The 134,530-nt window shown below is 42.9% G+C and overlaps 2 protein-coding genes across 6 annotated transcripts; one reads left to right on the forward strand and one right to left on the reverse strand.

Moving 5' to 3' along the window:
• Window positions 1-30,695: 30,695 nt before the first annotated feature.
• Tnpo3 (transportin 3) lies at window positions 30,696-106,339 on the forward strand. Of its 2 annotated transcripts, XM_032906828.1 has the most exons (24): window positions 31,081-31,192; window positions 41,409-41,566; window positions 52,966-53,166; window positions 54,183-54,256; window positions 56,011-56,167; window positions 59,950-60,093; window positions 63,104-63,279; window positions 64,260-64,398; window positions 66,903-67,049; window positions 68,814-68,921; window positions 70,769-70,860; window positions 72,799-72,938; window positions 76,091-76,282; window positions 77,042-77,133; window positions 79,470-79,546; window positions 80,920-80,980; window positions 82,113-82,253; window positions 83,697-83,813; window positions 85,567-85,661; window positions 87,441-87,597; window positions 87,800-87,967; window positions 95,390-95,502; window positions 104,376-104,472; window positions 106,023-106,339. In XM_032906828.1, the coding sequence occupies exons 3-23, from the start codon at window positions 53,044-53,046 to the stop codon at window positions 104,434-104,436; spliced, it is 2,574 nt and encodes an 857-aa protein (XP_032762719.1). In that variant the 5' UTR covers window positions 31,081-31,192; window positions 41,409-41,566; window positions 52,966-53,043; the 3' UTR covers window positions 104,437-104,472; window positions 106,023-106,339. The 2 variants fall into 2 exon arrangements, with proteins under 2 accessions (XP_032762718.1, XP_032762719.1); XM_032906827.1 differs by lacking the exon at window positions 41,409-41,566 and having other exon boundaries at window positions 30,696-31,192.
• Window positions 106,340-110,819: 4,480 nt separating this feature from the next.
• Irf5 (interferon regulatory factor 5) lies at window positions 110,820-121,457 on the reverse strand. 4 transcript variants are annotated; one of them, XM_032906831.1, is made up of 9 exons: window positions 121,394-121,457; window positions 116,694-116,899; window positions 114,032-114,221; window positions 113,578-113,636; window positions 113,049-113,094; window positions 112,618-112,875; window positions 112,014-112,406; window positions 111,809-111,927; window positions 110,820-111,595 (listed from the first exon to the last, which is right to left on the reverse strand). In XM_032906831.1, exons 2-9 carry the CDS (start codon window positions 116,886-116,888, stop codon window positions 111,350-111,352), a joined length of 1,506 nt encoding a protein of 501 aa, XP_032762722.1. In that variant the 5' UTR covers window positions 116,889-116,899; window positions 121,394-121,457; the 3' UTR covers window positions 110,820-111,349. The 4 variants fall into 4 exon arrangements, 3 of the variants coding, with proteins under 3 accessions (XP_032762722.1, XP_032762723.1, XP_032762721.1); XM_032906832.1 differs by lacking the exon at window positions 121,394-121,457 and adding an exon at window positions 120,235-120,389; XM_032906830.1 differs by lacking the exon at window positions 121,394-121,457 and having other exon boundaries at window positions 116,694-117,192.
• Between the last annotated feature and the right edge of the window lie 13,073 nt (window positions 121,458-134,530).

Consider the following 134,530-nt stretch of genomic DNA (forward strand, 5'->3'; position numbering starts at 1 on the left):
CTGGAACTTGCTTCATAGACCAGGCTGGTCTTGAACTCAGAGATCCACCTGCCTCTGCTTCCTGAGTGCTGGGATTAAAAGTATGCACCACTACCACGTGGCCCCCAAATTTAAAATTTTTACCAAAAACCAAGTCTAGCCATGCACCATTATGCACATCTGTAACCCCAGAACTCAGAAGGAAGAGGCAGGAGGATCAGGAGTTCAAAACCAGCTTGGTCTACAAGAGATCTGTCTCACGTAAAAGAGAGAAACAAGTTTCAAATACTGGCAAGGATGTGGAGAAAGAGAAACCTTTTATTCACTGTTAGTAGAAATGTATATTGGTATAACCACTGTGGAAAACAATATGGAGGTGTTTCCAAAAAGCTAAAAGTAGAGCTACCCCATGACTGCGCTCTACATGAGGAAACTGAAGTTGATATACAAAAGAGATACCCATACATCCATGTTCAGTGTGGCGCTATTCACAATAGTCAGGATATGCTGTGAACTAGGTGCTCATCAACAGATGGATGAATAAAGAAAGCATATATACATATATGTCTACACACACACACACACACACACACACACACACACACACACACACACACACACACACACGCACACACACGCACACACCCCTAATTCAACCTTAAGGACAAACTTGTAGCTGGATTTTTATTTATGTGTATTTTCTGTGTCTATGTGAGTGTCAGATGTGAGTGTTAGATATATTTCTTAATCGTTCTCTATTTATTTTTTTAAAGATTTATTTATTTATTATATATAAGTACACTGTAGCTGTCTTCAGGTACACCAGAAGAGGGCATCGGATCTCTTTACAGATGGTTGTGAGCCACCTTGTGGTTGCTGGGAATTGAACTCAGGACCTCTGGAAGAGCAGTCAGGGCTCTTAACCACTGAGCCATCTCTCCAGACCAATTGTTCTCTATTTAATTTAATTTAATTTTATTTACTGAGACAGGATCTCGTTTTAAACTTTTTGTTTCTATTTTATGCATATAGGTGTTTGACTGAGAGTATATGTAGGCATTGGGTGCATGCAGTGTCCAAGGAGGCCAGAAGACGGTGAAGTTATAGCTGGTCGTGAGCTGTCATGTAAATGTGGGAATTGAACCCAGGTCCTGTGGAAAAGCAGTCGGTGCTTTTAATGACTGAGCTATCTCTCCAGCTCCTAGGCAGGATCTCTTGACAAGGCCGGGACTCACAGAGTCAGCTAGTCTAGACAGTCAGCAAGCCCAAGGGTTCTTCTGTCTCGGCCTCTGCAACTCTGGGATTACAGGCAGTCAGTCACACTGGCAGGCTTTTATGTGGGTTCTGGGGATCATCCACACTCCAGCCTTCACATTCAGAATGCAAAAGCACTTTATCTTAATTAATTTTGTAAGACTATTTTTCACCAGTTAACTCTCTCACTGTGTGTGTGTGTGTATGTGTGTGTGTGTGTGTGTGTGTGTGTGTGTGTGTGTGTGTGTGTGTGTGTGTGTGTGTGTGTGTGTGTGTGTGTCTGTGTGTGTGTCTGTGTGTGTGTGTGTGTGTGTGTGTGTGTGTGTGTGTGTGTGTGTGTGTATGTGTGTGTGTGTGTGTGTGTGTGTGTGTGTGTGTGTGTGTGTTATACTCACACAGTGGTCAGAGGACAACTGACAAGAGTTGGTCCTCTCCGTCCACCATGTTGATTCTGGAATCGAAGTCAGATCTGTCAAGTCAAGCATGGCAGCAAGTGTCCCTATCCACGGGATTATACTTTTTTTTTTTTTTTTTCCGGGGCTGGGGACCGAACCCAGGACCTTGTGCTTCCTAGGTAAGCGCTCTACCACTGAGCCAAATCCCCAACCCCTACCCACGGGATTATATAATTCAGTGGTCAGTGGCAGTGTGTTCTTAGTTTGCACCGGCTTTGAGCTTAAGTCTCACCACCAAACTTGAGCCACGCTGCTTGGATTCCAGTGCTAATTTTTCAACTCTTCATTAACTTTATCATGCTCAGATTTCCCCATCTGTAAAATAGGCATTATAATAATGCTTGCCTCCTAGGGTTGGTGTGATAACTAGATGAGGTAAAAAGGGCTTAAGTATAGCTTAATGATGTGGTGCTAGCCCAGATATGTGAGAGGCTGAGTCTGACCAACTGTTAAAACTCTCTCCAGGGAGGATGTAAGCAGCATCTTTCTCTTAAAGTCCCAGTGACAAATTGAGGCATGATTCCACCAAAGTTCATTCTAAGGAATCAATGTTATTGGGAATCCTTACCGAGCATAGGTGAGGGGTTACTGACTGGGGTGTAGATTCTCCTCCCGCCCCCAACAGGCCATACTTGAAAAGCCTTTACCCAGCAGAGATGAGGGCTTCCCTACAGCCACATAGATGGAGGCCTTGTCCCATAGTCTTTCTGACCTATACAGTATCAGCCCCTCCCAGAGGCCATGTGTAATTAAGGCAGAGTTTCATATAATAGGCCAGAGGCTCAGGGATCTAAATAGTCAACAAGTCCAGCTGGCAAATCCTTTTTCAAGGAGGAAATCCCGGAGACAATGGTTGCTGGGCCAAAAAGATAGTCAGTGACAGTGACAACACGAACACACATGTGCATGTGTGTTCACAACACACACACACACACACACACACACACACACACACACACACACGCAGGAGAGGGATACAGCAAGGGTCAACTGATCGATTAGATCAGCTCCTGTGGTAAGCATAGGTATGGGGCTGTTCTTTATTTTTGGAGTAAGAATGAAGATTTGTCAAAAATCAGGCAAGCAGCTATTTTGGGGGTGTGAGTGTGAAAGCCTCGGGGCTGTTCTGGAATTAGCTCCAGAAGTTTCCTCTCCGTAGAAGGACCTATTGCTTCCTGTCCTTTGATCCATCTGCTGCTCCGTGATTTTCCCCTTTGCTGTATATTTCTTTCTATCACACACTAAGGACTCAACCAGGCATGCAGGGCAAGACAGTTACATGGGGCTGAAATGTGCTCTGAGTCTTTGAACATTTATTAAGTGAGCCCATGTGTTCTTAGTGCCTGAGAGCTGCTCTTCGTGGCCACTGTCTAGTCAGAAGTTGGTTAACTCACTACTCCCCAAGTAAACAGTATGTTTGGAAGCTTGAAAATGGAATCCAAAGCTTAAAATTTCAAACAGACTATTGGACTTCACGGCCACAAGAATTTCAAAATAAAAGGCTACCATGAATATCAGTTTGGATTAGGTTTGGTATTAACAGAAAACTCATAAAAAAACCGTATAAAAATCTGAAGTGTATTGCATTCTCTTATAAATTTCTCAAAGCAGGTGGCCCTGAGCTAACTGCAGAGCCAGGAAAACCACTTGTTTCTCCAGGCAAGGCTGTGGATTCATTCATAGTTAGTATTGGCTAAGCAAAGCAATAGTTATGAGGTTAGACCGTTCTTACTGTCATAGGCAGTGGGTGACTACAGGGAAACAGTGTTTGTTGGACATGACAGAGCCATTGCACACAGGAACTCTCCGTGGCTGTGATTGTATGCACGAGATCTGCACAAGATCAAGCCATACAAAATCCCAGCATGGTTGGGAAAGGGGCTCCCGAAGTCTATTGGGAGAGAGACTGCTTTTCCAGAAGTCCTGAGTTCAATTCCCAGCAACCACATTGGGGCTCACAACTGACGCCCCCTTCTGGTGTGTCTGGAGACAGCTACAGTGTACTCACATACATAAAATGAGAGAGAGAGAGAGAGAGAGAGAGAGAGAGAGAGAGAGAGAGAGAGAGAGAGAGAGCCTATCTTAGCTTACTTTCTATTCATCCTGAATCACAGTACATTGAGGAAAGCCAATGAAGGAGAGGAGCTTGGAGGCAGGAACAGAACTAGAGGCCACGAAGGAATGAATGTTGCTTAATGTCTTGCTCTCTATAGTTTGCCCAGTTTGCTTACCCACAGTGAGCTGGGCCCTCCCACATTAACCATTAATCAAAATGCCTCCACAGACTTAGCTATTGGCCAATATGATAAAGTCCTTTTCTCGCTTATCTCGCCAGATGACTCTAACTCATATCAAAGTGACAAAACACAGCAAACCGAGCAGCACAGAGGCCCTGGGAGGCAGCCCACACTCCAGCCGCCCACGCTCCAGCCGGTGGTCCTGCACCCGTGCACAGACAGACTACACCAAGCGGACTCAATTAGATTTTTAAAAAGCCACTGTGAGCCACACAGTTTTGGCACACACCTTTAATCCCAGCACTTGGGAGGCAGAGGCAGGGGGATCTCTGAGTTTGGAGGGCAGCCTGGTCTAAAGAGCCAGTTCCAGAATAGCCATGGCTACAGAGAAAATGCCTGTATCAATACCTCACCCCCTAAATAAAACAAATTAATATCACATGAAGTTGGGAGGAGGAAATGGTGAGGAATCGAAGGGGTGGAAATGGGGCTGGAGTTGATCAATACACATTATCACATGTATAAAATCTTCAAACAATCTTTTATTAATTTATTTTATTTTACAGGCAGCCGAAGGAGTCATAGACAGCCTCTGCTTCCACTGTTAGGAGTCCCACATGAAGCCCAAGCTGCACAACTGTTACATAGGTGTAGAGGGCCTTGGTCAGTCCCATGCATGCTCCCCGGTTGGTGGTTCAGTCTCTGGGAGTCTCTATGGGACCAGGTTAATTGATCCTGTAGGTTTCCTTGTGGTGTTTTTGGCCCTCTGGCTCCTGCAGTCCTCCCCACCACCCTCTTCCCCAAACTCTGCCTAATGTTTGGCTGTGGGTCTCTGCATTGGTTTCCATCAGTTGCTGGGTGAAGCCTCTCTGATGACAGTTATGCTAGGCTTCTGTCTGCAAGCATAGAAGAATGTCATTAATAATGTCAGGGGGTGGGCTCCCTCATGGCATGGGTCTCAAAGCTACACCAGTCATTGGTTGTCATTCCCTCAGTTTCTGCTCCATCTTGACCCCTGCATATCCTGTAGGCAGGACAAATTGAAGGTCAAAGGTTTTATGGCTGAATTGGTGTCCCAGCCCCCTGGTTACAGGAGGTGGCTGGTTCAGGCTCCATATCCCCCATTGCTAGGAGTCTTAGCTAGGGTCACCCACATAGATGCCTGGGACTTCCATTGCCCTGGGTTTCTAGTTGTCCCAGTGATGACCCCCCTACCCCCTTCCAGTTGTCTATCCCAGTATTTTCTCCCTCCATCCTCTCCTGACCTGATCTTTCCTGTTTCCATCCCCACCATATCCAGTCCCCTCCCCCACATCATGATTTCTATTCTAGTCCCCTTCTCAGTGAGAGTCAAGCATTCTTGTTACTTGGCTTCTTTGGGTCTGTGGATTGTAGCATGGTTATCCTTTAAGGCTAACACCCATTTATAAGTGAGTATGTGTCACGTTCATCTTTCTGGGTCCGAGTTACCTCACTCAGGATGATCTTTTCTAGCTCCATCCATTTGCCTGCAAAATATAATTGCCCTTAATAGCAGAGTAATACTCCATTGTGTAAATGTACCGCATTTTTATTTATCCGTTCTTCTGTTGTCCCCCCCCACCCCCAACCCCCACAGTTTCACTGTGTAGCTCTGGCTGTCCTGGAACTGACTCTGTAGACCAGGGTGACCTCAAACTCACAGAAATCCATCTGCCTCTGCCTTTCAAGTGCTGGGTTTAAAGGCATGTGCCACCAACGCCTGGATCAGTTGAATTGTTTTAATTAAAACTTGTTATTTTGTGTGTATGGGTGCTTTACCTGCACCTGTCTGTGTACCACACGCATTCAGTGCTCATGGAGGCCAGAAGAGGGCGCTGGATTGGTGTTACAAGTTGTTAACAGCCGGTGTACTTAACCAGCAAGCTCTCTCTCTCCAGTCCCTCATTTTCTCTATTAAGACTGAAAAGGTAAGATGAATATCAGTTAAAATTTAGTGGAACTCTTTCTACACAAGTTCACACATGTCTTTTTTTATATCCGTAGATGTTGTTCTGCTATGGAAACCTCCATTCAGTGTGTGTGTGTGTGTGTGTGTGTGTGTGTGTGTGTGTGTGTGTGTGTGTGTGTGTTTTGAGACAGTAGCCCCTGTCTCACTCTAGAGCAGGCCGGCCTCTAACTCACAGAGATCCACTTGCCTATGCCTCCCCAGTGCTGGGATTACAGACATGCAACACCACTGCTGGGCTCAACTCATGATCTTCACTGTCAACTGTTATGCACGCTGTTGTAGATATTTCCACTTACATCCTAGTGGTTAGGACTTAGGCTATCTTGTTATGAGGGATGCTGGGAAATGTAGTCTTTATGTTTAACCATATGTTAACTAATCTGTTAGTGTGCTATATTAGAACATTACATCAGGAAACTGGTAGCTCCACCCGCAAGATCATAGTAAATTAACCCAGCATGATCAATGTTTTAATTAGAACACAGTGAAAAAGACTACTTTTTAGATTGTATTGATAATAAAGAGATCTGAAGAAAAACAAATCTATTTGCCAAAGGGAACATTGCTTAGCCTGACCCTTGGAAACACACACTTGTAGGAAGGAGACAGGCATGGGAAAGACCCATCCACATGCTATCCAAAAGAAAGGAAATCTTGCACCCTTGTTGCTAGCAAAGCTATCTGTCAGGTAAGGTGGAAAGGCAGGGGTCTGCAGCCTGGCCCTGTTGCTACATTCTTCCTCATTGTGTGATAGTTTGAGTAGGCATGGTCTCCCATAGACTCATGTTTGAATCCCTGGCATTTAACTGAAGGAAGTGGCACTATTAGAAGGCGTGGCTTTGTTGAAGAAAGTGTCTCACTGTGGGAGAGGGGGGGTCTGAGGTCTTACATGCTCAAACTACACCCAGCGGGGACACAGTCTCCTGCTGCCTTCAGATCAAGATGCAGAACTCTCCGCTCTGTCTCCAGCACTGTGTCTGCCTGGACGCTCCCACGCTTCTCTCATGACAATAAGGGACTGAACCTTTGAACCTGTAGGCCAGCCCCAATTAAAAGGTTTCCCTTTATAAGATCTGCTGTGGTCATGATGTCTCTCTCTTCACAGCAATGAAACCCTAGCTAATGCCTGTCTGGGTGGCCTCAGCTCGATGCCCTCTTACCCTGAATAGTCACTTCCTTGGCCTCCTCTGTCACTTTCCTGATCTCTTTGTCAGCCAGGCTTTTCATTCTGTGGCTACAGACCAACAGGAAAGACGGTGTGCTGAGGGAGAAGGACCTTCTCTGAGGCCAGTCCAATCAGTCACGATCAGTGAATCTGCAGCCTGGGGCTGCTTCAGGGTCCTGCTCTGGCTCTGGTGAGTCTGTCCTTCCTCTGGGGATTGCCATAGATGGGCCTTTGTCCTTGAGAGCACAAGGCCTGGTCCTGGATAGTGGATGAGGGAGCATCTCCTATCACCATTATCTGTCAGTTGGCTATAAGAATAAGCTGAAAATGATGTTAGCCTTGACCACATTTCCATGTATTGTAATTCTTCAAGAACATGCAGAAGACAGTGTGAGAGCCCTGAAGATAAGTTTCGCTACCTTTCTGAACACACACACACACAGACACACACACACACACACACACACACACACACACACACACACACACACAGGAAATGCTAGAGATCAAACCCTGGGGCTCACCCATGCTAGGCAGGCAGGCAAGCACTCCACATGTGGGCTATGCCCCCAGCCTCTGCAGCAGCTCCCTTATGAGAGGACGTAGGGAGAGCGCCTCCTTTGCCTTGTAGTTTGGTGCTAATAGAGAAGCTGCTTTCTCTGGCTGGTCGTGATTTGGAGACGGCACGTGGCAAGCAGGGCTGGACATAAAGCAGTACAGCATGGCCATCAAAGCTCTCACTTGCCTGTAACCTCTGACCCCAAATGTTAGGTTTGGTATAGTGTGGCCGTCTGTTTTTTGAGACATAGCATTACTCTGAAGATCAGGTAGGGCTAGAACTCACTTAGTAGCCCATAGTGGCTTCTCTCTTCTCTCTTCTCTCTCTCTCTCTCTCTCTCTCTCTCTCTCTCTCTCTCTCTCTCTCTCTCTGTGTTATATGTGTTATATGTGTGTATGTGTTTCCCCATATCTGCATGGACCTGTGAAGGTAATTTTCTCAATCACTCTCTACCTTATTTTCCAAGATAGGGTCTTTCTCTGAGCTTGAAGCCCAGTGATTTGTTCAACTGGCTAGCTGTGTGATCCAGGAATCTGTCCACATCCCACCCTTCTTTACCCCCGCCCCAGAGTTACAGACATGTACCACAATGTCCAATTTATATGTGGGCTGTAAATCCGAACTCAAGTCCTTGTGTTTGTGTGGGAGGAACTTGCCTCTAAAACGTTTCACTCCGCAGAACCCTCTTTGCCTGCCCGATGTCAGATAAAGAGTTTCTAGTGTTCGAAGGGCATTTGAAACACATTTTAATCCTCTGGGCGCTTTCAAGTTCCATGCAATGTACTCTTTCCATCGTGAAAATAACTTTAAAGAGTATAAACAGAATTCATGCTCGTGGAACCAAAATGCACACACAGGAAAATAGCGAGAAGATCCCCCTGCCTGGAGTCCCCCTAAATCCAATTCCTCAGAGGCAGTCACTATCAACACGTGGGTGCGCTCTGTCTAGCTAGCCCTGTTTGTTTAGATGTGTTCAAGCGTAACGAGGCGGATAGAACTGGAATTATCAGAACAAGCAAGCCCCGCATTCCGCTGTGTGTAGTAGTAATCTAAATATAGTTTCTTCCTGCAGGAAAGGTGACATATATGTATGCCCATACATATATATGTGCTAAATCGTCTGAATAATGAGGAGTGTCTGATTCTTACTCTATCTCAGTTACTGATAAACACTATGTAAAACTCAGTGCAGGGGGTAACCCAGATGCAGCAGATCCCTGGTGTCCCACGTGTTGTGGACATTAAAGATGGGCTATTGGTGGAAATGGTGCGTCTTGTATAATGAAGCCACCTTGCCTTCGCGGTGGTTGTCTTTCTCTCATTCTGAAGTCATCACTCCTTAAAAGAAACCAGTGTGCTTCTAGGTCTTCTGCATCTCTCTCACTGTATTCTGCTTGAAGAACAGCCCTACAGCACATGTACAGCTCCTATATGAACCTCCCCAGACAGCTGGGCAGTGGTGGTGCACGCCTTTAGTCCTAGCACTTGGGAGGCAGAGGCAGGCAGATCTCTGTGGGTTCAAGGCCAGCCTGGTCTTGTGAGTGAGTTCAGGATAGACATGGCTACGTACAGAAAAACCCTAACTTGAAAAACAGAAAAATGAATGGGCAAAAAGAACCTTTGAAGTCTTAGCGTAAAACACCTCACCTCCATAAGCCAGACAAGTATAGGGAGCCGGTAGTTGGCAACCCTATTTGGTTTGGGGTTATACAGACTCCCCACTTCTGACAATCCTCTTACCTACATGTACAATGTAAGCATGCCCTCTTGCATTGTGTCTGAAGACAGCTACAGTGTGCTTATATATAATGGATAAATAAATCTTCAAAAATAAATATATATTTTTTAAAAAAAGAATCATTGTTAGAGTGTTTCTATTCAAATACATTCCTAATACGTTCTGGTCTGAAGAATGTCTGGCCTGAACTGATTTGGGGTGCAAACTCAATAAGGCAAAGTTGTGTCTTCAAAGTGAACTTTTTGGGGAGAATCCCCTACTAGCCCACCTCATGCCTACGCATATTGGGAAAGTGTATGTTAAAGTCAAACTATTAAGGGAACGGACTTGAATAGTGGAGACATTACTATATAACCCCACGTTATCAATCAGAACAAAGCGCTACCTTCATCGAACCCCTTAGTAACCAAGGTCACCCTTTTCTTGAAACCCATACAAGGAAGATGCACACAATTAGGCCCTTGTGTAGTCAGTCCACTGCCTATCTTCAAATAGAGTTATCCTGCTACCTCGGCCAATCTGTGTGAGGTCTTATTTTCGATTCTTCAGGTAAGAGGCCAAAAGCCTAGAAACATGGGGGCCAGCCAGGAGGCGAGAAAACGCTTTCTTTTCTGTCCTACTGCTAAGGGTTTCCTTCACGGCTTTCTGTTCCTTCCGTCCTGATGTCTGTAGCTGACGCCAGCTGAACTAGTCAGTGTGGCCAGAAAGCCATCATTAGCATACAGCCGGATGCCCCCTTTGCCTGACCCCTGTGTAGCAGAGGACACACAGGTGAGGCAGATGGATGCCAGGACCCAGGTCCTGGGGGAAAGTGGGTCGCCACAGATGGATGCTCTTCCCGAACTGCTTCACCCAAGGCAAACATAGTGACTAGGCAGAAGGAGAAGCAGGTGCCCCTCTTCAGCCAGGAACAAGATTCCCGCTCCCCCTCCTTAGTCTACTGCATACCAAAGTCAAACTCTTGCAGCTGCTTGAGATTTCCAACCCCCCCCCCTCCTTTCCATGTCTCCTGCTTTTCCTATTTCACCTTACAGGAATCTGAAGGAATTTTGGCAGGTCTTGCCCTTGGGTTGTTTTCTGCTCTCTGAAACAGAACGTAACTCTGCGGCCACCTGAATTTTAAGTGTTTTCCTCCCCTCTTTGATTCTTGTTTTCTTGTAATCTCACGTGTGCCTAAGTTACAGCTGTCTCGCCCTGACGTCCAAACATTAAGACCACGATTTATTGCTTGTTCTGTGACTTTTGCTTGAGTAGTTTCCAGGCTTGCCTACTGATGATTAAACGGGAGAGAAACACAAATTAAAGGTGTGAAACCCAGACGTTTATCCAGCCAGGAAATAGATTGCCTCCCCAAATGGGGGCCTCCCTCTGTCCTGTCCTCAGCTGACTGCTTCCCCTGACGTTAAAACGTCTGTTGTCTGCCAATTAGCAGGCATGAACTAGACAATTAAGGCATTAGGGCATCTCTCATGACAGGATAACTAGATTGTGGAATTGAGTGATTTAGACTCTTTCCAGAGCAAGACAAATCTACCTATTACTCAGGTCAATACCTGTATGGTGTGCTGGTCGGGATAAGAATGGCCCCCAGAGGCTCGTATATTTGCATGGTTAGTTTCCAGTCGATGAACTGTTTGGGAAGTGTTAGGAGGTGGGGCCTTGTTGAAGTAAGTGTGACTTTGCTGAAGGAAGTATGTTACTGGGGATGGGCTCTGAGGTTTCAAAAGTTCACATCAGGCCTAGACAATCTCTCCCTCTCCCCCTCTCCCCCTCTCCCCTTCCCCTTCCTCCTCCCCTTCCCCTCCCCTCTCCTCTTCCCCCTCCCTCTCTCCTCTCCCCTCTCCCCTTTCCCCTCTCCCCTCTCCCTCTGTCTCCTCTCTCTGCCTGATGCCTGTGGATTGGAACGTAAAGCTCGCAGCTGCTGTTCCAGTGCTATGCCTGTCTGTTTCCTTCCCCAGTGATAAGGAACTCACCCTCTGAAACTGTAACCAGCCCCAATTAAATGCTTTCTTTAATAAGTGCTGCCTTGGTCACGGTGTCTGTTCACAGCAGAAGATAAATAGCAAAGATATACGGATAATATGAATGATTTCTTATCTTCCTTTCTGTGTCTTTTAAAACATATATTACTAAATTTGGGGAGGGGAAGGTATCATATTCTCCGACTAACATAATCTCTAAATCTAAGGGTCCAGGTGACACTCTTCCTTCTCTATAATACAAACTGGCATAACACACCCTGTCTAATTTGGGAAGAGTTTCCTCTTAACTTGATTACTAATGAAACATCTTATAGATTTTCCCTCTCCCACTTCCTACCCAAACTCTAAGGAAACAGCCACCTCTTAGATCATGGCCCTTTCTCCACTTGCCTGATTGGGAAAGTAGCATGCCAGGACCTCAGCAGTGTGTTAAGCCACCACTCCTAAGTACAGATACAGCCCCTGTACTGGCTGGTTTTATGTGTCAACTTGACACAAGCTGAGGTTATCACAGAGAATGGAGCCTCAGTTGAGGAAATGCCTTCATGAGACCCAACGATAAGGCACTTTCTCAACTAGTGACCAAGTGGAGAGGACCCAGTCCCTTGTGCATGGTGCCATCCCTAGGCTGGTAGCCTTGGGTTCTATAAGAGAGCAAGCTGAGCAAGCCAGGGGAAGCAAGCCAGTAAGTAGCATCCCTCCATAGCCTCTGCATCAGTTCCTGCTTCCTGACCTGCTTGAGTTCCAGTCCTGACTTCCTTTAGTGATGAACAGCAACACAGAAGTGTAAGCTGAATAAACCCTTTCCTGCCAATGCTTCTTGGTCAAGATGTTTGTGCAAGAATAGGAACCCTGACTAAGACAGCCCCCAATTCTCTTTCATAGAAGGCTTGCTGAGGCCATTCTCTGACCTGGGGGAGGGGGACTAGTCACCACTGCATTCACATAAGAATGCCACAGCTGAAAAGAGGACATAAGTTTATGTAGGAACTCAGACCTAAGAGTAAAGAGACACAGGTAGCACTGTATGATGTCCATCTAGCTTGAAATTGGAGATGTTCGACATCTTAAGGAGGGATTCCACACAAGGCTGCCCCAGGAATCTGCACTCAGCTAGTTCTTCCCTCTCCAGACGAAGCCCTTTGAAGGAATCAGGTCAGGAATCTTCTATTTTCTCCCCTCCTCTGTGGGTTATCATGGGAAACTTGCATTCAGTTCTACCAGTAAGCCCCTCCCCCCCAACCCCACCAAGATTGGTGATCAGGGCGGAAATTGAGAAAAGGTTAACCCCAGCAATTTTTTTCTTTCCTTTTTTTATTCAGAGCTGGGGACCGAACCCAGGGCCTTGTGCTTGCTAGGCAAGCGCTCTACCACTGAGCTAAATCCCCAACACCCCCCCCCAGCAATGTTTTATTGTGACACTGCCTTGCTCTAATACAAACTTCGGGGTAGATGAAAATGCATCAAAATGGTAGTCTTGACCATATTATTATCTTTTAATTAGAATAAGAAAATAGTCTGAGATTCCTTCCATACATGCAGGTGTTCATGGTCTTCTCTGAAGACACCTCTATCTACCAAGGAACAAGGGAAGCCACAAAAACAATGACCCAGAAATTGTGAATGATCAATTCCTAAGAGGGTCACATGATTTTTAGGGTGAATCCCATACCACCTTCCTCTGACGGGTCATGAAACCTGACACTAAGAATGTTAGCACATAGTATTTGAGGAACAGAGCAGAGAAGTCCCTGTTTTCTGTCACCTGAATACCTAATGTTTCCACCAACACAGCCACTATGGGATCCTTCCTTAGGCTATGGAGTGTTGGATGGGCTAGTGATGTTGGATGAACATCACACAATGGCCCTTTGGTCTCTTTACTCTTAGGTCTGAGTTCCCCCATAACTTATGTCCTCTTTCCAGCTGTGGTATTCCTGGGTGACTGCAGTGGCTTTTGGCCACCCTGTGGATGTCATATGATCCCCCTCAGTGGGCCTCCTGTGAAAAGTGCTGACTGGTGTTGAGCTCCTGCCTGAACGAGAAGTTGTATTTAGGAGTGAGGGCTTCTTGGAGCCCTCCTAAGAAGAGCAGAAGCCCAGTCAGGTAAGTCAAGGGTAAAAGCCTGTAGTCAGTGTGACTAAGGAATATAATGAAACGGATGAACCAGCCTGCCTCCATCAGAGCCTGAAAGCTGCCCTGTAATAAAGACAAATTAGATTCACAAATTAGATTCATTTCTGTTTATGATTCAATCTGTTTCTCAGGGATTGGGCTGGGCACTACCCGTAACCTTAACTACTCTCGGTTTGGTACACATGTTCCAGAAAACAGCCGCCATGCTTTCGTTTCAAAGGTTCCTATGACTACCTTGTTATCACCGCCTTGTTTTATGACCACCTTGATATGACCTTTTTGCTGTCACTATCTTCTTGTGATCATCTTGTTATGGCCACCTTGTTGTGACCTCCTTGTAACCATGTCTTTGTTTTAAGAGGTTGTCATGGCCAACTTGTTACACTTACGTTTTACTTTTGTAACCCCAACTATTGGCCTGCCAAATACCCCATTTGAAAACTCCCAACTCCTGAGCTATTACAAACTCTTATCTTACCTATGTCCAATGCTTATCTCTTGAACCCTGCCTTTAGGGAGACACAGCCCATGTACATGAACGAAAAGTTTGTTTGAGTTAATTTGGCCATGATTGGAGTTGGCGGCCTTTCTTCTTTCACCTGTGGGATTTCATACGGAGGAGTCTTGGTTAGTTGGGATTCTTGCTTCCTTCATCTGCTATCTTTACATCATTTGGGCGATTGTATGTTCATGATTTAACTTTAGATTTATTTATATTCCTCTGGTGCATTATTTGTACTTATTGTGTGAAACAGAGGATTAAAAAAATAAAATAAAACCAACTAGGTGGAGTTGGCACGTGCCTTAAATCCCAGTGCTTGGGAGGCAGAGGCATGCAGATCTCTCTGGTGGAGGCTAGCCCTGTCTACAGATTGAGTTCTAGAACAGCCAGGGTACACAGAGAAACCCTGTCTCTAAAAACAAACAAATAAACAAGCAAACAAACAAAAATTAAAACCAGATCTGGATCATCTGTTTAACTAAGACAGAGAAGTGGGTTGGAGTCTAGTTCAATAGTACTTGCTTCGCATGTACATGGCCTGGGTTCATTTCCCAATACTGAGAAAAACAAAACAAACAAAACCCAAAAGATTTATTGGTTAACAGTTATAGAGTTTCAAATTTTAGGCATCTATTGCCAGGAGGGCCTTCAAAATTGCAAAACGATGCCTGTGCTGGTCCGGGGTTTGTTGTTTTGTTTTTCAGTTTTGCCACAGCCCTCACAGCTGGATCCTGGAAGCTTAACTGGGAATAATGGAAGATTAAGAAAGACAGACAGACACACTCTATTATCCTGCCACCTCTCCACCTACTTTCATTAGACTTGCTGATCCTGAACCATACAGGGTAGGTTCTCATCCTGCACCCATCTTCCCTGCCTACCACTGAGTCCTTTGGACATGGCCAGCTGACCTAAGTAGCATGCCATCCATGCTGGACCTGCATGTCCCTGCCATCTCTCTGCCCGCCTTCATCAGACCTGCTAATCTGGAACCATATAGCCTTCATCAGACCTGCTAATCTGGAACCATATAGCCTTCATCAGACCTGCTAATCTGGAACCATATAGCCAAGGAGTCTGCCACACTAGGATCATTGGGGTTAGGCCTCCTCCCAATATCTACTACAACAAGAACATCCAGGGACTAAAGCCATCTAAGTGGCTAAAGGCCCTTGAAAGAACATAGTTAACAAAAGCCAGGGCACTGTGACACCTTCAGGACACAGCTGTCCTACTACAGCAAGCCCTGGATATCCTAATACAACCAAAGCACAAGTAAATGATCTTAAATCCAATCTTATAAAGATGATTGAGGTCTTTAAAGAGGAAAAAATAAATCCCTTAAAGAAATGCAGGAAAATGCAATCAAACAGGTGAAAGAAATGAATAAAACTATTCAAGACCTAAAAGTGGAAATAGAAGCAATAAAGAAAATACAACCTGAGGGAATCCTGGAAATGGAAAACCTAGGGAAGAAAACAGAAACAGTAGATACAAGCATCACCAACAGAATATAGGAGATGGAAGAGAGAGAATCTCAGGCCTAGAATATACAATAGAAGAAATCAGTAATCAGTCAAAAAATATACAAAATCTAAAAAATTCTTGAAACAAACATCTAGGAAATCTCAGATACCATGAAAATACCTAAGAATAATAGGAATAGAAGAAGGTGAAGAGTCCCAGCTCCAAGGCTCAGAACATATTTTCAACAAAATCATAGAAGAAAACTTTCCTGGAGGAAGAGAGGAGCAGGATGGCTCCTCTATTTATTTTTTACATCTTATTTTTAATTATTCCTATCTTTCTGTGCAGTAATTTGGTTATATTTTTAAAAGTATATGTGATTTTTTCAAGAATTTACTCGATTTGGGTTGGGGATTTAGCTCAGTGGTAGAGCGCTTGCCTAGCAAACGCCAGGCCCTGGGTTTGATCCTCAGCTCCGAAAAAAAAAAAAAAAAAAAAGAATTTACTTGATTTTTTTTTCATATCACTTCTTTTTGGTTTTTATTTCTTTTCTAATCATGCCATAGAAGAAGACACAATGATATTTAATAATTACGATGAAAGAAATAATGAATCTAAACAAAGTGACTTATGAAAAGGAGTAATAAGCTGAGATGTGCCCGATACAGTGGGAATAGTCATTTGAAAAAAAGGGTGATGCCATGATTCAATAAATTATATAAGTTGAAAAAAAAAACTTTCCCAACGTAAAGAGATGCCTATAACCATACAAGAAGTTTACAGAACACCAATCAGACGAGACCAGAAAAGAAAATCCTCCTGCCACGTAATAAAAACACAAAATCTATGGAATGTTGCTGTAAAATTATAAATGGGGTTGTCTTTTCCCTGCTAGGTCCAGCACTGCAGTGCCCCAAGATATCTAGTACATAACTTGTCAGAAACACACATCCCAACTCTGTGGCGTCTAGTGTCTCTGCCGCCACACACTCTCCCAAAATCAATTCTCCACAAGAAGGAACACACAACACAATAACCTCTGATCCAATTGATACTTCTTTTTTTTTTTTAGGTAACTTTTTTTTTTTGGTATTTTATGTATTTACATTTCAAATGTTATTTCCTTTCCTGGTTCCCCCCTCACCCATCCTTCTTAAACTATTCCACAAAATAGAAACAGAAGGAACACTTCCAAACTCATTCTATGAGGCCACAGTCACCCTGTTACCTAAACCACACAAAGACTAAAAGAAAAAGAATTTCAGGCCAATTTTTCATATGAATACTGATGCAAAAATACTCACAAACAGAATCCAGGAATACATCAAAAACATCATCCACCACAATCAAATAGGCTTTGTCTCAGGGATGCAGGGATGGTTCAATATACGAAAATCCATCAATGTAATCCACCATATAAACAAACTGAAAGAAAAAAATATCACAAGATCATCTCATTTGCTCATCAACATTCCTTCATATTAAAAGTCTTAAGGGGGTTGGGGATTTAGCTCAGTGGTAGAGCACTTGCCTAGCAAGCGCAAGGCCCTGGGTTTGGTCCCCAGCTCCGAAAAAAAGAAAAGAAAAAAAAGTCTTAAGGCCATCAGGGATAAAAGATGGATCCCTTAATATAACAAAGGCAACACATAGCAAACCAATAAATTAAATAGAAACTGAAAGCAATTCCAGTACTTGAAATTCTAGCTAGAGCAATAAGGCAAGAAAAGGAGATCAAGGGATACAAATTGGAAAGAATGAAAGTCAAAGTATTGGGGCTGGAGAGATGCCTCAGTGGCTAAGAGCACTGACTGCTCTTCAGGAGGTCCAGAGTCCAAATCCCAGCAACCACATGGTGGCTCACAACCATTTGTCATGAGATCTGATGCCCTCTTCTGGTGCGTCTGAAGACAGCTACAGTGTACTTATATATAATAAATAAACAAATCTTTTTAAAAAAAAGGTTTATTTAAAAAAAAAAACAAAAACAAAAGAAGTCAGGGCTACAGAGATGGCTCAGTGGTTAAGAGCATTTATTGACTGCTCTTCCAGAGGTCCTGAATTCAATTCCCAGCAACCACATGGTGGCTCACAACCATCTGTATTGGAATTTGATGACCCTTTCTGGTATGAAGACAGCAACAGTGTACTCACACATAAAATAAATAAATAAATCTTTTTTTAAAAAGTCAAAGTATCAATATTTGTGGATGATATGATAGTATACATAAATGACCCCAAAAAGTAACCAGCTGATAAACACCTTCAGCTAAGTGGCTGGATACAAAATTAACTCAAAAAATCAATAGCCCCCCTTTATTCTAATGATAAGTGGATAAATGGGACGAGAAAGAAATTAGAGAGACAATTCACTCCCCACACAACTTACCACAAACTAGACTCATCTGGGAAGAAAGAAATTCAATTGAGCAAACACCTCCATCAGATTAGCCATGGACAAGCCTGTGACGCATCTTCTTATTTAATAATTGATGTAAGAGGGCCTAGTGCATTGTGGGTGGAACCACCCTGGGCAGGTTTTCCTGGGTTGTATAAGAAATTAAGCAATCAATAGTGAGAAGCCAATGTGAAGCATTCCTCCATGATCTCTGCGTGAGTTCTTGGTCTGACTTCCTTCAGTGACAGTCTATAATTGAATTGATACATACGCTGTCTCACTCAGACTTCTACTGTTGTGACAAAACACCATTGACCAAAAGGCAAATTAGGGAAAGGGTTTGATCATAGTCCATCACTGGGGGAAGTGAGGACGGGATCTCAAGCAGGGCTGGAACCTGGAGGCAAGAGCTGATGCAGAGGCCATGGAGGGGTGTCGCCTACTGGCTACCGTCACATGGCTTGCTTAGCCTGACTTCTTATAGAACCCAGGACCACCAGCCCAGGGAGGTACCACCCACAGTGGGCTGAGCGCTCCCCCCCATTGATTGTCAATGGGGAAAATGTCTGGCAACGGGATCTCATGGAGGCATTTGCTTACAGGAGGCTCCTTCCTCTCTGACGACTCTCATTCGTGTCAAGTTGACACACAAACCCAGTCAGTACAACGCCAAATAAATTCTTTCCTCCCTAACTTGCTTTCAGTCCTGGTGTTTTATCACCGCCACAGAAAACAAAGACAAAATCTTTTCTCCCACAACCTTGACCACAGAGAAAATCCTTTAGATGAATCTCCTCTGTGATAATTGAAAAGTGCTACTTTGTTGCTTTTTAAGTGCATTCCATTGAATTCTGGGAACTCTTAACCTCTTTCCGGGTATGTATTAGTCATGTGTCATTCTCTAATAGGTGGTGTTGGGGTTCCCCAGCGATCAGAGATCACACAACAGATCTCAGGCAAGAGATTTACTGGTGGGGGCACCCACTTTCTGAGTGGGGGACAAGAGAAAGGGATGTGGAGGGAGGGAGAGAGAGTGCTGGGGGGAGGGCATGGGATTTATAAAGGGTATGCAACTGGTGGTGACAGTGGAAATGTGTTGCATTTGGTGCAACAGTAGCAACTGTGGCTGCAGGGGCTGAGCTGCTGGAGGCAGGCTAGGGGAGCACCTGGTTCTAGAACTGTGGCTGGTTCTCCGTTTACCAAGAGTGTGCTCATATCCCGAGTGAAAAGCTGAGCTTTAAAAGATGGCACAAAGCAAATACCCACAACAGGTACCTTGTTATTGTTCTTTACATGGAGAGAAGACACCAAAAAAACCAGCACCGCATGGTACAACTGTACTTATGTTTCTTGAATAGAAACTTTGGTGGCGTGAAGGAACTGCCTGTTCACTTCAGGTTGTGTGAATCAGGCCACTGGAACTGGGCATAGCCATAGTAAACGGAGCTCACCAAGGTCGGGCAGAAGTCCTCCTTCATCAGGAATGCATCTTCCTCTGCTCCAGATGGCTCCGAGGACATTTCTGACTGAACACCGGCAACCTTATATGCCTTCCACAGGCACAGCGTGGGCATTTGCCATCTGAGAGTTTTTTCTTACGTTCAGTCTATCGGCAACCCTTCTTCTCACAGTGTGGCAACCGGGCCTTCCGTGCACTGGCCCCAACACCACTCACTGTGGAATGCTTGAGACATGCCACACCCCTAATCCCTTTCTCCTTGTTCCTTTGCTTTGTTTTGTGACAGCATCTCACAATGTGACTGCACTCTAATGGGACAGCATCCCTGGTTGGCCTTGAACTTCTGACCCTCCTACCTTTACCTCTTGCCTTTCACTCACTGTCCCAACCCTCTGAGATTTCTTTCTCAAATGAAGCTGGTACTGAGCAGAGGGTTAGAATTCATCAGAAATCCCAGAGAAATGAGGCGGTGGCCTGTGTGTTATAAGAGAAACTACAAAAGTCACTCAGGGCCATCCCTCTGTCTCAGTTCTACAGTGTTGGCCTGAGGGTATGAACTCGAAAAACATGATATGAATTACAGCAAGACTAAAGTGTTAAACTAGGTATTTAAACTAAATATTATATTAAACTGAGCTGACTCTAAATACAACTGCTTCCTTTGACCAGATCAGACCTGGATATTTAGAAAAAACATTTGGGTATTACATTGCTTCTTATTGTAGAATAAAAAGGAAAAACACATAGACTTTAGAGATAGTGGCAGTCGTGAGGCTGAGGCTAGCCCACCACTTGAAACTACCAGTTTTAGGTCAGTCTGAACAATATAGTGAAATCCTCTTAAAATAGTACATCAAACCCTGACCTAGTAGCTCATACCTTTGATCTCCTTTTCTTGTCTTATTGCTCTGACTAGAATTTCAAGTACTGTGTTGAATAGATAGGGAGAAAGTCCCAGCCTTGTCTTGCCCCTACTTTTAGTGGAATTGCTTTCAAACCAAAGCAAACAACAATAGGAAAGCCATATGAGCACTGTACACTCAGGTTTGAAAATCAACAGTGGACCAGCCTGAAGGCCCTGCCTCAATGTGTTTTCTGTTTTGTTACTGCCAGGCTTCCTGCACTGCCCATTCTGTAATAGACTCTATTATTAAAGATGGCTAATAATTCCTTTTTATAAAGACTGAGGCTCATGTATGTAGTCCAGGCCCCTCTTAAACTCCCTATAGGGCTGAGTATGGTTTTAAACTCCTCTTGCCTCAGCCTGGGATGCCAGGCTTGTATTACCCTGTTCAATCCCTAAACTCAAGTCTCTTGGAGTATAAGTCAAATTGAGACCAGCATCCAGTGCAGGAAGGACACAGGTCACAACCTTGGGAATCTTGAGTTAGCTTCCTCTTCAAGTTGTTCCCGGTATAACCCTGGATGGAGGAAGATAGGAAAGAAAGGATGGGAGAAATGAGGGACCAATTTCTAAAAAGGAGTGTTAGAGGCTGAATCTCTTATGGGAGTCCTATAGCATAGGAATCTCTTATAGGAGTCGATAGATGACAATCTGGAGTGATTAGCCATCCCAGTTTGCCTGGGACTTTTCTAGGATGACACTGGAAGTCCTAGAGCAGGAACACCTGTGCAAAGGACAATTGGTCCTAAGAATTGAAGTATGGTAGGATGGTTGGTATGTTGCACACTTTACTCTTGGGAGATTAAAAAAAAGGGAAGAGGACTGAAGTAGGGGGATTTGGAGATGTTTGATGTACTTTTGGATGTCACTATTACTGGGGTATGAAGGGTGTACTAGGCCCCAAATGCTACTAGCCGTCCCACTAAGAAGCTTGTGTCATCAAAATGAAGGCATGACTGTCAGCGTCCTACGTCTAGTAGTAATGACTTGAGATCGTGACATAAATTGGCACTCTAGACCTTGCCCTGGATTTAATGGGGGTGGGAGGGCTAGAAAGGCAGTTGGGCTATGGAAGTTCTTTGAAGTCTACCCTCTGCTCTGTGACAATAGATATGTGTAGCATACGTGTAACACGTATAACACAAAGTGATATAGAAAGGGAATAGCCATGGAAATTAGAGTCCTGAAGAGTGAAGTATTGGGGGAAGAGGAAATTACAAGGTCTCAGTTTGTAGAGAAATCTAGAAGACTGGGGGATGGGCAATGGCTAGGTCAAAGGTCTCGATACACAATGTGGAACCAGAGCTGGTGTCCCTGAGTGCTGACCAGGCAGAAGGGCAGGGGGCATGGGAGTCATTAATGAATCTAAGGATCCACATCTCCTGGGAAGCAAGAGATGTCAAGCAACGTGACTATCTGAAGGTGACTGGCTGAGGCTGGGTAGTCATGGCATTGATAAGTTTCCTGCTCCTGTTTCTCATTAAATACACTGTAATCTCAGCTAATTGAGGGCTGAGTCAGGAGGATTTCAACCGCAAGATTCTGTCTCAAAAGAAAAAGCAAAATCCAGCCGCCAGGACTAGACTCACGGTTAGAAGTAGTGGGAGGGCTGGCATCAATGTCTCCAGATGTTAGGACAGTGTCTTTCCGAGAGAAACAGAAAGAGGTTCGCCCCATCCGGGCTCGTAAGCAAAGCCCATTTTTTTCACCAGCCTTGCCAGTTAGGCAAGAGTTTGACCCTTATCACACACTGAAGTATTCCTGCATTGAATAGTACATGAATTATACAAATTAATCTTGAGAGGAGTGTGTAGCTCGGTGTTAAAGAGTGCTTGCTTAACAGGTATGAGATCCTGGACTCAGTACCTAAGTATCACAAAAATAAACAATGAATCGTGAGGAAAAGCCGCTTCTCCCTTTCCTCTGTGTCAAGCTTCCAAAAACAAAACAACTCAATGGGAGACAGAAGACTTTGAGGGACAAAAGAGAAGGAGGCAGGGTGCAGACCATGAACTTTGCATGGTTTTTTTCCTCTTCTATTTCCCCTGGGTTCTTTGTAGTGGTTTGTTTGTTCCTGTTTCCTTAAAATGAATTCCATTTTGTTCATAGTCAAAAAGAGAAGAGTGTAGCTGGTGCTTCTCCATTCCGCACTTCTCAGAGCTATCCCTCAGCAAGGCTGTCTCCGATGGCTGAAGGCTGAGCTCTGTGCTCTCAGTGTCTTGCAGACATTCACAATCCTGATCTACCATCCCCCACTCTGGCTCCTCCATCAGCTTGAATTTGCTCTGCAAGGGAAATTCCAGGAAAAGTTGTTGACTCAGGGTGCCTTTGAGCTGGAAAGCCAAAGGCAGATGTTGTCCTCAGTCTATGGGCCTAAACCGAGGGTTGAACTGACGGGAGAAACTGCTGTGTGTACAGTATCTCCAGTTGTGTAAGCTGCAGGAATTCAGGCTAAAGCATGTGCCCCGAGGGCGGATTAGCTAGAAGCTAGGGCTATAGGGCAGTGGCGGCTCCTCTCCCTCTTCCTCTTCCTCTTCCTCTTCCTCTTCCTCTTCCTCCTCCTTTTCTTTCACCTCCTCCACCTTCTCTTCCTCCTTCTCCTGCTGTTTTTCTTTTCTTTTTCTTTTTATGTATGTATGTATGTATGTATGTATGTATGTATGTATGTATTTATTTATTTATTTTGGAGACACAGTTTCTCTGTATAGTCCTGGCTGTTCTGGAACTCATTCTGTAGCCCAGGCTGGCCTTGAACTCACAGAGAGTCTCCTGCCTCTGCTTCCTGAGTGCTGGGATTAAAGGTATACATCACTAGGCCTGACTTCTTTTTAAAAATAGGATTTTTTTCCTTTTATATGTGTGAATGTTTTATGTGCAAGTACTCCTGTTATGGGAAGCCCACCAAAATGACCACTTAGACACGATTTATGGTCAATTCAAAGTCTTTATTCTGCTTGGCATGGTGGCACATACCTTTAATCCCAGCACTTGGGAGGTAGAGGCAGGAGGATCTTGGTGAGTTTGAGGCCAGTCTGGTCTACACAGTGAGTTTCAGGGCAGCCAGGCCTACATAAGGCCTCAAGACAGAAGGTCTTAAAACAAATAAAACAAAAACGAACATACAAAAAAACAAAAAGAAAGTCTTTATTCCACAGCTGGGACTACACTCAGGAATTTGAGCCCAAGTGTAGCTCTGAGCATTTAGGTCAAGGGGCCTTTAAAGGCTAAAACAACTTCCTGTTTTCTCTCTGTGTCACAGGGGAAGGTTTGCACAAGCAAGGTTTGCATAAACAAGACATTTAACAGAAGGTAATATAAGCAGTTAGCTGGAGGGGTTCTGCACTAAAAGCTAGGATAAGTTAGCTAGGGCATCTTGAACTTGGGGTTTCTAGAATAGAGTTGGGAAATGTTCCACAGGATTCTCCATTAAGGAGATCAAATTCTGGTTAAACCTGAAATGACCCCAGCAAGAATACAAGATGGAGGACCCTCTGCAGTCTTGTCTTGTCACAGCACTTGTGTGCATGGTGTCTTTAGAGATCAGGAGGTGTTCAGATCTTCTGGAAATGGAGTTACCAATGGTCCTGAGCAATCCTGGTTCTGGTTCCTCTGCAAGGGCAGCAAGTGACCCTAACTGCTGAGCCATCTCTCCAGCCCTAATGAAATTAAGAAATCTGTAGATAAATCGATGGAACTAGAAAATACTATACTGAGTGAAATAATCCAGACCAGAAGGACAAATGCCACATGTCCTCTCTCGTTGGGGGCCTCCAACTCCAAATTTTCAGGTGTGAATATACAATATGGAACAACCACAAAAACAAGGAAAATAAAAAAGATACTATGGAGGGTAGGCCTAGAGAGAGGAATAGCAGAACACGGATGATATGAAGGGGGAAATGAGAAATATGGGGGAGAGTTCTAATTGGGGGAGGGGATGGGAGGTCAATACAGAAAGAGAGCGAGGAAGGAAGAAAAAAATAACACTATGTTTTAAAAAGTCGTGAGGAATTATATTTTTATTTTACTAAAATTATATATAATACATATAACTGTATGTATATACATATATTGCTTAAATGAAGTTATGCCACTTGGTCTAACAGTGCTCCCCTGAGTCATAAACGATCTAACAAAACCCCAGTATTAGGAGTTGTTGGTGAGGGGAGTCCAAGACACTCCCCAAACAGTGTAAGCTATTGCTATTGCCTTTGGCTGTGTCTCAAGTTGAAGGTCAATCCCTATTACTGGATACACCATGCACTTGGGACACAGGACTCAGAGGATTTGAGCCATAAGCCTTCTGTTCAGCAATGTTCAACAAGCCACAATATCCCCAAGGGCGCAGTAGTGGCACTCATACTGCGGGGGTAACCAACAGCTGTCTAATTGGACTTCAGGCCTGCTAAACAGGAGGGAAATCATGCCTATTCATGGAAACCTGGTCAACCACCCAGGGCTAGCGAGGTCATGGATTCAGAGGAGAACGTGCTCCTGTCACCATCTTAGTAACCTTTTTATTCCCATAATATGACACAGTGGCAAGCCAGCTTATAAAAGAAAATGTTTATTGGTGCTCATGGTTCCAGAGGGTTAGAGTCCACGATGATCATGGCAGACAGCATGGTATCAGGCAGGCCTGGTGCTAGAGCAGCAGCTGAGAGCTTTTGTCCCGATCCAAAAGCGGGAGGCAGAGAGAGCTAACTGAGCGTGGCATGGACTTTCAAAACATCAAAGCCCTTACCCAGTGACACACCTCCTCCCACAAGGTCACACCTTCTACTCTCTCTCTCTCAAGAATTTCTACCAACTGAGGACCGAGTGCTCAAACCTGTGAGCCTCTGAGGGTCATTCTCATCCAAACTAGCACAGCTTCTTTACTAAACGAGCGATCTCTAACTACATTCTAAATACGTATCCTTATGCCCTCAGGGAAATGTAGCTCCCATTTCTCATCAAAGGAACTTCTCAGCAACCATTACAGAAAAGCACAATTGGTCAAAACGCAGAGGACAACGGATCATGTGTCCTCAGTCCCAAAGGACATATCTGCAGCTGTACCTAGAGCTCAGAGAACATCACAGAAGAGGAAGCAGAAAGACTGTAAGTGCCAAAGGGCCAGGAAATCAGCTGGGAGATTTTGTCTCCTAGAAATAGCAGGGAGGCATCACCTAGGACACCTCAACAAGATGGTTGCATAAGTCTGAACAAGGATGACACCAATAGATGTACTAACATGGATGGGGAAATCTCACAGTGCCCCACCCCTAGACAAAGAACTACAGGCAACTAAGAAATAGAGAGAGCAGCAGAAATCCTCTTCCCAGAGAAGAGCCTTGTTTATCTAATAGTAATTTATCAGTCCTGAAATCACATACATACAAGTACTAAATGGAATGAGCAAATCATATTTATAAATTTATACGTGTGTGTGTGTGTGTGTGTGTGTGTGTGTGTGTGTGTGCGTGTACACAAAACAAAGACAAAGAGGTCATGGACTTCAGAGGGAGCTAAGAAGATTCCATTTTACAGGCAGCATCAGTTCCAGTTTGAGTACAAATCAAAAGCAGAATAACCGTGCGTCTCACTGAACACGTAGGAGCTACCTCCTGTTCAGCACCAAAACTTATTGGAACACACAGGGACATATGGGCTTATTAAAACCATACCAAGAGTAGGGAAATAGCTTGTTTGGTAAAGTGCTTGCATGTTTCTTAGTCAGTGTTGTATTGCTGTGGTGAGACATCATGACCACAGCAGCTCTTATAAAAGAAAGCATTTGGGGTTTGTTTATAGTGTCAGAGGTTTAGCTCGTTGTGATCAGGGCAGGAAGCATGGTAGCATGCAGGCAGACAGGGTGCTGGAGAGTAACTGAGTGTTGCCGTATTTGTTTGAGTTGTTTTATTGGATTTTTATATCTACTACCTTTCCAACCTTCTTCCACCCTGAGGATCCCTTCCAACCCCCTAATACTAGGTAGGGGAGAAAGGTGAGAGGAGAAAGGGGGGGTAGACCTCTATAGGTTGCTTCCAGTTGATTAGAGGCATTGGGTCCTTGGGGCAAGTCCAAATCAGAAGATCCAGCAACATCAAACACAGTAGCAGAGGCAGCAGTGGGGGGGTGAGGCTGCCCCAGGTCCTCAGGGCTCTCCCATTCATACCCTTTCCAGAGTCCCCAGAATTAAACTTTCTGTAGCTGGCAAAGATCACACCCCTGTTAGTGCACACGGTAAATCATAATCACCTGCTGTGAAGCAGCCTCTTTTTCCACACCTGGGATTAAAACAAAAACATTCATATACCATACCATACCATACCATACCATACCATACCATACCATAATATACCATAACTGAGTTTTTAAAGAAATCAAAGCTCACTACAACTGAGAGTCCTACATTTGGATCCACAAGCATCAGGAACAGACAGCCATTGGACCTGGCTTGACCTCCTGAAACCTCAAAGCCCACCCCCAGTGACATATTTCCTCTAACACGGCCACACCTACCAATCATTCTAAGTAGGGCCACTCTCTGGTGACTAAGTATTCAAATATACGAGCATATGAGGACATTCTTATTTAAACCACCACACCATTAAACACGAGAACCTGAGTTTGGTCTCCAGAACCCATGTTAAAAGCAGTGTATTGTGTATTTATAAGTTAGTACTGGGGAGGCAGGAACAGGATAGGATCCTTGGGGCTTTCTGGATAGCCAGTTTATCCAAATGGTCAAAGTCCCAGGACCCCTTGAAATAAATTGTTTCAAAAAATTAAACAAGCTGGGGGCTGGCAGATTGGTTTAGCAATTAAGTGTATTTACTGCTGTAACGGAAGATCGGAGTTTGAGAACCAGGCAGTCAGCATCCTCAAAGACTTGCTTTCCCCTTTCTATTTCCAGTTAGCATACATTGTAGGGAGTTTGAACAAACAGCTGACCATTCCATAGCTCCAACGTTTAGTCTTGTCCTTGTAGCCAGAGGGTCAGCCTTGAATCTTGAGCTCCGTGCTGTGGAAGCTTCACTCCTAATGGCCGCTGCTCTTTCTCCTCATTATCACCTCTATGCATAGCGGGGCTGTCAAATGCTTCCAAGTCTTCTGAGTCTTGCGCACCCCACCTCCCTGCCCAACCAGGTGCCATCTATGTTACATGTAGATTAAAGGTATTAAAGCAAACCATTAGCAGTGCATAACTAGTGAGCAATTTATAATTGTGTGTGCCGACTCCAATTTTAAAGTATGAGGTACTTATAAAATAAACTCTTTCAAATATAATATAGACTGTAAATGTAAAGATTACAAAAGTGCTCCTGTCCGTCGACACCTCTCAGCTCCTTTTATTTACATCTGTATTTAACACTGCCTCTGACTATAAACAGGCATCTTTGAACTGCTTAAGCTCTGTTGAGGCCTTTTTCATTTTTCTGTAGTCACTCTGTTACTTGAATGGAGTGTGTGTAATTACAGTGTGATATGTAATGAGCAACCTGAGAGTTAACATCCATAATTAAGACTGGAATAAAAGAACCAATGCCTGTAAATGTTAAGCTGTCAAGGGACATTGGGACTACTTGGCAAATTGCTACCAATGAAACGGAGGTAGCTTCTCAATTTATTGTTATTCAATATTATTTTTTTTCCATACAAGGGTTTCACGTAGCCCAGGCTAATCTTGAAGACACACTACATAGCAGAAGATAATCTTGGACTTCTGATCTTCCTGCCTCTACTTCTCTAGGGGTAGGACTACAGGCATTCACAACCAGACCTGGGTTATGTAGTTCTGAGGATTCTTCATGCATCCTAGGAAGGCACTTTACCACTGAGCTAGATCCCTGGCCCTCGTCTTCAAGTTCTATTTCTGTTTTTTGTTACAGCCAGTCTGGCTTTTTTGTTTTGATTTGATTTTTGAGCCAGGGCTGCTCCACATAGCCCTGACTGTCCTGGAACTCACTGTGGAGATGAGGATATCAAACTCTTAGAGATTCTCCTGCCTCTGCCTGAAGAGTGCTGGAATAAAAAGCATGCACCACCACCATCCAGCTTAATATGATGTTTTTTAAAAGATTTATTTAGGGGCTGGAGAGATGGCTCAGCGGCTAAGAGCGCTGACTTCTCTTCCAGAGGTCCTGAGTTCAAATCCCAGTAACCACATGGTGGCCCACAACCATCTGTAATGAGTTCTTTTTTTTTTTTTTTTGATTTATTTATTTTATGTAAGTACACTGCTTATAGTCTCCCTGTCTTCAGGCACACCAGAAGAGGGCATCGTATCCCATTACGGATTGTTGTGAGCCACCATGTGGTTGCTGGGAATTGAACTCAGGTCCTCTGGAAGAGCAGTCAGGGCTCTTAACCACTGAGCCATCTCTCCAGCCCCCTGTAATGAGTTCTGATGCCCTCTTCTGCTGTGTTTGAAGACAGCTACAGTGTACTTATATATAATAAATAAATAAATCTTTTAAAAAAAGATTTATTTATGTGTATTTAAGTGTATGTGAGTATTATTTAAGTGTGAGTTCACCGTCACTGTCTTCAGATACACCAGAAGAGGGCATTGGATCCCATTACAGATGGTTGTGAGCCACATGTGTTTGCTGGGAATTGAACTCAGAACTTCTGGTAGAGCAGTCAGTGCTCTTAACTGAAGACCCATCTTTCCAGTCCTGCTGAATATGATTTTTAAAAGAAACTTCTGTAATCTCTTCACTCCTCTAAGCTCTCAGTAACCTATTTATAAATGTATGAAACATGATGTGTGATTCGAAATTTATGTTAGTAATTAAGATTGGACTGGAATTAAGATAAAATCTTGCAATTGCCACAGTCACAACTCTAGGTGAAATTAGGGGTAGTCAGTGATGAAACAGATTTATTCTCAAAGTCTACTGACGTTTGATACAACCTGTGTAAAGACACAGATGTGCCAGTCTATGTTAATGGCATAACTGGAGACGGGAGGACTCTGTGGAGCCACAGCTTAGCTTGCTGCTGAACTCGAGGTTCACTGAAAGTCATGTGTATCATCCTGGGACAGATCTAAGCTTTATGACAATCCCTGTGACAGCACTGCAGGGAACTGGACTACATATTTGACATTCTCCTTCTCCTACTACTATAACATTAGCAGTTTCTGTGGTCTGTGTTTCAGAGGGCTGAGCTCTCTTTCTTCTCTCCTGTTGCCACAGTCACCACCACATTCAATCCATTCTCCAAAATTTATTTTACGCTTCACCATCTCCATCTCTAATGCCTACATTGACAGGATTACTGCAATGATTTTTGTCCTTGTCCAAGACATTTAGTGTTGCAAGCTACAATGCTTTAAGAGAAGTCTCTAAGGAGCTAAAAGATGGATACTTAACGCAGTTTCTGTTCACTTACCATGTTAGGCAATCTCTTGAGGACACAAAGATACATGGGATGTGTTCTCTAAGTATCAAGTCTTTCTTCCAGCTGTCGTGGACTCTTTCAGTCTACAGATTCTATAAAATACACTTTCCTCTTTTTCCTACAGACTTGAACAGTGCCTCCCAAGTGCTGGGATTAGACCTATGATCCCACATGAACAGCCTTAAACTCTCATCTTTTAAAATGAGGTTATAGGAACTGGAGAGCCGACAAGCTCGCTGATCTTGTAGAGGACCCACATTCAGTTCCCAGCACCTATATGGCAGCTCACACTCTAACTACTCCAGCACCAGGCACGCACCATGCTGCACATGCATACATACGTGGGCAAAACACTCATACACCTAAAAATTAATCTTTAAAACAATTTCATAAAAAAAGCATTTATCTTGGGAGGTTGTTAATCTGTAACGATAATTCTTTGTACACTGTCAGCTTTCATCAGATAGTTTTGTGTGTGAACTGAGGATTGCTAGACTATTGGTTAGATTGTTTGGTATTTATTTATTTATTTATTTATTTATTTATTTATTTATTTATTTATTATTTTCTGAGACAGGGTCTCTTTGTGTATTCTTGGTTGTCCAGGAATTTGCTCTGTAGACCAGACTGGCTCAAACTCAGAGATAGGCCTGCCTCTACCTCTCGAATCCTGGGATTAAACCTGTCTGCCATCACCGCTTGGTTGTTTGTTTTTTTAAAGACAGGGCTTCAGGTAGTAGAGGCTGGTCTTGAATTCCTCCGGAAGGTTTTGTGGCTAACTTCCAAGGGCTGAGATTACAGGCTCCTAAACACTCCTTGGAAACAGGTGAAGAAGTAGAGGAACCGGGAGGAAAGACTGTGGATTCATTGCTGAGGAGGTAAGATTTGGTCGGGAGCTTTCTAGTCTTAAAGCTCAAGTTAGATTTATAAACCTAGGAGACTACCTTGTACCTATTTCCCCTCCCTGGTCCTCCTACCCCGGCAGAGTCACTTCCGGGAGGAGGCGGGGGAAACAAGAGGAGGCGTGCCGGGAAGGAAGTAGTTTGTGGTGCACCAGGCGGAAGTGTGCCAAGTATACAGGCGACCGCTTCCGGTCTGGAGAAGCTCTGCTTAGGTTCGCTGCGTGGTTTGTGTCATGCGGAGGTAGGCCTCTGAGAGCAAGGCGGGAGGTGTGGAAGCAAGAACCCGCATCCGGACTCTAGAGTCTGGGATTCTGGCGGGAAGACAAGATAAAAAGGAGCCAGGAACCTGAAAACGACCTATCCGCTGTTTCCGAGGGGGCAACTTCCACGAGGAACCCCCCCCACCCCTTCCCTGGTAACGGCCAGAAAAGAGGAGATGGCGCCAGTCAGGGAGCGGCTGTGGCCGAGACAGTGAGGACGCTTGAAGGCAGAGCAAGCGGAAGCCTTAGGAGAAGTATCGGACTCTTCGCTGTCACCGCCGCCGCTTCCACCACCATGGAAGGAGCCAAGCCAACCTTGCAGCTCGTGTACCAGGCGGTGCAGGCGCTTTACCACGACCCAGATCCCAGCGGAAAGGAGCGCGCCTCGTTTTGGCTTGGGGAGCTGCAACGTTCGGTGAGGTTCGGGGAGAGGCCGTTCTGAGCCGCGGGAGCAGGGCCGAGTGGGATCTGGGCTTGAGCCGAGAGCCTGAGCCGGACGGTTGGCCTTGGGGATCCTCTTTTCCAAGGAGCTGGTGTCGTGGGGTGGGGCTGAGTAGCCACTTCTATGCCGCCTTTCGGAAACTAGTGGCAACTAATTGGTCACGAACTGGCCCTTTCCCTATCCTGTAGAATCCGTTTTGTAGTTCTGTACCTCTCGCTTGTGGCATGGATCTAGCCCTCCTTTAAGTTCCACCATTGCTTTTGCTTTATAGGCCTTGTTTCTCTGTTTTGTTCTCTTAAATCAAAGCCAGCCCCAAATGCTTCTCCACCTCTCACTTAGTAGGGATGCTTTTGATACACCTTCTGTATCCAAGTGTTGCATCTGGCATTACCTTCCCTTTGGTAACCTTACCCACCCCTGAGTGTCTCTTGCCGATTTTCACTCATGTTATTCTCGAAATTTCTCAGGCTTCTAGATTCGTATTCGTACAAATTTTCTCCTCTCATTGGAGTGCAACATAATATAAAGAAAAATTATGGTTTCTGGAAACCTTTGGAGTTCCTTTGTTTTATATTAGATTCTTATTTCTTCTACCTGTACGTTTTCATTTGTAAGATGGGTATCATGACTATTTTAATTAGCCCATATAATTATGTGAGCGTGTGGTGGAGTGCATGATTTCCACATATCAAATTTTTGGGTTCATGTATTTCGTATTTTGACTCACACTTTGTATTTTCTCCCTTGATTTTCACACTCACTTTTGCTATGTTTTTATTTTTGTAAGTTCTAATAGCTGATGATTTTGCTGACAGTGTTTAGGTTTTAGTCTATGAACTTTGAAATTCTTTGAAAACTAAGGAAGCTCATGCACGCTTTCTTTTTCTTTTTCTTACGTTTGGTGCTGGAGATACAGTCTAGCCTACATCTCTAGCTCTCTGTCTCTTCACCCTTAATCTTTGCATTTCTTTCTCACAAGCTTATTTTTGTTTGCTCTCCCTTTTATTTGTTTAACTCATAACTGATGTTTAATGGTGCTATATCCTCCTAAATAAGCCCCTAGGTTGCAAGTACATAATCTTAAAAAACATTTACCACTTTGACTTTGATAGTTAGGCATAAATGTGCCACTTGTGTTCTTGTTTATATTGTGGGAAGACAAAGATTTTGCTGGGTGTGGTGGCGCTCGACTTTAAGCAGAGATTAAATCTCAGCAGAGGCAGGCTAATCTCTATAGCCTGGTGTACAGAGTTCCAGGACAATCAGGACTGTATGGAGGAGAGAAAAAAAAAGGCTCATTGTAGGCTCCCCATGTAGGCCTCATGTAGTTTTTAGTTCTGCAGTCAAGGGAGTTACAGTTCCTCGATCTTACATAGTTTTCTAAAATATAAATCATCTACCAGGTGAACTCTTCCCTGCTGTATCTACTAATTTTATCTTAAATCAGTACTGGAGTGCTTATTATGGACAAGCAACTTCTAGATGTTGGTAATTGGCAACAAAACAAGCAAATCTGCTAACCACATAGTATATTCACGATGATTAAATGTAATACATACAAGAGCTTAGAGACCTTCAACAGAGCTTAAAGTATGTTAGTATTTACTTGAGTCACCTTCCTCTCCTTAGTTCCCACTATTCTGTTGCATCTGTTCATCTTAGAATCTCAACAGGAAGACATGAGCAACTTGACAGAATAAATAGCACAGAGAGTTTTCTTTTTCTGTTTTTTTTTGTTTTTGTATTTTATTTTATTATTTTTTTTAAAGATTTATCTATTTTATGTATATGAGTACACTGTCACTGTCTTCAGACTCACCAGAAAAGGTCATTGCATCCCACTATAGATGGTTGTGAGCCACCCTGTGGTTGCTGGGAATTGGACTCAGGACCTCTGGAAGAGCAGTGAGTGCTCTTAACTGCTGAGCCATCTCTCCAGCCCCTTGTTTTTGTATTTAATCTTTTTCTTTCTTTCTTTTTTTTCTTTTTTTTTTTTTTTTTTTTTTAGATTAGAGGTACTGGGGATTGAACCTAGGACCTCACAGATGTTGGGCAAGTTGTTAATCTCTGAGCTATATTCCCATCCTTTTTACTTTTTGTTTGCTACAAAGACTTGTTAAATTCTCTAGGCTGACCTTTAACTCACAATGTAGCCTCTGAGTAACTGGGATTACAGGCCTTGCTTTCCTGTATGTGCCCAGGTGAGTTTGTTATAAGGATACTATTTATAAAGTTGCATGTATAATGGTACCAGAAGAAATGATATTATAACCTGTAGCCAAACTGTTGTTTTTTCTGGAAGGAATAGAGAGAGGAGCAGTTACTTGGCTTTTTTGAGGGAGAATGATGAGTTTCTGGTGACAGAACTTGAGCTCCTTTGCAGTGAGGGAGGTGGAAGAATGAACTTGTTGACTCTGTTCTTCTGGGATTCCTTATAGATCAAGCCAATCAGCAGCCAGAGGACATTAGGAGGCGGGGGCAAGGGGCAGGGGGCAGGGGGCAGGGGGCAGGAGGCAGGAGGCAGGAGGCAGGAGGCAGGAGGCAGGTGGATCTCTGTGAGTTTCAAGCTAGTCAGTGCAATGAATCCCAGAACAGCCAGAGCAATGTAGAGAAACCCTGAATGGGGGAGGTGGGGGACGACGGTGACGACCGACGACGACTGACACAGCCGACGACAGCCTGCTGGAGAAGAAAAGATAGTAAAAAAAAGGGTGAGGAATACCTAGCATATGTATACATCATCTGGGATGCTTGGCTCAGTGTTTAAATTTATTGTGTGTTATGTGTGTGGATACATTTGTCAGAAGACAACTTGTGGAAATCAGTTTTCTCTTTCTGACGTGGATTCTAGATATCAAACTAAGGTGGTCAGGTTTGGCAACAAGTATCTACAGGCTAAGTCATCTTATATGTCTGACTCGAGCATTTAAATGAACAATTTGGTTAATACTTGGGCCTTTTCATTCCTTTATTTTCTTCAGGTCATGTAGTTGTACAAGTGGATCTTGACATTACCAAAATCATTCAGATATCTTTCTCTGAACACAGTCAACTATTTACCCTTTTCTGGCTCAAGAATTTCAAGTAATCCTGTGTTTGAGTTTTTATTATTTTGCAGTCTTATATAATTTTAATTCTTACCAAAACTTAAAATCTTTTGTGCTTGGTGATTTGAAAAAAAAAAAACATTTGTTTTGTTTTCTATGTATATATGTCATTTGTTCTCAAATGTCAACAGTATAAAAAGTCCACCATATGTGTTCATATTAATAACCTATTTTCCCTGTTGCCTGAAATAAGCTTATAGCCCTAAGAATCAACCTTCAAAATAGTCCTCACCTCAATGACAGTAAGAGTTTATTCTTGAGCCAAATATGAATGATCATGGTCTACACACATGAGTTCAGGGTGCATTTATTTTGTTGTGCTATGGGATTGGTTACATGAGATTGCATTAATTACGGAACAGGGAAGTGGGGCTGGAGACACAGCTCAGTGCTTAAGAGTCCTTACTGCTGAGAGAGTCAGCGCTCCCTTCCCAGCACTGTCTGGCAACTCACAACTGCCTGTACTCAAATTCCAAGAGATCCGGTGTTCCCTTCTGTGTATATACTTACACACACACACACACACACACACACACACACACACACACACACACACACAGACAAATTAAAAAAATAAATAAAAACAAGGAAAGTCAAATCTAAGAATTTATAGACTACATCTGCCTTTGGATGAGCAGGTTATAGGAAAGAAACAGGGAAACTGCTGTAGGTCTTTTGTTTTCTAGAGGTCTTTTTGTTTTAAGACAGTCTTCCTATGTCTGTAGCCTTGGCTGGCCTGGAACTTGGTATGTATACCAGCTGGGCTTGAACTCAGTGCAAATCTGTCTTCCTCTGCCTCCCAAATGCTAGGATTAAAGGCATGTGTCACCATGATTGGTTCTAAGTAGGTTTTAGGTACTATCTGGTAACTTTTTTAGCCCTTGGCTTAGTAGAAGTTAGTGGTTTGCTAAGAACTTAAAGTTTGAAGGACAATGAGTGGCTATTGAGGGGGTTAAAAATAGTCCCAAGATAATTTGGCTCTGTATCTGCATCATTCTAACTTTATATCCTCAGAAGTTTTAATCAGCCATTGAGTCTTATAGAGTCTTTAGCACAGGTAAGGGTTTTTGGTGTTTGTTTTGGCTTTTTGAGACAGGGTTTCTCTGTTTAGCCCTGGCTGTCCTGGAACTCATTCTGTAGACAAGGCTGGCCTCAAACTCAAGAGATCTGCCTGCCTCTGCTTCTGCCTCCCTAGTGCCAGGATTAAAGGAGTGGGCCACCACTGGGCCACCCAGGTGTGGGGTTTTTGTTTCTTTTCTTTCTGAGAACTTTAGTATGTAGAATCTTTCATTTGTCTTGGTCCTGTTGCCTAATTACTGTCCTGGGAATTCCTCTTTGACACTACCCTAGGGAGATTTCCTTTACCTCTTTCTTGTGTTGGGTCTACTCATAACTTGACTTTGTAATTTTCTTGAATTCTTTCATTTGGTGATTAATTAAGAAGGTTATTATAAACTTTTTACTGTCTTTCTTTTGTCTTCTGTATGCATGTTTGTGTGTGAGAAGGAGCAACCTTGGGAGTTATTTCAGGAACTAATGCCCAACTCCTTTGAGAGAAAGTCTCACGGATCTAGAGCTCATCCATTGGCTGGACTGGTTAGCCAGCTGGGCCCTGCCTCCCCCATGCTAGAATAACAAACTGGTACCTGGCATCATTATTATTATTAGTAGTAGTAGTATTTCTAGGGTTCAACCTTATTCTTTTAAGGTAAGTCCTTCCTTGAATGAGAAATTCTCTCCAGATTTTTTGGGGTGGGGTGGGGAGGGGTGAGGTGAGAGAGATGGGGCAGAGTTTCATTATGTAGCCCAGGCTGCCTTTGAATTCTGGATCCTTCTGTCTTAGCCCCCTATTAGACTAGGATGTTTAACTCTTATCTTAGCTTTTTCTCAAAGGGTTGTAGTTGGAATAGGATTTTGCTACATAGTTCAGATTGGCTTAGATTTTATTACTTTGTGGCTTAGGCTAGCCTTGAGCTTGAGTTTCCTCTGTTTTAGCTTCAGCTACTGCCCATGTTGTCCCTTACTGTCTTCCTGTTGCTTATTCTTTTCTGGATCACTTTACTTTGAGCAGAGTCTTCTAGCCTTATGCCTGGAGATTTTAAGTTATGGAGCTTGTATCTTAGCGGCCACCTGGGAATGAGGGCAGGTACTACAACTCATGTGTGCAGGGACTCATTTAATCTTGTGTTTAGATGACATTCCTCTCCTTACCTGAGTATTTCCTGGGTGTCCAGAGACCCTATTTGAGTCTTGCTGGAGTAAACCACAGAGTAAAACCTCCTTTAAGATGGGAGGATAGGGGTTGGGATTTAGCTCAGTGGTAGAGCGCTTGCCTAGGAGCGCAAGGCCCTGGGTTCGGTCCCCAGCTCCGGAAAAAAAAAACCAAAAAAAAAAAAAAAAAAAAAAAAAGATGGGAGGATAATAGTCCACTTGTGCTGAGTCAAGGAGAAAATCTAGGGGTCTAATTGCTGCTTATATAGGGTTGGGTGTCTGTCTTTAGTTGTACCTGGTACTTACAATTTTAAGCTATAAGATTCGGTTTCCCCAGGCAGAGTTCAGTAGTTTATGTGCTGGGTAATGGTGGCAACTGTCTTTAATCAAAGCGCTTCGAGTTTGAGGCCAGCCTGGTCTACAGAGTGAGTTCCAGGACAGCCAGGGTTACGCAAAATCCTGTCTTCAAAAATCAAAAACCAAACAACAACAACAAAAAGATAGTTTATGTATCTCTCTGGTTTCTAAAGTTTGGTGTTACCTGTTTCTTTTTTCTTTGTCATGTGGAGTTTTGTCTTTCTTTTTAGACAGTGTCTTTTGAAGCCCAGGATGGCTTTGAAACCTCTGAAACCAGATCTTCCTGCCTCTGTCCGACAAGTGCTGGGATTACAGGTGTATTCTCGAAAGTCCAGATAAAACAGGTGTTTTCTGATGAACCTTTATAGACTTTTTTCACCAAAATTCTTGGAACTCTGTAGCCATTGTGGTGTTCTTTGTGGTAAGGGGATGTCACTGATAACTCCAAAATGTTTTAGAAGATTCTAAGTTATTTTAAATTAGATCTAAAGAAATCCTTATATAATAGCAGCTTGTGCATTCTGAGTACTTAGTAGTTTCCTTTGGCCACTTCCAGTGTGTATACAAAATTAGACAATGTAGAGAGCTATGGGGAACAAAGACTGCCTCTTTCTAGGGCTAGTAATTATGCTGCTTAGTTGTTTCACGTTGCTTCTTCTTCTTCTTCTTTTTTTTTTTTTTTTTTTTAAAGATTTATTCATTTATTATATATAAGTACACTTTAGCTGTCTTCAGATACACCAGAAGAGGGCATCAGATCTCTTTACAGATGGTTGTGAGCCACCATGTGGTTGCTGGGAATTAAACTCAGGACCTCTGGAAGAGCAGTCAGTGCTCTTAACCGCTGAGCCATTTCTCTAGCTCCCTCATGTTGCTTCTTTTAAAGAGACCATTTGTGGGCTAGAAGTTATGTTAGAGTTCAGGGCTGGGGGTGGCCCAGTTGGTAGGTTGCTTGTCTAGCATGTAGAAAGCCATGGATTTGCTTCCCAGTTCTGCATAATAAGCCAGGCGTTAGCTTAGAATGCTAACCACCAGCACACTGGAGATAGGAAGACACACTAAGTTTGAGGGTCTCAGCTGACATGAGACCCTACCTTAAAAATGTCAGAAAGGTAGGTTCTGTAGTCCTACCTGGAAACTGAAAAGGAATGATGAAAAGTATTAAAAAAAAAAATAAGGTGAAATAAAGCCATGCTTTAAAGGACTCAGTTGATATTTGGGTATATAACTTGTCACATGTCCATGGAAATTCTCTTAAAGTAGTATGTCAGAAAGGTTATGGACCATGACTATCAGTTTCTGATTTCTTCTCTATCTCTTTTCCCTTCCGGAATTTTAAGACATTTATTTAAGAGGCAAAATAGTAAGGAGCAGGCTTTTCTGCTTACATGGTGTAGCGCCATGTAACGTTTTCAGAATCGTTCTCCTTTCGGTCACGGGTTGGTTTATTTTCCTTTGGTGGCCCACTGTGCTTCTTTCAGATTCTTCTCATCATACTTACCAGGTACTAGATCAAAGACAGATAAAGCAGATTGCTGACCCGGTTTATCACTTACTAACAAGTTACCTAGGCCTCTTCTGCCTGGATTTCCTGGTAGATTATGGATGACCCCAAAGCAACTGTCCTGGAAAGTCTTCACCTAGCTTGGATGATGGCTTCCCCGCAGCCACACAGTGGGACCTACCTGGGATTCCTTCACTCTTCTGCTTAGTTCTAGTACCTAAAGCTTTGGTTTGTCTCCAGCAGTTGTATTTACTATGTTTTCTAATTTACTTTATCTTTTATTGATTTATCTTTGTCCTCTAGTTAAGTGATCTTTAAAACATAACTTGATTTTGGAAGGAAGCCTGTTTAGAAAATCAAGTGTTTCTGTACAGCTTCTGAGGGTCAGTTAGCTTAATGCATATAAGAGGACGTATCATTTGCGTCACAGTGGAAGAGACTGAGTATGTAAGTAAGCAGTAAGGAGGAGAGGCCAGCCTAAGGCTTGACTAATCTACTTGAAACATTCCATATGGAAGTGATTACCCAGGCATGGTTGTAACTAAGGTGAAGTAAGTTTGAATGAACCCATTGCATTAATTGGACAGGGAAGACATGGCTTTGGAGTATTGGGGGCTTTGTGATGGTGTTTTTGTGGGTATGCTTTGTCTGTTTTCTGGTGTTATAGTTCTTGCCTGGATTCGTTTTTTTCTGCTCCACATGGTTGGTCTTAGACCAGTTGATAGTCTGATCTAGGACATAAAATCATGAAAGCACTGCTACATTTCCTATTACAGTACCGAATTTTCAAGACTTTTCCAAATATGTATTTAGCTTTTATTGCATTGATATTTATGGGGAAAATGAAAAATGTATTTTGTGGATTTAAAAAAATATTTATTACTGTGCATGTATGGACACTTAAAAATAGGTCTGTGCACATCTTCTGGGACTCTGTCTTTTTGCCTTAAATGGAATTGGGAGGTAGAGCTCAGCTGGTCAGGCTTGTACAGCAAGTGCTTTTACCTTGAGCCATCTCACTGGCCAGATTTTATGGATTTTTTTTTTTACTATTTATTGTGGAGTATGTCTTTGTACCAGCACTCAGGAGACAGAGGTGTGCAGATCTCGATGAATTTGAGGTTAGTCTGTTCTACATGATGAGTTAGTTCTAGGATAGCCAAGGCAACATAGTCTTTGTTTCAAAGATGCATGTTTATTTTATTTTTATTATTTATGTATGTTTCTGTGTATGAGTTGTGCATGTGAATGCGGGTTCCTACAGATGCCAGAAGATGGTATTAGCTGAAGCTGGAGTTACCAGTGATTGTGAGTATCAGATGCGTGGTTGCTAGGAAGTGAACTCTGGACTAATGTAAGAGCAGTATTTGATCTTAACCACTGAGCCATTTTTTGGAGACATAGTCTTATTATGTAGACCTGGTTAGCTTGAAATGTAGACCAGACTGACCCAAATATATAGAGATCCTACTGTCTCTATATACCTCCCTAGTGCTGAAATTAAAGGCATGAGCTACTCTGATCAGAGATTGTGGATATTTTTTATTGTGAGAAAAAAAATTCAGAACAAAACTTACCATTTTAGCCATTTTTATTGTTTTGCTTTGAGATAAAGTCCCACTATGGATCCAAGACTGCCTTTGAATTTATGATCTTTCTTCCTCGACCTGACCATTGATAGATTACAGGCCTAGCTTTAAAAAAACTACTTATACATATTTGTGTGGGGGTATATTCCATGTATGTGGGCACCTGCAGAGGTCAGAAAGGGCATCAGTTCTCTGGAGTTGGAATTAAAGGCAATTGTGAGCTGCTGCCCGGTGTGAGTACTAGGAATTCAGCGTAGGTCCTCGGAAGAGCAGCAAGCACCCTAACTGCTAAGCAGTCTTTCCAGCCCACCCTTTAGCCATCGAGTGACAGTAGATAAACTGACACTGTATGTCTATTACTCCCATACATCTGTAGTGCTTTTCCTGTAGTCCCTGTTCTCCTTTCCCATAGCATGCTGCTGTCTTTGAAATAGATTGCTCTCTGGACTTTTCTCACTTAGTGCAGTGTTCTTACGGCTTAGTCATGAAGTCCCTGCTTTCAGTTCCTTTGGGATATATATGTTCAGAAGTAGAATTGCTAAGTCACATGGCTTCTTTTTTGTTTTTGACCCTCAATAACTTTCTTAGATTTTTAGAATTTCAAGCTTTAAATGTGATAAAGATTTAAAATCTCCTCTAATATTTGAATTGTTAGAAATTTACTTAGGTTGGTAGGAAGGAAAGTAAGTTTTCTGTATTTTTGGCTTTCAAGAAGCCACCTCACCTGAAAACACAAATGTTTTCTTCTACCTTGACATTCTCTGAAGAGCAGCAAGTTCTCTTAACTCTCCAGTCATCTCTCCAGCCCCAGGTCTGTTAAACTTACTACAGGAAATTGAGATTAGACTATCTTACCTCTATTCCTAGTAACTTTCATTAAATAAATGTCATTGGTTGGTTTTCTTTAAAAATGCATAAGACACTTTTATGTTACTTTTTCATGTCTCATTGCTATCTTATTTACAGAAACTCATTTTTTCTTTGTCAGACAGAGCTCTTGGGTTCTGTGAAGGATTTCAAGTAATTCAGTTTAAGTTGTTTTTGTGCAGGATTAATTAGCCATGATTGAGTCTAAATCTTGGCAGCTAATGAGTGATTCCTTTGGCTTCTGTAGGGTGTGTGCTTGCAGTGTTGAAGCCCATCAGTGATTTTGGTTGATTTGGCAGTTTTAGAGCTGTTGGTATAGCAGTGAGTCCTGGAGCAACAGTGCATCATTAAAGAAGAAAAGAGACAGGCACTTTGCAGATATGCTGTGAAGGATAATGAAGGACTTGGAGGCTATAGCCAGTTCCATATTCATCAGAGTCATGGAAATACCCTTTGAAAGAAAAGACTGATGTACAGATCTGTTCTGCTGCTGCTGCTGTGTGAAGAAGGTGATTGGAATTAGACCTTAAATGGAACATGTTCTCTTGTTGCAGTCTCTTTGAAATGTGCTGCTAGTGGGAGCTGCAGCTTCCTCCTGCTGACTTGAGTCCCAGGCTTCAGTTGAGATGGCCCTTTGAGAATGTGGAGCTTAGTCCAAGCCTGGATTTCAGTGGGTAGCACCTGGCATCTGTGGCTAGAAAGTCCTTGAAGTGTAAGTGCTTTATTCTCTCCTTGTAAAGAGTCCTCTTTGTTCTCCTTTACCCCCTTCCTTTCTGCAGCTTAGAAGGAGGGATGATGAGCAATGGGGTCAGAATTCAGTTGGCTTAGTAACCAAAACAAGATAACTTGTTACTGTTTTAAAGCAACAGGTCTTTCCCTCTCTGTCTCTAGAATGCAGAATAAAAAAAAGTTAAACAATAAATTATTGCCTCAATGTTTAAAATTGGCTAGATTATTGTGAATAGAGGGCTTTTGGGGGGTAGGGGAATTAGTTACTGGGTTTGAACTCAGGATTTTACACATAAATGCTAAGCAAATGCTCTATAACTGAGGTATATTCCCAACATCTACCCACTCTTTAGTAGTTGGGATTGAACCTAGGACCTCATGCATAATTGGTAAGCACTTTACCACTGAGCTGTATTCCCAGATCTTTTCTGTTTTCTACTTTGTAGTTTGAGACAGAGCCTCTCAGAGTTGTCCAGGCACTATCAATTTACTTAGGTTTTGTTTTTTGTTTGTTTGTTTTGTTTTTTTGTTTTTTTTTGTTTTTTTGTTTTTTTGTTTTTTTGCTTTGTGAATAGAGCTTAGGCTGGCCTAGAACTCATTTGTTACTCAGGATGACTTTAAGATCTTGTTTCTCCTTCTACCTATCTAGTGCTAAAAGTATGTACCACCACTCTTGGCATTTAATAGCTTTTCTTTTTTTTTTTTCTTTTTTCTTTTTTTCGGAGCTGGGGACCGAACCCAGGGCCTTGCGCTTGCTAGGCAAGCGCTCTACCGCTGAGCTAAATCCCCAACCCCTAATAGCTTTTGATTATCATTTTGCCTGGTTGTTTTACAAGTCATTCTCATAGCCTTATTCCAAAACACAAATATTAGAAAGTAGTGGTATAGTTGAATAGTATACAAGACAACTTTAAGACTTTCAAGGTCTAGCTGGGCATGGTGGCCCACACCTGAAATCCTAGTATTTAGCAAGCTAGGGCAGGGAGATGGTCATGAGTCTAAGATTAACTTGGGGTACCCAGTGAGGCACACCCCTCCACTTAAGATTAAATACGCATTTGTAGAAAATACCTCTTTTTCCCTTTTGGTTCTGCTCTACATATTTTAACAGAAGTAATTTGGGAATTTTTCTAAGATCAGTTTCCCACAAAATTGTCCTAGGAAATATATATAGCTGCCCTCTATAGTTCAATTAAAAAGCAAATGCCTGTTTTTATAGTCAGTTTTATACCATCACTGTGACAAAATTTCTGAGAGAAACAAAGAGAGGAAAGATTTTATTTGGGTCCATGGTCATATAGCTCCATGGTCCTCAGATTGCAATGAGGCCAAGTATGCTAGGGAGTGCATGTGTAACGGAGCTGTTCATGTTTGGTCACTGGGAAAAAGGAAAAGGGAAATTGAGGGCCTTAGAACTATGGATACCCTTTAAGGATACATGCATGACTTGCCCTCCTACTTCCTCAACTGGACACCACCTCCTAAAATCTCTGTCCCAATAGTCCATTATGGTTAGGTTTTCTATTTTTAGTTTTATTTTATGTGGAGTAGGGACACATGCATGCTATGGCAAATGTGTGGAGGTCAGAGGAGTCACTCTTTTGTTTCCATGTTGGTCTTAGGGATCAAATTTAGGTAGTCAAGCTTGGGGTAAGAACCTCTATATGCAGAATCATCTCAATGGCCTTCATTTATGGATTAACCATTGGTGAAAGTTAAAACCTTCAATATCCAACTACTTACCAATTGCCACCTCTAAACATTGATGGATTGGTGATTTCAGTCTGAGCTTTGGGGACACTTCAGATCTAACCTGCGTCTAGATCACACAATGATTAGAATATGCAAATATCCTCTTTTTTTCTTTCAGACAAAGTATTTTAGTTATTGGTCATGTTGCTATAACAAAATCCTTGAGAAGACAATTTTAGGAAGGGTTTGTTTTGGCTTGTAGTTTCAGGGAACATAGCCCATCGTAGCAGAAACAGTAAACTAGCAGAGACAAGAGGCAGCTAATGGTGTATCTACAGTCAGGAAGCAGAGAGCTATGAAAACTTCCATTTAACTTGTTTTCTTTATTTTTTTCGTCCAGGATCTGAGCCTGTAGAATAATAGATACCGTTCACATTTAGGTTAGTTTCCTACCTCATTTAACCTACTGTAGATAATTCCTCACAGGTATTCCCAGAGGTTTGTTTCCATGGTGATTCTAAATCTCATTAAGTTGAGAATGAAGAGGGTCTCATGTAGCCCCAGTTGGTGTCAAACTTACATAGCCAAGCATGTACTTGAACTTCTGAAGTTCCTTCTGCCAATATCCTGAGTGCCTCAGATTATGCTAGGCAGGTGTTTACCAGCCCCAGGCTTTGCTGTGATGCTGTTGACCTAGGGTCTCATTCGTGCTTGGCAAATATTCTACCAACTGAGCTGCATCATCCACAGGCCAAATGGATTTTCTCTTTGGTTTGCTTGCCTCCGTCTGAATATGCTGCCCCTTTTAGTGTATTTCAGAAAATATTTTGATGTATGCTCCTCCTAGAAGACTTTTCTAGAATTTCCTCTTTCAAGCTTTTGTCTCTGAAAATTTTCTGAAACCCTATGTTTTGGGAACTCTGGTGATTGTCACTGCCCCTATCTCCCAGGTGTTGAGATTACAGTTGTGCGTCTCAGTACATGGAACAAAACTTTTCGGTTTTTAGATTTTAACTAGAAAAAGTTTCTCATCACTAAAAAATAAAAATTCAAGATCTACCCAGGAAAGACCTGTGCAGTTCTACAGATGAGAACTCAGAGGTATTTCTAGCCTGGAGACAGCTCAGTGGATACAGTGCTTGCTGTGCAAGAGTGAGGGCCTAAGTGCGGGTTCCTCAGAACCCACCTAAATCCGGAAGCAGCGTGTGTGTGTGTGACTCTGAACTCTTATGGATCAGGCAAAGTGAAGATGAGAGTCCCGAGCTAGCCTGGCCTGCCTAGTGGGGAGCCACAGGAGCCTGTCACAGCATGGAAGGAGAAGACCACCGCCCCAAGTTGTCCTTTGCCTTCCATATAGACACCATAGCACTGCTGTGTGCTCTGAAAATAGAATACAAAGGCCGAAGTAATCACAGTAGAGTTTTACAGTTGAGCTATGAGAGTCAAGGTACAAATAAAAACTTAGTATGCTAGAGATATCTTTTCTGCCATTTTGTTATAGGGTAAGTCAAACTAAAATTTATTATTATTAATATTATTGGGGCTTTTTGTTTTGTTTTTTGTTTTTTGAGACAGGATTTCTCTGTGTAGCCTCACCTGTCCTGGAACTAATTCACTTTGTAGACCAGGCCTGCTGCTGCCTTCTGAGTGCTGGCTGGGATAAAAGGTGTGCAACATCACTGCCTTGCTTAACATTTTATTTTTTAATTGTAAAATCAATAATTATGGTGCTGGGGTGTAGCTCAGTTGGTGTTTTCCTGATGTGCGTGAGCCTCTGGGTACATCCCCAGCACCGCAAACCAGGTGTGTAGATTTATTATGCTCACACTCAGGAGGTGGAGTCATCATTGGCCACATAGCAAGTAAGAGGCCAACTTGAGCTGTTTGGGACTTTGTCTTTTAAAAAAGAGAAGAAATCAGCGATTATAATTATTTTTGTTTGCTAGTCTCATTTTCATTTTTTCTTCCTTTTTCTTTTTTCTTTTCTTTTGGAGACAGGCAGGACCTTTTGTAATCTAGGGTAGGGTACACTAAGACCTTGAATTCCAAATCTTCCTGCTCCTACCTGGATTACAGGTGTGAACCACACCCACTTTATATGGTGCTGAGATGAAGCCTAGAGCTTTGTACTGTGTCCTCAGGCCCTTGCTAACTTTCCTCCTTTGTATGTGGTTATTCAATTGTCCCTTGTGAGATTTTTGGGAGTGGAGTAGGGTGAGGATTGAACTCAGGGCTTTGTGTTTACAAGTATGCTACTACTAAGGTGGACCTACATCTGCCATAGTAGCACTTTAAAATAGACTATCTGGGAGAATTTTGAAGCTTTTATAGTATATTAACATAGTAAGTTGTGACCTGCAGTCTCATCCATTTTCTGCATATAGAAAAAAGTTTAAAATTTTCTAATTTAAAAAAAGATTATTTTTATATATTGTGCAGTCTTGAATGTATAATACAATGTTTTTGTTTTTATTTGTATACTTTGCAAGTGATCATAGCATCAAGGCATAGAACATCTATTACTTTTAACAGATGATTGAACACTTCTTAGAAATTCCTCCTGTTCCCCAACAGGTCGTATTCAGACCTGATAGTTACTTTACCATTTTTAAAAATAGGTTTGGTGATTAAAGTGCATCAGTTTTGGTATATTTATAGAGTTGTGCCTGTATCACCACAATTGACTTGGGAACACTTTCACTACCCTAAGAGAAACCCATACCCTGGGTTTGTTCTCTCCACTTTGTTTCTTGTGAAGAAAAACTCCAGACTTTATTGTTAATACCCCTTAAACATGGTGATGTGTATCTTATAAGAACAAGAATATTCTTTAAATCTAAAATCATCATCATTCTCCAGAAATTTAATATTAATTCAGTGGTAGATTCTAATATATAGAGAATTCTCTAGTTTGGTCAGTCGTAAATTTCTTTTTTCTTTCTTTCTTTCTTTCTTTCTTTCTTTCTTTCTTCTTTTTTTTTTTAGATTTATTTATTTATTTTTATGTATGTGAGTACACTGTTACTGTCTTCAGACACACCAAAGGAGGGCAGTGATCCCCTTTACAGATGGTTGTGGCTACTGTGTGGTTGCTGGGAATTGACCTCAGGACCTCTGGAAGAGCAGTCAGTGCTCTTAACCACCGAACCATATCTCCAGTGCCAGCCACAGATTTCTAGCTTTATTTTATTTTATTTATTCGAGCCGATCACTAACCCGTGGGCTTAAGGAGACCTCCTATTCCAGCCTCCCTGATAACCAGGAAAACTGCCTTGCTTGCCTCTAAGATGATTTTCTTCTGCTTACTCCACATCTTCCCTTGCTGGTGGTTGGGAGGTTTGAGACAGGGTTTTGTGTAGTTCAGGCTGGCCTCAAACTCTACCAAATATGGTTTATGTGATATTCAGGACCATATTCAGGTTTTCAGACGTGCTGTGCAAGCGCTCTACCAACTGATCTAAATCCTTAGCTAGTTCTACTTCTTTGTGCATGCACATGAAGGACTTAAAGAATTTTCTAATCTAAGACCATGTTCTCCATAAGCAATGATCATTTCACTCTTCCTTTTCAGTTTGAATGACTTTTTTTTTCCTCGGTGTTTAGAATTCATTGTACTATACTGAATAGTGTTTTGCTCCTGATCTTAAAGGTGTTTGTTTGGTGGCTCACATCCATCTGTAATGGGATCCAGTGCCCTCTTCTGGTGTGTCTGAAGACAGCAGCAGCATGCTCACATACATAAAATAAATAATTCTTTTAAACAAATAAAAGGAGAAGGGGGCTGGGATTTAGCTCAGTGGTAGAGCGCTTACCTAGGAAGCATGAGGCCCTGGGTTCAGTCCCCAGCTCAAAAAAAAAAAAAAAAAAAAAAAAAACAAATAAAGGAGAAGGAACTGGAGATGGCTCAGCAGTTAAAAGTGCTGAATGCTCTTCCAGAAGACCTAGGATTGTCACTCCCAGCTTCCACACTGATGCTCACGCCCGTCTGTACTCCAGTCCTGGGGATCTGATGCCTTCATGCCTCTGCAGGCACCAGGCACGCATATGATACAGATATACTTGCAGGCCTAACACTATACATATATTAAATAAATAAATAAAAATGAAGAGGGGAACCAAATAGATAAATAAATAAAATAAGTTGCCTTGGGCAAATTGGTTAACTTGTGAAAAGGAATGGCAAACATAAAAGGCAAAGGGATTTATTTTTCTAGAATTAGAGTTTAATAATACTAAATTTTGGGTTTTGTTGATGGTGGCACACACACACACAGAGTACTAATGGCTGGCTGGGTGGCCCAGCAGTTAGGTGAATTTCTCTTCCAGGGCATCTGACACCTTGTTCTGGCATACACATGGTATACACACATACATGTAAGAAAAACACCCAAAATAAAAACAAATGCAATCTTCTTTTTAAAAAGTAACTTTTAACAAGTCTTGGTAAATTTAAAAAGACTGAAGTCACAGAAGGTTAGTGGCTCACCTGCAACCCCCCATAGCAGGAGACTGGGACAGAGGACGGGGTCAGTCAAGTCCAGACACTGCTACCTAGCAAAGCCTTGATCAGTTAGTTTTAAAAACAAACAGGGACTGAACTCAGGATCTCTGGAAGGGCAGTCAAAGCTCTTAACCACCGAGCCATCTCTCCAGCCCTCACTTTTTGTTTTTAAATCTCTGCTTTTAAAGAGGTCGAAATAGTTAAGTCAGAAATATAGATAACTAAGCAAGATGCAAATGCTCATGCACCTAACCCCAGTATTTGAGACACTAAGGCCTAAGGCAGATGGGTTGCTATGAGTTCAAGGCCAATTTGGGTTACAGAGTGAGACATGGCCTCAAAACAGGTTGCTAGAAAACACAGTCACAGTATTTTTAGTTAAGGTCTCTGAAAATGGAATGGGCAAAGTTGGGGATGGGAATCTTCTACAAATTATTTTTGTTTTAAAGTTATAAAATACTATGTACCTCCAATGATATTGAGTTACTAAACATGAACAGCTTTGTTTTTTTAATAATTAAAACTTCCAAATTTTAGAAGCTTTTCAAGAACCATATTAGTCTTGTGATAGATACTTCATTATCTCTGTCATGGACACCAAGTCTGACATTTCCTGCCCCATTTCTTGTTGAATCTACAGATAATGCATGTTGTACTATACTCCAGGTGTCTACACTCAAGAAATATTTGACAAAACCAGGGGGAAAGGAAACAATAAACAAGTAAACAAACAATAAAAAGAGACATCTATAAGAAAGTTACAGTTGGGTTTTCTGACATATTAAACATTACATGGAATTGAAGTTTTTTGGGTTTTTTTGCTGTTGTTTGTTTTGGGTAGTGGTAACCAGACTCAGCCGTGTACACGCTAGTCAGGTACTCTACTGTTACAGTACACTCCCAGCACCCTCCTTGTACAGAACTTTCTTCTTGTTCTGATTAATATAGGGTAACAACTATAAGACATTTATGTTGAGTGATTTAACCACAATTTAAAGTATATGGGAAACACTCAAGAGGCTAAATTAGTAGTGTTGGGAAATCCAAGCCAGCCTGGGCAACATGGCAAAATTCACTCTAAAAAAAAGCAACCAAAAATTTTTTTTAAGAGTAAAGGTTGGGGGGTTGGGGATTTAGCTCTGTGGTAGAGCGCTTTGCGCAAGGCCCCTGGGTTCAGTCCCCAGCTCCAAAAAAAAAAAAAAAAAAGGGAAAGGGCAGGTGGAGAGATGGCTCAGCACTGACTGATCTTCCAGAGGTCCTGAGTTCAGTTCCCATAATGGCTCATAAGCATTTGTAATGGGGATCTGATGCCGTCTTCTGGTGTGTGTCTGATGACAGCTATAATGTACTCATACATAAAATAAATGAATACATTTTAAAAATTAAGACTAAATGGAAAATGTATTGGAATATGTGTGTAGTTATATATAAATACTGTGCCATTTTATAAGAGACACTTGAGCATCTGTAGATCTTGGTTTCTGGGGTTCCTGGAGCCAATCCAGAGATACAGAGGGACAATTGTTACCTCTTGCAAATTGGCAGCTGGAACCCCCAGGCTTGATTAGATAAATATTTGATTTCTTTGTCATTGTCATTTCAGTCTTTGGTTGTTCATCATGAGGCACATAATATTTGGTTACCTATTATTGTGAGACACATTACAACAAGTTAAAACAAAGCTAGTTTACTGTATCGTGTATCTTTGTAGGTTGGGAATTATTCTTGCCAGGGCTCTTTGGCTCATTGAGGTGTCCATTTAGTGATCAGGTTATTTTGGAAGTTCTCAGGTACGTGCCAGACACTAGTAGGAAAGCCTAGAAGGTTAGACTTAGGCCCCTTTGCAGTCTCAGTGCCTTTCTAAGTTTCCTTACTAGGAGAGTAATTGAAAATTCCTCCGTGGTAATTGGTTCTTAGAGTAATGCTGAGAAATTTGACAAAAGTTCTAAAGCTGCGCCTGACCAGACTGATTTTTGAAGTTCCACAACATCAGTTCTACTGTGTTCTGTCACTTACACAAATTACCTAAGGCTAGACCATATTAAAGGAGAAGAAAAAATAGATTTGATCTTTAATCTAGAAATAGCATTGACTTACAGCTCTCTCTTACCCATTCATTTTTGGTGATGTACTTTGTTGTCAGTGCTAAATCTATTGGTTTTGGTATGATGATCTATTCTAAATATGCATTTAAAATTTTTATTTGCTAGAATACCTCTCTGACAGATCCTTTACATCCCTGTGAGCCACCACACCCAGCTTTGAACTGGTGTTGGGTATAGAACTCTTTATGCTTGGACTTTACTGACGGTGCCACTTCCCTAGCCCTCTGTTTTTCTTTTTCCTCTTTGTTTGGTGGTGGGAGGACATGGAGATTGAACACTCACCACTGAGCTACAGTCCAGGTAGTTTTTTTTTTAATTCAAATTAAATGCCGTAGGTTTTTATCTGAATTTCCTGTGTTGTATCTGTATTTTCTTCTATTTTAAATTCTGGATTGACAAGACATAGAAGAATTAGAACAGCCTATTCTTAGTTATCCCATGTTAACTTAAAGCTTTAGACTAATAGAACCAATACTACCATTATCAATACACATATGAGAATAGTTATGATTATGAACTTATTTACAGGGTTGGGGAGCAAATCCAAGCCTTTGCAGAGGAAATAAAAGGGTGCTATCTCTGATATATGCTCTTGACCCTGTTCCCCCAATTTATTTTTGTATGCTTTCTTCCTCATTCTTAGGTGGCTGGACTCTAAACTGTCAGATGGTGACTAACTACTAATGTTGAAGCCTCATCATCTGGTCATTTGGTTATCTGAATCTTGGCTTTTAAAAGTTAATTAACTTCATGTATGTGTATAGGTATGAATGTGGCCATACCACCTCTGGAAGTCAGAGGATAGCCTGTGGGAGTGGCTCTCTCTCATTGGGTGGATCCTGGGAATTGAGTGTTCACAGCAGGAACTTTCTAACAATAAGCAGCCATTTTAAAAGAAAATGTGTCTGTCTGTTTGGACCGTGTGTGTGTGTGTGTGTGTGTGTGTGTGTGTGTGTGTGTGTGTGTGTGTGTGTGTGTGTGTGTCTGATATTAATGCGTGTGCCATGGCACATGTCGAAGTGAGAGGACAGCGTCTGGTGTCAGTCATCACCTTTGACTTTGTTTGAAGCAGGGCCTCTCTAGCTATTTGACACTGCACTGTTCACTGTAGGCTCTCTGGCCTTGGAACTTGCAGGGGAGTTTCCTGGTCTGACTCCCAGTACTACCGAGGTCCTAGAAATATCCATGACTGCCTGGAGTTTACGTGGGCCCTGAAGGTACACATTTGAGTATAAGTGCATTTACCAGTTGAACTTTCTTCTTGCTTCTGAAGTTTGTTGTTGGCTTTTTTTTTTTTTTTTAGCTAATTACTGTTTAGAAAGGCCTCAGGGGGAAACCTCTGAATTTTTTTTTTTTTTTTTAATTTCCGAATTCTTACATGTAACAGTTGTGGCTTTTATAATGGAATTTAGTTTGATGGAATAGAAAATCTTTGTAACATTTTTTTCTTAATATTTTCAACATATATTTCATTTTCTTCTGAAGTGTTTCAGTCAAAAAAAAAAAAACCAACAAAAAAAAATTCAGTTGCTTTTTTTTTTTTTTTTTACTGTGTAAAAGATTAACAATGATAGTATTTACCACTGTACTAGAAAAGAAACCACCACTTAATCCACTAATGGAAGACATGGATGTCTTAGTAGCACAGTCTTTTTAAAGTTCTTCTGGTTATTAAATTTTCACTGATAGAATGCTACTGCTTTCCTGCTTCCAGTATGGGAAAGAAAATTCCTTACATGTAACAAATGTTACAAGCAACGATTTTCTGTCAAGCCTTTTCATATAGAAGGAAGGTGTGTGTGTGTGTGTGTGTGTGTGTGTGTGTGTGTGTGTGTGTGTGTGTAAATGCCTACAGTTACAAATACATACAATAAGTCTTAGCAGCATATTTGATACTGCAAGATATAGAACACCTTCAGTGGTTTTCTTTTGTTTGTTTGTTTGTTTGTTTCATTTATTTACATTCCAAATGTTGCCCCCCTCCTAGTCCCCCCTCCAAGAATTCTTCACCCCTCCCTTTGCCTCTGAGAGGGTGCCCCCACCTGCCCAACACCCCCCACTCACACACACATATACTGGCATCCTCCTTCCCTGGGGTACAAGTCTCTACAGGATTAGGGGCAGCCTCTCCCACTGTGGATAGACAAGGCAGTCCTCTGCTACTTATGTGTCGGGCCACAGACCAGCCCGTGTATGTCCTTTGGTTGGCAGCTCAGTCTCTGGGAGCTCCCAGGGATCCAGGTTAGTTGATACTGTTAGACTTCCTATGAGGTTGCCATCCCCTTCAGCTCCTTCAATCCTTCTCCTGACTCTCAAAACTGATCAGCATTTTGATTTTGATTTCCATGCTGAAATCAAATCAGTTAAGCATATAATACAAGATGATAGATGTTTAGGTCCATTCCAAAAGCTGTTAGAGATTCTGTCCTAATCCCAAGCTAAAATAAAATTAAATTAATGTCTTTTAAAATTCAACAATTCAAAAAAACACTTTTTTAAATGATTGATTCATTGTTATTTTATGTGCCTTGGTATTTTGCCTACATGTGTGTCTGTGTGCGGGTGTCAGGTCCCTTGGAGCCTGTGGAAGTCCCATTTGGATCAAGACCTACCTCCTGTTCTGTGAGGCACTAGTGTTGGAGAAGAGTGCCCAAGGAAACTGGTGGGATGTGTTCCTCTGTGTATAGATGGACTAGAAAGCATCAGGATTTAAGTCTCAGAGTGAACAAAACATTTAAAGGAAAAAAGAGAAGAAACATTCAGCTTACAAATAGGGTTAGAAGCCTTTTAGTACTGTTTTAATTTTAGTAGGAATTTCTGGGACTTTTTTTTTTATATCACCTCCCAATATAGATGATTACTCTAATTTTCTAGATTCTGTCTTTTGATGCATTTAATTTGTGTTAGGCCATTAGGCCATACTAGAATAAATCACAAAGTCTTAGGGAATACTGCTGTTGAACAGGCCCTACAAACTTTAAGTTAATTTGCCAATTTTTTCTTTCATTTTATTTAGTCTAGCTATATGTTAAAGTTATATGACTTTAAATTTATTTATAAAAATAAGATATCTTTTATTTTCAGGTTCATGCGTGGGAGATTTCTGATCAATTGTTACAGATCCGACAGGATGTGGAATCATGCTATTTCGCTGCCCAGACCATGAAAATGAAGATCCAGACCTCATTCTATGAGCTTCCCACAGACTCCCATGCCTCTTTAAGGGACTCATTGCTAACTCATATTCAGAACTTGAAAGACTTGTCACCTGTCATTGTAACACAGGTAAGTCCTGTACTCACTAAGGAAATTTCTAAGGTCTTTTGGATACATTACATTCATTTTGGTTAGCATTGATAGGCCATGTAAGGTAATGTAATTTTATTGCTATATTTTCACAACTGTAGCAAAATAAAAATTTTAATCTTTTTATTAGTCTTTGGTTCATTAGACATCACCCATTGTGTATTGGAATTGGGGAGATGAATGTGTGTTCTCTCTAGCATGTGTTCCTTACTCTTAAAATTGCAGATGATTAAAAAATAAGTTAATTATTCTGGATTAGAGTCTTGTAGTTAACTTTAAAAAAAATCTTTTCTGGAAGTTAGTAAAAGTCTTACAAATAAAACATTGAATGTTTTGGCTTTCCCCTTTAGCCAGGTAAATACATTAGAAGGTAAAGTAGTCTATCCATGTGTCCTTTGACATAGAGCTGCTCTTGGATTATGCTACAAGATGAGGATGGGAAGAGAGGGGAAATGGCAGTCCGTTGTTTGTCAGTTTGTCAATAGCTTTGGGTTTTTGTCAAAGTAGACTTTGTCTATGAAGTTCTGTGGTTTTGCCAAATAAAGGTAAAGAGTGACATATTCTGAGGACATCTATATTTTTAAACATATTTTGTTGTGTTTAAGCTGAGCCTAGTGGTTTAAACTTATAATTCCAGCACTTGGGGGATAGAGAAAGGAGAATCAGGACTTCAAGTGCAGTCTCTGCTACATAATGGGCTTGAAGCTACCCCAAACTACGTGAAACTCTCAGAAGCACCAATGGAATATATATTCTAGCTATCAAGTATATTTTGTTGATTCTTTTGGTTTTGTCTTTAATTTTTAAGGTTAATCTTTAAATCCAAGCAATTTGTAGATAAATGGGTAGATAGACTTTCATGGGGAAGGAGGAGAAAGGATGCTGGTCTTAACTGTCACATTGTTGGGAAGAAATGTGGTGTCTGCTTTCTGTTAGCTTTGATGGTGTCTGTTTATCTGGTCTATTCATTTATTTAATCTCTCTTCCCTGTTCAGCTGGCTTTAGCAATAGCAGACCTTGCCCTACAGATGCCTTCTTGGAAGGGATGCGTACAAACATTGGTAGAAAAGTAAGTAATTTGTAATTTGTATCTTACTTATTGGATTACCATAAATCCACACAGAAATCTGCTCCACTAACTAGACATTTGATTATTTTCTAAATTTTGAACATAAAATTACATATTTAAAAAAAGATTTTGAAAAAGTTAATTATGTGTGGATATGTGTGTCTGCGGGTGGGTATGTGCACATGAGTTCAGGTGCCCAGAGAGGGCAGGTGCATCCTATCCTCTGGAGCTGGAGTTACAGATATTTGGGAACTACCTGATAGGGGTGCTGGGAACTGAATTTCGGTCCTCTGGAAGAGCAGCAAGTCCTCTTAACCACTGAGCTGTTTATTTCTCAATTCCCAATTGATATACTTTTTATTTCTCTTCAAAAAATTGTTTGTTTATTGTATGTATGCATGCCACATTATTTATGTCAAGTTCAGAGGACAGTTTGAAGGAGGAGTTGGTTCTCTCTACCATGTAGTTTCTGTACATTGAGCTGAGTCAACGTTGGGCTTAGTGACAAGCAGGTTTACAGACTCCAGTTTCTCCAGCCCCTGAGTTATATATTACTAACTTCGTTTAAAGAAAGTAAATGTTCGGGCTGGGCATGGTGGTTGCATGTCTTTAATCTCAGAAGTCAGGAGGCAGAGGTGGGCGGATCTGTATGAGTTCATGGTTAACCTGGTCTGCATATTGAGTTCCCAGCCTATTAAGGATACATTGTCTGCCAATAAGCAAGCAAATTCAAGGCTATGTTATCTATCTATCAATCAATAAATAAATGTGGTGATTCACCTTTTTTGGTATAAACTCATAAATCCACATATGATATAGACCTCATGAAATTGATAGTTATCTTTTAAATTGAGTCATTATGATTGATCAGACCTGTGGAGTCAGAAAGATACTGGTGTTGAGTACTGAAGCTTCTAACAATACAGAACTGAGTCAGGTTAGCAAAATATTTGACTGTGCATGTGTGTGCATGCATGTACTAGTTTAAAATTAACTAAGACTGAGAGCTGGAGAAGGTTCATACTACTCTTCTGGAGAATTAAGTTCACATCCCAGGACCCACATTGGGCAGCTTACACTGCCTGTAACTCTAGGTCCAGGGGTATCTAACACTTCTGACCTCTGTGGCCATTTACATTCATGTGCACATAGCACACCTCCCATACATATAATTAAAATAAAAATAAATCTTTTTAAAAGGCTAACTAAAACTGACTTATCTTCCTTTCTACCTCCATATCTATTCTCCCTTCCTCTCTTCTCTCCCTTCCTGTTTTTCCTCACTCACATAACAAGTTAGAAGCCAGCATGGAATGCATGAAAATTTATCTCAATAAAACAAACTTTTGCTGGGCATTGGTGGCATATGCTTTTTTTCTTTTTTTCGGAGCTGGGGACCGAACCCAGGGCCTTGCACTTGCTAGGCAAGCACTCTACCACTGAGCTAAATCCCCAACCCCAGCATATGCTTTTAATCCCAGCACGGGAAAGTCAAGAGGCAGGTTGGATCTCTGTGAGTTCAAGGCTACTCTGGTCTACAGTGTGAGTTCCAGGACAGCCAGGCCATCCAGAGAGTCCCTATTTTGAAAAAACCAAAAATGAAACAAAACAAAGACTATATTTCATTTTTTCTTAATATTTGGGATGATGCTTTTCTTGTTCGGAATGCTGGGCTATTCTGATGGTTATATTGTGATTGTGTATTTTCTGTCTCTCAGTGACTCATGATATATCCTTCCTTTTTTGTTTTACAGATATAGCAATGATGTAACTTCTTTGCCTTTTTTGCTGGAAATCCTTACAGTGTTACCTGAAGAAGTACACAGTCGTTCCTTGCGGATTGGAGCCAACAGGCGCACAGAAATCATAGAAGACTTAGCCTTCTACTCTAGTACAGTGGTTTCTTTATTGGTAAGTTTGAAATTTGTTGGTAAAGGGCAGGAACCATGGTGTTGTTATTTTGTGACCTGAACTCAGAGATCTGCCTGGTCCTGCCTTCTGAGTGAGTGTTGAGATCAAAGATGTACACCACCACATATAATTCCTCAAAATTACCTGTATTTATTATGTGGAGAGGAGCATATATACCTGTACACCATAGGATGTGTGTGGAGGTCAGAGAGTAGTTTGCACAAGTAGATTTTCTCCTATTAGTTTGGTCCCAGGAACAAGACCACCAGTTTTAGTAGCATGCATCTTTAAGCCACCCAGCAAGCCATTTTATTTTTAAAGAGTCTCATGCATCCTAACTTGGCCTCAAACTTGCTTCATAGCAAGTTTCATAGCTTCTTCATAGCTGAGGATGAGCCTGAACTTCTGATTCCCCTTTCCCCTCCCTCTTCCACCTGATTCTGCCTCTCAGGTGCAGTATTAGAAGTATGTGCTAGCATACCGGTCCCTCATTTTTTCTTAATGTTTTTATTTTTCTGTATGTTTCTGTGTCAGTGGAAGTCAGAAGATAGCATATGTTCCCCTGGAGCTAGAGTTCATAGGCAGTTTGAGCTCGTCAATGTGGGTTCTAATACCTGAACTCTGATTCTCAGAAAGAGCGCCAGTGCTCTTATCCTCAGTCTTGAGCAGTCTCTTCAGCCTCCAGCCATTTTGTTTGTGAGATTTGGTTTCACAGAGCCAGTGGACTCAAGTGGTCTCCTGCTTTAGCTTCCTGAGTAGTTGAGACTGGGGATTCCAGTGCACTGATTACTACTAACCTTTTAACATACTCAGCCCCACTGAGTAAGGATTCCTCAAAAGAAACTAAGCCTAACACCTTAGGGCATCCATTCCTTTATTGTCCTCATAGAGATAAAACTAAGAGGCCGGGTGGATTTAAGATTTTTTTTTTTTAAGATAACACGTCTCATAGTTATTTCATGCTGCATCTTACCCAAATATCAGGTCTGATACTTCACTAGTAATGTTGGGATTGCCTCTGGTTTAGTGTAATGTCAGTCTGATGCTTTCGTGTCTAGTGTGCTTTTTCTTTTTTACAGTGTACTTTGTATGAAAATAGTATTTTATGAGCTATCTAATATTTTTTTTTAAAAATACCTATTTAATTTGGATCTCACAGTATATCTCTGGCTGGCTGCAGATCCCCTGAAACCGGGATACAGATGATTGTGAGCTGCCTTGTGGGTGCTGGAAATAGAACCAGGGACCTCTGGAAGAACAGCCAGTCCTCTTACCACTGAACCCTCTTGCCAGTCTGGTTCCTAGCAGGCCCTGGCCCTAAAGCAAGACTTGAGAAGTTTGGGTCCTTGCTGTGTCATATTAAGCAAGATAATTAACTCTCCTGCCCTAGTTTCATCATCTGCATAATGGAAGTAATAGTATCTGTTTCATTTTGAGGAGACTGATTTAATGTATATAAAGTTATTAAAATCATGTCTAGCACGTGGTAAGGTTCAGTAAACCATATGGCTGGTCACTTATTTGTTGGTTACATGCTTCTTCTTTGGCCAAATGTAATGCCCATGAAGAAATAGAAAAACAGAAGCAAGCCCATATTTATACTTGAATAGCCTTTCTCTCTCTTGTTTGTTATCCTAAAGGAAAAAAATTGATTCTAAAATGAATGTTTTTGCCAAGTGTGGCAACACACACCTGTCATCCTAACACTTGGGAGGCTAAATTGGAAAGTTGTGAGTTTGAGGCAGCCTGAGCCACAAAATGTTGTCTCAATAAGATAAAATAAAATAAATATAAATCCATCACTATTGTCTTATAGAGACGAAATGATATATAGTGACATGTTACAGTTCCATTCTCATATCTCCAGCAGCCTAGTACTGGAAAACACTAACAAAACAGTCACCAGGACTAGGGATGGAGACATTGTTGCTAGACCGTGTGCACCAGTCCCTGGTCTCCATCCTCAGCACCAAAGGAAAACAGTACCTTCATCTAAGGGACGTGGTGCTGCACTTCAGAGGCAGAGACAGGCAGATCTCTGTGAGTCAGAGTTAGCTAGTGAAGAAACTGTCTCAGAAAAAGAAGGACGGAAGGAGGGAGGGAGGGCAGGAGGGAGGGAGGAAAGGAGGGTGTAGGAAAGAAGACAGAAAAAAGCATCAGTGCAGATTATGGTTTAGATGAAGCTTTGAGCCTGGGGGATTTTTTTCTATGTAGTTTATATTTCTGATGTAAACATAAATGTCAGAATTTTATCCCTTAGACTATGGTTGCCACCATCTTGAAATTATTTTTTAAATTGATACCAGTTGATTATTGGCAGTGAATTAAGAGGCATTATTCTGGTTTAATGGAGACGGTTCTAGAAGTCCAACTGCCAGACTTCAGATCTGGTGAATAATACATTATAGGACATAGCCCTTTCCTCTGTGCTTCTTGAACCTCATGGCAGTTATGATAGTTATTGGGGGGTGGGGGCAGTAAAAGGGTTATTCAGCTTACACTTCCATTTGCTATTCATCACCAAAGGGAGTCGGGACTAGACAGTTATGTTTTAAACCCACTGCCCATAAGCTGTCTTGAAACGTTCTCACCTTGAAGAAGTTGCACTATGCTTTACTTTGGCTAAATATAGCACAAAGGCTTTTGGTATGACTTGTTTATGTCTTTTGTAAAAACTTCCCTTTTGTAGTACTGGGAATTGAACCTATAGTCTCTGTGTATTCTAAGCTATTGTTTTACCAATAAGTTATTTCTTATATTTACAGATCCCCCTTTAAAAAACAACTTGCTTTAAAAGGCTTTTTTTGTTAAAGACGTAAATTTATACATACGTCTTCCAGGTGCTTTGCCTGCATTTTTGTCTGCACCATGTGCGTTCCTGGTGCCCTCTGAGCCTAGAAGAGATCTTGGATGATGTGGAACGGGAGTTACAAATAGATGATTGTAAGCCACTCTGTAGGTTCTGGAAATTGATCCTGGGTCCTCTGCAAGGGCAGCAAATGCTCTTAACTCCTGAGCCATCTTTCCAGAATCCCTCCCCCATCATTTATTTGTTTAGTATTTGTATGTGTCTCTCTACCCTAGTACACATGTGGAGATGGAGGGCAACTTGAAGGATTGTTTTTCCCCATCGTTATGTGGGTTAGAGGGATTAAACTCAAGTCATCATGTTAGGTGGCAAAGCAACTTTACCTGCTAAGCCATCTTACCCTTCCCCCTCTCTCTGTCTCTTTCTCTTTGAGATAGTGTGTCTCCTTGATTCAGTTAGACTAGCTGCAGGCCAGCAAGCCCAGGGATCCTCCTGTCTCCCCTTTCCCAGCACTGTGATTGCAGATGTGCACACCGTACCACCAGGCCTGGCTAGAGTAGTGCTGGGATCCAAACCCAGACCCTCATGCTTGGGCAGCAAGCACTTCACTGACCAAGCAGTCTTCAGAACTTTAGGTACCGATTTTTAATATGGGGAATAAACAATGCTATACTTTAAAATAGTTGTATTGATGAGTACATTAGTGCATAAGCAGGAACTAAGAATCTTAGTTATTTTTAATGTCTGGTTTAGGATCTTTAGCCTTTCTGTGCCTCAGCTTCCCCATTAAAAAGAGTAGATAATGCATGCTGTAGCATTTTACTGGGAATCATGGTAGTGGTAATAGGACTTAGAACAGTGGCGCTTACAAAGAACTTGTGACTTCCTGTATTTATTGCAGTATGGGCACAGTGATTATAATGGTGACTTCAGTATAAAGACTTTTTTAAAACTATGTTTTTCTTCTATTTAGATGACATGTGTAGAGAAAGCAGGAACTGACGAGAAGATGCTTATGAAGGTCTTCCGATGTTTGGGAAGTTGGTTTAACTTGGGAGTTTTGGACAGTAACTTCATGGCTAATAATAAGTTATTAGCACTCCTTTTTGAGGTTTTGGTAAGTAAGGCTGTACCTGCTATTGCCACTTTTAATAATAACCTTCTGGGACATCTCAGTGTTTTATTTGAGAAACACTTTGTGTCTTAAGAATTCCATAAGATGGGGTTGGGGATTTAGCTCAGTGGTAGAGCGCTTGCCTAGCAAGCACAAGGCCCTGTTGTTCCCCAGCTTCAAAAAAAAAAAAAAAAAGAATACCATAAGAAGTTGAGCTTGATGGCACATGCAGAAGTAGCTGCAGGAGGATTAGGAGTTTAAGGTCATCCTTAGCTAAATAGCAAATTTGAAGCAAACCTGAGCTAAATGACACCCCTCTTAGAGGAGGAAAAAGCCTACTGAAGCTGGCATGTATGTAATAGAGCATGAGCTTCTTTTTGAAACTCTTAAAAATGTTTTCATTATTTACTTTGTGTATATATGTTTATTTTACTTGAAGTCATGTACATACTCTGCGCCTGTGTGGGTGTTAGAGACCTCTGTATAGATCCTCACCTTCCATCTGTTTTCTGAAGCACCACCTCTCGTTGTTTACTGTGGGCTGCCTACCTCAGGATAACTGGCCAGATAGCGCGGCTGTTCTCCTGTGTTTGTCTCCCATCTTACCATCTTACCGTCTTACACAGGTCTGGGGAGTCGGGCTTTTGTGGCAGACCCTTCTTTACCCCTCGAGCCACCTATCTGCCCCACCTTCTTTTCCTAATAAAGTGTCTCTACTATTGCTACTTTAAAGAGCAGGGGTGATGGTAGAGAGACAGAGTGGTTAAGGGCACTGATTGCTCCCAGAGGATGCAGGTTTCATTTCCAGCAACTACATGGCAGCTCACAACTGTCTGCAACTCCATTTCTGGGGGATTTGACAGATTTGACATCTTCTGGCTTCTGTTGACACCTAGTGTGCACATGTGTGGGTGTGCGGGTGTGTGAGTGCATTGTACACACACACACACACACACACACACACACACACACACACACACATCAGTAAAACACCCATACACATAAAAATAAATCGTAAAAAAATATTAAAAATTGGGATGATTTACTTGTTGTCTCTCCAACTTAAGGGTCTGTTATCGTTGTTATTCAAGAAAGACTTAACGGTGATGGCTTTACTAAATTTACAGAAGCTCTCAACTCTGTTGGTAAATGAGAGCCCTGCAGATTCCCTTCTTGTACTTCTTATTGTTTTGAGACAGTCTTGGCTGTGTAGCAGACTGGCCTGCAGCTCTCTGGGTGGTCCTGGTTATCTTGAGATTGAAGAAGCTGCTGCTCTCACCGACTGTGCTCACACTGGAGCCTGAGCTACCACGGTGGCTCCTCCTTGAACCCTCGGATATACTCTTAGTCTTATAAATTGTTTTTAGGATTTGTTCCCTGGTTATGATGCTTAGATTTCCCTTTACTCTGCTTTTTGGGTTGATTACTTATTTTTTTTGAACTTCCTCAAGTAACTTCCAAAGAAAATGTACACAGGTAACAAGCAGGTTTTTGCATGACCAAGACATTTTTTTTTATTATTACTTTTTTGAACTCATTTGAACACCTGATCTTCTGCCTCCGCCTGTCAAGTACTGGGATTAAAGGCACTACAATTAATTGCATTTTAAAAAATCAGTTATTATATGTGTGTGCTTCCCAGAAGACAAGTTATGGAGGGGTTGTTATCTCTACTATGTGGGTTCCAGGGATCAAACTCAAGTTGTTAGGCTTGCCAAGTGCCTTTATCTACAGAGCCATTTACCAGCTCTGAGACTTGTTTAAAGTCAAAGCTACCTTGGAGCTTCCTCTGTCCCATACTGATCTTGAATTTGTAGTAATCCTCTTGCCTCATCCTCCCAAAGTGCTTAAATTATTAATGTACTCTATGAGACCCAGCAAGAAGTAGTAGTTTTCACCTTTGATTAATTCATTAGGTAGGTGTGGTTTAGGTCCATTGTTATTTTCTTCAAAATTTCAAACCTTTGTGTTCTCATATGCTAGCATGTGTCATTGTGAATGAGAAACTGGGAGATTTTGCCATTTCTATATTATGCCTCTTCTCCACCCAGATTTACTTATTTATTCATTTATTTATTTAGTAACAGGGTTTCTCTGTGTAACCCTGGCTGCCCTAGAATTCGCTATGTAGACCAAGCTGGTCTTACTCAGAGAGATCTGTCTGCTTCGTCCTCTGGACTGCTGGGATTAAAGGTGTGTGACACCACTGCCTAGCTGTACGCCAGAAGTTTATTTAGAGTCTTTGCTTAACTTTGATATTCTGAGAACTCACTTGGGTATGTAATGAGCCTTCTGGAGTTAAGACCTTTTGTTTTAAGTGGTACTAAAGAGAGATGGATTTCAAGGTAAGTCTAGGACAGAAGCATGCCATTCCTTTGAGAGAAATGGTATAAACAGAGACAGGAATAATCTGGTAACTGCCAGGCATGGTGGCTCAGACCTAGGATCCCGGTACTCTGGAGGCTGAGAGGGGGTATTGTGTTTCCGAGAAAGCTTAGGCTACAAAATACTGTCGGTTCTTTTAAAAACAGAAGAAATCTGGTGTGGTGATACAGTATCTTCTATCCTAATACTTTGAATCTCTGTGATTTTAAGGCCAGTTTGGTCTATATAGTGAGTTCCAAGCCACCCAAAGGCTACACAGTGAGACTTCATCTTCCCACAAAAAAACCAAAAAAACAAAACAAACAAAAAAACAGGCAAAAATAAAAAAGAAGAAAAATCTATATAAGGCTGAGGGATAAAGACTTTACAGTTTTTTGGCATGTCTGGAAATAAGGAAGGTGTTGTCTTGGCGAGGTCTGCCGGTATGGGGCTGTTCTTAGTGTACTCTCAGCCAGACAGACATAGGAGTACACTGGCATGCATTTCTGTAGTCCTGGCACATGGGCACAGAGGCAGGAGGAACTGTTACACAGTAACAACAAAAACTATTTTCAAAAGAATGTTGTAGTTGTTTTCCTTGGGCTACAATGGTTCTGATTTCTGCTTCTGTATTCCTTCTGTTTTCCAGCAACAAGATAAGACCTCATCTAACCTACACGAAGCTGCTTCCGACTGTGTGTGCTCTGCTCTCTATGCTATTGAAAATGTAGAGACTAACTTGCCATTGGCCATGCAGCTTTTTCAGGGCGTCCTGACACTGGAGACTGCCTATCATATGGCTGTGGCACGGGAAGATTTAGACAAGTGAGTAATTGCTGGAGACTGGAGCTCTGGTTGCCTACAGTCTGTGGTTTTTCAAATCTTTGTTATAGTTTACCCCTCGTGTTTTGATTCCCGTGCCTTTGTAAATGTAAAGTGCATGCTATCTGAAGTGCCATCTTGGATCTGGGAGAGGATTACAGCAGTTCTTGATTGTATTTTCTTTACTCTTGAAATGAGAAGACTAAGAAATAGGCATGAACGTTAAATAAAGTCTCTAGTTTAGGGGCTGGAGAGATGGTTGGATGGCTAAGAATGGATTATGCTCCTGCAGAGAACTTGACTTTGGTTTTTAGTACCCATGTCTGGAAGCGACCCCCCCCCCCAACTGCCTTTAATCCCAACACTAGGCAATCCAGTGCTTTCTGTACCATGAGCACATGCATATCCCCACAGGGAGACACATAATTAACAACCACCACCAAGATAATAATTTTTGAAATGTCTACTTTGGAATTTTTAAATTTTTTTAAGATTTAGTGTTGTTCTTTAATTGTATTAATTTTGTGTGTGTGTGTGTGTGTGTGTGTGTGTGTGTGTGTGTGTGTGTGTGTGTGTGTGTGTGTGTGCGCGCGCGCACACATGAATGCAGGTGTCAGCAAAGACCAGAGGCATTGGGTCCTGAGCTGGAGTTATAGAACACTGTGAGCCCCTTGACGAGGGTGCTGAAATCATACTCAAGCCCTCCAGCAGACCAGTGCTTTAGCAACTGAGCCATCTCTCCAGAACCCTAATTTGGAAGTTTTATTATAAAATTTGTTGTAGAGAATATGAATTGGCTGACCATTATATACTTACTGTATAGACGTGAACAACCTACGTACAGCACTGCCCAGAGATTATGATGCCCAGAGTGAGTTATTCACCAAGTGCTCCTCAGCCAGGAGCCTTACGTTCCCTTGACTATGAGTATGTGTATGTGAAGCCTAGATTCTTGACCTGGTACTCTCATTCCACCTCCACAGAGTTCTGAATTACTGCCGTATCTTCACCGAACTATGTGAAACTTTTCTGGAAAAAATTGTCTGTACTCCAGGCCAAGGTCTGGGAGATCTTCGAACTTTGGAATTGCTTCTTATCTGCGCAGGCCACCCTCAGTATGAGGTAGTATCCACCCTGTATTAAGGCTGTTAGTCTCCGGTTGCATAGAGCATATTCCAGCTGTCTGTCGAGAAACGACAGTCTCGTTTTTAATTAATTTGACCGGAGAGTTGCATCTGGTTTTATTTTTTTCAACTTCATTATTTGTATCTGGGGCTGGGGAGCAGCACACATGCTCTGGTGTGAGGCAAAGCAAGGCAGTGTCAGGCAGTCAGTTATCTTCTACTCTCATGTTGGTCTGGAATCCAACATACTTCACCTTCACCCAGTGAGCCATCTTAATGACTCCATAATTGGGTTATTTTAAAGAACTCTGTTTCGGTTTCTGTTTTGTTTGCATATTTGATTATTAAGGTTGACTGTTGTAGGCAACTCAGAGAATCTATCAGAAAGAAAACCTATGTGGTTGGGGATTTAGCTCAATGGTAGAGCACTATAATGCCTAGCAAGTGCAAGGCCCTGGGTTATACACACACACACATCCCAGTTCCAGGACAGCCTGGGCTACACACAGAGAAGCCCTGTCTTAAAAAGCCAAAAAAAAAAAAAAAAAAAAAAAAAAAAAGTTTCCTCTCTTTTTACCCGGGACATGCCTTTTAATCACAGCACTCAAGAATCAAATGCAGGAGGATCTTCATGAGTTTGAGGCCAGCTGCTGTACATAATGAGTTTCATTTTTTATAAAAATACTTCTCAAAGGTTTTTATGAGTTGGATATGACATTACATGCCTATAATGCCTATAATTGCAGCTCTTGAAGGCCGAGATAGAGGATCAAGAGTTGAGGCCAACATGGGCTACTTTGTGAGTACCAGGCTAGCCTGGGCTACATGGATACTATATTTATTGAAATCATACTTTTCTTTAAGGTACTCCCTTTTTGGTGCTGAGGCTCAGTCTCAGGGCCTTGCATGTGTTAGGCAGATGGATACCACCAAGCTGCATCCCCAGCCAGCCCTTCCATTTGTTTGTTTTTAGACCACGTGTGTATCCCTGGCTGTCCGGCTGGCCTGGTAAGGATCCGTCTCCTGAGTGCTCAGACAGTAGGCATGGACTACTGTACCACTTACCAGTTTCCTAGATTTTAGGGGCTGGACATATGACTTAGTGGTTAAAAGAACTCGCTACTCTTGCTGAGGACCCAAGTTACTCCAATATAGCTCCAGTTCCCAGGGAACCAAGACCCTTTTCTGGCCTTTATGAGCATTGCATTCACATGGTGCACAGCCACACGTACAGACAAACATCCATATACATAAACATAAGAGAGAAATTTAATCTTTTCTTGAATTTTTACAAGGTTCTGTATTCAAGAAATTATACTTCCTTTTTATCACATAGAAATAGTAAAGAGGGTTGGAGAGATGTCTCGGTAGTTAGGAGCACATACTGACCTCCAGAGAACCAGAGTTCAGTTTCCAGCATCATATCTGGTAGTGTACAACCACCTACACCTCAGGCACCAGTAGGATGTGACGCCTCTGACATTCCTGGACACCTGCACTTATTTCTCCCCACGTGGTACACAGTAAAAATAATACAAATAAAGCTTTAGAACTTATTTACTTTTAAAGAAAGAAAACCTAGCTAGGCAGTGGTGGCACACACCTTTAATCCCAGCACCTGGAAGCAGAGGCAGGGATTAGAGTTCCAGACTAGTCACAGAGTGAGTTCCAGGACACCCAAGGCTACACAAAGAAATCTTACCTCCAAAAAATAGTGTGTGGAGGGGTCTTGCATTTCATTGGAACAGCTTCTTTGGTTCAAAGAAAAGAACAGGGATCTCCTAAGGACTTGTAGATTAGGTAAAAATTAAAGCATTATTGCCCTGTATGGTAGCAGTCACTTCTGAAGTGGCCCTGGTTGGAAGCTAGCTGTGATTGGAATTCCATCCATCTCGGCCATCCTTCATGGTCATGAAAACAGCCGAGTGAGAGCTGGGCTGCCTAGAGTTGTGTGTGCCTAGAATCCCAGCACTTGAGAGGTGGAGGCAGGAGAATAGGGAGTTCAGAATTCATTCTAGCTCTGAATTCATTCTTAGTGACTCTAAGGTTAGCCTTGACTACATGAGGCCTTGTCTCAAAGTGGGGGAGGAGTGTGAGCTTAGGATCATCAAGGAATTACATTTGGCTAGCCTGGAAAGAGATCTTCTGATGTGAGCATAATTAAACATTGCAGAAATGTTTGGGGAAACTAAGCCTTGGAAAACATATGTTTTTGTTTTCTATAGAATTTAATATTCTTTGGGAAAAGTTTTCCCCAATATAAATAGAGAATATAAAGCTAGTCATCTAACTGGACGTTGAGGCCTACTTGGGAGGATATTTCAGAGGTAACATAACAAATCGATAGAAAAGGTGGCTTCCTAACTAACTAACTAACTAACTAACTGCATACATGTTATGGAATAGTGTTATGTCCTTCCTATATGGTAAATAGTAATGAAATTATTTTTTCTTCTGTTCTTTTCCTTCACAAATAAACCATCTTCTTTTCTTACCTAACAGGTAGTAGAAATTTCCTTTAACTTTTGGTACCGGCTAGGAGAACATTTATACAAAACCAATGATGAAGTTATTCACAGCATCTTCAAAGCATACATTCAGAGGCTGCTTCATGCCTTGGCTCGACACTGCCAGTTGGAACCAGACCATGTAAGCACCCTTGTTTGCTTTAAACTTCTACCTTTTGGTTTTAATTTGAAAAACAGAAAAGAAAAAAAAAAAGTACTAGATCTAACAGTCTTCAAGTTGTTTTCACTTTAGCTTACAGTGAAGAAGTCACTAGTAGTATAATAAAAATTAGACCCATGTAGGAAAATTGTACCTATTGAGCCAGCAATTTTTTACCTAGGAATTTGCCATAGGTGATGTTATAGAATATGATTAACTATGTTCAGAAACTCAGTGAACCACTATACAGCAATTAATAGCAATAACTTCTACAATAGTAATAGGTTAAGTGATAAAAATCAGCATCAAATTCTGTAGTTTGCTTGGACCTTTTGTTTTGTGTAGTGTCAGGGACCAAACCCAGACCTTGACCATGCTAAACCAGTGCTCAAGCTGAGCTGCATTTCCATGTCCTTGGTGGTTTGCTTGTTTTTTTGGTTTTTTTTTGTTTCATTTTGTGTTGAGACAGTTTAGTGATGGCTGGCCTAGAATTTACTGTTTAGATCAGGCTGGCCTCCAGCTCAAAAAATCCACTACCACTGCTTACCAAGCACTGGGATTAAAGGCATGCACCATTATATCCTCCTGATTTGTTTCTACTTTGTTTTTAATAGTATAGGATGCATAGGTTAAAAAAAACCCTAAGATTTAAAAAAATGAAAAAAATGTGTGAAGATGTTGAGAATTATCATTTCTCTCCATGTGTATATACAGTTTCTTTACATTATAATCATTTGATAATTTAAAGAAAATATATAGACATGTGCTTAGAAGAAAACATATTAGACACAGGATATAGTTCATGGGAAAACTCTGGCACCTTCTTTGTGGAAAGCCCCTGTACATTATTGTCTTCATTATTTGACCTTTCTGCTTGGTTGCTGAGTGGCTGTGGTCTAGGCCCTATAGTAAACTTAATTGCTTACAACATTAAATCTGACTTGCTTGTCTCTGAGCTTTTCTAAACCAAGGATCCCTAGTTGTAGCCACCTTTTGTTGGAATATCCCATGAGCTGCTCTAGTTCAGTGATTACACCAAGTGGAATCCTGCTCTTTGCCAGTTCTGTGACACCATTTCCCTTGCACATTTTTTTTACACTTGTAAATTTATAGTACTTTAGAATTTTATTCATTGTTTCACCTAGAAAGCCATTATTTTTCCTCATTATTTCTCCATTTTAATTTCTTCTTCCTAAAGCAAAGGAGGCTGAACTAGATGAGCAGTTCTCAGTGGTACTCAGGGATGGATGCTAGGTATCCATGGCCAAAGATTTCCATAGCTGCCTTTAACTGTCCCAAAATTAGTTGGTAATACTTTTGTTTAGAGAGGTGCATTGGAATGAGATTTAAAGTCTAAACTTTTCTTTGTGGAGTTACTGTGATAATGATTGGCTTTTATTGTTTTGTTCTAAGATTTTGAAGAAGAAAGCCTCAGATTTGTTTGTTCAGTATTAAGGAGTGGACCCTCTAAATATAGAGTAACTTTTACCACTTTATAAACAAGGTGTGCAAAGTAGACGTACATAGTCATGCACATAAAGAATTTTTCACAGGAAAGTGGAGTGTAGCCTCTGTCGACTCAGCATACTTGGGGAGCACTTGAGACCTTCTATGTGATGGGACATAGACTTGTATTTCAGACTCATTGGCATTTGATTCTTTAATGTCTTTTTCTCTATGGATTTTATAAAAGGAATTGACAGCTTTGGTAAGTTTTGAACATGTGTTACATGCTTTGTATTTCAGGAAGGAGTTCCTGAAGAGACTGATGACTTTGGGGAGTTTCGAATGAGAGTGTCAGACCTGGTGAAGGACTTGATTTTCTTGATTGGATCTATGGAGTGCTTTGCTCAGGTAAGTTCATTTGGAGACTCTTGGACCAGTTTTAGTGATCACATTGATTATGTTTCTGTAGTTTCTGTAAACATTTGATCTTTTTTTTCCCCCCCAAGCTTGGTGGCCAAATGAGATAGTAGATGTGTAGGTGCCTAGCACATTGCCTGGCATATAGTAGCAGTGTTTGTTTAGGGCCTGATAAACCAGTAGTAGTGTACAGATCAATTCAGTTATGGTTTATTCTATTACTCTTACTGAGGAGAGCTGTTCCATGTATGCAGCTGATAACTATGGAAATCTCCAGGAAACTTACAGGGATTTGGACCCCCTGGATAAAGCGGGCTGGTTTTCCTGCTTTGATCCTGGCAATGCTTTAGTTCCATGGTATTTCCTTGGTCCATAGTTACAGTTAGAGTCTTGTGTAGCTTCATTCGAGAGGTGGATATTACTAGAGTCACAGTCCTGTGGTTTCCTGGTGATGAGTAAGTGACATTTGACCTCATAAGGTTGCAGTCATAATCATCTTTCCACATCACTTAATGTTAGAATAACTTCAGGTGTTTTTGTATTGCTGGATCATTCTTTAATGAGTTCCGGTGTGACAGTTTGGATGTTGTTTTTGTAGTGACACCAAACTAGCATAAGAAAAATTGGGAAGATGAGTGTTTGACTCCCATTTTGTATATAAAATTTGTGAATATCTCACCCAGGAAACATTCATGAAATTACACTTCACATTACAAAGCATGCCTTTGAAATCCACTATGGAAATTCTTAGGAAACAGACTTAGTGGGCAGATGACCTGCAGTCGGATTTCAGCTCTTTTCTCACTGTCTCTGTGTCTTTGACTTCAATTTTGACTTTTTATGAATTTAATTATGTAAGCTGTGAATGTTGCCAAGTGTGTTTTGTGGAGCTCCAGGTTCAGAAGATGTTCTTTGACAAAAATGAAAGCAAATCATTAATTGAAATTGTGAAATGATATAAATACCTACATACTACATTAAAAGTTCTGTGACACCTTACAAGAGAGTTTATTTTGCTTTCCTTTGTAGTGTCTCTTTTTTGACTGCAGAAATTTGCTTTGTTTTTACAGTTATTTTTTTTTTTTAAAGATTTATTTTATATAAGTGAGTACATTGTAGCTGTCTTCAGACACACCAGAAGAGGGCATCAGATCCGGTTACAGATGGTTGTAAGGCACCATGTGGTTGCTGGGAATTGAACTCAGGACCTCTGGAAGAGCAGTCAGTGCTCTTAACTGCTGAGCCATCTCTCCAGCCCCACAGTTATTTATTTTTGATTGTAGACATTTTACTTGGCCTGATACCTAGTCGTGTTCCACACATGGATATAGTCTGGGAAATTAAAAACCAGAACATCACTCGGTGTTCTGTTAGGTCTGCTTTTTTTTTTTTTTTTTTTTTATTGTGCTTGGATACGCTGTCGTAGAGGAACTTCTGAGCAGTTGTTCTCAGCACTTTAACTTGCACTACTATTTGATGCAGACAGTAGTTAAAGCATACAGCAGATGCACATGCAGAATTTGTGCTCAAGAAAACATGTTGATCTGCTATTAAGGCCAGAAGAAACTCATTGTTTTATTTTTTTCATGATATTCATTTTCTGGAGACACACGATAATCTTGGTAAACGCTTGGGGTTCTAAATACGTTTGCTTAGGCACTAGAGTCAGCTACTTGTATATCGAGGACACAGCACGTGAAAGTGCTGCCTGCTGCTGGCTCTGTGTGACGACTAGGCTTAAATAAAGAGCCAGCTTTCTTTGAACTAACAGTTTTTGTTTTTGTGTTTGGACTTCTGTTTTTCTTTAATGGATCCGTAACCCACCTCTTCTTCTCTAGTTGTACTCTACTCTGAAGGAAGGCAATCCACCCTGGGAGGTGACAGAAGCGGTCCTCTTTATCATGGCTGCTATAGCAAAGAGTGTTGATCCGTGAGTGTCTAATAAGTCTTTTGTTGGGAACACTTAAACATTAAGAGAAAGGAGATTTACACCACATTCTCTATGATATTATTGGAAAGTCTCACAACTTCTATGCTGCTGTCTAGCCTTCCAACTTTAGTGCAGGGTGGCCTGCATTGATGATGCCATAGTTTAATATATTTCCTAGAGTTAAATCTTTTTACTCTTGATCTATCTAGGAATAGAATACTGATTTTTTTTTTTCTTCAGTGGCTCCTTTGTGACAGTGGGTGTGAGTAAGGAATTAGAGTGTTAAATTGTTGGTATTTGCTTAAAAACAATGATGTAGGCATTAAGGTAATAACCTTGGGAAAGTTATTCTTAGCTTTTTAACTATATTGCTCTTTCCGTATTAGGGTTGTGGAGGCAGAACAATGGTACCATTTCACCTAAAAGAATAGAGATTCTAAAGAACAGTTGTTACTTTTTTATTACCATTGAGAAATTGTAAATTATTTAAATTTGAGTTGTATTTGCTTAGAATGGAAAATTATGGCTGTTTCTTAAATGGTTTGGTTGTGTCCTGTGTTTTTACACTGATGTAGTAACTTTAAAGTTACATTGGATTTTGATCCGTTACTTACACTCCGGCTCTGTCTAGGCCCTCGATTGGAAGAAGGTTAAGGCAGGCGGGTACCTGTTGAGGCACAGTGTTTCTTTCTTAGCTCCTTTCCCGGTCCAGTCTGAGCTCTTCAGTATGTTTCCAACCCAAGAAATACATAAAGAAGTGATTTAGGTCTATTTTTTAAAATAGAAGTTCTGCTTCTTAATTACTTCCTGTAATATTTGCTCTTAAACTAGTGTCTTTTGGAACCTTCTTGGATGTCTGAAGGTTACCGAGATTATTACTGTACCCAGTAGATGTTGATTTGAAAAAGGATAAGTAGATAGATTCCTATAACTGGCTGAGTGCCCATACGAAGCTTAAGGCCTATTGAGGAGAATAACTACTTTTTTCTCTTTACTTCAAAACAACATGTGATTGCAGGGTTTCGTTTTGGTTTTGGTTTTTGTCCATTTAAAGGATGTAATGAACCTAGTAACTGGTAGATGTACTCATGCTGTAATCCTGGACCTCTTCATTTTAAACATCTTCATTTCTGGATTAAATTCTGACTGGAGCATCTTCTATGCTGTAATTTATCCCAGTTTAGTAGAAGGATGAGTGTGATAAGTTCACAAGACTGTAGAAAGTGTTTGGTTAATTTGGAAAACTTTTTCCCCCTTGTTCTAAATCAGGGCAACTTAATGGCTCCTGCAGCTTGTTTTCTTGGGTTCTTTGTGTTAGCGAGCCAGGCCACCTCTACGTTTCAGAGTTTCCATTACCCAGCTATAGGAATTCTATTGGAGGATAACAGCTAATAGAAGTGGTCTATGAGAGTTGTTGGGTTCGTTCATTCATTCATTCATTCATTTATTCATTCATTAAAGCATTAAGCAGTATTTCTTGAGTGCCCACTATGTGCCAGGTACTGTTCTAGGTGCTGCAGATAGGGGAATAAATGAAATAGATTCTTTGACTTTCACCTTCAGCTAATATTTGCCTCTCCGATTGCAAATGCCTTTTTGACAACATATGTCTATAGATACTTTCATTTGTTCAGAAGAAGGAGCAATGCTCTTCTTCTGGAATATTGATATTTTTATTTTTTATCTTTTGTCTCCTTTTGAAGATTGGAAAATATGCAGGGCTCGGGAATGTGCCTCAATGGAAGAGCACATTCTTAGCTCCTCAAGAAAACCAGAAACTAAAGTCCTTGTCTGGAAAATGTTCAGCACTTTCATTTGGATAGTTATTTATTTGTTTAGGAGTCCTTTGGGCAATACGAAGTTTCACTGCAGCCTGTTACTTGGCCAGAACATTACCCCTATAGACGGTAACTGTAAGCACCTGCTTTCTTTCCTCAGGGAGAACAATCCTACACTCGTGGAGGTACTAGAGGGAGTTGTCCATCTCCCAGAGACTGTGCACACAGCTGTGCGCTACACCAGCATTGAGTTGGTTGGTGAAATGAGTGAAGTGGTGGACCGAAATCCTCAGTTTCTGGGTGAGTGTGAGTTCTGACTCTGCTGGTGCCACTTGAGCTGCTTCTGGTGTCTTCTTTCTTTTGGACTTGTTTTCCTGCTTTTGTCTCATAGAATAAGTATAGTGTAAGCTGCTTAGCTGGTAACAGTTGTGGGGGTGGACTACTTAGTATTTTTCTTAAAGCAAAAACACTGTTTTAAAAGTTTTTTTGTTTTTTGTTTTTTTGTTTTGTTTTTGTTGTTGTTGTTGTTGTTGTTTTTTCGGAGCTGGGGACCGAACCCAGGGCCTTGTGCTTGCTAGGCAAGCGCTCTACCACTGAGCTAAATCCCCAACCCCTGTTTTAAAAGTTTTAAAAGACTTGTTTCTGCTAGTCTTTGATACATGTATGAGTTAATCAGACTGTCCTTCTAAAAACTAATAGACTAAAAAGAAGGGGAATAGGTTTTCTCTGTTAAATACATGTTTCATGTAAAAGCTAAGAATTATTCAAAATAAATATAAATTGAAATGAAACTGGAGAGTTGGAGTTAGAATTTGAATCATTTATCCTAACACTCCCATTTTGCAGATAAAGACACTGTAATCCAAAGAAAATAAAAAATTTACCCAGAGAAATAGTTAACCAATTTCCTGATAATTAAGAGACTCATTCTGTTCTACAAAATATGTAAATATTTGCAAATAATCTGCTACAAAAAGGAAATGTGTTTTCTTTTTCTCAGTTTGTGCATGAAACCTATGCTAAGTTTATAACCACTCTGCAAGTAGAGCGTTCCATATCATGTTTTCAAGATTTCTATGGGTGTGTGTGTGTGTGTGTGTGTGTGTGTGTGTGTGTGTGTGTGTGTGTGTGTGTCCATATGATGTCTAGAGCTGAGTTGAGAATTTTGTATGACCTCATCTATCAAGGAACTTCCTTTTGAGATAGGTCTCGTGCTGCCCTGGAGTTTGCAGTTAGGTAGTGAGATGGTGAGTAGACAGTGAGGTCTTTGCCCATGTCTACCCCAGCCCTGGGTCACAGGTATGCTGTATTGTGCTGTCTGTCTTTCCTGTAGGTTCTGGGCATCTGAACTCTGATCTCTGGGCTTAGCAACAAGCACTTTACCCACTGAGTCTCCTCCCAGCCACAAATTGCTATTTTCTAATTCTTACATTTCTACAATTTTTGTATCTGTCTCAACATTAGATTTTCTTTCTAAACCATTTTTCTACCAAGAAGCAAATGTGAGTTCATTGTTTGTTTGCCATACCCAGTAAGCAGCAATGTTCAATATCTACTTGCAGATCTCATTGAGATTTGTAAGTCAGCAGTAAATACATGCTGTGTTAGTATTGATTGAAAAGTAATCAGTGAAAAGTAATCAAAACTCTGGTGTTCATCTAAGAGCCAAAGCCTATAACACTGGGCTTATTCAGGGTTATTGTTTCAGATTTCAGTCTTCTGAGGGCTTTTAAGGAAGAGAGTAGAGTATACTAGACTGTGTTACAAATTAATTAATTTTATAGTACTGAGGATCAATTCCAGGCCCATGCATATGCTAGCTAAGCATTCTACCACTGAGCTGCAGCCCTCAGTCCAAGATAACCATTTTAATTGACTTTTGACACACTATCCTTTTGATTCCTTCAGGGGTTTGTTTTGTTCTGTTTTGTTTTTTCATGTTTAGCATGAAAATGATCTTACGCTCTTACAACATGTTTAATATTTCTTTTTTCTTCAATTTTTTGAGACAGGGCTTCTCTGAGTAGCCCTGGTGGCTATCCTGGAACTTACTCTCTAGACCAAGTTGACTTTGATCTCAGAAATTCCTTTGTTTGTGCCACTGGAGTGCTGGGATTAAAGGCATATAACACTATCACCTGGCACTTTCTGTTTTGGTTTGCTTTAATACTTGTTTTCTTCAAATATGATTTTATAAAGAGAGGTAATAAGAAAAGTAGACTTAACTCTAGAAGTCAACTTGTTGGAACAGTTACTTTTGGTAAAATAAAGGAATATTTGTAAATTCTTTCATTTAAAAATAATACAGGTAGGGTTTGAGAAGTGGTTTAGTGGATAAACATTTGCTCTGCAAACTTGAAGGTCTGACAGATGAGGTAGCCAGCAGAAATTCTAGTATCAGGAAGGCAGAGACAGAATCTCCAGGACAGGCTGGCAATGAATCAGTCAGCAAGCTCTGTGTTCAATTAAGAGGATCTGCCTCAGTAAATAAAATGGAGCATGATAGAGGAAGACACCCAATCTCAACTGTGGGGCTACACATACATGTGCACACATGTAAACATGCATATACATATATGTATGTATACATAAATAACAAAAAAATAAGTGATAAAGATGTATTTACATGTTGTTTTAAATTATGAGTAACAATGTGGATATGTACTACATAGGAGTGCAGAACCCAGAGGCATCAGATCATTCTGGAACTGGTGTTATAGGCAGTTGTGAGCCACTTAGTGTGTGGATACTGGAAACTGAGGTCAGGTTTTCCAGAAGAACATTGTACACTCTTTAATGGCCAAGTCATCCCTTGGGCTCATAGTCAGTAGTTTTCAAACAGCTATTCAAATGATTACAGTGAAGAAAAATATTGAAAGATGAAGTGAATGGAACTTAGGGCCCCCTGACACTACATCAGTAAGATCAACTCCAAATTGTTTTTTGTTGTTTTAAATTTTATCTCGTGCATTGGTGTTTTGCCTGCATGTGTGTCTATATGAGGGTGTCTGGTCCCTTGGAACTGGAGCTACAAACGGCAGTGAGCTGCCATGTAGATGCTGGGAATTGAACATGGGTCCTCTAGAAGAACAGCCAGTTCTCTTAACCACTGAGCCATTTCCAGCCCCTTGTTGGTTCTTTTGAGACAAGGTCTCACTCTATAGCCCTGGTTGGTATGGACTTCATTGCATAGACCAGGCTGGCTTCACGTTCAGAGATCAACCTGTCTCTCCCTTGCAAGAGCTTGGATTAAAGGCATGTTTCATGTACCACATCTGGTGGATTTTGTTATTTTTTATATTAAGGGTACTTTATATATTTCATTTTATAAGTTAACTTTTAAAAAACAAGTAAAAACTTTACTGCAACAAAGTATATACTTTTCTGGAGTATATATACTCAAGATATGTAATTTTCATATACATAAATTTACCTTTTGCTTTATTTTTTAGATCCTGTATTGGGCTATTTGATGAAAGGCCTGTGTGAAAAGCCTCTGGCTTCTGCTGCAGCCAAAGCCATTCATAACATTTGTTCCGTTTGTCGGGATCACATGGCTCAGCACTTTAATGGACTCCTAGAAATCGCCCACTCCCTTGATTCTTTCATGTTGTCTCCTGAAGCCGCCGTGGGTTTGCTAAAAGGTTAGTACCAGTCTCCTCTATACCGTTACTTGGGGTTATCAGCCATAATGTACTTAGTGATGGTGAAGGTGAATTATCCATTCAGTGGTGAGTGTTTAATATCTGTTCATACATTCTTTTCTTAGCAAAACTTAAGCCTATCAAGTTATTTCATATTGCACGCATACCATATGCTTGTACAGCAGATTAAAGATTTGGGATAGAGGCAACACAGTCATATTAAACATACTCATGTTTGCTGCTAAGAAATGAATTTTGAGGGCTGGAGAGATGGCTCAGTGATTAAGAGCGCTGACTGTTCTTCCAGAGGTCCTGAGTTCAATTCCCAGCGACCACATGGTGGCTCACAACCATCTGTAATGGGATTGAATGCCCCTCTTCTGGTGTGTCTGAAGACAGCTACAATGTATCCTATACCTGAAATAAATAAATAATTCTTAAAAAAAAAAAAAAAAGAAATGAATTTTGAGTTATATCAATGTGAAAATCAGATTGAATTCTAGAATATACAAGAAACATAGTTTTTATTTTGTTTTTGTTTTTGTTTTTTGTTTTTTGTTTTTGGAGCTGGGGACCGAACCCAGGGCCTTGTGCTTGCTAGGCAAGCGCTCTAGCACTGAGCTAAACCCCAACCCTGAAACATAGTTTTTAAACCAGTGCTAATCTTTTAAAAAGAATTCTGTTAATCTGTGTAAATCTGATTTTATTACTTCAATCCAATCTTTATGCTCTTCATTTAATGTCATTTTTGTTTTTCAGGAACAGCTCTTGTCCTAGCAAGACTACCTTTGGATAAGATCACTGAATGTCTTAGTGAGTTATGTTCTGTTCAGGTTATGGCATTGAAAAAGGTGAGTCCAAATGAGTAAGGAATGAATCAAATATATACTTAGATGTATAGAAAGTAAAGGCATAATTCTTCTTTACAAGTTAGTTATATATGTTTAAAAGGCAAGAGGATGAACTGAATATATTAAAATTTGTAATTCTGAGTATCTGCATAGTAGGAAACAGGCAGTTGAATGTTTGCTTGCTGCAAGGAAATGGTCTGGAAAAAGCATTATTAGGTAATTTTGTAGGAATTCGAACATTAAACTGTGTTGTACAAGGTCAAAAGCTATAGATCAGTCACTTGACATGAGCTCTGGATGAACATGAAGAAGTGTAGAAAGACTGGATGTATAAAGAATACTGTTAGCATAGCAATTCTTTTTGTGAGTGTGCATACAGTTTGAAATAATATGGAAGGGCAAACATTATGCCCGATTCAGTAAGATCAGCAGTTAGAGACCAGCTAGGCTATACATTGAATTCTAGGCAGCCTGGACTAAATAGTGGCACACCTTTAAACAAACAAACAAACCAAGACCAGTGTAACAGTAATAATAGTACAGTAAACATATCAGTCATATTAGATACTTCACAGATAAGAGTAAATGTAGCATACTTTTTTTTTTTTAAGTGTTAAAACATTTTTCAAGGGCTAGAGAGATGGCTAGGAGGTTAAAAGCAGTCTGCTCTTCCCCAGGTCCTGAGTTCAATTCCCAGTGACCACAACCATCTATAATCAGATCTGGTGCCCTCTTCTGGCCTGGAGGCACACATACAGGCAGAAAGTGTATGATGTATACATAATAAATAAATATTTAAAAAAAATTTTTTTTCAAATTCATTATAGTCCTATAAAATGACTTTTTACCGTAGTCTCTCATTGACCAAAGCACTTTTTATGTGGCAGTTGACTGTTTGAAAATCAGCAGGCTAAATTGGTGATAACCATTTAGAAAGTTCGGTGTGAAAAGACACGTAGGTTATAACAAGTAAAACCATGTCCTAGAAGCCAAGAGTGTTGGCACACACCTGGAATACCAGCTCTGGGCGGGGAAAGATGAGGCAAGAGGTCATGAGTTCAAGGCCAGCCTCAGCTACACTGTGAGACTCTTGTCTCAAGAAAAAATAATGTAGTCTACCTATTTTGTTGAAAAACACTTTTAAGCTTTCAGCTCCTCTCCAGTTGCATTTCTAGTGCAGCAACAGTAGTCATACTAATAGAAGTTTTAGGGGTTGGGAATTTAGCTCAGTGGTAGAGCACTTGCCTAGCAAGCGCTAAGCCCTGGGTTCAGTCCCCAGCTCTGAAAAAAAAGAAAGAAAAAAAAAGAAGTTTTATAACTTGCCATAATGATAAATACTGCTAGCAGTTTTTAAGGAATTTTAGGAAAGAGAATGAGAGACAGTTTGCTTAAAACATGCTTTAAAGTGATAATAATCTTAACATTTTATATTATATAAAGCTGAATAAAAGTTGGGTATAGTAACATATGTCTATAATTTCAGTAGTCAAGTACTGAGAAAGAAAGCTTGCTAGGAGATAGATGCTAGCCTTGGCTATGCAAGAAGAGCTTATCTAAAAGTCAAAACAAAAAGTGGCTGAGGAGATGTTAGAAGGAGAAAACTGATTCCCATAAATTGTCCTGTGACTGCCACATGCATTCCAAGTCACTTATATGCCTCCCCAACCCCTAACTAAATAAATGTTTTGGGGCTTCTTGGTTGTTGTTTTTAAAGCTACATATAGGGACTGGAAAGATAAGTCAGAGGTTAAGAACACTGGCTATTCTTGCGGAAGACCTGAGTTCAGGTCTCAGTACCCTCTTCTGGCCTCCTTGGGCACCAGGCTCACACACAGTATGTTTAAATATATACAGGTTAAATACTTTAAAACATTTTTAAGCTATACGTGTTATATATATTAATATAAAATAACTGTACAATTATAGGCATACTCATCCCCCCTTTCTTTTGCATGTGACAGGATTTCTCTGTATAGCCCTTGCTGTCCCAGAACTCACTCTGTAGACCAGGCTGGTTTTGAACTCACAGAGATCTTTCTGCCTGAGTATTGGGACTAAAGGAGTGTGCCACCCCTGCTCTAGACATTATCTTAATCATAATTAAATGAAGAAAAAATTGAAATAACATTTTATCTTGCAGAGTGATCAGATAGAAAACACACTGCTATGCAGTCTAATCCCCAGTGCAAAAAGTAGCAAAGTAGTTTTCAGATAAATTTGTATAGCATTTGAATAATTTTTTTGAATCCTCTTAAAGAAATAAGAGGGGCAAGTGTTGTTCTATAAGGATGTCTGTTACATTCACTAAAGGTCTGTGTTAATGTCTGTCTCTTCAGCTGTTGTCTCAGGAGCCCAGCAATGGCATTTCTTCAGATCCCACTGTCTTCTTAGATCGCCTGGCAGTAATATTTAGGTAAGAAGGGAATGCCTGGACTCCATTTCAGAGTTAAAATAAAAGCACAGATGAAACACCAAAATAAGTAAGCCAGCAGTGGTGATACATGCCTGTCAACCCAGTTCTTGAGAGACGGAGGGGATACCGCCATTTCTCTCTGCTGGTCCAGAGACAGTACTTTTGTAATCATTAGTCTATTAATTTATGGGTCCAGAAATTAATTCAGTGTTGGGTGAAATAAATTCTTTGCATTCAAGAGGAGCTGTGATTAAAGTCATTTGAGTAATAGTGACCAAAACTTTGCTGAACTGCATAGTTTATAAATTTGTGAGACTCATAGGCAATAGGGATACCAGAGTAATGGTTGCATAGAAGCCAGTGTTGGACACTGTTTTTGCTTATTAGCTATGACCATCAATTATCTTTCTGGGACTTGATGCAACACTTTCCTTCCATAGCTAGGAGACTCTCGTGAGGGTGTGCTAACACTAGCTTTTGTTGTTTGTTGTTTGCTCTTATGGTTTCTCAGTATAGCCCTAACTGTCCTGGAACAAGCTCTATAGACAAGGCTGGCCTCAAATTCACAGAGATCCACTTGTCTTTGCCTCCTGAGTGCGTGGCATAAAAATAGCTTTTATTTTTGTGATAAATGAAATAACATCTACAGTGATATAAACAAAGAAAATTATGATGTTACTATTAAAATTTAAAGAGTAGCATGAAGTTGATTGTTAATCATGGCTGTTTCCCCTGGCTCTTCCTCAAATTAGTCAGCTGTAGAACTAGATAAAGAAGTTGAAATTTTTTCTGTGGATCCATAATTTGAATTATAGGTTCAGACTAGAACAATGGCAAACCTCTTGGTAAGCTATAGTTCTTAGAGCCTTTTAGCCTTTCCTTTTTTGAGACAGTGTCTTACAATGTAATTTTGGCTGACTTGGACCTCAAGTGTGGAGACCAAGCTGACCTGGAATTTACAGAAATGTGCCTGGTGCTGGGATCAGAAGAGTGCACCACCACACCTGGCTGAGCCTTTTGTTTAATGCTCAGGGAAGATTCAGACAGTTCGTATATATTCTTATTAATTTGGGAAAAAAATACAGATAGGTTTATAAAGAGAAATAATAGAAAAAGTAGTAGTGTGTGTCCTGCTGCCCACACAGCCAGAGTTGCATGGATTTTCTTGTTCTAGTGGAAGTGAACAAGGGGCAGTTTAATATCTGTGTGTTTGTGAGATGGCTTAAATTATGTTTGTATTTGTTTGAGTGGGCTAGCAGAAACGGTTGATGTAAGTAAATGACTCTACCTCCTGATTTTATGAGCAGAGAGCATGGTGTGGGTTCTCAGTTAAATTTTTATTTCACTGTTTGGGGATTTTTGTCTTTTCCTAGACACACCAATCCTATTGTAGAAAATGGACAGACTCATCCATGCCAAAAAGTCATCCAGGAAGTAAGTACTGATGGATATTCTTTTCCTTTTAAGGCCTTGGGGAACTTGAAGAGATACAGTGTTCCTTGTTCATAGGAAATTTAAGCTATTGTTATGACTTGGTTTTAGGTTTAGACATGATAATAAAATGGTTGGGAAATGCACTGAAAGGCCAAAAAGGTAGAAATTCTAAAAGTAGCTATTTGCTTAGGAGCTTAACTGGCCCTAGCACAATCTTTTTGTCAAAGTTAATAGTATTAGCTTCCCCTCTATGTAATATTTCCCTTAGACTTTATTCACTCAAGGGAATATGAGGATCAAGAGGCATGGGATTTTTGCTTGTTATATTACTTGCTTGTTTTATAAATTTTGTGTATGTACAGAGGTCAGAGGACAACCTATAGGAGTTGGTTCTTCCATTGCTCTGTGTGTCCCAGGGATTTAGCGTAGGTTGTAAGTTTGGGCAGCAATTGCCTTTACTGTTGTGCCATCTCTACAGCCAGAGTGATGGTTTTTAGACATGTATCGCAGACTTCAGAAGTTACATAAATACTAGATAGCCTTAATTGTTCACTGTCACAGATAATGTTGTTTATAACCCTGACCTTTTGTTTGTCTTCCACTTCCTTGGAGCTACCTTTAAATATTATTTTCCTCTGTAATTCATTTTTATCCTCACTAACGAAGCCTAAAATTTAGAAAAGCGTGTATTTTATTTTTATGAAGTTGGAGTCGGGTGTCTTGTTCTAAGTAGTTAGTGTCTTTCTCTCAAGAAATAATTTCATGTTAGTAATCTGTAATATACAAACCCGTGAATATATTTACATTCTGGCTTAATCGAGCCATGTGTACCACTGTAGAGAAAATCTTATTCACATCAGACTGGTGCGGTAATTTATGCTGTAATCCCAGTAATTCGGGAGGCTGATGCAGGAAGATCACAGGTTTGAGGGCAGCCTGCGACCTGAAGGCCAGTCTGGACTATGGTATAAGACTATCTCTAATGACAATAATAATAATAATAATAATAATAATAATAATAATAATAATAATAATAATTTGTTTAAGCCAAATCGGCATTACCAATTTAGGATTATTTTCTCAGCTATTAGTTGATGTGCTTTCTTTCCCATACTTTTAACTTTCTATTTAGATATGGCCAGTTTTGTCTGAGACTCTGAATAAACATCGAGCTGACAATCGGATTGTAGAGCGTTGTTGTAGATGCCTGCGCTTTGCGGTTCGCTGTGTAGGCAAAGGATCTGCAGCCCTGTTACAGCCACTAGTCACACAGGTAAGTTCTCCACAAGAGGGACATGCTATGTACAGAACTATATCTTCAGGCCAAAAACTTTGCTGATGAAGTCTTTTTGATTGATTAGAAAGGAAAGTATATTTTAAGTAAATAAATACAGAAAGTGGGTTATGTTATCTATTAGAGAAACAACCTGTATAGAAGTAGTCTGAATAGACTAGCTAAAATCATGTGAAGAGAACAACATATGTTCAGCCTTTATGGGCCAGTGGTAAGAGTTTTCATATTAATGTCTTTGGGGAAAACAGAACAAGTCAAACTTTGCTGTTTCTTGGCCTAGAGACATTTTATTCTTTCTTTACCGTATTTTACTGTTCAGACTAGTCTCCTTTATTTGTCAAAAATAATTTTGATTCTCTCCCCCCCCCCAAGTGTGTATTATACATGCATGTGTATAGCGGGAGTGTTGTCCAGAGTTAACAAAGAGTGTCTTCCTCAATTGATCTCTGCTTTTATTATTGAGTTGGGGTTTCTCCTGGGGTACCTGGTTCTCTGTATGCTCTGTCTCTGCCTCCCAATTGTTGGAAATGTAGGTGGCTTGCCACACCTGTCCAACTTCACATGGGTTCTGGGGATCTGAACTCTGGTTCTAAAGATTGTTCTTTATCCATGAGTCATCTCCCCATTCCCACTCGATTCTTTTAAGATTGGCAAGTAATTGTGACGGTATTGATTAGCCAAATAGTAACATTTAGACCTGCATGAGACACTTAACCTTAGATCATTAAGTAGTTTGGGCTGATGTTAACCAAATCTGTCAGTGTCAGAATAGCACAGTTATGGTTGTTGGGTGGGCATTTTGTGTTATACTACTGTCAAATTAGGGTTAGAAGATTGACTAAGCTAGTAAGACCTATACTTGTACTGTGTGTCCCTTAATGAGAAAACGAAAAAAGTGCTGGGCACCGTGGCACAGACCTTTATCCTAGACAGTAAGACTTGGTTTTGGAAATACTACCCTATGTCCGAAATTGCTTGTAGCTGAAGTATTTGACACTTCTTTCAGCATTGTTTTTGGACGGAAACCAGTCAAAGGCATGAAAGAAGTCTTTAAAGAGAAAACTTGAAAGTTAAGAAATAAATCCTTGTGTTTCACAGTGTGTTGCCAACAAAATGTACTACTTTGCCTTTAAAAGAAAAGCCGGGCTGGAGAGATGGCTCAGCGGTTAAGAGCACCCGACTGCTCTTCCAGAGGTCATGAGTTCAATTCCCAGCAACCACATGGTGGCTCACAACCATCTGAAAAGAGATGCCCTCTTCTGGTGTATCTGAAGATAGCTACAGTGTACTTATATATAATAAATAAATCTTTTAAAAAAAAAAAAAAAGCCCCATCTGAATTTCTTCTTGGAGATAGATTCTTTGAGAAGATACTTTGAAAAGGGTGGGGCGTGGACTCAGTTGGTTGATTTCTTGTTGCAGATGGTGAATGTGTACCATGTACATCAGCATTCCTGTTTCCTGTATCTTGGCAGTATACTTGTGGATGAGTACGGCATGGAAGAAGGCTGTCGGCAGGGATTATTAGACATGCTCCAGGTGTGTTGTCCTTGGACTGAACGGACAGGCCAGGCCTTTAGGACATGGATGCCTTTGTTGTGTCTTCTTTATTCCTGTCACAACCATAGCATGTTGATTTTCTAATATCAGGGAGATAGACACTTGGTAATTGTTTCTCTTTTTTTCTATTTATTTATTTTAGACAGGGTCTCATTGTATGCCCTGGGACTCACTCTGTAGACCAGACTGGTCTCAAATTGGCAGAGATCTGCTTGCCTCTGCCTGTTAAGTACTAGGATTACACCACTGTTCCTGGCCTTTTAATTTCTTCCTACATCTGTTGAGGTGTGAGGCACACATTCCATTTTAGAGTGTGGAAGTCAGAAGACAACTTGTGGGAATTGGTTCTCTCTTTCCATATGTAGGTCAGAGGATCAAACTCAGATATCAGGTTTGGTGACTAGACTACATCTAGTGCATGTATAACGTGTCTTTACTAATGCCGGAGCTAAAGAGATGGCTCAAAGGGTAAGAGCACTTGCTGTTCATTCAGAGGACCTGAGTTTGGTTGCCAACATCCACATGGATTTCAGCCATCTATAGATCTGACCTCTAAAGACACTGGGCGTACATGCATAACATGCAGGTAAAACACTCGATACACATAAATGCTTTGGAAGAAAAAAGTTTTAACTTCTAATTTCTGTGCCAAGTATGATGTCTTATGACTGTAGGCATTTTGTGAGTTGGAAGCCAGTCTGAGCTACATAACAGAATCTTTTCTCAAAGGCATAGGGACTTGAATTCAAGTTCTCAGATCCCAAGTAATAAAAGCAGTAGCAAACATCTGTGTTTCTTGCCAGATGCAGTAGTGCAGGCATCTGTGATCTCATTCAATGGCTCTGTGGGAATTGAAGATCTTGGACCAGGATGGTCTATGCAAACAGAAAAAGAGACCCTACCTCAAACAAGGTGGAGGTGAAGACCCACACTTAGGTTGCATCTGACCACCACATTCATGTACACACAAACAAGCTTGTAAAAATCCAAATATGATGGCTTAAAGCTGTAATCTTATTCAGGAAGCTGAACCAAGAGGATGACTGTGATTTTTGAGACCAACCTGGGTATACTGTGACTCCAGTTCAGGAGCTCTGTGGTACCATATTCTAAAATAAACAGATCTTAAAGGGGGAGACTGGGCACAATCACTGGTCAATCAGTGACTCAGTCTGATTGCTATAATCAACTGAAATCTGTACTTTGATCTCTTTCTGAAGTGTGTTCTGTGTATGCCGTGTGTTGTATGTGTGGCATACATATCATTGTGTGTAGGTGTGTGCGCTCACTCGCACATTTAGAGATCAGGGTAGAACTGTGCCTGTTGCCTTGAGACAGGGCCCCTCCCTCACTGAAACAGAAGCTCACTTTTTCCACAAGGCTGGCTGGTTAGGAAGCTCCTAGGATCTGCTTGTCTGTGCCCACCAATGCAGGCAGTGGAGACCCAAACTCAGTTCCTCATGTTTGCATAGCAAAGCTCTTCCCCACTGAGTTGTCTCCTTTCAGGCCCTGATTCGTAAACCCTTTTTTGATTTTGTTTTTGTTTTTTTAAAAAACACAAGAACTTGTTTTATGAACCGGGCAAGGGTTCTCCCTTGCTAATCTACTCATTACAATCTTGTCATTTCCTGAGTGTTTTCTTCTACTCTTTGTATTTGCTATAATGTTTGGCAAGTCTGAATATTGTGACATTTATGTATAAATGCGTTTTTAAATTACTGTTCCATTTTAGGCGCTATGCATTCCCACCTTTCAGCTCCTAGAACAGCAGAATGGCCTCCAGAATCACCCCGACACTGTAGATGACCTGTTCAGGTTAGCCACCCGGTAAGTCCTTCTGAGGAACAAGACTTTATGCTATTTGCTTATCCCTTATCGCTCTTTGACATCTGGCATTTTATTTTTTTTTCCTTATAAAATGAGGTCAATGGGAAAAGTAGATTAATGATTCATAATCTCTTCATGAGCTGGTCTGTCAGCAGAATATGGAGGTATTGGGTAGGAACAGAGGAGAAAGAATATGCACAAGATCAGAATGTATTTAGGTGGGCTATAAATGTCTCACTGGAGACTCTGGGCTCAAAGCCCACCATCAAATGAGATAAAAAGTAGTGCTTAATGTCTTAGGGTTACTATTGCTGTGATGAAACACCATGACCAAAAGCAGCTTAGGGAGGAAAGGGTTATTTCACTCACAGTTCCATGTAACTGTTCGTTAACAAAAACAGTGTGAGGACAGGAGCTGATGTAGAGGAATGTGTAATGGCTGGTGTCCCCTGGCTTGCTCAGCCTGCTTTCTTATAGAACCCAGGACTATTAGGCAAGGAATGGCCCCATCTTCCACAGGCTGGGCCTTCCCACATCAGTCACTAATTTAGAAAACGTTTTACAGGCTTACCTACAGCCTGATGTTATGGAGGCATTTTCTGAGTTGAGACTCCCTCCTCTGATGTCTCTAGCTTATGCCAAGTTGACATAAACTAGCTAGCACACCCAGATAATTCCCAGTAGTGTTACTGTCTCATGATGCTCTCTCTCATTTCACTTCATTCTAATTACTTCTTGGAGAGCTGTTCATCCTTCATATAAAATCATATTTTAGAATCAGTAAGTGCTGGGTTTGTTGATGCTGTTGTTGGTTGGTTGGTTTGTTTAAAGATGGGGTCTCCCTGGGTGTCCCTGACTGGCCTAAAAGTTCACTATGTACACCAGACTGACTGAGATCTGCCTGCTAGAATTAAAGATGTGCACCACTGTCCACATCTTGGACAGTCTTAATTGTTCTGTCTTAATTACTTTCCTGCTGGCAAGCAGGTTAAGGAAGAAAGGGTGTATTTTGTTACAGTTTGATGTTATAGACTGTCATGGTGGGAAAGTTACAGCAGTAGTAGCTTGAAACAGCTGGTCTCTTTGCATCCACATCTAATAGCAGAGAGCAGTGAATGCATGTGCTTAGCTGACTTTCTCCTTTTTATGCAGCCCAAGATCCCAACCCAAAGAGTGGTGCCACCCACAGTGTGTGGGTCTTCCCACTTCAGTTAACCTAATCAAGATAATCCCCCACAGGAATGCCCAGAATCCTGTCTCCCAGGTGATTATAGATCTCATTGAGTTGAAATTGAGATTAACCATTTCACTGCCCACCTCACACCTTTTTATAAATAAGAGTTCACAGCACAATTCAGTGAAAAGTATGGTTTATCTCTTTGTTTTGTTGTCCTGGTATGTACAACCCCTGTACACACACACACACACACACACACACACACACACACACACACACACACACACACTCTCTCTCTCTCTCTCTCTCTCTCTCTCTCTCTCTCTCTCTCTCCTCCAGAGTGGCCCATTTATTAAAATTCATTCTCTAACATGTATGTATTATTGAAATCAAAGTCTAGGGTGGACATTGGGATTCACTTTTGATGTTGTATATTCTTGGTTTTCAGAAGGGTCCACTGACTAGTTACCATTATATTATTATTAAAAGTATTCAGTACTCTATTTTAACCCTCTTTCCCTATAATTCCTAGCCCCAGTGGTTTTTGTCCTGTTTCTTGGCTGCTTTCGTAGTCTAATCTTGTTGTTACTGTCTTATACCAGATTTATTCAGCGAAGCCCTGTCACCCTGCTGAGGAGCCAGGTGGTTATCCCGATCTTACAGTGGGCCATCGCGTCTACCACCTTGGATCACCGAGATGCCAATTCCAGTGTCATGAGGTTCCTGCGAGACCTCATCCACACAGGAGTAGCAAATGATGTGAGTATAAACATACTTTCCTACTTGGTGGCATTTTCTCTCTCACTGTGTTCTTGATTGTTTTAGTTGACCTGTTCCATAAGGGATCAGTCCCTGATCATCAGGTTACTAACTTGTAGACCCCTTTTATCTATTAAGTCCTATAGGCTGTACAACAGAGGGTTAAGCCATCTTTGTTCCCAGCATTTGTGTTTTCTCACAGCATGAAGAAGACTTTGAAGTGCGGAAGGAACTAATTGGACAGGTGATGGACCAGCTTGGGCAGCAGCTTGTAAGCCAGTTGCTACACACGTGCTGCTTCTGCCTTCCCCCTTACACCCTACCCGATGTGGCTGAAGTGCTCTGGGAGATCATGCAGGTTGACAGACCGGTAAGGTTCTTTCATAAGGTATTGTTCTATAGGTCCCAAGCCTAATCAGCTTTGCTTCCTTGAGATCAGCCCTAGGTTTGAGCCAGCTGTACTGTGTATGTTCTTGGAACCTAATTTATGCGCATTGCTAAGCTCAATTTGAAAGTAAAGGGACCCATAGAAAGCCAGTGATTCATCGTGGGGTTCTTGAAAGTATGTTTTGTCACTGCCATGAAGTTTATATTGTAAACTTACCAGGAGTAAGTACCAAGCTTTGGGCTCACTTGTGCCTAGTCTGTGGGAAATCTGTATATTTGTGGGAGAGTATATGCCTACACATTAGTTATATACAGTTGCAGATTATTCAGTGTCCAATCACTCTGGAATCTGTAGTGGACTATAGATTATTGGATACAAATATGAAAAGTAAATACACAGTATATACACCTGGATTGATTTCCCCTTTGGGTCTATTTTGAGCAGGTCCCTTTTAAAATTGAATATTTAAAAAGTGGAGGAGCTGCTCACACATGCTTGTCTATACCCCTGGCCTTGGAGATTTTATAATATATTATAATATCTTCTAGTAATGTTATCTCAACCTCATGCTCAATGGGTACCAGATGACCTTGACTTCCTTCAAGTCATTTCAGTACTAGCCACATAGTCATAAATGTTATTGTGTGTATTACATAAACAGTTTAAGTGTGTTTTTATTGTATGAGTATATGTGAATTCCTGCATGTATGTAAACAACACATGTGCCTAGGACCTGCAGGAGTCTGGAGGGCATCGAGTCTCTTGGAACTGGACTGCCATGTGGGGGCTGGGAACCGCACCTTAGTCTTCGCAAGAGGAGCAAGGCTTTTTTTTTTTTTTTTTTTTGATAAGCCAAATCATTTGTTTATTTCAGATGCTTGCAGTGAATTTACAGTTTATTTTGTGTTTTAAAGATCTCTTTTTCATTGAAATAATTTCAAAACCTTGAGCTTACCTCCTGGCAGCTGGGAAAAGAGATTTCATTTTTATATAGAGCTGTTGCCTACAAGTTTGCTTCTTATAGTTTTTTGGGTTTTTTTGTTTTGTTTTGTTTTTGTTTTTTAATTTTTTATTAGCTATATTTCTTTACTTACATTTCAAACGTTATTCCCCTTCCCGGTTTCCTGTCCATAAGCCCCCATTCCCTCCATTCTCCCTCCCCCTCCCCCATACGGGTTTTCCCCAGGACATCCCCCTTATCGCCCCCCCCATATTCCCCTGAACTGGGGGTCCAACCTCAGCAGGGCCAAGGGCTTCCCCTTCCCCTGGTGCCCCAACAAGGCTATTCTCTACTACATATGCAGTTGGAACCCTGGGTCAGTCCATGTATAGTCTTTCAGTAGTGGTTTAGTCCCTGGAAGCTCTGGTTGGTGGACGTTGTTGTTTTTATGGGGTTGCAAGCTCCTTCAACTCTTTCAATCCTTCTTCTAATTCCCCCCAAGGGGGTCCTATTCTCAGGTCAGTGGTTTGCTGCTAGCATTGACCTGTATTGGACATGCTCTGGATGTCTCTCTCAGGAGAGATCTATATCCGGTCCCTTTCAGCATGCATTTTCTAGCTTCATCAATCTTATTTAGTTTTGGTGGCTGTATATATATGGGCCACATGTGGGTCAGGCTCTGAATGGCCTTTCCTTGAGTTGCTGCTCTAAACTTTGCTTCCATATCCCTCCTATGGATATTTTTTTTCCCCTTTTAAGAAGGAGTGGGAGTATCGGCATTTTGGTCATCCTCCTTCTTGAGCTTCCTGTGGTCTGTGGATTGCATCTTGGGTAATTCGAACTTTTTGGCTAATATCCACTTATCAATGAGTACATACCAAGTATGTTTTTCTGTGATTGAGTAACCTCACTCAGGATGATATTTTTTAGTTCACGAAGTTCATGAATTTCATGAAGTCATTGTTTTTGATAGCTGAGTAGTACTCCATTGTGTAGATGTACCACATTTTTTTAATCCATTCCTCTGTTGAAGGGCATCTGGTTCTTTCCAGCTTCTGGCTATTATAAATAAGACTGCTATGAACATAGGGGAGCATGTGTCTTTGTTGTATGGTGGAGCATCTTTTGGGTATATGACCAAGAGAGGTATAGTTGGGTCCTCAGGTAGTGTAATGTCCAATTCTTTGAGGAACCTCCAGACTGATTTCCAGAGTGGTTGTACCAGTTTGCAATCCCACCAACAATGGAGGAGTGTTCCTCTTTCTCCACATCCTAGCCAGCATCTGCTGGGAGTTGTTTATCAGGTTAAGTAGTTCTCTGGTGGAACTTTTGGGGTCACCTACGTACACTATCATATCATCTGTAAATAGTAATATTTTGATTTCTTCCCTTCCAATTTATATCCCTTTGACCTCCTTTCACTACCTGTTTGCTCTGGCTAGGACTTCGAGTACTATATTGAACAAGTAGGGAGAGAGTGGGCAGCCTTGTCTACTCCCTGATTTTAGTGGGATTGCTTCAAGTTTCTCTCCATTTAGTTTGATGTTAGCTACTGGTTTACTGTATATTGCTTTTACTATGTTTAGATATGGGCCTTGAATTCCTGATCTTTCCAGGACTTTTATCATGAAGGAGTGTTGAATTTTGTCAAATGCTTTCTCAGCATCTAATGAAATGATCATGTGGTTCTTATCTTTGAGTTTCTTTATATAATGGATTACATTGATGGATTTTCATATATTAAACCATCCCTGCATCTCTGGGATGAAGCCTATTTGTTCCTAATTTAACTTTGGTACCTGGTATCTGTCTAGAAAATTGTCCATTTCCTCCAGATTTTCCAATTTTGTTGAATATAGGCTTTTGTAGTAGGATCTAATGATTTTTTTTTTAATTTCTTCAGATTCTGTTGTTATGTCTCTCTTTTCATTTCTGACTTTGTTAATTTGGAAACTCTCTGTGACCTCTGGTTAGTCTGGCTAAGGGTTTATCTATCTTGTTGATTTTCTCAAAGAACCAGCTCCTGGTTTTGTTGATCTTCGTATAGTCCTTTTCGTTTCTACTCGGTTGATTTCAGCTCTGAGTTTGATTATTTCCTGCCCTCTACTCTTCTTGGGTTTATTTATTTCTTTTTGTTCTAGAGCCTTTAGGTGTGCTGTCAAGCTGCTGACGTATGCTCTCTCCTGTTTCATTCTGCAGGTACTCAGAGCTATGAGTTTTCCTCTTAGTACTGCTTTCATTGTGTCCCATAAGTTTGGGGATGTTGTGTCTTCATTTTCATTAAATTCTAAGAAGTCTTTAATTTCTTTCTTTATTTCTTCCTTGACCAAGTTGTTATTGAGTAGAGCATTGTTCAGCTTCCATTTATATGTGGACTTTCTGTCATTATTGTTGTTATTGAGGACTAGTCTTAGTGCGTCGTGATCTGATAGGATGCATGGGATCATTTCTATCTTCCTGTATCTGTTGAGGCCTGTTTTGTGACTGATTATATGGTCAATTTTGGAGAAGGTTCCATGAGGTGCTGAGAAGAAGGTATATCCTTTTGTTTTAGGATGGAATGTTCTATAAATATCTGTTAAATCCATTTGGTTCATAACTTCTGTTAGTTTCTCTATGTCTCTGTTTAATTTCTGTTTCCATGATCTGTCCAGTGATGAGAGTGGGGTGTTGAAATCTCCTACTGTTATCATGTGAGGTGCAATGTGTGCTTAGTAAGGTTTAGTAAGGTTTCCTTGCATTTGGAATATAGGTATTTAGGATTGAGAATTCATTTTGGTGGATTTTTCCTTGGGTGTATATGAAGTGTCCTTCCTTATCTTTTTTTAATGACTTTTGGTTGAAAGTCAATTTTATTTGATATTAGAATGGCAACTCCAGCTTGTTTTTTCAGGCCATTTGCTTGGAAAGTTGTTTTCCAGCCATTTACTCTGAGGTAGTGTCTGCCTTTGTCTCTGAGGTGTGTTCCTGCATGGAGCAAAATGCTGGGTCCTCTTACATATCCAGTCTGTTAGTCTATGTCTTTTTACTGGGGAATTGAGTTCGTTGATGTTGGGAAGGAATGTGATTGCCACTTCCTGTTATTTTCATTGTTAGAGGTAGAATTATGTTTGTCTCTCTTTTGGTTTCATTGCAAGGAAATTATATTCTTGCTTTCTGTACGGTGTAGTTTCTATTCTTGTGTTGGAGTTTTCCATCTATTTTCCTTTGTAGGGCTGGATTTGTAGAAAGAAAGATACTGTGTAAATTTGGTTTTGTTATGGGATATCTTGGTTTCTCCATCTATGTTAATTGAAAGTTTTGCTGGATACAGTAACTTGGGTGGCATTTGTGTTCTCTTAGGGTCTGTATGACATCAGTCCAGGATCTTCTGGCTTTCATAGTCTCTGGTGAGAAGTCTGGTATAATTCTTATAGGTCTTCCTTTATATGTCACTTGACCTTTTTCCCTTACTGCTTTTAATATTCTTTCTTTGTTTTGTGCATTTGGTGTTTTGACTATTATGTGACGGGAGGAGTTTCTCTTCTGGTCCAATCTATTTGGAGTTCTGTAGGCTTCTTGTATGTTTATGGGCATCTCTTTCTTTAGGTTAGGGAAGTTTTCTTCTATAATTTTGTTGAATATATCATTTATTGGCCCTTTAAGTTGGGAGTCTTCACTTTTCTTCTATCTATTATCCTTAGGTTTGATCTTCTCGTTGTCCTGGATTTGCTGTATGTTTTGGACTAGGAGCTTTTTGTGTTTTACATTATCTTTGATAGTTGTGTCAATGATTTCTATGGAATCTTCTGCTCCTGAGATTCTCTCTTCTATTTCTTATATTCTATTGGTGATGCTTGTATCTACGGCTCCTTGTCTCTTCCTTTGGTTTTCTACATCCAGGGTTGTTTCCCTTTATGCTTTCTTTATTGTTTCTATTTCCATTTTCAATTCCTTCACCTATTTGGTTGTGGTTTCCTTTAATTCTTTCAGGGATTTTTGTGTTTCCTCTCTAAGGGCTTCTACTAGTTTACTTTTGTTTTCCTGCATTTCTCTAAGGGAGTTCTTTATGTCTTTCTTAAAGCCCTCCATCATTATCAAAAAAAATGTGATTTTAAATCTAAATCTTGCTTTTCTGGTGTGTTTGAATATCCAGTATTTTCTTTGGTGGGAGAACTGGGCTCAGATGATTTCAAGTAGTCTTGGTCTCTGTTGCTTAGGTTCCTGCACTTGCCTCCAGCCATTGGGATGTCTCTGGTGTTTGCTTGTCTTGCTGTTCTGAGAGTGACTTGACCGCACTGTAGGCTTCTGTGTCAGCACTCCTGTAGAACTGTTTTCCTGTTTCCTTTCAGCCTTTCCTGAGAACAGTTGCTCTGATTTCAGAAGTATCAGCCCTCCTGGAGACGGTCTTCCAGCTCTAGGCACGGGCTGGAATCAAAGGGTCCTTGCACCTTGTGGGCACAGTTGGCACCATGTGATTCTCTCTTGGGTCTGAACTGTGGGCAGAGGGTATTCTCCTGTGCCCTCTCAGGAGTGTCTACCCTTCTGAGGGTCCAGCTCTCTCCCCTACAGGATTTGGGTGCAGGGAGCTGTTTGGCCAGTTCAATTCGGTCCAGGACACAGACCAGAACCGTGGGTACCGGCGGCTGTCTGTTCCTGTATCCCTGTGTCCAGAGGCACTGTGCAGTTTCCACTTGGACCAGTGAAGTGGGCCGAGGTGTGCAGAGGTGGCAGTCTGTCCTGCCGTCAGGATGTCTGCACTCCTCGGAGCAAGTGCTTTTAACCAGAGCCATGACCACGCCAGAACTTTAAGCATAATGACAGTATTATAACCTATAAATTATTTTTGAAAAATATGATTTATAATTTTTAATGTTAGTATGTAAGCTATTTAGGAAAATATATATAGAACTTAAAATGAACTGTCTTCCAGAACCAATAAATAAATAATAAAAATACATAATGGTACCTATAGTTGCCATTGTTTTTTGCTCAATGCATAGGTTAAGAGGCAGATATTACAAGAAAACTGGTGTCTAAACTCCTTTATATGTATATTAATTCATTTTATATGTATGCTTTCTATATCAAGTGACTCAGAAATCACACATTTATGACTCTTTTCCCAAAAACATAACAGTGCAAGTATAAAGGGTGTGTATGTGTGTTGATGAAAAAGTGTTTCTGTGCGATCACTACCAATGTAATCATTGTTTAAAGGAACTTTTAAAATGCATGGTTTAATCAAATTTAGTTAACCATTTTTAATGATTTCACACTTTTATGTATATAGATAACCTTTCCATTTTTAGGCCATGATACCATTATGAAGACTTGTAAAGGAAAAACTCGACTGCTGAATTCCAAATTCCTTTTTTTTTTTTTTTTTTTTTTTTTGGGTTTTTTTTTCAAAAAAAGCATTTTTTTAACCCCCAAATTTTTTGGTTTAAAGAGAGGTAAAACACTTTTAAAGAAATAAGTCTCAAAAAAAAAAAAAAAAACAGAGACAGTGTGAGGTAAGTATTTGTGACACTGAGACAGTCAGAAGAGTGTGTGTGTGTGTGTGTGTGTGTGTGTGTGTCAGCATATATGTTTTGTTGATGTTTAATTTATTTTTCTTAAGACAAGATCTGACTGTAGAGTCTAGGCTAGTCTGGAATTTCCTATATAACCCAAGCTTGCCAGAAATTCTCATTTCTCCTACATCTGTCTTCCAAGTGCTGGGATTAACCACATGGGTCTCTGCCTGGCTTGGCCCCACTATTTAAAATGTAGGCTGGAGAGATGGGCTCAGCAGTTAAGAGCCTGGCTGTTCTTCCAGGGGTTTTGGGTTTGATTCCTAACACCCACATGGTGACTCATCTGTAATACTAGTTCCAGGAGATCTGACACCCTTTTCTGACCTCCAAGAGCACACTGCACTCATGTGTTACACAGACATGTATGTAGGCAAAATACCCACCCATACATACACTTACGATAAAATAAAATCAGCCACACACTGTGGTACACTCATCAGTATTTCCAACTATGCCTGGTTTGTCTGTAACATCCACAAGTGTTCTTTCAGTTCTTTCTTCTTTGATTTGATCTTTTCTTAGCTTCTTCCTGTCTTCTCAAAGTTAGAACATGCTAGCAGCATTTTTCTTACCAGTATCTTTTGTCCTTGCTTTCTCTGGTGTCCAAATGTTTACTTTCAATTGGTTTTGGTCTTTAAGCTCAAGAGTTTTCTGGCACACAACAATTTTTTTTAGGAATAAACCAAGAGTCTCATCCAGAAGAGACTTCATTTTCAAGATATGGCTGACCTCTGTCTCTCTGAAGAGAAGCTAGTCCTGCATATGCAGAGTTCATCAACCCAGATGTTGAAGACCTAAGATAGTGTTTTGTTAATCTTGTTTAGTACAACTAAAGGGAACTGTCTGGAGTTGGTCAGTATCTTTAGGGTGTCAGGTAAGTAATCTGAATTTCATTTCTCTGTGCAGACTTTCTGTCGGTGGCTAGAGAATTCCTTGAAAGGTTTGCCAAAGGAGACAACGGTGGGAGCTGTCACAGTGACACATAAACAACTTACAGATTTCCACAAGCAAGTCACGAGGTGAGTGATACTGGGGCCTTGTGAGTGGAAGTAGTTATGTAGAAAATACATCTGCTTAGATTTGAATTCCATCAGTTGGCATAGAATGTCAATGGATGGTGACATCACCGCACGTGCGCGCACACACACACACACTTTGTGGTCTCTACATAGTATTCAAGGCAATGACTTTTTAAAATATAAAATGGTATTTATTTGGGGACTTGGGAAGGGAATAGAGGCAGAGAAAGAGAGAACGGGGGGAGGGAGGGAGAGAGAGAGAGAGAGAGAGAACATCATGGCAGTAACTTCCTTTGTACTTTATAATTGTTAACCTTTCTTTAATAGGTAGAACCTTTAGAATTTTGACTAAATGTTAAACACAGGAGGCATCTATTCTCACAGTTGTGTAATGATGTGTAAGCCAAAGAGTGAGTGTTTTGGCAAGGTTGATAATGTCAGGGGAACAAAACCTGGAAATACAATAATTCTCCATCCAAAGGGAAGGGTTAGTAATTCATCATATGTCTACACTAGTAAATAGTCACTAAAAACGAAACCCCTGTGCTAGATGAGAAATTGTACAAGCCAGGCAAGGTGCAGACATATGCTTTTATTTTACTTTTGTCCATGTTGAGGAAGGAACATCATGTTGGAAGAACATAGAAGAACAAAGTTGCTTACCTTATGGTGGCCAGGAAGCAGAATGGACAGGAAGGGCCAGAGTAAGAGCACGGTGTATACCTCCCAAGGCTGGGGAGACAGACTGCTCAGTATCTAGAAGACAAGGCTGGGGAGACAGACTGCTCAGTATCTAGAAGACTGTTCACTGCTCCTCTAGAGCAGCTTGAAACCCTAGCTCCATCATGGCAGCTCACAGATTATAAGTGTAGCTCCAGATCTGGAAAGAAAATTATGGTGTAGGCTCCTGAGGAGTCTGGGTGGGTTATATTTCACTTGCAGTCAGGATGCAGAAAGAGTTGAATGCTGGTATTTATCTGGTTTTCTTTTGTGTTCAGCCACATTTAGGGTACGTTTTTCCCACTTCAGTAAACCCAGCTTAAAAGCATCCACATGCCCAGAGAGTTGTCTCAGGTGGTTCTGGAGCCTGTCAAGTTGACAGTTAACATCAGCCATTATGAATGTATATGCCTGTTTTATTTATTTTTCTGTCCGTGCACATTTAAGGTTGCTTCTCTTGTCTACTGTGAACGATGCTGGTATAAAAAACATTGCTATAAGCATGGATGCTGTTGTTACACTTACCTCCTAAAACATGGGAGTATGAGCCCAGGGTGGTGACAAAGACCTTTAATCCCAGGACTCATAAGTCAGAAACAGGAGGATTTCTGTGAGTTTAAGACCAACCTATTCTACAAGGTAGAATAGTTCAGCCAGGGCTACATAATGAGAGCCTCTTTCGAAAAAAAACACAAATGGCTTGCTTGGGGCTTCACAGTCTGACTTACCAAGGACCTACAAGGTAGAAAGGGAGAACTAACTACAAGGAAGTTGTCCTCTGATCACAATACATCTGCTATAGTACACACACAACACACACCTATAAATAAATAAATAACTGGATGGATGGATGGATGGATGAATTTAAAATGAGTTTAGGGGCTAGAGAGAATGCTGCTTAGTTGAGAGTGTTTGCTGCTTTTGCAAAGGTCCCAAGTTCAGTTTTCTAGCACTCATGTTGGACAGTTTAAAACTTACTATAACCATAGCCCAAAGGGATTCAGCACGTTCTTCTGGTCTCTGAGCACCACCACTAATAATAATAATAATAATAATAATAATAATAATAATAATAATAATAATAATAATAATAATAATGTTTTTTGTTTGTTTTTTTAAACCGAGACAGGGTTTTTCTGTGTAGCTCTAGCAGTACTAGAACTCTGTAGACCAGACTGGCCTGGAACTCGAGGTCTACCTGCCTCAGCCTCCCAAGTACTGGGATTAAAAAGCATATGCCACCACCACCACCCAGCAAAATATTTTATTGTGGGTCCTTAGTTTTTGTTTTTGTTTGATTGTTTTGAGACAGGGTTTCTCTGTGTCTCCAGCTCTTGATAGTAGCCACTTGAGCAATTAAACCTAGTATGAGCTAGTATTTCATTTGCTTATTGGATATCTGTATCTTTAAAAACTTTCTAAGTCTCATAACCTTTTTTGTGGTTATTTTTTATTTTTTTGAGACAAGGTCCTACTGTCTTAACACAGGCTGACTACTGCCCATGGTGACCCTCCCACTTTGGTCACTGTAGTGCTGGGATTATCAGTGGAAGGCATCGTGCCCAGCTGTTTGCTGGTGGGTTAGTAGAATTGCTTCTGTAGTAGCCTCTACACTCCCTACTCTATACATGGTGTGTAGATAGATCTCTTCTCCCATTACTTTAACTTTATCGATTGTGTCCTTTGGTGTTCAGTGAAGACATTCACATTGTTTTTAATTTTTGCAGTGCTAAGGATAGAACCTACAATCTAACATGTGTCTTGCAAGTATTCTGTCACTGACCTGTTGCGACATGTTCTTCAAGTTTTAATTTTAACATAGTTTAATTTCTGCATCCTGACCAAGATACTTGTTTTTATCCTACCCAAAAATTGCCAGACCCAGAAACATTAAAAAGTCCCCCTATGTTTTCTGTGAAGTTATATTATTAGATTTATCTTTCTTCCTTCAGCTTATTTATTTTATATAATGGTAGGGAATGTTTTTTTTGTTTTGTTTTGTTTTGTTTTGTTTTGTTTTTTGTTTTTCAAGACAGAGTTCCCTGGCTGTCCTGGAACTTGCTCTGCAGACCAGGCTGGCATCAAACACACAGAGACCCACTTCTCAAATGCTGACTGAGATCAAGGCATGCACCACTGCCTGGCAACTTCAGTTTTCTTTACAATGTTTATTCCAATGACTGGTCCTCCTCTTTTAATGGTCTTGACATCTTCCTTAGGAAACACTTCCGTGTACTTGAGGATTTGCTTCTAGGCTCTCTATCTCACTGATCCGTATCTGGCTTTATGTCAGTGTCATGCTATTTTGATTTCTGTGGCAATATCATAAATTTTGAAATCCACAATTTTGAGACCTCCAATTTCGTTGTCCTTTTTAAAGACTGTTTTTGAGTACTTGGAGTTTCTTGAGATCCCATATGAATTGTGGAAATCTTTCTGGTGTGTCTGTAATAATGTTGCAGGTTTGATGACTATTATACTTAATCAGTAGGCTTCTTTGGGTGTTATTGATAAGGTAACCTTAACAATATTAAGTCTTCTGAGCTGGGTGTGGTGGCTTAATGTCTGTAATTCTAGCTCTGGGAAGATGAAAATACAAAGGTGACAAATTTAAGGCATCCTCACCCACTAGGAAATTCAGGACCAACTTAAGCTACATGAGACTTGGGCTTAAAAGGAAGTGGGGGTGCTGAGGCAGGAGGATCATTTAAGTTCAAGGCCAATCTGGGCTATATAGGTAGTTTCAGGTCAGCCTATTCTATAATGTAAGGTTTTGTCTTTAACTAAAAATTGAAGAAAAGGAAAGAGCACTGTTACTTTGTGGTTTACTAAGTGACTAGAAGTTATGCCCTAGAACTGATATTTTAACTTTGTATCTACTGACATTGATGGCTGAAAATTAGCATGGTAACTGGCTTTTGTGGTACATTTATCCAGAGTGGGAGTTTGCCTGTCCCAGGTGAGAATGTATGGATCTGGGTAACCTTATGAAGTGATATGATTTTCTTTCATAGTGACTCTTCTTATAGGGGTGGGGGGTCCTGCCTGCATGCAATCTCAGGTGAAAATTGCTTCTCACTGCTTCTGTTCCCCTTTGCTAGATCTTGCTGGTCAACAGAAACCACAATCTATCTGTTGACCCTGACTTCCTTGAAGCAAATGGAAGCCTAAGGGAAATCTTGCAGAGACTGTCAGTTTAAATTTTGCCATTATGCTGTTTTAATTTCAGTTAATTCATTTGCAAATAGGATCAGTACTACCTTATAAGGCTATTAACAAATGCCAAATAGTATCCCAAAGCTCCTACACATAATAGATGATCCACGAAGTTTAACTCCTTTTTGTTTGGAAAAGAAGCTGCCAGAATGCCATTGCCTATTTGCAAAACTAGCTTGGGCATGTCTCTTGCCAACTTTACAGAAGCCACCCACACATTTTGGAATATGTCTCCACAGGCCCAACTGTTCTTGATGGGGCTTGTATATAATGAATAGAGTAATGGATACATCTGAAAGCAAGGTCACAAGCAACATTATTCTTCAAGAAAAGGGAAGGGAAAGGTACCCAGTAGAGTCACATTGAGAATAACCATGTTCTTGATCCTCGCCCAGTGAGAAGGGGACTGAACCAAGTAGCCTTGACCTTCATTGCCAAACAAGTTCTACAGCTCCCAGAGCAGGCTGTGACCGATTGTGTGTGTGTGTGTGTGTAGAGCTAAAAAGAGGTTTGGGATTGCTCACCTTCTCTTAGTAATTCCCTAGTGTGTGTGCCCTTGAACCTGTGCATGACTCAGTCTCCCTTTTGGTTTTAAGGTCCTCTGACTCTTGCCTCAACATGCTGTTTTGTTTGCCACCTTAGCAGGGAGGGTGAACTGGTTCAGCTTCATTGTAGCAAGTTCCAGCCTGCTTTTCAAATGGTGTTAGTAATTAATTCCCCAGCTTTCTTAGTTGGTCAAGTTGAAGAAAGCTGAGCTTTATCAACCTCAAATATAGTTTTTCCCAAAAACTTAGTAAACCATCACTAGCTCAGGTTAATCAAGACTAGAAGAAATCCTGCCATTATTCCCAGCTTTTCCATCTTGGTGTGACTGCCTACCATGACATCTCAAAGCTAAAAAATGGTACTAAACATGGAGAGAGTTGGTAGTGGAAAGAGAGACCAGATGGAGTATCTTGGTGCTCAGGTCGTCATTGCCTACCAAGACTTCAGATAAAAGAGTCAATTCTCAGCATGTGCCTAAGATTATAAGTCTTGACATAAACTTCTTTGGGGTAAGGATTTGAATTATGGGACTAGAATATAGAAAATGGAACCTAGAAAAGTAATAGTAAAAACAGAGAGCAAAGACTGGTCAATACTGTTAAGAACAGAGATAATAAAATAGTGCTAAGTTTTAAGGAGCTTTTCCTTTTCACTTTATTTGGCTTTTGTTTTTGTTTCATCTTTTCATTTAGCTTTTGATCCTTTTTTGTGGGTTTACCCACCGAGGATGTCTGAGTTCAGAATTAGTTCTTCCACATAGGCCAGTTACTGTTAGGGATTGGGGCAGAGTGGAGCTAAATTGGAGACTTGGCTGCTCTTACTGTCTTAGTCACTGTTCAAGTCAGTGAACTCATATAAAGAAAAGCATTTAATTTTGGGCTTGCTTACAGTTTCAGAGGGCCCGTTATCATGTGGACCCCCATGGGCCTATAACCATATCATAATGCAAAAGTCCCCATAGCCTTTCAGTCTCTTGACAAGTCTTTTCACAGACTGCTTACAAGTCCAAAGTCTCTTCTGAGACCCATGGCAGTCTCTTAATTGTAACCCTTCATAAAGTCAAAATGAAAAGACAGATCACATACTCCCAGCGTTTAAGGGCACAGAATATACATTACTATTCCAAAAGGGAGGAAAGGAAAAGGAGCACAGTGAGGAAATGCTGGACCAAAGCAAGACTGAAAAATAGCAGGACAAACTCCAAATTTTTCATCTGCATGTCTGATGTCAAAGCACTCTTCAGATCTCCAGTTCCTTTCAGCTTTGTTGGTCTCTTCCCCCCTGCCTCCTCCTTCTTCCCTCCATCCCTCCCTCCTCTCCCTCCCCCCTCATTCCACACCCTGTTAGCAGTCATGCTCCGCAGTTATCATCTAACTCTGACATGTCCAATATCTTGGGGTCTCCAACACAATTCACACGTCACCTTCACAGTTTCGTGAAGGGACACCCCTCACAGATGCCTGGCCTCAATGGTTTTTCTTAACTGATAAGGGAGATTCCACAACCCCATCTTGTATCCTTGAGTCTAAAGCCAGATCCGGGTGGTTGAAGCTGTCAAGTTCTGCTGTTAGCTAGGGCTAGAAATTGACTCCCTGATTCAAATGCACTTGTATCAGCTTTCTGTTGATGGTTTCCTTCAATGCTAAAGCTTTTCTTAATTTCTTTTCCCAGGTTGGAAGCTTAACTGGGTAGGCTCTTGTCCACTCCTTTATTCCACTTAGCATCAGTTTTTCTTTAAACTTTTTATCTCTTGAGCATTGGACTTAGCTCCTTTATACTTCCCAAGTGCTCCTTTTTTCCTCAAACTGAACCTTTTGTATTTTTACTTGCTTGGCTTGGTCCTTTTCATCATAAATTTACATAAGGGTAACTGCTAATCACCACATGACAGAGTCAGTATTAAGCTGTCTTGAAATCTCTTCTGCCAATGCTGATAATCCAAAACTCCCCAATTTAACCTCAGGCAGACTTTTTTGGACAAGGGCAGAAAACAGACACATTCTTAACCAAAATATCAGAAAAACAGTCTCTCGGCCACTTACTAATACTCTGCTCTGAACCTCTTGAGCCCAGCCTTCATAGTCATAGTCTACATTGCTCTCAGCACCACTGCCTTCCACGTTCCTGCCATGATGGCCCACTAAGCCCTGCTTACAGCATCCCACCAGAATTTTCCATATTCTTCCAACGAAGGTTATACCTATCACAACAATGCACTCCCTGGTACCAATTTCTGTCTTAGTCACTAGTCTATTGATGTGAAAAGACACCACGACCAAGACAATTCTTATAAAAGAAAGCATTTAATTGTGGGCTTGCTTACAGTTTCAGAGGTTAGTTCATTTTCATCATGGTAGGGATAATGGCAGCATGTAAGCAAATACGGTGCTGGGGAATCAGCTAAGAGTTCTACATCTTGATCCATAAGCAGAGAGAGGCGAACATGCTGGACTTGGCATGGGCTTTTGAAACCTCAAAGCCCATTACCACTGTCATACTTCCTTTAACAAGGCCACAGTGCTTAATCTTTCTAATCCTTTCAAACAGCTCCACTCACTGGTGACCAAGCATTCAAATACATGAGCCTATAGGGGGCCAGTCTTACTCAAACCACAACACTTAACTTCGCTATTCACCACAGTTCTCTTGTATTACTTACTTATTTGGGGGTTTGGTTGGTTGGTTGGTTGGTTTTGGTTTTTTGAGACAGGGTCTCTCTCCCTGTGCATCTATGACTGGCCTAGGACTCGCTACGTAGATAAGGCTATCCTGGAACTCAAATGATCCTCCTGTCTCTGCCTCACAAGCATTGGGACTAAAGGCATGCACCACCATGTCCAACAATTTAATTTCAGTGCTCTTTTTCTTACTCTCAAAAAAGAGGTTAGAGACAGAGGTATTTGTCCATCAAGGTTTAATTGAAAGATCTCAATTAAAAGGGGTACAATTTCAAACATGTAGGATATTAGTATAATAAATGAATCTGGAGTCTCCAGCACTTTTCTGGATGCCTGAGCATCTTCTCTTAGTTCTTTGTAATAACACACCACACACCCTCTGGTGAGCTACTTGCCCTTCATCCTGACAGTGGGAGCATGAATGGCATGAGCTTGGCTGCTTCCTTAGCATATGGTTAACTTTGAAATATAACATACAATATAAAAAAATGTAGCATTGTTAGTAAAACTTGTTAGGTACATGGGGATATAGCTCAGTGGTTAGAGTTATTGAATCCCATACACAAGGCCCTGGGTTCAATCCCCCAGTATGCCAGATGGAGGGTTTATGGTGAAGAAAACTTAAAAGAAAATACTTTATTGTCAACTCCTAGAATCTGAGTCAAGGTTTTTCATTGGTATTTTGGACCTTTATACTTGTTGAGGGAATTTGTAGATAGGTATTTTGATATTTTTCTGTTGGATAGCTCTTAACAGTTACCCACTCTGGTGTTTAACCAGCACAGGATGGCAAGTCTGCTTTCTTGGGAGTCTGAGTCCCTGTGCCTGAGTCCCTTCCCTTCAGGAGCATGTGCAGAGTGCTCTCTTTTCCAATTGCTTTTGCTTAGCCCGCCTGGAGTTCAGTTAGCTAAGCTGTTCAGAGAATACCCAGAAGAATGAGATTTCTCAGTTGTCTTCAAAGTGGGTTTCAGACAAAGGGAACTTTGAAGAACTGGAGTCAGGTGAGCATGGCTTCCACAACACTTGGGCACCTCAGCATCTGCTGAGGACCAGGTTCTGCTTATCTGTTCTCCATTTCTGTGTGTTAACCCTTTCTGTCTCCTCCTCCTCCCAAGAGGAGATCCTGAGCCGCCTGTCAGCTGGAAAATTAATGACTGACAGAGTAGTTACTGGACAAGGCTTTGGAAAGAGAATCTGTCCTAGAAGGAAAACGGGAAGCTCGGGACCTAAGTGAGCACACTCATAGAGCTGAAATACTCCGAGCCTCATGGGACCTGCTGGCCAACTTCCTTTGAGGGCATCTAGATATCTTCTACTTGTGTCAGGATTGTCGAGTCTTGCTATAGAAACTTACGCTTACTGAGTCACTTTTGTTCACTGCTCCTTTATCATAAATGTTTTATATGAATGGGTTTGATTCTCTGAGTAACATGAAGTAGATAATAGAGACTAAGGCTGAGATTGGTGTCTTGCCCAAGAACACAAGAGCTAGAAATCAGCCCTAAACAGTTTGTCTCCGAACCTGTTCCTTGAGAAGCACTAAGCTTATAATTATCTTCAGTTGTAATACTTAATTTTTACCCTGAGTTCTGGGAAGATCGGATGAAAATCATTGCCGGCAGAGTTGGAACCATCTTCAGTGTGCCTCCTCGGCATGTTAGCTCTCCTTTTTCAGTCAAGGGCCACCCATCATCCACCTTTTTTCTCTTCTAGTGCTGAGGAATGTAAGCAAGTTTGCTGGGCCTTGCGAGACTTCACCAGGTTGTTTCGATAGCTCAAGCTCACACTCCTGCACTGTGCCTGTCATCAGGTGAGTCGTGTATACTTCTAGTTCTTTCTGGGCTCTTGGGAGGTTTGAGACTGGGAATATGTTTAAGACATGGCTCAAATCACGGAAGAACTTAGTGTTGAGCTGTCTCAGCGGCTGAAGTATTGAGGTGCCCTGATTGTCTGGGCCAGAGCAGGCTGATCATCAGTGTATCTGGATGCCATTTTCCACTCCATAGACGACGGCAACTATTGCAGACTGCATCAGAAAAATTTTTTCCCTAGATACTTTGATGTGTGCTTGGTAACAATCAAGTCAGCACTTTTAGCCTCTGCTACTTTGCTGAGAACAATGGGGACCACAATTCCTGACACTTTTCTTCTCAGACTTGCCAGAAATAATATGCAAGCAGTTTATTCTTACTGCTTTTATGATTGACATGCCAGGGAGATGTAGGGAGGCAGAAGTTCCTTTGGCTGTCTCCTTATGGCGAAATTTCTCCATGGCTGTCCCTTCTGATCTGAGGCAAAGGCTCAGCTAAGGAAAGGAGTGACGACTGGGTGGCAGTGTGCAAAGAAAGGCAGTTCTCTAAGCCCGCCCTTTATCTTAAGGAGAATTTACTGTCTTGATAGACAATACTCAGAATCTATGGCACTTCCTGGTGGTTTCTGTAATAGATACATTAGTAGGTCAGGGTGATGTTCAGTAGTGTCTTACCACACCCAAAAGGATACTAAATGTTGGCTCTTTAATAAGGAACCATCGGAAGTTGTCAGGGTTTGCATGAAGGCGGCTGTAGATGTAGATGTAGATGAAGGCGGCTGGTGTTCATCAAGCCCTAAACTAAGCCCGGGCACCATTCCTTGTGTGTTGAATGTATTAACCAGGGGTTGGGGATTTAGCTCAGTGGTAGAGAGCTTGCCTAGCAAGTGCAAGGCCCTGGGTTCGGTCCCCAGCTCCGGAAAAAAAAAAGACAAAAAAAAAAAAAAATAATAATGTATTAACCAAGAGACTCTTTTCTGCAGCTTTCTGTTAACTATATGCATCTTACAAAGAATTGAAGGTCACAGAGTTTAACAATTTGTTGCAGTTAGAAACTAGGGGAATTCAGGTGTTCTGGTACCAGAATCTTCGCTTTTAACCATTGTAATGGATGGCACATCTGCATAGCATTCTTTCCAAAGAGTCTATAGTGATTGCTAAACCATTGTTAGTTTAAAAAAAAAAAGTGTTCTTTCAAAATCAAATCTTTCATGAAAACTCAGTATTTACTAACAGACTAAAGTGGAGCTTTTCTGATGGTTTTGCATGGAAATTCCACTGTTGGCCTCCTCCCACCCTTTACCTTAGTGTCTGCAGCTCAGCACAGAAGACATGCTGTAGGCAGTGTCTCAGTGAAGTGATTGTTACCTTGGAATTGCAAGTTGAAAAAAGCCAGACTTTGGTTTTGCTTGTTTGTTAACCAGAGTTCTGTAACGGGTGACAGGAGTGCACAGCGCACATGCACAGCACTGCCTCCAGGCCGACTCTGACCCTCTCCCCCTGCTTACTCTCGGCTGGTGCTTACTAGGCCGTCTCTTCTCTCTTGTCAGGAATGTCTTTTTTCATTAGAAGACAGGAAGAAAACAACCCAGACTGTGTCCTACAATCAGAAACCTCCGTTGTGGCAGAGGGGCCTTCACGACCACCATACCATCCCGCCACACAGGGAGAGACTTCACCCTCCAAGGCATCCTAAGGAGTCCCTGTTTGGGGTGTGAGGGGGAAACAGCGCGTGGTATTTAAGGATGGCTACAGCCTGTCCGGCGTGGTGGGAGGGAACTAGTTTCCTGGTGAACTTCTTTCTAAAAGGAAAAATAATTTAAGGAAAGTTAAAAAAAAAAAAAAGAAAAAAAGAAAGAAAAGAAAATTTTTAAAAAAGGAAAGCTGAGATGAAACCAGAACTGAAATTCGCACTGGCAGCAGAAGATGCACACACATGACAGACACACATGACAGCACACACGTGACAGACACACACCAGCATGCAGTGCACACGGAGACATGGCAGTGAGAGCTGTCTGAGACAGACCCTTACCTTAGGGAAACGCGGGAATAGCGTCTGCTCTCCCTCCTTTAAACACAGGTGAACAGAGGAAACGCTCTCCCCAGTTCCTCCACCTTTAGAGCCGCCCAGACAAGGAGCCTGTTGTGCTTATATCATGGTTAGGGATGGTAGTCAGGACCAGCCAAGGCGAGCCCAACCCTGATCCTATCGAGTTGCTAACTCCACTCCAGTCCACACGTCTTCGTCATCAGCTTTGGGGAGAAAAGCCAAACTGGGGAGGGCGGAGAGGACAAATGTGTAGTAAACCTTTCCCTCTCTCCTCTCCTCTTCTCTTCTCTTCTCTCTCTCTCTGTCTCTCTCTCTGTCTCTCTCTCTCTCTCTCTCCTCTCTTCTCTCTTCTCTCTTCTCTCTTCTCTCTCCCTCTCTCTTGATTATTCATCCACAAATATGGGGTGGGAGGGGATTAAAAAGAGAGCGAGAGTATGAAGGGAATGTATTTACAGGGCTACCTGTATTTTGCTAAAAAAGTGTGAAAATTAATTGCCTTCAAGGGCACTGTTCTGTCCTGTGTGTGGCCATCTTATGAATAAATCAACAGCACCAAAAAAAAATAAAAATAAAAAAACCAGAAAAAAGAAAAAAAAATAAAAACCAATTTTTCAAATTTTACCAGTGTGTTTATTTCCATTCACTACTCACTGCTCAGAAGTGATGGGCGTCTGAGCAGAGAGCTTTAAGGGCATGTCTGGTAGGGATAGTCTCTTGCTCACTGCGTAAAGCATCACCTGTCAATAAAGAGCTAAGCAGCCTATAGCCAGGCAGGGTAGTAAGGTGGACTGTCTGGGAGAGAGGTCGGAACTTGGGAAGAGTCAGGCTTGAGAGATTAGCCACTGAGATGTGGAGGAAGTTGGACGTATAAACTGAGAGGTAACCAACTCCATGGCAGACTGAGTAGTGTAATTGGGTTAATAGAACTTGTTGGGGACCAAGCCTAGTGTGTGGTGTAGATCTTAGCTGGTAAATAAGCCTCCGTGTCACTATTCGGGAACTGGGCCAGACACAGAAAAACCAAACAGTTACAGGGAGCTGCTGGGCTGCACCTCACCTTCCATACAGCCTCAGTGGGAACGAGCTGTGCGCTCACATCCAAATACAAGTGCACATAAGCTGAGGATGCACACTGCATGGGGGGACAACTCTGTGGCCTCTGTACTTAGAACCACCAGTATCAAAACCTCACAGACCAGGAGGTAAAAACTTAATAACCAAATACATTATTTTGGATGGGATCCTGAAGCCCAAAGAGTGGGAGTTAAGAAATAATGAATCCGAGCTGGAGAGATGGCTCAGCGGTTAAGAGCACTGACTGCTCTTCCTCAGGTACTGAGTTCAATTCTCAGCAACCACATGGTGGCTCACAACCATCTGGAATGAGATCCGATGCCCTCTTCTGGTGTCTGAAGACAGCTACAGTGTACTCATACATGAAATAAATCTTTTTTTTAAAAAGCTTGTTTTGGGGTTGGGGATTTAGCTCAGTGGTAGAGCGCTTGCCTAGGAAGTGCAAGGCCCTGGGTTCGGTCCCCAGCTCAGAAAAAAAACCAAAAAAAAAAAAAAAAAAGCTTGTTTTTTTAAAAAAAAAACATAATAATAATGAATCCTAGCTGAGTGGTGGTGCCTTACACTTTAAATGCCAGTTCTTGGGAGGCCAGCCTGGTCATTTATAGAGTGAGTCCCAGGACAGCTAGGGCTACACAGAGAAACCCTGTCCTGAAAATCCAAACAAAACAAAAAAGTCCAACCAAAGGAGTTAAATCTTATTTAGGTAGAAGTAGTGTGAAGCGTTTTATTTTAGAAGCTTTTCCACAAATTTAAAACTAAAGTGTTTACTGGAAGGTGACAGTTTCTGCTTTGAGACAGGGTCTCGATAGCTGTGGAATGACTTCGACCTGACTGTCATCCTCGTCCTCCCAAAGTGCTGGGAATCTGTTCAGTCTGTGTGTGCTCCACGTCTGCTGCTGCTCTTCCTGTGGCAGCTGGAGAGGACCTGAAGGCTTCCTGTGGAAGCACTCAGCCTATGCTGAGCTTACTTCTCCAGCCTACTATTACTGTGTATGTATGATATGGGGGCACAGCCATCCGCAGCTTCCAGACCTCAGACTCGGGTGGAGCTGGCACAGTGAGCCTTACCTAGCTAGCTCACCAGTTCCATTTAACTTTTTAAAAGTCTGCATAGACCATGTAACCATTGGAAAAGTTCCTCATCCTTGCTCGAGATAGGAAATGGGAATGAGGTATTTTTTTTCACCTGTCAGGTTAACGAAAAATCACATTTGAGAGTATGCTCTGTTGGTAAGACATTCCCAAATGTCCAGGACATTTTTACCAGTACCTAGCAGAAAGAGAAGTGTATACAAAGCTAGCTTTTCGTTGCATTATTTGGTTTCATGAATTTATTATGACATGAAGAGGGGAGTGTGTACCACAGCACACACACAGGAGAGGACAACTCTGGAGACAGCTCTACCATGTAGGTTCCTGGGATTGAACCATGAGACTTGATGGCCAGCACCTTTACTGCCTGAGCCATGTCTCTGGCCCTCATTGTGTTAGTTTAAGAGCCAATGTTGGAAATTCAAATAACTCATCTGTAGTCAAAATCACAACCTGAGTCCCATCAAGTGTCAGGACCCCAGCAACACAAAAAATATGTCACCCAACAGGTACAATCTGGAACAGTGCTGTTAAACCACTAACAGAGAATAGAAGTCCTCTGGCTGCCTTAAATTTATGAGCACTAGATTGTGTGTGACTACTGGGTACGTGCTCATGTGAATGTGGGTAAACATGTGGAGGCCAGTGGTGGACAGTCTCCTTAGAGACGAGATATCATAGAACCTGGACCAGTGAGACTCAGGGACTCCCTTGTTCTGCTTCCTAATGACAACATATACCTTAGTGCCTGACATTTTTTTTTTCTTTTCTCTCTCCTCTCTCCCTCCCTCCCTCCCTCCCTCTCTCTTGTACAGTAGGCTGGGAATCCAAAGTTGGGTCTTTGTGAGCACTTTATTGGCAGCCATCTCTCTAGCCTCATAAATTGGATACTTGATAAGAGAATTTCTTCAGAGGAAAAATATTTTTTTTTCTTTAAAGGAAAGGTAATAGCTGGGGGTTTTAGCTCAGTGGTAGGTCACAACCTTAGAGCATCCCCCAGGGCTGGGGGAAATGGTTTTAGGAGAATATACATGAAATGCTATTTCTAGTATTCAAAATAACCACCGTAGGGAGCCTGGATGGGAGTTGCAGTGATAATCTTTAAAATTGGTATAGAGGTTTTCATACCATTATTTTCTATATTCACAAATGTATAAAGTCTTACATAATATAAAGATGAAGTGTCCCAGGCAGGTTGGCACACATAACTTTAATCCCATCTCTGGAAGCAGAGGCAGATGGTATCTCCTGAGTTCAAAGCCAGCCTGGTCTACAGAGCAAACTCCAGGACGGCTAGGGCTACATAATAGACCATGCCACTGCCACCTGCCACCCCTCTCTACAAAAAAAAAAAAAAAAAAAAAAAAAAAAAAAAAAAAAGCTAAAACAATTGTTTGGACTAGAATATTATTCCTGAGCCAGATTCCAGTGGTGAGCGTGAGCCACCAATTTGCGTGTAATATCCTAATAATATCCTAATATCAGTAGCACATTCAAAAAGACAAGACTTGTTTTTTAAACATATTCAGCTCTTACTGTAGGCTACCTGTTCTAGGCTGGCTTTGAACTGCTGAGCTTCCTGTCTTAGCTTCCCTTGTGCTGGGAATACAGGCATGAGACATCACATCCAGCTAAACCTTTTTTGTTTTGAATGTGTGTTACAGGTAGTCGAACCTGTGCCCTTGACCACACTTAGGCTAATAGATTATCCCATACTCAGGAAACAGAAGCAAGAATAGAGGATCAGAAGTTCAAAGACAGCTTTGGTTAATACCACAAGTTTAAGGCCAGTCTGGTCTCAGAAAATATTTTTAAAAATATTAAATTTTTTAAAATCCCAGGTTTTGATGGCCTGAAGTGTGGCTAGAACCCCAATTATTATTTCTTCATTCTCCTCTGGGAAGGTTTGGACAGTTTTTAGACAGCACACATTCAGAATTCCACTTTTGTCTGCTTCCTCCTCGAAAGCTAAGCCGGGTGAGTGTGAAGGCCCAGCTAACTCACTGACAGGAGGGCAGGGCCTCCCCAACTCCTGAGCCAGGCACCGCTGCCAGAGGACAGGCACTGGAGCCAGGCCCACTGGCAAGTCAACAGCCCAGCACAAGCCACTGACGCTGGAAACAGCTGATAAATGGGCAGACCTGCTTTTAACATTTATTAATCCAAAAATATATTAAATTCTTCTTTCTGCCCCAGCTTCTTAGACTCAGAAGGAGGGTAGCTGCCAGCCCAAATGCCTGGTAAAATCCCTGTCCTAAGGATGATGAGAAAGGTTCAAACTAGGGAACCCCCAAATCAGGCCCATTCTCTGCAGAAGCCCCACAACACTCCTTGGCAGGTTTTGCTGGAGGAATTGGGGCAACCTAAAAGTTGATTGCCCTGTGGTAACTGGACCTGTGTAGTGAAGGCCTCAGACTAGTGATGTTTCCTGCCTCCCACTGGGGCTGCTGACTTTATTTCTTCAGAGACAGTCATATTAGAGAAATCACCAGAAGGAAGTGTTCAAATAGAAAATGTTTAGGGAAAATGCAACCTCAGGCCTTTCTTCTGGAGACTGAGAATCCTGCAGCCAGCCAGGCCTGCTGGGGCTACTACATGGCTATGTCAGTCTACACAGCTGCCCAAGGAAGTCCAAGTCAGCCGCCATCTGTAACCTCACTATTGCATGCCAACTGGGTGCATGGGCCAGGACCCCTGGCCAGCATCAAGGCCTGCCACAGGAGGGGCCTGGACCATGGGCTGCAAGCGCTGCTGGGACTGCCAGATGTGATGGAGCTCTTTGAACTGCTCTACCATGTGGTCTTTGAGATCCGGGTTTGAGATCTGCAGCCGAATGCTGTCTGCTGACCAAGAAAGCTCTCCTGAGAACATCTCCAGCAGCAACCGGGCTGCGACAGGTACCACCTGGGAAGCAAAGAGGAAACAAGACAAGGAGAGCTGTGGTAGGGCTGTTCAACCCAGCTGGGCATGAAGACATCCGGAAGCAGATGGTAGACAGTCTCCTTCAGTCCTAGCAACCAAGGCGTCATGGCCCAGAGGGCCCCACCCCTACCCTGGGCCAAGAGCCTAGCCCCATGTCTCCTATTCAAGCTGCATCAGAGCTGGCTAGGAACACACCTGTACAGTAATGAGCTTCTTCTCTCGGGGTTTGAGGTCAGGCCATTCTTCTCCAAAGCAAAAGAAGATCTCAAAAGGTGGTGGGGTATTGGTTTGGCCCTTCTGGAACAGGATGAGTTCTGCATCAAGATTAAGGCCTTTAGTTAGCGGTTACAACCCTATCCTGAGTGAGGGGCAGCCAGGAGGAGCACAGAATGGACCTCACCATTGAGAAACTGCTCTAGGCTAAAGAGCTTTGTCTTGACTTCCCGCTGGATGGGGTTGGGGCAGGAACCATGGGCCAAGGCACAGGGCCCACTCCAGAACACCTTACACTGGCACAGACGGATGGCATACAGGTCCTGGCCCTGCAGCTGCAGGATGAGCCCTCGGTCCAGGACATCCAGCAGCTGGTTCGTATAGAAGCGCTGCTTGTCACTGGGGATGTCCTCTGGGCTAGGGAAGCGAACTTGCTCCAGGGTCACAGGGCCAAAGAGTTCCACTTGCTCCTGGGTAGCCTCTAGCTGGCTATAGAAGAGCCTGCAGCCTTGTGGGTTGCTGATGGTGAGGGCCCGAGGTGGACGTCCCCGGTACTGGAACTTGATCTCCAGGTCAGTCACTGTGGAGCAGAGAATCCGGTTGCCCTGGCTGTGACCCTCATGGCTACTCAGCAGCCAGGTGCTAGACCCAGCTTCCCCAGCCTTCCCAGTTCACCCTTGACCCAGGAAGACTGGCCTGAAAGCTTTTCTTCACCATCCTCCTTCCATGCCACCCTGCCCTACCCCCACTAGTCCGCCCTGCCAACCCGCCTGGCCCACCAAGGTCCTTACAAGGCAGCATGTGGGGGCTGATGAGCAGGTCAGGCAAGAGTTGTTCTGTAGGGGGCTGGTTGGAAGCCAGGGGTCCAGGCTCCAGGACCTCAGGGAGAAGCTGCCTAAAGCCAGCAGAATCTCCAGAGGGAGGGGCCAGGAGATTTGGGTTTGGGGGAGGGGGACCCAGCCCTACAGGTGGCTGGAGAGCAGGTGGCCACTTGGTGTCTTCTTTGGGTAAGGAATAGGGTGCTATGGGAGGCCCAGGTAGCACAGGTTCTGCAGAGGATGGGGTGGACACAGCTGTTAATGCCACCTCTAAGAACGATCTCCCACACCCGACTCCCAGACTTGACTCCCATAGCCTCTTAGTGCCCTCTCACGTACCAAGAATACCCCTTACTTCTTACGATACATACCCCACCCCCAACCACACCACCGCCCCGCCCCACCTGTGATACTCAGGCCTGGTAGCATTCTCTGGAGCTGAAGGGAAGCCTGGCAGAGGAGGAGGGAAGGGAGGACAGGTTATTAAATTGGTCCGATGCTGAGGAAATGGTGTTCAACAAAAGGCAGTCCCCTCAGCTTTGGCTCAGTGGAGGCCAGCCTCTGCTGCTGGGCCCAGATCTGCCATCCTCAACAGGTCATAGAAGCAGTCGGTGTCCCCATTTCCAAATGTGCATTCTGCAGCTAACAGTACCTACCCACCAAACCCAGCTGTTGTGGAGGTCAGGTAGACATGTGACACACTATGCAACAATATAGCCCTAGGAGGGACAAGATGGGACCCTGTTCTTCAGAACCATCAAAGGATGACCCAAAGAAGAGCTGTAGAGGACAATGGGCTACAGAGGAAGGAGGTGCTCAATCCTAAGGCAGGGTAGGGCAGCAGAGACCCCCACCAGGCCCAGCCTCATCGGAGCTTACTGAGTACAGGAGCTTGGTGAGTGCAGCCCCTTCCCACCACTCTTCCCCACACACCTCTTCATCTTCCTCTTCCTCCTCTTCTCCCAGAACATAATCATCTGTGGGCTGGGACTCTGCAGGTCAAGAGAGAGAGAGAGCAAGGCAGGAAGTCAGTGATCAAAGAGCCAGGGTAGGCTGTGGCTCCATCTGAGCAGCCAGAGGTTGCCCAAACTCCCGAGGCCTATGTCACCCATGAAGCTGCCCATATATGAGCAAGTCAAAGGAGCTGGCATCAAGAAGCAGCAGACAAAGGCCTCCCCTGAAGCCAAGAGCGCAGAGCAAGGGCAGTGGTAAGGAAGAAGCACCTGGAGCCCTTGTCCCAATCCTAGATGATTTACAGGAGCCCTGGGATTATGACCTAGCACAGCCACTGCGGTACACCCTGGAGCCCTGGCTGGAAGGGCCTTGGGTTTTCCTGTACCCAGAGGTCACAGCTTTCCAGATGGTCACACAGGGCCAGGCATTATACCTGTGGGAGCAGGGCCATTGGAGCAGACCTCGTAGATCTTGTAGGGCTGAGGTGGCATGTCTCGAGGGCCATCATAATACAGCTGGAAGTCACGGCTTTTGTTAAGGGCACAGCGCAGGTTGGCCTTCCATTTGGCTGGGTCAGCCTCATCCACACCCTCCGTGTACTTCCCTGTCTCTTTAGCCCAGGCCTATGGAAGGAAAAGAGGACTGCAGATTACAGGGGACCTTAACTGTCACTGAGGCCCTAGCGACTTCTCTTGTCCTAGAGCAGTCAATGCTAAGAATTTTGCCCACCAGGCTAAGCCTTGCCAGACAGGCTTGTTAGGTGGATAAGACCAGACTTTGTTCAACCCTCACAGTTCAGACAAACTCAGTGAATTCTACTAGGATTCTGCTCTGTTGCTAGGAGAGTAAACAGGTACAATCTCAAAGGAACAGGAGAAAACGCGGTAGAGAAGAGAGCTTGTAACTTGGAGCCAGGCTGGGTTTGAAGCCAGGCAGACCAAAAATCAAGCTGCCTCTGTTTTGGATCCTCCTTGACAGTACCTGAGAAGACTCAAGGAGTCAACATCTTTAAGGTACTCCGAACTCTACCCACATGTAGGCATACATCAATGTTATTCTTGCTGTTGTTGTTTCTTCTTCTTCTTCTTCTTCTTCTTCTTCTTCTTCTTCTTCTTCTTCTTCTTCTTCTTCTTCTTCTTCTTCTTCTTCTTCTTCTTCTTCCTCTTCTTCTTCCTCTCTTTCTCCTTCTTCCTTCTTCTTTTTCTCCTTCTTCCTCCTCTTCCTTCCTCCTCCCCCACTCCTCCTTCTTCTTTTGTTCTTTTGAGACACTGCCTAATATAGCCCAGGTTGACGCAAACTTGTTAAATGGCCAGGGGTGGCTTTGAACTCTTGATCAATCCACTTGCCTCCATCTCCCAAGTGCTGGGATTATAGGGCCTCCAGCCCAACTAGCATCAACATTGTTGTTATTGTTGTTGCTGTTGTGCTACGGATGGAATGGAGCCTCACATTTGCTAAGCCCAGCCTCCTAACCTCTGACCCTCACCCCAATTAATATTATTTTTGCATGACAATTTGGTGATGTCGGGATTGTGTTTCTTCTCTTTAAACTAGCAACTTAATTTTGATAGAACTATATAGAATATAGAAATATGCACACACACACATTGTGGTAAGGATTAAGTTAAAAGGCTAAAAGATAGGATTCCAAAGGTTTTAAAATCAGCATCTCTTTGAGTCCAAAGAGAACAATTTTATTAAACTCCAAAGTCTAGACCTAATCTGACCATTAAAACAAAGGGTAGAATTTAGGAGAAATCATGCATCTAAAACAGCCTGAAGTGTACAGAAATGGGACTGGAGGACTGAGTTGTACTGAATCCTTCCAGAGGATTATTCAATGGTCACAAAGGTGATGCAGATGTTTCTTGGAAAGGAAAGCTAGTCCTGAGATCGGCTGACAAGACGCAGGTTACAAATCAGTATGTGTGGGCCAGTGAAATCGCTCTACACACAAAGCCACTTGCTACCCCGCCTGACAGCTTGAGTTTGATCCCTGGAACTCACACTGTGGAAGGAGAGAATCAACTCTTCCAAGTTGACCTCTGACCTCCACACACATACTGTGGTGCCTGCACACTCCCCATAAACCAGTAAGAAAAAAAGAAATTCAAACATATGTGTGGGTTGAATGTCTTGATGAATATCCGTAGTCCATCCAAGCACTTCAGAGATGGAGGCTGAATTATCAGAAGTTCAAGGCCAGAGTCAGCTACATAACACGTTTGAGGCCAGCCTGGGCCATGCAAGAATGTTTCAAGAAATATAAAATGGTAAATAAATAAAGTATGGGGGTGGGGGCTGTCCCTTAGTGACAGAATGTGTCATGGCACGAGCAAGGATAACCTTGATCCCTAGCACAAAGATTTCTTTGGAAGGTTAGCTAGGTGTGGTGGCACATGCTTGTAGTCCCAACACCCGGAGGTACAGGTAAGGGACCACCACAAGTTTAAGGCCATTCTCATACACATAGTGAGTTCCAGGCCAACCAGGAATACATAGGGAGATCCTATCTCAAAACATAAACATTCTTAAATGTGACTAGATTCCCACTTTGCCTGTCGTATACCTACAAACCTTAAACATTATATATTCTGGTGTAAAACTTGGTGTAGGGTCTGTCCAGGCTTAGGGCTTGTTGGACACGGTGGCACACGTCTATAATCTCAGCACTTGGGAGGCTGAGGCAGGAGGATGACATGTCAAGCCAGCTTTGACTACACAAGTGAGTCTGGTCAACTGAGCATTATCTAGTGAGACCCCGACTGAAAACCCAGACCAAAACCAAAAGAGGAGTTGGTAAATTCACTTGGGGCATGTGTTATAGTATGTGTAATGTGTAGTCCTGTGTAACAGTAAATCAAGAACAAGGAATGCTACACGGAGTTACAGGATGGCCTCCCAGAGACCTTCCATCCCCACCTTGCCCTAGGCTACAAGTTAGAAAAGGCGGTCCTGTGTCCCTGAGTCTGGGTGTGGGATCCCCTGAGCACTGTTACTGGCAGGAGATACTGGTGCCCCTCTCCACTCCAGAGGGCTCTTCCCTAGGGAGGGGCTGCCCCCGAAGTCCAGGCAGCACCTTATCCATGGCTTACCTTGAAGATGGTGTTGTCTCCATCCTGACTGGGACCGTGCCTTGTAGCATGGCGCCAGGGGATATAGAAGAGTTTCTTTTCCCCGTTGACCCACTGGAGCCCTGGGTACTGGCAGCTGTTCACCTGGGCCACCAGCCAGGGCTTCAGCCTCACACGGCGGGGTGGTGTGGGAATCCCTGGGGCTGACTGGTTCATGGCAAAGGGCTCTGTGGGAGAAAGCAAAGCACAGCTCTGCAAATTGATAGGAAGACGCCCCGTGCCCTGGGTGGAGAGGCTGTGTGGCCGAGCTCCCCAGTCCATCTAGGTGTCTGAGGTCAAGGCTACCTCAGTTTCTTGTCACAGTTCACTCAACCTGTGATTTCTGTTAGGGGAGAAGGAAACCTCTGTGCTAATGGATGCTGTGGGCACATTCATACGATGGACCACCCCTTCTTGAACGCAATCAGTACCCAGCTACTGCTTCACTAGAAAAGTGTCCAGGTGTCTTATTGCCTGGGTCAAGCCACCCATCTCTGTGAAGTCACAGCACAGTCAAAGCTAGCTCGCCGGGCATGGAGGTGGGCTAGCAGGGGTGACAAGTACTTCTCTGGGGTTGGCTATTCCACCATGCCTTATCTGTTCCTGAATCTGCTCAGTTTTTCCCTCTGCAGCTTAACCAACTGCTTACCCCTGAAACTGCCCTTCCCCCTCCCTAACACATCCTCTAAACTAGACTCCTGTCTCAGGCTTCCAACACAAGCCAGCCTTAGACAGGAGCAGACCGTGTGAGAGGGGTTAGGGATGGGTTCATTTGCAGGACTTGGAGTTTTGGGCCTTTCGATCACTCGTAGTTCTAGTGTTTCTTCTCAGTTCTCTCAGGAATGAAGCTTTCTTCCCCCGTAACCTCTTTATAGAAATCCCACTAATCCAGTGACACCGGGTGCCCAGCTTACATGGTGTCACCCTGAAGCCGGCAATGGCCGTGTGTCTGGTGCCTGCTCCTTCCCTCACATCCATTCAGTGCTCCTGTTTACAGACCTGTGCCACACACAGTGGCAGGAAGTGCCCACCAAGGTCTAACAGCTTCCTGTTAAGCTTTGGTTTTCTAATGCTAAATACTGACCTGGTTGGCCTCCCAGAGGGGAGGAGATTCTTATGCTGCTGCCCCAAGTGATGCTATGTAGCCCTGACACCCACCGCCCAAGTTGTCCCCGATTGGTGAATAAAGATGCCTACAGTCAGAACTGAGCAGAAGGGAGGTAGGCAGAGTTTTGGTTCCCAGGCTGGGGGTCTGAGAAGGACCACGGGGGAGAAGAGAGAGAAGGTGGAGGAGAATATGCCAAGGGGTAGGTGAGTCGTGGAAACATGGCCATGAGGGCTGGCCAATTGGAGCAGCCAGGATGGAGCATGGTGGGTTTCCTGATGGGGAAGTAGACATATATATATAGCATAAAGGGTAGATATCTGCCCAGCTCCGGTACATTAAAGGATTGTTATAAATATAAGTTGAGGGTCTTACATCTGGGAACTGAATACTCAAAGGCAAGATCCCCAGCAGCAGTTTCCCATTGGAGGTAAGCACGGTGGCAGGCCACAGGCTCTGTCTCACTAGAATTAGGTCCACAGGACCCATGAAATGCTGGTGCCCTTCCCTCTACCTGCTCCTTCTCCTCCTGACAGAACCTACAACAAGACTAGGGCACCCTCTTGCCCATCTTCCCTCCCCGGAAGCTCTCTCCTTCCCTTGCCCATGTTCTTGACTTGAACTCTTGGACTGGAGTGGGGGTGGGGGAGTCAGAGACAGAGAAGAGGGAGGCCACTGTGCCAGCAGCTCCTAGGAAGACAGTCTCTCATTCAGCAGGTTAAAGAACAAAACTGAGCATGCTTACTTGGGTTTTGCAGCATGGAGCCTCAGTTTCCCCTGCAATTCCCCACCTAGCATCTTTTGGGTTGTGGCTGCTACATGCCACATCCAGGCTAGCAGAGCGTCTACAGACTGCAGAGCAGTGCGTACCTCAGCTGCCTGAGACCCACGGAGAGTAGCACCGGCTCTGGACAGAGAGGGTGGAAAGGCTCCCAGCCCTGCCCCCAAGCTTAAGAAGAGGTGGCTTAGTTCCTCTTTCCACACCAGCCTCCACCCTGACCGAAGGGAAATGAAAGTGGCCCTGCTAGGACAACTCAGAAATCTGACTCACTCACGGGGCTGACTTGTGGTCTGATGGAGGGAGGGGCACAGAGAAAACCCAGTCTCACAAACCCACCCCCAACCCCATCCTCTACAACACTTGGTCTCCCAAGCCTACTGATGACACCTATGTCGTTAGAGCGCCCAAGCAGCTTTGATCTTAGAATGGAGGGTGGTGTTGACCAGCAGCCAGCACACACACACACACACACACACACACACACACACACACACACACACACAGAGAGAGAGAGAGAGAGAGAGAGAGTGTGAGTGTGTGTGTGTGTGTGTGTGTGTGTGTGTGTGTGTCAGGCCCGCAGCCAGCCAAGAGTAGCATGGACAGGAAGAGCAGAAAGAAAACTCACTGCCCTGCTCTGTGCTTCAGGGACCGAGAGGGAGTCAAGGACCATTGTCCCTTTCTGTCTCAGCCTGATAATGATGAGTTAAATTCGGAGAAAGGTTTGGAAATTGTTGCTCTGGCCTCAGTGTTAGGAAGTGGCAGTCCTTTCCAATGGAGTAGTGACATAGAGAATGGACCCCCACAGCAAGTCAGGCTGCAACCAGACCGTGCGTTCATCTGGAGGCAGAAGGCTCTGCCTGCAGCTAGATCTGCAGAAGCTTCCCTGAGCCAGGACCAAATTCAGCATCCACCTCACAGAAGCTCCCTCCTGCCCAAAGAAAGGCTTAGCGATCTGAGTCAGATCCTAGGCCTGCCAGTTTTCAATTGCAGTGTCTAAACATGGCTGCTCTTTTCTGCATCTGGAGGTTTGGAGTAAGAGCAAGCGACACCCAGACTGAGATGTCTGGCTATGAGCCCTATAAAGGAAAAACGAACAGAGCCCCCACCATCTTCCATGTCAAAATGGGCATGGACTGCTGAAGACCTCAGGAAGCATCCCACATGTGATGAGGCATAGAAGGAACCCTTGAATCCCGGCTGGGATGGAGAATCCCCACCGCTCACCCCAGGGTCATGAAATCCCAGGAGAGGCTGCCTGGGCAGTCAGATCACTGAGAACTCTGGAGGGCTGGTGTGGAAATGCTGCCTTAATGGAGGTAATAGTACCAGAGCTTCAACCCACCCCCCACCCCCATTCCTGTCTCTCGGAGTTGTCTGGTTCTAAGCCCTACATCCAGATAAGGCAGCGGCAAAGGGTTACCTGCACTAGGCATGAGCATAAATCCCGCCCTCTCCAGGTGAGCGACACACCTGGGGCCCTGCCCCTTCGGAGCGCACACAGGCAGAGATTCTGGGGCAGCAGGTGCGGCAGGAAGAACCCTCTCTCGGCTTCCTCCCAGGGGCAGGTTGGGGGAAGGCCAGAGCGCAAGGGAAAGCCCCGAAGGACTTTTAGTTAATAGGAGTAGTCTCCTACCTACCTCTTCCCTAGTCTTTAGCCAGGAGCTTAGGGAGTAGGGACCGATACTATTACAGGTCCTCATGCGAGGGCCTTCATCTAGCCTTGGTCGGCCCGGCCCACATCCTTTCTGGTCCTGTTCACTTATCCCCACTTTGGAGTTCAGGCCAGGCCGATCCCTGCAGACTCCACCCGGGATATAACGCCGGCGGGGATGGTGGCGGTGGTAGTAGTGGTGGCAGCTGGGTCAGCCCCTGGAGTCACCGCAAGGAACTGGCTTAGTATCCGTCCCTGGTCCGCTCCTCTGGCCGGCGACCTGTCCGCCCTATTATGCCAAGAGGAGGCCAGGAAAACCCCCCACTTACACCCCTGCTACTGGGTACCCGCTCTGGGTCCTCTGGGGGTTCGAGAAACACCTAAGGTCTGGGAGACATCTGTACCGAGGTCGGATGCTAGCCTGGGACATCTCTCCGTCTGAGTCCGGCCAAACTACAAACACTTTCCCTTCACGCACAGATTCTTAGTTGTTTCCTTCTTAAGTGCAAGGGCAGGCCGTCAAGCATTACGCACCCCCTGCCCCGATTCTTCCCGACTGCTAAGAAAATTGGCGTCCCTTTTGAGCCACAAGCCAAGGAGCGTCGCCTCTATTTGACATCGTCTTCCCTTAAACTCTATTCCCACAGATTCCTGTCCTTGGCTTTAAGATCCTTGGGAGGGATGACTGCTTGAAACCTCAACCTCTTTAGTAGAAAAAGTGAGGTGTGGCCGGGAAGGAGGGCCGAGCTGTGCGCCAAAAGGGTCGGGGTCCGAGCCTCGCTTCTCAGTGGTCCTGTTCAGACTTCGACAAGGCACTTCGCATCCTTGACCCCGGCGAGGCGCAGGGAGGATGTCCACTGGGCCCTCGGGACTTTCCCCGCGCATGCGGAACGATGGCGGCCGGAGCGCAGCACTCCGAGCTGGCCCGGCGTGGAGCGCTTTGGAGACGTTCGCGCTGGCCCGGCGCTGCCTGCGACAATCGCCCACCACGGAGGAGCGGGATCCCGACCCCGCCGGCTCTGCTGGCAGGTGCCCCCGGCGCACAGGTCGCCGTGGGTCGGAGCGGTGGCTTGGCAGTAGCCCCGGACCGCTCCCACCGCCCTCGGGGCACGGGGCCCAACACAGCCCACAGCCCCGGGACCTACCTGTCTGCCGTGCGCCCGCGGGGAGCCTGGAGCCCCGGCCTGGCGCTGCGGCCGAGCTGAGCTCTCGCCGAGCTGCGCCGCCCGCGGGTCGCCCGGCCCCTCCCCTGCACTTCCGCATCGCGCCGCCCCCCGCCTGGGCAGCGCCCCCCGCCCCGCCCGCCTCGCCCCTCGCCGCCACCCCCGCGCCCCTGCACTGAGCGGTCCACCGCCCATCGCAAGGAGGCCCGGGGCCTCCGCGAGACCGCAGACGGCTCGGGGCCCCTCGCCGGGTTCCTTTGGGAGTCCAGAGAGACAGAGTCACCCATCACTCAGTCCCCAGACACCCTGTCCCCACCTAGTCCGTGCCTGCCTGGAGCTGGAAATCCGCTGCGTACCGGCGTCAATGGAGCCACACTCCAGGGCATTTTGAGGCGACCGAGAGCTCCCTTTCATCTTATCTTGGGCCACTCTGTCTCCTCAGCCTTAACACTAGCCCTCCAGATGGCTCCAACTCACCATGTGACTGCCAAGCCCACCTCTTCTTTCACCCCTACCTTCGCCCATGGTTTGGGTTTGCCCTTTGAGCGGGTTCCCTCCTCCACCACCACCACCACCACCCCCGGTTCCGTAAACAGGCCTTGCTGTCGATGCTGGCCTCAACTTTCACACGTCCTGTTCATGTAGGAACATTATTCACTGATTCCCACTCTGCAACTCTTGGGTCAGCATCAGATTATTTGATAGTCTAAGTGGTTTTTTCAGGAAGGTCTGCTCCTTGAGTCAGCTTCTGCTTTGGTATTATTTGTCGGTTTGGGGCGGGGTGGATATCAAGAGGCAACTTCCAGAGTCTTTCCAACTGACGTCCCCTTGTGATTTTAATGTCTAATTCCCACTGAAATTCAGCTTAGTCGGGGGCCTGTCCTGTCTTGCATGGTTCATGATATATAGTGATTCTCATTTTATTTATTTGTTACTGATGATGGAACCTAGCACCTTGCACATGCTAGGCAAGTGCTCCGCCATTAGGTATTTATCTGTTCTGCCCTATCATAATTGTGAAGGGTTATTGTGATTTTTTTTGTTGGATTTTAACTTTTTTAAGGGAAAAATTGTGTTGCCTGTGCTGGTCTCCAACTATTAGAATCAAACAATTTTCCTGACTCAGATGCCTTGAGTAGCTGAGATTTGCTGTGATATCATAGGCAGCTTAACTAAAGATTATATATATATATACATATATATGTATATATATATAATTTTTACCATCTTAATTCTTTTTAGTGATTTAATTTTTTATGTATATGAGTATTTTGTCTGCATGTATGTGCATCGTGAACATGCAGACCAGAAGAGAGCGTTGGATCCTCTGGAACTGAAGCTCCAGACTGTTGTGAGCGGGACATGCGGCTGCTGAGAACTGAACCCACGTCCTCTGCAAGAACAGCAGGTACTCTTAACCACTGAGCCATCTCTCCACTCCTAGAGATATTTTTAATAAATAAACATTCTGAATGAATTGCTAAATTAAAATTTTATTATTTTGCGTGTATATCATTGGGTGTACACATGCATGTGTAGGTCCACTTGTAGGAGTCAGTTCTCTCCTTCATATGCCTGGCTCAGGGGTTGAACTGAGGTTGTCAGGCTTGTCAACCATCTTGCTAGCCCCCCATTATTTCACTTTAGATAGCAAGTAAAATATATACATTGTAGATATGCTGTTTACCCTCTGCATTTTATAGCCTTGGGTTGCTATTAATTTAGTTGTATTAATTATAATTTTGCCTTCTTCCTTCACCTCTGCTGCCTTTCCACTTTCCAGGGATGTCTGGATTAGACGTCCATGAGTGACGAGGATTCAGCAGGTTTGTTTTGTCTTTCTTTCTCTCTGTATATCTCCCCCTCCTCTCATTGTAGCCTGAATATAAAATGGAAATATATTATTTGTATCTGCCGAGTACATCACCCTCTCACATGTGCTAGGCACTCTACCACTGAGCCTCACCTCCTTCTGTTTCATATTTTTTTTTAAATTTAAACCATGGGTGGATCCAGTCATGGTGGTGCATGTCTATACCGGGGCAACTGAGGCCTGAGCATGTTATAGGGTAAATGGGGCTCTGAAGAGATTCCACTCCATTCGGATCCTGTCTTCCCTGCCAAGGGGCCCCTTAGCCAAGAACTGCCCTGAGCCAGACACGAGTTTCTGGAGGAAGGGAAGGGGCGGCGCTCATTCAGTGAACAGAACTCCAGCTATTCCAAGAACGAAGGGGTCCTCTAGACTCCTGTGCACTGTCACGAGCAAAGGGGAAGTGAGGCCCCACTCTGATGCTTAAAATTAATCTCAGTTCCCCTTGCTCATTCAGGGCCCCGACAGGGTTCAGAAAGACTCCATAGTCCTAGGAGGCCATCAAGAGGCCCAGTGACTCCCCCACCAGTGACATGACCCTGTCACACATGAGCTTGTGATAAGAAGCACTTTTGTCGGCTTTGGGCAAAGCCAAGGTATGAGTAAAGGCACAGAGGGAGTTAAAGGAAGCCATGCCATCAGAGGGAACTGAAAGAAACCCAGTGTAAATGACAGTGACTTAAGCAGAAGCCAAGCACACTCTAGTCATCTCGAGGCCAGCCCACTTTAGATAGGGCCTGAGAAACTCCAACTGCCTTTGCTGCCCAACCCCATTGTCTCTGGCCTGGGCTTTGCAGGTCCTCTGGGCTGGCCTGTTTGTCTGGGAACTTGTGAGACCTCAGGCTGTGAATGGAATCCGGCATCAAATCCCAGGAATTGAGACATACGTGAGCTTTCCCTCAGTGATGTGAGATGGTCCCATCCCTGTCACTTACGGAGGATGTCAGATGCTCATCAAAGCACCCGCCAGGATGGAGGGATAAACAATCTATTCATCCCAAACTCACTGTGCTGGAGCTTCCAGTCTGTAGGGTGGGACGATTAGGTTCAACCCCTATCTGGTAGTAGGACTGGGTGAGCTTTGAGGGCCGCCACACAGGCAGCTTTGCCTGAATCTCAGTAGAGAACTCAGGCCCGAGGTAGCTCTGAAGAGAGTGCACGCCATTCAGATCCAATGTGACTCTCTGGCTTGGAACTTTCCAGTAGCTTTATGACCTGTGCTATGGACACTGCAGTCAGCTTCCTCTCTGTTTCTTACTGCTGCCTCCACAGCCTTCTGAGGTACTATTTGGAAGTCCCCCACTCGGCTAGAACTGTCACGTGGGCTTCTTGGACCTCAGGTCCTCACCTTTGCCAGCCCACACTCAGTCTCTCTTCCCACAACCTGGGGCTGAGGAAGCTGAGCAGACACCCACCGCCATCCCGGGCACCGGCTCTCTGCTTCTCTGTCTCACTAAAAAAAGAAAAGCTACTTCCCTTTCTCTTGCTGGTCACCTCTCCTCTCCGTGATGTCCTGAGTGGACTCCATTTTGACTTTATTCCTTTGTTTGGGCCTTGATCAAGCTGGCCCTAAGCCTTCAGGAATGCCCTCCCCCCCAAACCCAAACTCCAGCAATTCCCGACATCTTGTACCTTCTCCCTATTTAAACCCCAGACCTAGGGGTTTCACTAGGGCCTGCCTTTCTCATCATTGCCTTCAAACAGCTGAGGTGCAGATGTCTAACTTTCCTTGAGATTCATCTCTATCGCACTCCCTTGGGTCTGCCTTGGTATTAGCGCCCTCTCCACCTTTGGCCTGGTTAGAAAGGTGGCCGACTCTGCTGGGTTAGATGGCCACACCTCCCACACTCCCTGAATTTGGGTTTAGAATCTTCTAAACTCAGCAGAAACATTGCCCCAAACAACTTCCCTCCCCATTGCTGGACTCTGTCCTTGAAGGGCCAGGGCCTGCCCGTTGCCACCAGTCTAGCCTAGCACTGTGGCTCACAAAGCAGGCATTTGGCAAGGAGGAAAAGGAAAAAGAAATCTGACTGTAAAATTGGACTTTGGGGATTCCGGCAGTGTTCTTGGGTTGTCCCCACAAGAACAAGCTGAGGGTCTCCTCAGAGTGAAAAAAGCAAGGAACCCAGGAGCTAAAGGCCCCTGAGGAGGCTCACAGGCCAGACCCACTCCTTTCTTGCTTACAAGGAAGAGGAGGGTGCCAGGCCTCACTAGAGTGGACCTAGAGTTGACTTCTTTGAAGGCCAGTGTCCTGCATCCTCGGTGATCTCTACAGTTCTCCAAGCTAAGACCCTAATGCCCAGCCAATCTGTGGTGTTGGGAACACTAGAACCATGAAGGAGCTGAAGGGTCCAGAGACTATGGAGACCTTCTGCCCATATGGCTGCTCCCTGTTTCCCAGGTCTCTCTTCCTCACTGGCACTTCCAAAGCCACAGAGAGGCTAACGTGCCTTGATGCTTGGCCAGGAACCATCTCTTGGTGATGGAGGTACAGGGAGGACGGGAAGAAGAGGCACACGCTCAGGCCTCTTCCAGGAGCTTCTGTATCAGCCCAGAACTCTACAGAGCTTTGCTGTGCTGTAGCAGATTCTAGGAGTGCCCAGGACTAGGCACAGGGACCTGGGCAAGCATCCTGAATCCACTCGGGGTCTTGGCAAGCCTACTCCATCCTGGGTACCTGATGCAGGGTGAGCAGAGCAACAGCGTAGAAGGGAGGACCCTGGCACACAACAGCCATGAACCACCCAACGTGGGCGTGATACAGCCACTCTCCCCCACCCCCTCACTAGGGGACGGGCGAGGAGGACAATGGTGTAATCAGATGCTGGGTTTTGAAGTCAACTGAACCTCCAGTGACATTTTATCACTTTGGAGTCAAACAGGTACAAGATCACACTGAGCTCTCGATATATGCAGACACGTTAAGCACATCTGACATCTTAATGTGTTCGACTGCAGTCACTAGGTGGTGGAGGTTACTTGTGCCCCCACTTACCGAAGAGGTAATCTGAGTTCCTTGCTAATTAACTCCATGAATTTTGACACCCTCCCCAGCTTATGTCTATGTGTAGGGGGTTACATTTTATTTATGCATTTATTTTAAACTAATCTGATGATTTTTTTTGAACCTAACAGTAGATTTTATTTTATTTATTTGGGGGATGGGGGCGTGAGGAGAAAGTCTCACTCTGTAGCCAGATCTAGCTATGTAGACCAGATTAACCTCAAATTCACAGAAATTTGCCTCCCTCTACTTCCTGAATGTTGGGATTAAAGGCGTGCGCCACTACTCAGATTATTTTTTGTTTTTTTTAAGAAAGGGTTTCTCTACATGGCCTTGGCTATCCTGAAACTTACTATTGTAAACCTCACTGGCTTTGAACTCATCACGATCTGCCTGCCTCTGCCTTCTGAGCACTAGGATTAAAGGCATGCACCTAGCCAGAATTTTAGCCAGAATTTTAAACTTTATTTACTGTGTGTTGAATATGCATATGTGTGTGCAAGTGTGCATATGAGTGTGTGTGCATGTGGGTGTGAATGTGGATAAATGTGAGTGTGTGTATGTGAATGAGAGTGTTTACTGTATATGAGTGTGTGTATGAGTGTGTTTATGAGTGTGTGCATGTTATGTGTACGTGTATGTGTGTATGTGGGTTTGTGGGTAAGTGTGAATGTGTGTTTGAGTGTGTGAATGGGGTTGTGAGTGTGTATGAGTGTGTATGTGTGTATGAGTGTGTGTGTGAGTGTGTGTGAATGAGAGTGTGAGTGTGTATGAGTGTGTGTATGTGGGTAAGTGTGAGTGTGTGTATGAGTGTGTGTGAATGGGGGTGTGGGTGTATATGGTGTGTGTGAATGAGTGTGTGTGTTGATGTGTGCATGTGGGTATGTGAGTGTGTGTGTGTGAATGGGTGTGAGTGTGTATGGGTGTGTGCATGTGGTGTGTGGTGTGTGTGTGTAGGTGTGTGTGTGTGGGTGTGTGTGTGTGTGTGTGTGTGTGTGTGTGTGTGTGGTGTGGTGTGTGTGTGTGAGTGTGTGCATGTGTATGAGTGTGTGTGAGTGTGTGTGAATGGGGGTGTGAGTGTGTGAGGTGTGTGTGAATAAGGGTGTGTGTGTATGAGTGTGTGAATGGGGGGTGAGTGTATGTGTGTGTGTGTGTGTGTGAGTGTGTGAATGGGGGTGTGGTGTGTATGGGTGTGTGTATGTGGTGGTGTGTGTGTGTGGTGTGTGTGGGTGGTGTGTGGGGTGGGGTGTGGGGGGGTGTGTGGGTGTGTGTGTGTGTATGTACATGGGGAACTGTAGGTGTGCTGGGTGCTCTTGTCAGACATCTTTTAGGACCTAGCTCTCTTCTTGCAGCATGGAGGATTCCAGGCATCTTACTCAGGTCCCACTCGCTGCACAAGTGTATGCTGGGATTTCTAGCTCAGTTCCTCACGCTTGTGCAAGTATTTTTACCTCCTGATGTCCTTCGATATACTCTCCCCCCTTCTTATGGTGTTAGGGACAAAAACCCAGGGCCTATCACTGGCTAGACGCCCCTGAGCTCAATCTCCTACTCCACCCACCCTGTGCATTCTCATTACTGCCCGTGATGACCGCTGCTTGTAGAAATGGTACCCAGACCTCTGTCCTTGTCTCCCAATGTCAAGATGTCCTCTCTGAGATCATGCCTCTGCACCTAAGTCTCCCCCTCTAGTATTGTGGATCAAACCCAGGGCTTTGTGTGTGATAGGCAAGCACTCTACCACTAAGCTAAACCTTTGGCCCTCAAAGTGTTCCCCTCCATAGCTGTATTAAGGACCCTCCAATGACTTCAACTTAACTAATTAAGTGTGCAGTGACTCTCTCTCCAAAGATGGTCATGCTCTGAAGCACTAGAGGTTAGAACTTCAACAGACGAATTTGGGGAACTGGAGTACAAACCAACCTGTGACAACATTTCACACATCCTGCTCTCACTGAACCTGAGGCCATATTTCATTCTCATGCACAGAGCAGGTGTCTGCTTGCTCTTCACCTGAACGCTCTGAAAGAGGAGGTGGTTACCGCGGGTGCAGAGAGCAACCAGGAAATGAAACACTGGGATCTAAAGTCAATGCACTAAAGTCAACTGCACGACAGTGTCTTCTGTCACGCAGTCGGGTGATGCTCGCTGCTTGGCATTAGCTTTGGTTCAGTCTCTCTGCATCTCAGAGTTTTCATGCAAAGTGGACGTGATACACTGTCAGCAACAAAACACACTGCTTGGGATGAAGGCTGGCCGGCCCAGGGCCTTGCACGCAGGGCGTGTGGCAGGAATAAACACAACTGCACTCATTCCATGAGGCAGGTTCCACGTTCTGTTGGTTCTCAGCTGCTTTAGTGACCACCCATCCTGGCTGTCCTAGTCAGTGTTCTATTGCAGTAAAGAGACACCATGAGCACTGGGGCTGGCTTACAGTTAAGAGTTTAGTCCAGGGGCTGGAGAGATGGCTCAGCGGTTAAGAGCACTGACTGCTCTTCCTGAGGTCCTAAGTTCAATTCCCAGCAACCACATGGTGGCTCACAACCATCTGTAATAGGATCCGATGCCCTCTTCTGGTGTGTCTGAAGACAGCGACAGTGTACTCATATAGATAAAATAAATAAATCTTTAAAAAAAAAAAAAGAGTTTAGTCCACTGTTATCATACCAGAAAGAATGGCAGAGTCCAGGCAGACAGACACGGTGGTGGAGAGGTAGTTGAGAGTTCTACATCTTGACCAGTATGCAGCAGGAAGGGAGAGACCCGGCGTCTGTCTTGAGCATCTAAGACCTCAAAGTCCCACCCTCAGTGACACATTTCCTCTAAAAGGACACACCTACTCCAACAAGGCCACACCTACTGATAGTGCCACTCCCTGTGGGCCTATGGGGCCTATTCAAACCACCATGCTGGCCATATGCCCTGAGCAGGTGGAACCCAGAGTGTAGATGCCTCCTGACCCCCAGGACAGACAGGCTGCCCCTGAGATGCCCCCAATTTTTGCTTTCCTTTCCCTTCCCTCAGCCATATGTCTCTCTGTGTGTGTATGTGTAATATATACATGTGTGCATATAATATATATATATATATATATATATATATATATATGAGAGAGAGAGAGTGCAGAGTGAGTCAGCTGTGCAGCTTCCTTGCCCACATTTGGACCCTAATATTCTGTGTGCATCAGAGGTGGCTTCGTGCCCTTGAGATGCTTGAAGCAAGCAGCTGCCTTAGCTAGAAAGAGACCCTTGGGAAACCAAGGAAGTACAAAGAGTGTGCCAGGGAGCGTGGGCTTGGCTGGTCTCAGAGGAATGGTCAGAAGTGACGGGAGCAGTCCTGTGTCTTCACTGAGATGTTCCTCTTAAACCCTCTCTCTCTCTCTCTCTCTCTCTCTCTCTCTCTCTCTCTCTCTCTCTCTCTCTCTCTCTCTCTCTCTCTCTCAGAACTCTAGTTGAATTTGACTGTAAGTAAACTAAAAATAACAGTTTCATGTATCCCAGGCTGGCTCAGACGTGTCTGTTTCTGGTTGCTAAGAATGGTGATGGGTCCCACCATCCCTGGCTTGGGGCCGGCAAACCCAGGTCTTCATGCGAGTTGGGCGAACGCGCCACTGAGCTGCCACAGCCTCATCCCTAAAGATGGAGTTTGAAGGAATTTAAGTCGGGCAATATTTAAGCACACACTTGTACTTCCAGCATTTGGGAGATAAAGGCCAAAACCAAAGCCAAGGTTTGGCTGCATGAGACCCTGCCTCAAAAAGAAAAGAAGGAAAAGGAGGAAGAAGAGGGAGGAGGAGGAGGGAAGTTTAAAAAGATGAAAATAATTCTACCTGGCTTCTCTGTATTAGGCCCCAACTTGTCTCCCCATGACTCCCTCCTCCAGGATTCCCAGGACTCTTGAATGTTCAGCTTTAGCCAAGCTGAGGTCTTAGAAGGACATGGGTGACATTGAACAGAGGTTAGCTTTGTAAAGGGGACATCCACAAAGGCATGACCAGGGAAACAAAAGGCATTTTGGAGATGCCACCAGCGTGAGACAGCCCTCCCTCAGAAAGGCTGCCCTCGGGAGCTGGGCTATACCAGGTGTGGGCAGAAAAAAGGATCCCTACGATCCCTACGTGCTCCCTTCTTTTGAGTTCCTAACTCTTGCCAGACCTTGAACCCACAGAGCACCTTGTCATACAGGCCAGGTGACTACCTGTTTTGAGTAAGAGTAAGGCAGGAAAGGTCATAGGATAGCACAGGAAGGGGTGTCAGATAGAGAAGCTGAAACCACACAGGGAGATGCCCTTAAGACCCATGGTTACCCCAAGTTTCACCCCACCAAAGCCAAAGATGCCAGCTTTTTGCAGGCTAGGAGTCCCTGACTGGATGATAAGGTTGTGAGTGGGTGAAAGCTGCTGATTCTCGAAGGCTCTAAGAACCAGGTGAGTAGTTTCCCAGGATTCCCAGCCTTTCAGGTCATCAGGGACACTTTTCTGAGGACTCACTTCTGGGTCACATATAAATTGTGGACACGAGAAGGGATCAGGGTGGAATGGGGACCAGGACACCTGGATCAGTTGCTTATCTGTTTCTATGCAATTCGAGGGCATAGTTGGTCATGGTGGGGAAGGTGTAGCCGTTTCAAGTGACTGCGATCTCACTGCATCTGCAGGCAGTGGGCAGAGAGAAATGAATGCCTGTGGGCCCTCATTGCCCGTTTTTATTTAGTCTGGGAACCCAGCACATGGGATGATGCCCCCACATTTGGGGCAGATCTTCCCTCCTTAGTTAAGCCTCTCCGGAAACACCGCCATACATACATCTGGAGATATGCTTCTAAATCCAATCAATTTAACAATAAAGATGGGCCACCACAGTACCCCTGCTGGACCCTGAGGAACCTGCAAGCCCTTCCTGGACACCTCCCCAAGGGATGGGTCCCTGAGAATTGCCTTCTCCATCTGGGCTACTCAGGGATACAGACTGAGTTTCTGGGACACAGTTGGGTGTCAGCTCCTCAGGAGATGGGAGGGACAGCTGTGTGCAGAACTATTGATCCGTGGTTAGAGTGGTGCGCATGTGCAAGGCAGCGGCTGAATTCCTTCGTGCACGCGCCCCCTGCTGGGAAGAGCTGGGAATGACCAGAAGTATTTTCAGGCTGCCATGGAGACAGAGCTGGTTGGCAGCGGGTCTGACTGAGACTGACTTGTCTCCTGCCCGTGGTGGGATAGAGATGGAATTGGCACAGTGATGGCACCACCACAAGCCCTTGTCTGCTTGTAAGTCACACCTCTAAACCCATCTTCAAGGGTTTGAAACTTTGAGGTCTGAGGGACAACCCTATGACTGAGGAACGGAATGGGAGGCAGAAGGCCTACATCTGGTCTACTCAAGAGTCTCTCAGACATTGCATCTTTTCCTCTACCTTGAACTAGACCTGGCGGGTAGCAACTTTGGTTACAAGGTTTAGGATTCCAGGGAGCCATACACCACTGAAATGAAGGGTAGGGGCTTAGGTGAGGGTTAAAAGACAGAGCTCTGATGAGTAAAGAATTCTTGGGGCTGGAGAGTGGCTTCAACAGCCTCTTCCAATCATGAGTTCAATTCCCCAACCACATGGTGGCTCACAACCATCTGTAAAGAGATCCCCCTCTTCTGGTGGTGTCTTATATATAATAAATAAATAAATCTTAAAAAAAAAAAAAAAATTCAGGTCTTCAACAGTTTTAATCTCAACGCACAGACCCGTGGTCTGCCCTACGTTCGTGGCCCGTCCTCTAGGGGGCCCCAGCTAGATCCTGTATTTTATGCCTTCGCAAAGGAGGAGCTCTGCTCCTACAACCTTATTGGTGCAAAACCCTTGATGGACAGCTCGGGGGCTCTTTCTGGTAGATGTTCCAGTGCAGGATAGCAGGCAGTAGTGGTGGTCACCAGGGGACCCTGACAGCAGCCATGCCACACATATTTCTAAGGGCATTGACACTATCCTGACTCCTACAGTCTGGAGTGATTGATTAGTGAGTGTGAGGCCCTACCGATCTCATCAAAGCTACAGCCCTGCATTACTAATGTGAGAATCTTAGTGTCTCAGGTCTATTTCCCGAGGACCTTTGGCCCAAGGATAGCTTGCCTAGTGGAGACAAGAAGGACTTAAAGTATACTGTCATCCCAGGGAAGTCACTGAGAGGATAATGTGACCCAATGCGGGTATGTTTAAGGCTTGGTCTCCAGGTAACGGTGTGAAGACGTGCCACTTTAAGGGCAAGGCCTGAGCTGGAGGAAGTATTAATTGATGGTGTCCTCTAATGAGCACATCTAGACCACGGCCCCTTCCACTCACCAGCCCGGTGGTGCACGGCTATAACCCCGTGCTCAGAAGGCAGAGGCAGCAGGCTTGAGGCAAGCCAGAGTCTAGCCCTGCCTCCACAGTGAGGTGAGCTCATCAAGAGAGTCGGAACATCCCGCTTAGATGAGGAAAAGGGCAAGGCTTTCACCACTTCTGTCAGCAGAAGTCTTAGTTAGGGAGGAAAAGATAAAACACTCCTTGTCTGCAGATAATGCAACTGTCTGTATTAAATATGAGACATTAAAAAAAAAACCAACTAGGGCTGGAGAGATGGCTCAGTGGTTAAGAGCACTGATTGCTCTTCTAGAGGTCCTGAGTTCAATTCCCCACAACCACATGGTGGCTCACAACCATTTGTAATGTGGTCCGATGCCTTCTGGTGTGTCTGAGGACAGCTACAGTGTACTCACATAAATCTTAAAAAACAAAACAAAACAAAACAAAACAAAAAACCCAAAAAACAAAAACTAGAACCGTAACTGCTCACAAGGCAGGATAGAAAGGCCAGGAAAATCATGTGGAAATGAGAGGGGCATGAAGATTCCCACCCCAGGAACCCGAGGAAGCCTTTGCCAGCAGCAGGGGGGAAATTCTGATACAATTAGCTATTACTTAAGGCTGTCTCCCTCCCCCAGCCATGAGCCTACCATTTTCTACGAATTTTACCGAAACTTCCCATTTACATGGAAAGGATGTGTCCAAAACCCCTTAAATAACCCTCGTGGCTTCTGACTTTACCTTATCAGGTCACAGTTCCAGCACGCCATCGCGTGTCTTTTATTCTGTGAGAAAGAGAAGGGGAAGAAGGTTTAGCTACCTTCTGAGATGTAGCTTGAGAGGGAGTTAATAACGTAGGTGGCCAGTGCTAAGACAGCTAACTATTTTAGTAGTGCATTCAAGTTACCTTAGAGTTAAAATCTGAACTGTTAGGTGAATATGGCTTTTTATTTTGTCATAATCACAGTGAAAAATGCAGATTCTAGATGCACTAGCCTATTCCAGGCACTCCATAGCACCACCTGGTGGTCACACAGTGGCATAGCCCAGATACAGAACATGGCCTCCAACACCAGAAGTCCCACTGAGTCACCCAGGAGGCATTGGAGAGTCGGGAGAGTGGGGCCTGAGGGCTGAGAACCGGAGAGTGGAGGGAGAAGATGAAAGTCGGCAGACAGCCACATTTCCGCCCCCCAGTCCCCTCCTGTAACCACTTAGCTGCTAACAGATTTAAATTCCAATGAGTCTCTAGTGCCCAGTCCCCAGGGAAAGAAATAGTGAGATGAACCACCAAGTCTGACAGCGGAGTTTAATCCCCTGGACCCATGTGATCAAAGGAGAAAACTGATCTCTAAAAGTTCTCTGACCTCCACATGTACAACATGGTGCATACTGTCCCCACCAATAAATAAATATTTTAAAAGAGGTGCAAGAGGGCTGGAGAGATTGCTCAGTGGTTGAGAGCACTGACTGCTCTTCCAGAGGTACTGAGTTCAATTCCCAGCAACTACATGGTGACTCACAACCATCTGCAATGGGATCTGATGCCCTCTTCTGGTGTGTCTGAAGAGAGTGACAGTGTACTCATACAAATAAAAAATAAGTAAATAAACTTAAAAAAAAAGTGGGGAAAAGAAGAGGAAGAAGACAAAAGAGGACAGAAGAGGAAGAAGAGGACAGACAGACATTCAGACAGACAGACAGGAGACTAGGCGGGCAGTTGCCTGGCTTCCTGGGCTGGTGAAGCTCTCTCCTTTGCTTTTAGAGTGGAAGGCTTGGAGATCACTGCCAGCTCTACAATATGCCCACCCACCAGGGCTGGCTATAATGTAACTTTCAGCAAAACTATATTGTTCTCTCACAGAAGCAAGCAAAACAAAACAAGCAAAAACCCAAAACAAACAAACAAACAAACAAA

This window comes from Rattus rattus, chromosome 6 (assembly GCF_011064425.1).
Source record: "Rattus rattus isolate New Zealand chromosome 6, Rrattus_CSIRO_v1, whole genome shotgun sequence".
Classification (NCBI taxonomy): domain Eukaryota; kingdom Metazoa; phylum Chordata; class Mammalia; order Rodentia; family Muridae; genus Rattus; species Rattus rattus.

Excerpts from the sequence above, each read along its gene's own strand:
- Tnpo3 (XM_032906827.1), top strand. The coding sequence starts at position 31,073 with ATGGAAGGAGCCAAGCCAACCTTGCAGCTCGTGTACCAGGCGGTGCAG. Across the intron at positions 31,193-52,965 it reads TTGGGGAGCTGCAACGTTCG|GTTCATGCGTGGGAGATTTC; the intron begins GTGAGGTTCGGG and ends TTTTATTTTCAG. Across the intron at positions 87,968-95,389 it reads TCATGCAGGTTGACAGACCG|ACTTTCTGTCGGTGGCTAGA; the intron begins GTAAGGTTCTTT and ends TTCTCTGTGCAG.
- Irf5 (XM_032906830.1), bottom strand. The coding sequence starts at position 116,993 with ATGGACTGGGGAGCTCGGCCACACAGCCTCTCCACCCAGGGCACGGGG. Across the intron at positions 113,095-113,577 it reads AGGAAGAGGAAGATGAAGAG|GCTTCCCTTCAGCTCCAGAG; the intron begins GTGTGTGGGGAA and ends CTCCTCTGCCAG. Across the intron at positions 111,928-112,013 it reads CCTAGAGCAGTTTCTCAATG|AACTCATCCTGTTCCAGAAG; the intron begins GTGAGGTCCATT and ends ATCTTGATGCAG.